Here is a 109,687-nt window from a genome sequence, read left to right as displayed (position 1 = left end):
CCTCCTCCTCTGCAGCCACAGCCGCAGCCGCAACCGGCGACCTCGACGACGGCGAAGAAGCACTCCCGAATCTCACGGTCTATCCAGAAGCTGTTACGGTTGGTCTTCAAGCCGAAGACGAGCTCGACCCCGGCTTTCGGCGTCGACAATTGGTACTCTTGTGTCGTCGGCGAGGACGACGGGTTCTATGTCGTGTACGACAAGTCCCATGATTCCGGAGTCCCCGAAGGTTGAATACCTCGGAAGTTGTCGCCGGAGATGGATCAGAGGTGGAGGCGGTGGCGTGGCTCGTTGGACTAGAGAGCAGAGCTAGTCGTTAGTCAGGCATGCGCGGAGGTTTTACAGAGAGGGGGGGTTGGGCGTGGGGTTGCAGAGGAGATTCACGAGCTAGTCCTCGAGCTCCACGAGCGCTTCGTGGACGCGGTCGCGCTCGCCGTCCGTCCGAGGCTGCGCAAGACGCGCCATCTCCGTCGCCGCCATCAAATGTACTCGGCGCTTCACTCGCTGCCGTTGCTCGACGGCAGCGTCGGCGTCGTCGGCCCCGGCGGTGGCGACTTTCACGGCTCCCTCGACGGCGACGCCAGCCTCCCCGGCGACGCCTGCCTCGTCCTCACCGCCGACCCCAAGCCCCGCCTCCGCTGGACCGTCGAGCTCCACGAGCGCTTCGTGGACGCGGTCGCCCAGCTGGGTGGCCCCAACAGTGAGTCCTGATCCTCGCACACCTCCACTTCGTGTGGGCTCTTAGAGAGAGAGAGAGAGAGAGAGAGAGAGAGAGAGAGAGAGAGAGAGAGGGGGGGGGTTGGGCGTGGGGTTGCAGAGGAGATGGAGAGCAGAGCGCGTGAGGGAGAGGGGAGAGAGAGACAATTGTCTGACAGGTGGGCCCGCTACGGACACGTGTCGATTACTGTATGGATTATTATAAATCCTACGTGGTATATTAAATGCACCTAATATTTTCTCGGTTATAAGGTGTGGGTCTAGGAGGTGAGTGTTAGATTCTATAAGATTACTGTCTAACTGATTTAAAAGTTTAAATTGTTAGGTAAAGAAATTGTTAATATTTAGGGCATGTCTGGATAGATTTTTATTTTTTCTTTTTTACTCAATTTAAAATTTATGGTAGACACATTTTGAATTTTTTAACACAAAACACCTCATACTTTCACAACATTTGAATGAACACGTGGGGCGGCAGTCATTTCTTTTAGTTTAAATGGGGTAGATCTAGTCGTATAACGCATATATATTCCTATAGCGTTCTACATACAACGTGTAAAAGTATTTTGCTAATAGTAAGGAAAAATGATAAATACTTTGATAGTTGTAAAAAAACTGAAGCTCATTTTCTTGGTGAAATTTTTATTTTTAAAAAAATAGACAGTGGGCTAGACTAACAAATAGTTATAGAATTTATTATTTTGTTTATTATTATTTAAAAAAAAGAAAAAAGTGAAACGGGGCCGGGTCTTTGTGGTCTAGGTTGCTGATATCGGCAGCTGGTGTTGACGGTTGTACAGTTTCCTCTTCATTATTGGCTCATACACTCATTAAATTATCTTCAAACTTCATATTTATCGATTTTTCCACTTCCTACGAGACTTTGTTAAAAACATTATATGCTTTACTTGAAGTTGAGTAACCAAGAAATATACATTCGATTGATCTTGATTCACACTTACCAACATTGTCAATTGTATTCTTGAGAATATAGCATATGCAACAAAAGACGTGAAAGTATGATATGCTTGGCTTTCTATCTTGAACAACTCATAGGGGGTTTTCTTGAACAATAGCCTAAAATATAGTCGATATATGATATAGCAGGCATTAGCAATTGCTTCTGCCTAGAAACAAGCACGAGTGCCTCTTTCAATCATCATTGTTCTTGAAGACATCGATTGTTCCTTTCCATAGCACCATTTTACTATGGAGTATATGCTATGGAGAAATTGTGCTCCAAGCCATTTTCTTCATAGAAATCCAAGAAGCTTTAGTTCTAGAATTCTCCTTCATGATCTGTTCGAATAGATGAAAAGTTGTACCTTTTCTCATTCTAGACTTTTCGTGCAAATTTCACCAAAGAATGAAATGCATCATTTTTGTGGGCTAAGAACATCGGCCATGTGAACCTTGAATAATTTTCCACAGTCATTAGACAACATCTTTTACCGCCAAGGCTGGTTTTTTCGGTTGGTCCAAAAAGATTCATGTGAAGTAACTGCAATCCTCTATTAGTAGCTACATGTGATATTGGTATTTGTTCTCCTATTGTTGCAATTTTTGTCCTTGCCTTCACTGATCTCGTAGGAATCATTGATATCAACACAATTGACAATGATATTATCATATGCATTTATCATAACAGATATTGTACCAATGATAGTTTTGGAATAATCAAAGTTCCACAGGGATGCTTTCCCAACAAAGAGGCAGGGAGAGGTCGGCCTTGTGGCAGTAGGACATTGGCTCAACTGATTGGGGGAGTGGACCTCATGCTCCTATTTTATGTAAAATTTAATTGGAGTATTGCCTGTTGTTTCACAAGTTTAATCAATTAGACGAAAACATGGTTTAGCATTAAAATATTCTAATACTCCCCTCACACATAAATTTGGATTTAACATAGTAAGATTAAAACTCAAGGGAAATTATCCAATTATTCCTAAACCTATTATATGGATGCCAATTCAATCCTAAACTTTTCAATTTTGCCAATTTAATCTTAAACTTTTGCGCGAAATTCCAATGTAGTCCGTTCAGCCAATTTTCATCTGAAATTGCTAACGTGGCGGTGTGCTGCGTAGGACGATCTGCTATAACTGGTCTGCCACATTAGTGATTTTTTATGAAAATTGAGCAGAAAAATTATATTGGAATTTCATGCAAAGGTTTATGACTAAATTGATAATATTAAAATAAATTTAGGACTAAATTGACATCCGTACAATAGATAGAGGACAGATTGGATAATTTTCCGCTAAAACTTAATACCTTTCATTTTTATATTTTATAAGATTTTGTTGGAAGCACTGTAAACTTTTTTCAATCTTAAGTGATTAGGCATGATTTGATGTTCAAAAATTGTAACGGTGGGTCGGCAATTTTGCATAATTTCTCAAAATATACACATGACCGTACTTTTGTATCTAAAGGTTGGCCAAATTCTTGCACATTTACTCCCCTTTATACTCACGTGTTTGAATTCTAACATTTAAGAACACGAGCCCACCTCCGAACGCTAATTCGAGAGCTGCCACGAGCAAAGTTGAACTAAAACATAGGTTTGTTTTTTTGGTCGCCTACTAAACATAGGTTTACCCGGAGGACTTTAAAGGTTGATAAATGATGTTGCCCCATCCACAAGAACGCTAGCAATGGAGTTGAAATTTTGTTAAGGCAGAAGAAGAAAAATTCCTTGACCAATGGGAAGTTAGGATGAGTAAAGCTCAAATTGTTGCGAATTTAACCTGAGAAAAATTCTCTGTTTTGAATCCCTAATTATCTTCATCGGGAACGATGAAGATGACATACTTGAGATACGATATGAGCATATCGGTATTCCATTTGCAGAAGTAGGGTTTACAGGTCGAAATCACAAAGCAGGTCCACTCTTCCTTACTAAATTTCATCCGTCGGTAAAGTATGCATGACGTTGTTTGGAACGCGATCCAAGGTATGCTACAATAATTATTACTAATATGATGATGGAAAAAGATGGTGAAGTGAATGCGCTACTTCCTTATTATGAATATTAGGGGATTCATCCTGTCAAAGGACAATAACTTGTACAACCAAATAAAATGAGGACTATATCAAAATGCAGTGGCAAGCATGTAGTTAACAAAATCAATATTAATGAAATCATTGAAGTTGGTTTCCTTAAGATCGTGTCTTGGTGCATGAATTAGGCGAAAAGCAAAACTATCATTTGCTCGGTGATGAATGGATTTTAGTCTCAATCTTCAGGGGTCATTTGAGTTTTGAAGATGATGCTCAAGAGAGATTAGCGGGGAAAATTGTCTAAGAAATCCTACACCTATTGCACTTTTACCAATTCAGTCATAAACATTTTAATTTTATCATTTAAGTCTTAAACATTTCAACACTATGTTGATTGAGTCCGTCCGGCCAATTTTGACTAAAAATTGTTGACGTGGACGCCGACCGTTCTATGAGGCACAGCCGGCTTTGACATGGACAATTTTTAATAATATTTTATTATTATTTTTGAATTTTTAATAAATTTTCTTTTATTTTTCCTTATTTTTCCTTTTTCTTTGTGTTTTTTTACAAATATGGCCGGAGAGGGCTGCCGGGCTCATGCCGGTAGTGGATGAAGGCCAGGACGCCCTCGCTCGAATTTGGGCGAGGCCATAGTGGCCGCGAGCGAGGCGGCCTTGCCTAGATCTGGGCAAGGTGACCTTGCCTGCGACCGCGATGGTCTAGGTGAGGCCTTCGTGGCCCTCCTCTAGACTTTGCGAGGGCTTGTCCGACCAGCCATGACGTCCTTCAGCTTTTCTTCTGCAACCCAAGGCAAGCGTCAAAGGTTTGAGCACATAGTGGCTAAATGAAAAGCTCTTCTTCTTCTTCTTCCTGTTCTGTTGTTGTTGTGTTGATGCTAGGAAGATTCAACTCAATGATGGACGACGTTGTGGCTGGTCGGACTGGCCCTCGCCAGATTTGCGCATGGGCCTAGGCCATCACGGCTGCTATGGCCTCGCCTAGATTTGGGCAGGGCCGGGTGAGGGCAACCTGGATTTTACAATGTTTAAAAATAGTTGTAAAAAAAAACAAGGAAAAGAAAAGGAAAAAAGAACGAAAAATAAAAGAAAAATTATTAAACATTCGAAAAAAATATTAAAATATTATTAAAAATTGTCTACGTCTGCGCCGTTCGACGGTTGATGTTCATATCAGCGATTTTCAATCAAAATTGGCCAGATGGACTTAGTTGATAAAATATGAAAATGTTTAGGACTGAATTGGTAAAACTGTAATAGGCTTAGGACTTTTTGGACAATTTTTTCGAGAGTAGAGTATCTACTCACCAATATGTGTGATATAGAAACCAAAGCTCGGATTGGGCTCGGATTTTCCGATGCCTGAAAGAGATCACTGAAGCCCATTATTTGCGTTTTGAAGAAAGGAAGGCTTAAAATAGTCTAGCCTAATCAAGGGAATAAGCCCACTGTCTCTAGTTTGGGCTCATCGACTATTGAATACATCGAATTTAGGAAATTAAGATTTAAAGAATCCTAGTCCCTTAATCGAATACATTGAAATTTGGTCTATTCAAACCCATCAAAATGCTACATTTAATGGTTGTATTTTTTTTTGGTAATAGCCAATGAGGCCGTTACCCATTTTTTCATATCTATATAAAGATCACTTGATGACTAAATAATCCTTAACCACTTACATTTGAGCCAATGAAATTTGTAACATAAGTTTATCAATCTTTATATTTAGCATTATTCTTGGCACGCTATTGTTTGTGGGCCAAATCTCCAACCCCTTTGCATAAACCCCCAAAAATAAACTACTTATATATGGGCCTGGACAAAAATGGCCCGACTATTACAATATTAACAAAGTTAGCCATGTTAGTAGCTACGTAGGATAGTTTTTCTTTTTTTGGTCTGTTCTACATAGGATAGTTTGAACAGAAACAAAAGTTTACTATTTTTGTCCCTGAGCAAAAATACGCTTTTGTTGGACATTAAAGATTAGGCAAAATGACACAAACGGTCCCTGAACTTTGGCAAAATGTGCAATTTGGTTCATGAATTTTTAATTTGTTTAATGTAATTCCTGAACTTTAACCTAATGTGTAATGTGATCCCTGAACTTTTCATTTGTTCAATGTCATCCCCCAACTTTTGGTATATGTTCAATTCAATCCCTAAACTATATAAAAATGTTAAATGGAGTCATTTCCATTAATTCAAGTTCAAGGACTACATTGAACTTTTTTTTATATAATTTAGGAACTGAATTGAACATGTATCAAAAGTTCAGAGACCACATTGAACATTAGCCTAAAGTTCAGGAACCAAATTGCACATTGGATCAAAGTTCAGGGACTGTTTGTGTCATTATCCTTAAAGATTAAGCCATTTTGTCTCTTGGGTGTAATTACGAGACTTTTCCAATGGATTTGGCCGTGATTCGTGAAAGATGGTGATAAATATGAGAGACTTAAAGAAACTTGTAGCAAGAGTAATAGTTGCTTTCATGCTTAACCCTTGCAAAGTACTTTTCTGCTAATTTTAGAGATGTAATTTGTAAATTTTTGAAATTGGAATAACATGTTTAATTTTTGGTAAGAATTCAAGAAAGTACTTTTATGATTAACCCTTGCAGAGACCACAAAAGTTTTTGTTCTCTTAGGATCGCGATGCATACCCTCGAGCGTGCGGACATCCTTCCTTGGTCGTGGAATTGCGACGTCCCACGAGTTGCTGACCCATTCATTTTAATTTTCAATTAAACGCAAGTGATAGCAATCATAATCCACCCAATCACAACAACAGGAATAGTCAGAAAAACACACCTCATTATATACAACATCATCAACAATACATCGAGTTAACATATTACAAGTCCGCTATGCGGACCTTCCCAATTACAACCACAAAAGGTGTCACGCCCCGTACTCTACCGGAACGCAACATCCCGTCGACGGTCGATTATGGTGCAACGCTCCCAGGAAGCATTGCCGACCCAACGCCCAATCAGAGATCAAACACATACGGAAGCCACGTATATAAATAAATATATACACCCATACAATAAATCGCATGAGACTAAGGATAGCCAAGCAATAAACAACGATCAACGCAGAAAATATGTACATACTTATATCACTATTTTAAAACTCTTTTACAGTGCTCCCAACAACTCAAATAAAACACCAACTCCTAGGAATAACCAAACAGCCACTTCTCCGATCTGCTCCGTCTCCACAGGGGTGCACGCTCAACGACCGCTGGATGAAATGCAGCATCCCAAAAAGTAGTGGTGTCCTCGGCATCCTACGGCTGGGGGTCTGAAAATGTTTCGGTTTACACAACCGTGAGACGAATCTCAGCGAGTATGACCCCCTAAACCTAGGTTAGGCTAACATGCAATCTCCTGACCGGAAACAAACATTTAAAATCATAACACAACCATAATCATACAATTCTCTGACCCTGCAAGTTAGACAGTTCAATATGTAATAATCACGGGCCATACGTGGCACACATTATCACACGTACGCCAATCACATGCTCATACACCGAGTCTCATACACTCGCATGCTATTCAATGCATGTTTATACATGCAAATGTCATTGACATGTCATGCACGTTTCTTTGGCCCACTGGCCCACACTGGCACACTTGCCCAATTAGTTATTATTACGACTCGAGTCATCAATTTTTCACGGCCCGGTGCGTCTAGCCTGCTTCAAAGTGCATGAGGCGCAGCAACCGATCTGGCCCAGTGTCTCTAGCCTGCTTCAAAGTGCATGAGGCGCAACACTGATCTCCTTGCGAACCAGAGCCTGCTTCAAAGTGCATGAGGATGTTCGCCTTCCGGACGTACCGGGCATCGTCCTGCTTCAAAGTGCATGAGGACGGTATCGACCCGAAGGTCCTTAGGTGATCACACAACTTATTATTATCTGAACCCAGCGTATAATGCTTCAGGGTATTTTAGGTGATCACATGCTCATGGCAGACACGCATTCTCGCACAATTTCACCACATGCCACACTCTTGGCATACACAATGTGTATCCATATTATGCAATGCAATGCACCACGAGCGCCAATGAAATCCAATCACTCAATATCACAGCACGTGCTCAATTGGCCCAATTAATACCGTGTGGCCCAACGTGCGATTCACAATTCAAACACATATTTCAAACCAATCATTGGCCAATCGCACTCCACAAAATCAGCCACACAATGTCACGAGAGATGAATACAAGCCAAGGCACTCAAGGTCGATCTCCCACACTAATATACCAAACATACTCATGCTCGATTTAGACGCATTCAACTCATCCTCAATACAATCCATTTATTTCCGTTCTCACCCAACCCATTCAACATTGATTCCGCACATTTATTACAATTCAATGTAATGCGCCTAAGGCCCGCCTTGGCAAATTAGACTTAGTCCTCATTCTCATTGGTACGGGGTCAATAGATAGGATTTATATAAGTCCTAAATAACCCCTAAAAATGCCTAATTCCTTGCCATCAACCAATGACTCAACTAAGTACTCAACTTGGACAAATTGCACAAATTCGGTACTCAATGAACAGTACCAGGGGAGGACACATTTTGTCCACTAAACCACAATTAAACACCCTCATTAGGCTCTAATCTCAAACTCCAATCACCCAACAACCAAATACACTTAATTAGGCCTCAATTAAGTCCAAATAACACTTGAATTGCCTAATTTCAAGTCTTGAATCATTGAACTCAATTAGTGCCACACTTAGACAAATTTGTGCAATTTCGGTACTAATGAACAGTACCAAGGCAGATTAAGCCTTAGTCACTAGTTCACACTTAAACAATCACATTAAGGCCTAATCACATACCCTAATCACCCAACTACCAAATACACTTACTTAAGCTTCAAATAAGCTTAATTAGCCCCTAAAATGTCCAATTCTAAGTCATTAACCATTGAACTCAATTAGTACAAAACTTAGACAAAAATACACAATTTCGGTACTCAGTGAACAGTACCAGAACAGGGGCTGTTTTGGGCCTTAATCCACCATTAAAACATCTCATTAGATCCTAATGACCCATACAAAACATCACACGCACAATTAAACCTAATTAACCCTCAATTAGGCCTAATTAACCCCTAAAAATGCACAATTAAACTAATTAAGGGTTTAGGGGTTTATACTCGCCTATTAACGATTCGGGACGACGGGAATGGGCGGTCGATCACCGACGCGCGGTAAGGATCGACGGCGGCATTCGGGGTGCAAGCCGGCGGTTCGCGGCGACACCGGCGGAGGCGATTTGCTGCTGGTTTTGTTTTGTTTGGGCTGGAAATGGGACTGTGGATGGCCGAACAGGTGAGAGGAAAGTCCAAGGGTGCTGTGGCGTGCGGTGGTAGGTGGCCGGCGGCTCAGTGGTGCGTTCAGGCGTGAAGCAGTGCCGAGGAAAATGCATAACGTGAACTGCAGAACCAGAAACGGAAGAGAAGAAGAAGATTTTATGGGGAAATGACCGAATGAATCTCACGAGAGAGAGAAATGGTCTGGTCCAAGTGAGTCAACAATGGGTGAGTGGATTCCAAGTGTTAAGATCTAGGGCTATTGGACAATTTTGCCCTTAATCCAATGGCTATAATTCCTTCTTATCCAATTATTTAGGGGTAAAATGGTCATTGGTCCTTAACCCAAGCTGACCAGACCTGATTTAGCCCTAACTCACCTTTGTTAGTCCCCTAATTAAATCCAAAATTCGGAATTACCAAAAATGGGTCCAAGGGCATTTTGGTAATTTTTCAGTCCCAGGTCAAAATTTCAATTTTCGCACATACGCATTCCATATGTGCGTGGCCAATATAATATGGCGTCGGAATCGCAAAATTCACTTTTTAAGCCCCCGAAAATCGACTGCAAAGTTTCGGGAATAAAATAATATTATTTTTCCAATTTTTGTCGAAATTCAAATTTTTGTCCAAAACGACTCCTGGTATGCATGGCCACCCAAAAATGGCGTTGGCCTCGAAAAATAACCTCAAATGGCCTCCGAATCCAACCTCGGTGCTCACAGGGGCAAAACCGTCATTTTTCCGGTCCCGGGGCGAAATTCCAATTTTTACTCGGACTAACTCCAAATGTATGTGGCCAGCGTGATATGACGTCAGATTCCCAAAAATAGTCTCTTAAGCCTTCGAAAATCGACATCGAAATCCGGGCTGTTACAATTCTTTCCCCCTTACAAAAATTTCGTCCTCGAAATTTGCAATCTATCCTTATCTACTCAAATAACTGGGGGTGTTGACGTCTCATAGCTTCTTCGCTTTCCTAAGTGACACCTTCTGTTCCGTGGTGTTCTCAGACAACTTTGACCACTGGGACTGTCTTATTATGTGATCCATGATCCTTTCTGTCCTCAAGCTACACTTGCCTCTTCAAGTATAATGCTTCGTTGTCCACGTCTGTCTTCTCTTAACTTGGGTCCTCTTTGGGTCATATTTTCTCCACCTCGACCCGTGGACTATGTCATACACTTAGGACAGATTAGGCGGCGAGACAATTCGCTAGATCATATTTCCACTCCTTTCCCTAATATCGAATAGTCTGACATATATCGGCTTAACTTGCTTTCTTGCCATATCAGGGAAATCTTTTCATAGGGGACACTCGGGCTGACACTTGGTTCCCAATCTCAAGCTCTAAAAGTCGTCGTCTCCGATCGTGAAATTTTTTTGACGACTCTACTTATCCGTCCGCTTCAAAGTCCCTTTCGGCCTACCAAAAGGTACGTAAGCCTAAGCGGTCTATCAACTGTTATTCCGATGGAATTAGGTCTCCCCTGGCTTCACATTGATCCCGTTACAACATCCTTGGGATCATGTCACATTTCCATTCAGAAATTTTCAACGGTCATAATAGCCCTCTAGGCTTACCGTGCTATGTCCTCACTTATAGGCACGTCAAACACCTAGCCTTACACTTGACCACATTTACCCTCATTCTATTCCACCAGCAATATTGCCATAAGTCCTAACACATCTTAGTGCTACTCGGGTGGACACTATACTTACTGCAGAAATTTCCATTCAAATTTTTTTCTCCTCGAGTTTCACCTCATCGGGTACACACAATTATTCCTAGAACCTCAAAATTTTTATCCCCGAATATATGGAAATCCGACTTTCTCTTATCGGCATCCACCTCAATGACTCTTCGTATCTCGTGATCCACATAATGCCATTCCTTGTTCTGGGCCTAGATTTCCAACTAATCCTCAAAGCGGACAACAAATTCAACGTTCGGCTTACCTCAAATTTAACTTCCGAGTCCCTGAGCCTTCCTAACAAGGTTCATTCATTGATCACCTCATACGCCTCAATCGACTCACAACTTAACGCATCTATTACTCGTTTAGCCCGTCCATGGCGACACCGGTCATTGCAATCAATTCTCCATCGTGCATCATCTCGTACGGCCTTAACTGGCACGACGAATAATTTGCTACTCTACCGTGTTGCCTCAACACACATCTAAATCTTCTTAGTGAAGTGTCACTATAGACCTCGAATCCTCCCTGTCCGGGTTGAATATTCAATACCGGGGCAATCATCAGCCTACACTTCAACTCTTGGGAACTCCATTCACAGTGATCATTCCATTCAAACAAATTTCCTTCTCAATCAGTCGTGCCCATAGCACGGCTATCGACGAGAATCTTCCACAAAACGTCGATAATCGTCAACCAAATCTAAAACACTGTCAACCTCTATTATTGGCATCAATCTTGGCCACTTAGTCATCTCCTCAACCTTAGTCGGGTTCACTGTAATTCCATTTCCCCTAGATTACATGTCTAGGGAACGTTATTCTATTGAGCCAAAATTCGCACTTGCCATACTTGGCATGGAGTGTGTGTTCTCTCAAGATTTGCAACACCTTAGTCAGACTTGCTTCTTGTTCCCAGGCTCCTCGAGTCTCCCAATACATTGTCAACGAAAATCGTTACGAACTAACCCCATAATTCTTGAAACATTCGGTTCATTAGGCCCACAGAAGCAGCGAGGCATCCCTTAGACCAATGGGCATTACTATGAATACGTAGTGTCCATACCTCGTCTGTTAAGCAGTCGTAATTATATCCCCTTGTCATATCCTTAACGGAAAATTTCCAATCCGTAACACGATCTTAGGAACATTCTCGTTCTGAATTCTTTGCCGGTGACATCCGTTCATAATTCAACCTCAGAGGGCACTAAAGTTTCTTACAATTGATCGAACAGGCTATTGATCCTCGGTAATGGGTACTCATTCCTTTTTGTTACCTGATTCTGTTGCCGGTAATTTACGTACCATCTCAAAGTTCTGTCCTTTTTCCTTGTACCAAATACAGGAACTCCCCATAGAGATACACTAGGGCAAATAAAATTTTTGTCCCCGAGTTCTTACATCTGAACTTTCAATTCCTTTGATTTCCGGCAAGGACACTCAATACAATGCTCTCGAAATCAGTTCAACTCCCCGCCAAATCTATCACGATTCCACTTCTCGTTCTAGTGACAACCCGGCAGTTTCTAAGGAAGGACCTTAGAAGGTTACGCACCTCATTTATTCTTCCAGCTTTAATTCCGTCATAGTCGGGTCAACCACATTCACTAAACGTCCTTCACAACCTTCGTCTGACATCTAATCACCTCGAGCAAGGGCATCCAAGGAATCGAGATTCCTCCTCGACTTTCCTGAAATTCAAACCTAGGACATCCATTCGGACTAAACTGGATTACCCTATTGTCATAATTCATTATGGCTTTCTGCCTTATGAATCATTCCGTATCAATCTCCACGACAAAATCGTACATGGCCAATACTGCCAAGTCAACACTCCTTTCTCTACTATCAATTACTGTCTCATAGTTAGGACACCTCAACAACACCATCACCTTATCATTCGAGGAATTGTCACATCAAACGTGACTCAAGTACAACAGACTCAATCCTGTCCAGTTTAACTAGTTGTTCCGACTCCCACCTTCGATGCAAGCCTCAGGACAGCTCATTCAATGGTTTGGCTTTCTGATATCCTCACTAACCGATGGGATGAACAATCTGTTTCCCCGCCATTTACTTCTTCCTGAAGCGACGATTATCCTTATTCTGAGCATACTACGATCCAGAAGTAGTTGCCCCTTCTCACTACTCTCGCTCTATCATGTGAGCTCATTCAAGCATTTTTACATCATCCCCGATGTTCAATGAAAGCATTAGGTTCCAGGGATCCGACTTCAGTCCGTCTTGGAATTTCCGAACCTTGTCCTGTGGATTCTCAACCAGCCAAGCGGACTCCTTTCCATATCGTTCCACAGTCATTTGCCCTCAGTGAAGTCATATAAACTCCGTCAGTTCCCTTTTTGGGCAGTCTCCGGGAAATATTCTCCCATAGGAACTCTTAACAATCATGGCCCAAATCTAAGTTGTACTCATTGAGGATATCTTATCCCTGGTGGAAGGCCATCTACAGCTAGCATGATTCTAAAACGGATACACCGCCAACTTTACTTTCTTCATCTCGGTGCACCCCAATGTTTCAAAGGCTTTCTCAACTTTCGCTATCAATCCCGGTGCAACCTTGGGGTCACCCTTACTATTGAACTTAAGAAAGTTTCATTCAAGAGATTATTCCACCAGTTGATGCACTCGCTTATTAGCCACTATGTGAGCTTAACCCTACTGGCATTATTTCCAATCACAGCAGTAATCGATGCAGCCTTAACAGCCTAGGCAATAATGGCGCTCCCTTCTTGAGCTTGCCTGCCCACACATTCCCCCTTTCTAATAGGATCTGAGTCACAACCTCGAATCTTAGGTCTCAGCCTTATGGTCTACAGCACTCGACTGCTACCGAGTTTCCTTACTCGTCACACTGCCATTCTTGATGCCCCACTATACAGCTATTTGCTATAACCCTCTAAGGGATTAGAGACTTAAACCAATCTATCCCAGTCTAAGTCCTGGGCAAGTATCAAACAACAATTAACGATTAGCATGCGGCCTAACATTTATCCAACACATCACCCAAGGGATTCGCATACTCACCTCGGGTCCTGCCGCACCTGCACTGCAAGGGTCACACCGAACAATCCAAATACAATCAATGCACAATGGTCAGGAGATGCATGTAGCACACGAGGTCACCCTATTGGCTACCCATGGCCTCATCGCTCCTTATCACTCCAAACCTCGATCAAATTGGACCGAGCTGACCTTGCTCTGATACCAATTCAAGAGGGGTTGTCACGCCCCGTACTCTACCGGAACGCAACATCCCGTCGACGGTCGATTATGGTGCAACGCTCCCAGGAAGCATTGCCGACCCAACGCCCAATCAGAGATCAAATACATACGGAAGCCACGTATATAAATAAATATATACACCCATACAATAAATCGCATGAGACTAAGGATAGCCAAGCAATAAACAACGATCAACGCAGAAAATATGTACATACTTATATCACTATTTTAAAACTCTTTTACAGTGCTCCCAACAACTCAAATAAAACACCAACTCCTAGGAATAATCAAACAGCCACTTCTCCGATCTGCTCCGTCTCCACAGGGGTGCACGCTCAACGACCGTGGATGAAATGCAGCATCCCAAAAAGTGGTGGTGTCCTCGGCATCCTATGGCTGGGGGTCTGAAAATGTTTCGGTTTACACAATCGTGAGACGAATCTCAGCGAGTATGACCCCCTAAACCTAGGTTAGGCTAACATGCAATCTCCTGACCGGAAACAAACATTTAAAATCATAACACAACCATAATCATACAATTCTCTGACCCTGCAGGTTAGACAGTTCAATATGTAATAATCACGGGACATACGTGGCACACATTATCACACGTACGCCAATTACATGCTCATACACCGAGTCTCACACACTCGCATGCTATTCAATGCATGTTTATGCATGTAAATGTCATTGACATGTCATGCACGTTTCTTTGGCCCACTGGCCCACACTGGCACACTTGCCCAATTAGTTATTATTACGACTCGAGTCATCAATTTTTCACGGCCCGGTGCGTCTAGCCTGCTTCAAAGTGCATGAGGCGCAGCAACCGATCTGGCCCAGTGTCTCTAGCCTGCTTCAAAGTGCATGAGGCGCAACACTGATCTCCTTACGAACCAGAGCCTGCTTCAAAGTGCATGAGGATGTTCGCCTTCCGGACGTACCGGGCATCGTCCTGCTTCAAAGTGCATGAGGACGGTATCGACCCGAAGGTCCTTAGGTGATCACACAACTTATTATTATCTGAACCCAGCGTATAACGCTTCAGGGTATTTTAGGTGATCACATGCTCATGGCAGACACGCATTCTCGCACAATTTCACCACATGCCACACTCTTGGCATACACAATGCGTGTCCATGTTATGCAATGCAATGCACCACGAGCGCCAATGAAATCCAATCACTCAATATCACAGCACGTGCTCAATTGGCCCAATTAATACCGTGTGGCCCAACGTGCGATTCACAATTCAAACACATATTTCAAACCAATCATTGGCCAATCGCACTCCACAAAATCAGCCACACAATGTCACGAGAGATGAATACAAGCCAAGGCACTCAAGGTCGATCTCCCACACTAATATACCAAACATACTCATGCTCGATTTAGACGCATTCAACTCATCCTCAATACAATCAATTGATTTCCGTTCTCACCCAACCCATTCAACATTGATTCCGCACATTTATTACAATTCAATGTAATGCGCCTAAGGCCCGCCTTGGCAAATTAGACTTAGTCCTCATTCTCATTGGTACGGGGTCAATAGATAGGATTTATATAAGTCCTAAATAACTCCTAAAAATGCCTAATTCCTTGCCATCAACCAATGACTCAACTAAGTACTCAACTTGGACAAATTGCACAAATTCGGTACTCAATGAACAGTACCAGGGGAGGACACATTTTGTCCACTAAACCACAATTAAACACCCTCATTAGGCTCTAATCTCAAACTCCAATCACCCAACAACCAAATACACTTAATTAGGCCTCAATTAAGTCCAAATAACACTTGAATTGCCTAATTTCAAGTCGTGAATCATTGAACTCAATTAGTGCCACACTTAGACAAATTTGTGCAATTTCGGTACTAATGAACAGTACCAGGGCAGATTAAGCCCTAGTCACTAGTTCACACTTAAACAATCACATTAAGGCCTAATCACATACCCTAATCACCCAACTACCAAATACACTTACTTAAGCTTCAAATAAGCTTAATTAGCCCCTAAAATGTCTAATTCTAAGTCATTAACCATTGAACTCAATTAGTACAAAACTTAGACAAAAATACACAATTTCGGTACTCAGTGAACAGTACCAGAACAGGGGCTGTTTTGGGCCTTAATCCACCATTAAAACATCTCATTAGATCCTAATGACCCATACAAAACATCACACGCACAATTAAACCTAATTAACCCTCAATTAGGCCTAATTAACCCCTAAAAATGCACAATTAAACTAATTAAGGGTTTAGGGGTTTATACTCGCCTATTAACGACTCGGGACGACGGGAACGGGCGGTCGATCACCGACGCGCGGTAAGGATCGACGGCGGCGTTCCGGGTGCAAGCCGGCGGTTCGCGGCGACACCGGCGGAGGCGATTTGCTGCTGGTTTTGTTTTGTTTGGGCTGGAAATGGGACTGTGGATGGCCGAACAGGTGAGAGGAAGGTCCAAGGGTGCTGTGGCGTGCGGTGGTAGGTGGCCAGCAGCTCCGGCTGGTACTGTTCCGGCGTGAACAGTACCAGAAAATGCAGAACGTGAACTGCAGAACCAGAAACGGAAGAGAAGAAGAAGATTTTCTGGGGAAATGACCGAATGAATCTCACGAGAGAGAGAAATGGTCTGGTCCAAGTGAGTCAACAATGGGTGAGTGGATTCCAAGTGTCAAGATCTAGGGCTATTGGACAATTTTGCCCTTGATCCAATGGCTATAATTCCTTCTTATCCAATTATTTAGGGGTAAAATGGTCATTGGTCCTTAACCCAAGCTGACCAGACCTGATTTAGCCCTAACTCACCTTGGTTAGTCCCCTAATTAAATCCAAAATTCGGAATTACCAAAAATGGGTCCAAGGGCATTTTGGTAATTTTTCAGTCCCAGGTTAAAATTCCAATTTTCGTACATACGCATTCCATATGTGCGTGGCCAATATAATATGGCGTCGGAATCGCAAAATTCACTTTTTAAGCCCCCGAAAATCGACTGCAAAGTTTCGGGAATAAAATAATATTATTTTTTCAATTTTTGTCGAAATTCAAATTTTTGTCCAAAACGACTCCTGGTATGCATGGCCACCCAAAAATGGCGTTGGCCTCGAAAAATAACCTCAAATGGCCTCCGAATCCAGCCTCGGTGCTCACAGGGGCAAAACCGTCATTTTTCCGGTCCTGGGGCGAAATTTCAATTTTTACTCGGACTAACTCCAAATGTATGTGGCCAGCGTGATATGACGTCAGATTCCCAAAAATAGTCTCTTAAGCCTTCGAAAATCGACATCGAAATCCGGGCTGTTACAAAAGGTAAGGGGTTAACCTATCTCCTTTATCTAGGAGGGCAACCTCAAAAGGTGTTCCCCCTCAAAATAGCCGTTCCCATGGAATGCAACGCGTACTCATACCTGAGCACCTGAAAAATAGTTAACAACAACGAGTAAGATAAATCTCAATAAGTTAACGACCTAAACCTCGGTTAGGAAATCAACTCGCCTCGGGCGCTCCTAAACATGCAGCAACCTATCGATGGCAGATCAATAGCAAAGCAACCCCTGCTTTGCCTTAACTATAAACACAAGCAGGTTACCCAGTCCAGTACAAATAAACGTGCCATTAAATAATCGCAGGCATTCTTACCTTACCTTGGCACATACACACGCCCTGCACATAATAAACCAATATGTGCAATCATAATGCAACAAACTGATAAATACAATCAGAATGCGCTCAGCAATTTTCATGTACAAGGTATCCACATGAGTCTTGATTATGGCGTGAAACCGTTTTGGCCCGTCCCATACCATGCCTCACAATTTCATCCCAAAATCAGGCGTAATGCAACAGACTTTTTCACGTGAGTTTCGATTATTACAACCTCACAGGGCCACGGCACAAGCCGCATTACTCGCATCATGTTGGCCTTCTACTAACCATCATAACTTTGTAATCGCTCCAATGAGCATATAACAAGATCACATGATTGCATAAACCAGAGGTATATCATAGTGCATAAGCAGGCACAACATCAATTTAATAATTCAGACACATAATTATCACTTTCAGGCATAATGCATTTATCCATGCACGTTGCACTCATATTAGTCCAGATTATTAAACGACCACTCAGGGTGTGACGTCCCAGACACGCCACTTACTAAAAGTGTTCGCAAATCTTTTCACTTATAGCGCAAGCGGAAGACAAAGCACCACCAAAATACCACATTTTCATTTCCCAAACCTTGATATTTGTATACATAAGTAATTTGGATGACATCCTCTTCAAACACGATGGCAGAAATACACCTGGGAGGCCAAAATGGGATCCTACTCCCCTAAAGTAGTTGCATCCACAACTCCACCCCACTATTTGCCGACACCACCTTCAACACTACTATGACTATCAGGATAAGGGGTCGGTGGTATGTTCAAAGATCTGTGAAATGTGTAAACGATATACAGTGAGCAAAAGCTCAGCAAGGTAAGCTCTATCACGCCATACTAAACAAATAATATCGTGCACCTCAACAGGGTCAAGTAGATAGTCAACTAACCAATCCAGAATCAGCCACAACATACAAAGATTCCCATTTTCATTCAGCCACTAATCACCAGGCAAAGAGATTTTCAATCAATGAACAGCCATTCACATGAGTTCTCATCGCATACTTGAGACAATGATCAACTTTAATCAAGGACCTCTGGGGAACCGTGTTACACCCTTAGGCCTCCGTGAGAACCCAGTTAATTACGAGGAAAATGATGCAAATGCAATGAATGGGTGCAATGCATGTTGCATCCCAGTTATTATTTCAATTCTCTCATCAAATATCCATCCCCGTACCACGGTTACATCGGCGTGCAGACCGACCCGTGCGGGTAACTTCCAGCGCGTAGACCGGACTTCCATGGTATACCAACCACAGGCATCTCACTCCGAGGCATCGTCAGCGCGCAGACCGACAGCATTCAAGCCCTCCGTACTTGGGCATCCCGATACTCCCATGGGGCATCATTGGCGCGCAAACCGATGGTCCTCACCATTCAGTTTCACATGATGCACATGAAGCAATGCACATAAGGCATCGTCAGGGATCCCCCGTCTGACGATCCTCACCATCCATTATCACACGATGATGATATGATGAGTGCAAATGAGTCTAACAGAAGCATATTAATAACAGTCCCCATATGGGGTATATCAACCCAGCCAAGACACAAACGACCCTTTCAATTTATTCGACACATCTCCCCAACTCAATTCCCATATTCTGCTCTTTCAAAGATTACCCAATTTACAAAAAAAACATTTGACATCAAATCAAGGCCAAATAAGCATCATTGAAAAGCTAGGTAAGTGTGGTTACTGTCTCCGGTAGACCAGAAATCAAAGCCAATGATTTCAAGTAAAAACTGGCAGATCATTGAAATCTAGTAAAACTGGACAAATTTGCATGATTTGGGAAATCAATTTTAAAGGCATAGCAAATGGATTCTAAAAATTATAAAATTCGAATATGTTATAAACAAGACCTTAACAAATACTTTCCATGAGGAACACAATCCCAAAATCCTTATGTCAAGGCCACTTTTAATGGCTCAAAGACAAACCCAAACTGGTCCGTCAAAACAGAGAAACCGAACCACGAGAAAATACTCGTTTCACAAACCAAATCTTTTCAAAACACTTTGAAATTTTTATATGTTGTAGATATGGATTTATTTAACAAATCTTGTGAAGGAAGTGTAACCGAAATCGAACTGGAAATTTTAATAAAAATTTGAGAAGGCACAAAGGTCACGGGTTCTGCAGTATAAAACAGTTCTGATTCGGTAAGATTTTGGACCTTCGTGTGACCCATTGGGACTCAGAAAAATATGAAATTTAAGTATGTTATACATCAAGATCTTCTGAACAACTTTGATGCAGAACACTTCGCAAGATTCGGACCACAAAAGGCGCTATAAAAATAGAAAACCAGGAACGTACAGTTAAACCCATTCTGGAACCGAGATAAAACTCCAAGAAACGTTTTCAATCTCGAGATTTACCACTTCTCAGCCACGAAAATACCACACCAGGAGTTCAAATCAACATGCAACACCTTTTCCAACGTAGTCTAGCAATCAAGACTCGCCAAAGCTCATTCTAGAGGTTCAAACACACAAGAACAGCAACTATTCAACATATCGATCTCTACTACCGCCATCCAGCCAACTCAGCAACCTACCCGAGACCCAAATCGACGTGCAAACATTGTCGTGGTTAGTATGAAGTGAGAGGACACACTTGCCTTGCCGGCAAGTGCGGCGGTCACGGCACGCGGTCTAGGCGGAGAGGAAAAGCACGGCGGCGGCGGTTTCCCGAGCTCGCGCGGCTACTGCTGGTGGCGCGGGTGGAACGGGATGGCGAGATGATCAGCTGCTGGTTGGACGGTGCTGGGTAGTGGATGGTCAGCCGTCGACTTGAGTGGCTGCGTTCCGGCGGAGAAACGAGTGAGAGAGAGCTTGGTGAGGAAGGAAAGAGAAGAAGAGGAAAATGAAGAAGAGAGAGACCCTTGGATTTAAAGGCAATTTCGGACAGAATATTCCCTTGAATATTCTTATTCCCCCTCTCTTTTTTTTTTCGATTTTTTTTTTTTCAGGATGTCACAAATTTCCCCACCTTAGGAAATTTCATCCTCGAAATTTGAGGCATTAACTGACGATTCAAAAAGATAATTATAGTGACGCTTCATAGTTTCTTCACTCTCCCATGTCGCCTCTTCGGTGTCATGATGGTGCCATAACACTTTCACAGATCGAACGACTTTATTTCTCAAAACTTGCTCCTTTTGATCTATTATATGCACTGGCCTTTCCACGTACTTAACTTTCTCGTCCACTTCAATCGTCTCATAGTCTAGAATATGAGTTGGGTTTGGTTGATACTTCCGTAGCATCGACACGTAAAACACGTCATGGACATTAGACAATTTTGGCGGTAAAGCCAACCGATAAGCCAATTCTCCTATTTTCTTCAAAATTTCAAAAGGTCCAATGAATCTAGGGCTCAATTTTCCTTTCTTTCTGAATCTTGATATACCTTTCATCGGCGATACTTTTTAAAAAAAAAAAAACGTGATCTCCCACTTTAAACTCTAACGGTCTTCTGCGCTGATCTGCATAGCTTTTCTATCGAATTTGAGCAGTCCTTAAGTCGATCTCTAATTACTTTTATTGCGTTCGACGTATCTTGTACCAACTCTAGTCCTCTTAAACTTCATTCTCCTTCTTCATTCCAACATATAGGAGTGCTACATGCTTTTCCATATAATGCTTCAAATGGAGCCATACAATTTCTTTGCTGAAAACTATTGTTATAAGCAAACCCTACCAGGTATAACTTTTCATCCCAATTGCCTTTAAAATCAAAGATACATGCCCTTAGCATGTCCTCCAACACCTGAATAATTCTCTCTGTTTGTCCATCCATCTGTGGATGAAAAGCAATACTAGACTGATGTTGAGTTCCTAATGTAGCTTGTAAATTCTTCCAATAGTTCAAAGTGAACCTTAGATCTTGATCCGGTGTTATAGTTATCGGTATTCCATGCAGGCTAAATATTTGCTTATCATACAAGTCTGCATACTTTTCGAATGAGTAATCTGTTCGTATAGCCATAAAATGTGCAAAATTAGTTAATCGATCCACTATTACCCAAATAGGATCATGACTACTCGATGTCCTTGGCAATCTTTGCACAAAATCTATAGTAACATGTTCTCATTTCTATCCAAAAATTTCTAAAGGCTTTAGCATACCTGCTAGCTTACAACGTTCGGTTTTCACTCGTTAACACATCAAGCATCTTAAGACGTATTTGGCAATATCGGCCTTCATTCTATTCCACCAATAATGTTGTCGAAGGTTACGACACATCTTCGTATTCCCTAGAGGGATACCATAGTTACTTCCATGCATTTTTTACCAACTCTAGTCCCTTGGACCTTCATTATCAAGTACGCAAAACGTCCACGAGATTTTACAATTCCATTCTCCGATACTTGGAAATCCGATTTCTTATCTTCTACTATTTCTTTGCAAACCTTCATGATTTTAGGATCTAACTGCTGTAGTGTTATAATCCTTTGTGTAATCTTCGGTTCAATCCTAAGTGTAACCATCGCACTTAACTCTGAATTTGGAATTTCCCTAAGTAAATTCCATTCCTGAATCATCATATTCGCCATCATCATTGTAGACTTCCGACTGAGAGCATCTATCACCTTATTCGCCGTCGCTCCAACCTATATTATACCAAACCCCAATGTATTGCATCTTTCACACCCAGCGTGATCTGAACTTTCAGGAACCATCGATGATTCTATCAAGATCCCTATCATCTTAATTAAGACATAACCTAAGAATATCTCCCCCTCCAATTGGAGATTTATGAAATCAGAATATTAAATCAATGGCTAAAATACTTCCAATCATAATACTTAGAAAAAGATCCACTTCTTCGAATTTCAAACTCATTATCTCCCAAGCAATTGACTATATTTGCCTCTACGGAGTTTGGTACCACCAAAACAAGAACTTGCCTTTAATTGCTATTTGAAAAAAAAATCATCTCTCAGACTTGAATAACTATTATCTTCCAATCACCCAAAATAAGAGGTTGTCCTCAATTCCACAAATCTTAAATATTATCGGTTAAATGATCAACGCCTAATTGAATAACTTCAATCCCTCAAATCGCCAAAGATAAAAACTTACCCAAATTCCATTCAATATTCATCAAGTTCTAAACCTCGAGAATCATCATTCAAACTTATCACCTCTAAGATCACAACTTAAGCATCCGTGCATTTTCTCTTGAAGAGGGTACAATCCATATCCTCTAGTTCCACAAAACTGTTTAAAGTCAAGTTGCATCCTACAATCATGAGGATCAAGCCTATCACTTCTACCTATAAACCACAAGTGAATTTACACCACACGTGACAACTCAAGCTTATAACTTCCAAGATTAGTTCTTATCATACTAAGTATCTTCATGTGACACATCAAGACTTTTAATATAGATTCTCCTTTTCCAATAGGAGATCGTAGCTTAACTCAATCGATCATAACTTAGTTTTCAAAATCATAACTTACTCTCTATAGATCATATATTGACCAATTCATCTACTTCCACCAATAATCCAAACTCCTCCATCTCATTCTAAGACTTTCTTTGCGAATAATATCTAAACATCCAAAAGATCATTACTCACCATAAGAGCCTAAAATTTAAACTTAATACCTCTAAAATCCATCATTGCCCCGATGCAAAATAACCAATACTAGCATTCTCGTATCTCCAAAATTTACAAACTCAATCTACACTCCGACAATCACCCTGGTAATTCCTCATAAAATACATCAGAAAACTCTTGCACTACGGGAATTTCCTCAAACTTCACTTTGTTCCCATTCTAATCACTTATCACCGCTAGATGTCTTTGACAACCATCACTCAAAAGTTAATGTGCTTCGAGTACGGAAAAGCATCACAGATAGATTTACTCCATTCCCAGAGAATTCAGAACTAGGTTGATCCGGCGAGTTAAACTGAATTCCCTTCCCATAGTGATCCACATTGGCTCGTTGCTTACGAAGCCAATCATACTTATAATAGCATCAAACTCATACATAACTAACACCACCAAGTCTACCATCTGACTTCGTCCTTCTATCTTGGTCTTACAATCCAAACAATTCAAGGTAGACAGTCCTTTAAAGGTGTAGAGACATTCAAGGGTACTTCAAGCAACTTAGGTTTCAATCCACATAGTTTCACAAGGAGAACATACCCAATATAACGGTTTTAGAAGCCTCGGCTTCTTCCTGAGTAACCGCATAAACCCTTCCTTGAATTTAGTGGTCATTGTTGATCTCCTTGTTGTGGTGTTCCGAATTGACTTAAGTCATTGCTCTAGTTTCTTCTCTCATCAATTCCTGCTATACGAGTTGAGCTCGCTCATAGAGTTCATCTTAATCCTTTATGTTGAAGGGCACCAACTGCTTCCTAATACTGACCCTTAAACCATTCAAGAATCTCTTGGTCTTATAGTGCCTCTACGCATTGGTCACTGGTTGTCATGAATGACCAATGTTACCAATCGACTAATAAGTAATAAATGTTACTGGTATCGGGTAAGTAACAACAAGTTACTTGTACCACACAAACACAACAATAACAAACACAAGCATTTAGTGTTTTAGACACGTTTACGCACATCCTATCCACTTTCGCCACTAGCGCAACTTATCACTCCAAGGTCAACCTATGTCCTGATTTCATAATCGCTCTCCCCTTGTTCAGTGCACAATTCGATTCATTCATGTCCCCTTTGCCATCCTAGAAGCCTACCAGGAGTCGCTCCTTGTCCAGACTCTTTGGCCCCGGTGACCACTCCCCGCCCTTGTCGGACTGGGTCGTTACAGGCCCACCAGTTTCCGTCTGGTTCATTCCTGAACTACACACCTACTAGAGGTGTCACGCTCTGATACCAAACAAAGCGCGTTGTGACGTCCTAGACACGCCACTTACTAAAAGCGTTCTTAAATCTTTTCACTTATAGCGCAAGCGGAAGACAAAGCACCATCAAAATACCACATTTTCATTTCCCAAACCTTGATATTTGTATACATAAGTAATTTGGATGACATCCTCTTCAAACACGATGGCATAAATACACCTGGGAGGCCAAAATGGGATCCTACTCCCCTAAAGCAGTTGCATCCATAACTCCACCCCACTATTTGCTGACACCACCTTCATCACTACTGTCACTATCAGGATAAGGGGCCGGTGGTATGTTCAAAGATCTGTGAAATGTGTCAACGATAAACAGTGAGCGAAAGCTCAGCAAGGTAAGGTCTATCACACCATACTAAACAGATAATATCGTGCACCTCAATAGGGTCAAGTAGATAGTCAACTAACCAATCCAGAATCAGCCACAACATACAAAGATTCCCTTTTTCATTCGGCCACTAACCACTAGGCAAAAGAGATTTTCAATCAATGAACAACCATTCACACGAGTTCTCATCGCATACTTGAGACAATGATCAACTTTAATCGAAGACCTCTGGGGAATTGTGTTACAACCCCAGGCCTCCATGAGAACCTAGTTAATTATGAGGGAAATGATGCAAATGCAATGAATGGGTGCAATGCATGTTGCATGCCAGTTTTTTTTTTTTTTTCAGTTCTCTCATCAAATATCCATCCCCGTACCACGGTTACATCGGCGCGCAAACCGACCCGTGCGGGTAACTTCCAGCGCGCAGACCGGACTTCCATGGTATACCAACCACAGGCATCTCACTCCGAGGCATCATCAGCGTGTAGACCGATGGCATCCAAGTCTTCCGTACTTGGGCATCCCGATACTCCCGCGGGGCATCGTCGGCGCTTAGACCGATGGTCCTCACCATTTAGTTTCACATGATGCACATGAAGCAATGCACATAAGGCATCGTCGGGGATCCCCCGTCTGACGATCCTCACCATCCATTATCACACGATGATGATATGATGAGTGCAAATGAGTCTAATAGAAGCATATTAATAACAGTCCCCATATGGGGTATATCAACCTAGCCGAGACACAAACGACCCTTTCAATTTATTCGACACATCTCACCAACTCAATTCCCATATTTTGCTCTTTCAAAGATTACCCAATTTACAAAAAAAACATTTGACATCAAATCAAGGCCAAATAAGCATCATTGAAAAGCTAGGTAAGTGTGGTTACTGTCTCCAGTAGACCAGAAATCAAAGCCAATGATTTCAAGTAAAAACCGGCAGATCATTGTAATCTAGTAAAACTGGACAAATTTGCATGATTTGGGAAATCAATTTTAAAGGCATAGCAAATGGGTTCTAAAAATTATAAAATTCGAATATGTTATAAAAAAGACCTTAACAAATACTTTCCATGAGGAACACAATCCCAAAATCCTTATGTCAAGGCCACTTTTAATGGCTCAAAGACAAACCCAAACTGGTCCGTCGAAACAGAGAAACCGAACCACGAGAAAATACTCGTTTCACAAATCAAATCTTTTCAAAACACTTTGAAATTTTTATATGTTGTAGATATGGATTTATTTAACAAATCTTGTGAAGGAAGTGTAACCGAAATCGAACTGTAAATTTTTATAAAAATTTGAGAAGGCACAAAGGTCACGGGTTCTGCAGTATAAAACAGTTCTGATTCGGTAAGATGTTGGACCTTCGTGTGACCCATTTGGACTCAGAAAAATCTAAATTTTAAGCATGTTATATATCAAGATCTTCTGAACAACTTTGATGCAGAACACTTCGCAAGATTCGGACCACAAAAGGCACTATAAAAATAGAAAACCAGGAACGTACAGTAAAACCCATTCTGAAACCGAGATAAAACTCCAAGAAACGTTTTCAATCTCGAGATTTACCACTTCTCAGCCACGAAAATACCACACCAGGAGTTCAAATCAACATGCAACACCTTTTCCAATGTAGTCTAGCAATCAAGACTCGCCAAAGCTCATTCTAGAGGTTCAAACACACAAGAACAGCAACTATTCAACATATCGATCTCTCCTACCGCCATCCAGCCAACTCAGCAACCTACCCGAGACCCAAATCGATGTGCAAACATTGTCGTGGTTAGTATGAAGTGAGAGGGCACACTTGCCTTGCCGGCGAGTGCGGCTGTCACGACATGCGGTCTAGGCGGAGAGGAAAAGCACAGCGGCGGCGGTTTCCCGAGCTTGCGCGGCTGCTGCTGGTGGCGTGGGTGGAACGGGATGGCAAGATGATCAGCTGCTAGTCGGACGGTGCCGGGTAGTGGATGGTCGACCGTTGACTTGAGCGGCGGCATTCCAACGGAGAGACGAGCGAGAGAGAGAGAGTTTGGTGAGGAAGGAAAAAGAAGAAGAAGAGAGAGACCCTTGGATTTAAAGGCAATTTCGGACAGAATATTCCCTTGAATATTCTGATTCCCCCTCTCTCTCTTTTTTCAGGATGTCACACAGGGCCAAAATCGAACCTTCGCCGGTGTGCTCCGGCATAATCGGGCATCGTCCTGCTCCATTGTGCACGACAATGTCTGGAACCCTCGCCCAGATGGCATTCCATTAGGAGCATCGGTTCTGTCTCAACCACGACACTATATCATCTAGAACCTCTGCCTAGACGGCATCTTAACCCCCAGCTAGACGAGCTTTCATGTGACCATGTAAGCACACTAACCACTCAAGCTAATTATTTATCTTTGAATTTAGACAATACAACAGGGTATATGATGTATTATTCTTTTATGCACAATGTCACACATTGCATCCCCAGACCCCCGCTGGGTGACAGGTTCCTTTATGTGATCACACGAGCACAATAAACACACAACTCATTTATATCTCAACAGTTAGCAAAATGCAAACGTGGTTCATGCTCACACAACAAATTATTGTAACTTCCACACATAAAAATGCTATAATAAATTCACACGTGATCACATATATACAATCAACCCATCAAACTTTGCATGATTTCCTTTTTAAACATCATTGCCCCATTTAACTCATAAAACCGGACATATAAACCCGACACCTCAGGATTTTCCACTTATATGTCCTTAAAAAGCCTTGTAAAAATTAGTAAACGAGGTTTATAAAATGGGCAAGTATTTTTCAAGGCATCACAAGCTTGAAAGCACATAAAGCATGCATAGAATCACCACAATTCACTATCACTTGTCGCCTAATTGTGATAACTCATTAAATAAAAACCGATAACTTATCGCTCCCCTCGCGATAACTTATCATCCATTCCTTGATAGCCTATCACTTATTTGGCGATAGCTTATCACCAAATTCCCGATAGCCTATCACACCTTTGGTGATAGCTTATCAACATTTCTCCCATAGTTTATCACCCCTTTGGTGATAACTTATCACCAAATGCCCGATAGCATATCACCCATTTGGTGATACCTTATCAATCCTTTTCCCGATAACTTATCATCCATTTGACGATAGCTTATCACATTTTCTCGATAACCTAGTAAGTCCACTTATCACCTATCGCAATAGCTTATCACTTCCACCTATCGCAATAGCTTATCACTTCCACCTATCACTTATCGCGATAGCTTATCAACTAATCCCTTATTAATTAGCACTAAGCAAGATTAAAAAAAAACTTAGTCTAATCTAACCCTAAGCAAGTTTAACGTACTAATCAAAGGATTAGAGCATTAACTCACCTGGAAACGATTCCAACGACATGGGTGCGACGACGGCGACGAGGGCTACGTGTGGCTCTATCCAGAACGGCACGGGGTGGCGACACGGAAATGTGTCTTGCTCGACGAGGGGTGAGGCATGGCTCACGGCGATCCCGCGTGAGGCGGACGGCGGCGAACGGCTAGGCACGACTTGGGTGGCTCATGGCGGTGAATGACTCGCAGTGGTGGTGGCGTGAGGGTGGCCGGTGGTGGATGGTGATGGTGGTGGTGGTTCGGTGAGAGGAAGAAGAGAGGGAGAGAAAAACGTGAGAGAGAGAGAAAGAAGAGAAAGAGAGAAAATGAGAGAAATGAGGAGGAGAAAGAAAGTGTCTTGCAACAAAAACCAAGAATGGATGACCAAGATTAACTTTTGCTCACCAAGCCAAGATCAATGGCTAGGATTCAATCTTACAAAAGCTACTAGAAGGGGCAATTTTGTAATTAAGAGAAGATGATAAGGGTATTTTGGTAATTTCAGCCCTTGACACTATTCATGGAACATTCACGTGCACTATTTACACGGGCTTGGGCTTGGGCCTGAACGGGCCCAATTTGAAGAGAACTAGGCTTGAAAATGTTAATGGGCTTGAAATGGGCTTGAAAGGCTTAATGGGCTTAAACTTAGGCTAAGCCCATTCTTCTTGGGCTGAAATCCTTCTTGGGCCCTATCATTGGGCTTAGTTCCTTGTGGGCTTCTCGTCTCGGGCTTTTCTTGCATAAATTCTCAAAACTTCTTAATTTGGGTCCAAAAAGGCAAAATCATAATTTCCCTTCCATTGGGCCCTTGTGGCTAACTATATAGTCCATGAGGCCCATTGGGCTTTTAGAAATTCGTGGGCCCCAATTTCCGGCCTAAATTTCACTGTTCCAAGGTTTCTCGGTTTACTGATAAATAGGTGATTCCCAGAATTTTTCCAATAATTGTCTCTTGATCCTCTAGAGTCCAATACCCTCAACTGGATTAGAATTCATGGTTAAAATCGCTCAAATGCATCTTTCGCGTAATTAGAACAATGGGCGGCTTTTAGGGGCTGCGTACATTTAACTCGTAGTTGATTTCAAATCAATCCACGTTTAAGCATTTTCAATCCACGGATGAACCTTGGTTGTCATGTAATCATGAGGGGTCAATAGCCCGTTTCGAAACATACGATCATTAGGGATTGGTCTAGTGTCATTTGGAATCAATACAGTAATTGTGTGGAATCACCCGCAATCCGATTCTATACTATTGTCGAATCGATCTATAACCATTCCTGGATCGGCTTGAAATGGCTTATGATTGTCCTTCAACGATCCTTATAGTCGAATTATCAATCCATGATTGAGTGATTTGGTCACGCGTAACGAAGTCTTAATTCGCCTTTCTCAAAGCTTAGAATACCCTTGAATAATTCAAGAATCAATTCAGAGCCTAATTTTATTCATTGCGCATTGACGAAATAACCATTTATTACATCCTAAATAGGGTTGAAATTTGAGGATGTCACATTACGATTGCGAGGGAATAGAGATGTAATAATTAGTTAATTGTAATAAATTATTATGCTATCCTTCATACATTTCTTCTCCAAGTAACAAAAGAATAATGCATCCTATCACCTCGATCCTCTGTGCCAAAATCAATTGGGAGGGAGAAGACAAGACAAATGGTGTGAGTTTAGACTTCCGATGCGTTTGTTTTACGGAAGACTGAATATTTAGAAAATATTTTCGGAAAATAATCATTTGTATCGCTTGCAAAAATAAAATAATGCAAAATATCTTCATCACCCATGAAAATAGTTAGGCATAAATTTTTGTCGATAGTAAAAATATTTTCTGTTGATTAATTTTCTAAGCGATATAACCAATCATTTTTCGGAAAATGTTTTCCAAATCTGGAGTTTTACCTGAAACAAACTTGCCCTTCATATCCAATCGTAAGATAGGAATCAAGAATCGACTAGTTCTGATAACAATGATGCAAGGCCTTTTAGCGACCCTTAAACTTAACTATCTCCTTCCAACATTTGGAAGCAAAACAGGGGATCTCCAGATTCCAGAAGCTTCAATTCTTCAGTCATGATATGATTTTCATCGAGTTCCATTTGGCTCTAATTCTATCACGAAAATATTCTTCCAATAGAAATGTTAGTAGTGGCCTCTAGTATATAGACCTAGGCTATTATGTATAAATGAAATTATGAATTGATAAATCTCAAGCAAGTGAAATTAAAGATTCGGGTCTTCCTATTTGAGTGAGATTGTCAAGTCGTCCTCTAGAATTAGTCACAGAGGCAATTGAGCTATATTTAAAACCCTATATGAATTCCTCAACCTATTAGTAGGGCTCTCTGCCACTATAGTATTTCCAAACTAAGTAGTTTCAACAGCCTGTCCAAAGTTGAGCCCTAAAATAGATTCTTTAAACCCTAAATTACTACAATTACCTTATGACTGGATAACAGACACTCCGACATTCAATTGATGCATTTAACTATTTCAAAAAGCTAATGCATTCTTTGATAGAATAAGTTTATTTTTATTCTTAGTTTGGTCAATACTTGGTGCTGATATTACAGGATCAAACATCATATCAATAACGCGCGCATACACGAAGAGAGAGACGCTGCTATGCCTTCGAATGAGAAATGTACTCATTCGAGTATTATCTTTTTAGAGGAATGCTAGCACGGACAGAAAGTTGGTTTATAGCGATAGTTCATAGAATGATTTTACTAGGAGCAAATGATTCAAATTTAAGCAAACATCAACAGAATCCATCACACTATTATTGTCATTATTATTACAGTGGCATTTTAAGTCGAGATTAAGAACACACAATTGCTCTCGCCGGCGTTTGCTGGTGTCGGTTTCACCCGTCAACGATGGGCACACTCCGTAAAACGACGGTCTCGATGGTGAGACCGGGCCCGAACCCTAATAGCACCCCCAACTCCATCCCCTCCCCCGTCGTGGCCTTCCCTTCCTTGATCGACCTTTTCCTGATCTCGTCCAGAATGAAGATAACACACACGCCGAACATGTTCCCGAACTCTTTCAACACCTGCCTCGTAGCTCTTAGTCTCTCTTTCCTCAATCCAAATGTTGCTTCTATGGAGTCAAGAATCCTCCTCCCTCCGGGATGTGGGGCCCAGAAAATGGAGTTCCAATCCGTGACCTTAATCGAGCCGAAAGCTTCGACCAAATTGCCCTCCAGATCCGCGGAAATCAGTTCCGGCACCTTCTCCGATATCTGCATGGTGACACCGACCTCGCGGTAATGGCCTTGGATCATCCCGTCGGAGTCCGGCACCACCGACTGCGAGGCGGAGATGATTTGGAAGATTGGCCGTTCTGTGGTCACGCGTGGCCAAGCAGCGCCGATGATCATAGCTGCCGCGCCATCAGCAAAGATTGCATTGCTCACTAAGTACACCGGATCGTCCTCGGAGGGAGCTCGAAACGTGGGGATGGTCGTCTCTGCGCAAACGACGAGCACCCGAGCCCCAGGGTTGTTCTCAGCAATGTCCTTGGCGATTCGGAGGACGGTTCCTCCGGCATAGCAGCCGAGGCTATAGAGCATGACCCGGCTGACCGAAGGTCGGAGGCCGAGCATGTTGAGGAGCTTTAGGTCCGCGCCAGGCATGTCCGCACCGGAGAAGGAGCAGAAGACAATGTGGGTGATCGTAGACTTGGGTTGGCCCCATTCTTCGATGGCCTTCACGGCGGCTTCCATGCCGAGCTTCGGGAGCATGTCGATCGTCATATCTTGACGTAAGTTTAGTGATGAGGCGCTGTAAGAGCATAAAGCTGGGTTTTGCTTGAGAATTTCTTCGTTCAAGTGAAAATATCGCTTCTTTATCGCAGATTTCTCACCTGCAAGTAAACATCATCAGAAAATTAAATCAATTTCCACGCAATCATCAGTATTAAATAATCGGCATTCTTGAAGCATATGATAAAACGATGAACCAAGACACATATTGAAGGGTTCGAATTCTGGCACTCCAATCCCTTTCAAATTTCTCCCACCTAACTTCCTATCTGTTAGTTATCTCGTTGACTTCATGACATTTACATCCAGTCTGCCGCTGCAAAAGAGCGACCGACCCGCGAATGAGACTATCAAGAAACATGACGGGAATACTATGCCGACACGTTTTCTAACAGTTTAAAATTTTAAGAAAAACGATTTGTCCAACAGGCACGATGAATTAAAATAAAAAAAATTATTAGAGACTCAATTCTTTAAACGGGCAACGTGGATGTTTTATTTGGTCTTTAATCATAAGGAAATAATCATAAATACTCATTTTCTCTCTCTTTCTTCTCTTTGCACCACCCACACTTGAATATGCTATCGGCCACCCCCATTGGCTGCGAACTCTCCTCTGCCAACACCATCGATGGCGTTGACGACGGAGTTCCTCTAGCGGCAAGAGGATCTAGAGGAGTCATTTTTTGATGTGGAGGTACCTCGTCTACATCTAGTCTCGGTCTGGAGGCAGTGACGACAGTAGAAGGCAACGACTCCATAATGAACACAATGACAAGAGGTAAGGAGAGAAAGAAGAGTTGACTTTTAAAATTTGAGATTTCATAGGGTATAGCGAGTCTCAAATGGGATAGAAACTGTGAGGCTCATCATTAAAAGTGGTGGGACAATGTCTGGAGACGATGTATGAGATAGAGGATGGTTGAAACGATGTGAAAATTATATGGTATTTGTAGCACACCTCTTTTTTGTTTTTACCTTAACCCTCTCATTATGTGATGAGTTTAAGGGCCGAAAAGCTTTAGTGCATCTGGACCCATTATTCAAGAAGTTGTGCAAATTCATGTTGTTCATATTAGAATAGAGCATAAATCGATGCAAAGGGTATATGAGGAATAATGCTCGAGTCTTCTGGCTCCGATAAAATATACTTCGAGTGCGCAAGCATCCATATTTGAGCCACCCAGCAGGATTTTGGCTTGCGTTTTCTATAATCTGTGAAGTGATCGGTGCGTTTTATGGGCCTAGAGTTTACATACGAAGGTACGCGTGCTTGTGATTAAAAAAGAAAAAGAGGGAATGGTCATTGCTCTTAATGACCTTGATATTTTTTAGGCAAAGCCCATGCGAACCATAGGTAAGAGGGTTAGTAGTGATCTAAACTGAAATGTGGTACATATACATCAAATTGAAAGGAAGATACTATGTAGGCTAACTAAGTTTACATATGCCAATAGGCATGCGACCCTGCTGGTAAAGGGATTGGGGGGGGGGTAAGAATGCTAGTATCACAAGTGCGGGGTTTGACTCCCGTGCTCTATAAGAGGCAAAGCAAAAATCAGAGAAAGAGGAGAGTTAGAGATAGAACAGATAAAAAGAAAACTAAGTGTAATCTCCTGCGATTTTTCTCGAAGACTTGATCACCGATTGGCTTGAGGAGAGTTAGAGGTAGGACAAAACAAAAAAAAAAAACCAAGTGTACGTAGTGCATAATAAAGAACAAAACAAATAAACCCATGCGATTTTTTTCAAAGACCTTGATCACCTATTGGCATATGAGATTTTCCAAATTTTCGTAAAAAACTTGATCCGAGTATCCCTACCACTATAAGGGTTCTTTACAAAAGCAGGAACAATTCTATTGGTATCACTAACCGTCGGAGCATGAAAAATATTCATGTAAATAGGTCATAAAACTTTTCATTGAAATCATAGTCATGAAATAAAAGATTTGTCTACCGATTATTAGCACAAACCCCAAAAATAAAAAAATAAACAATGAAAGAATTTAGAGTTGTTCCTTACCAAAAAAAAAAATTTAGAGTTGTTTAACAACATGAAAAATGCTATTACAAATGCGTGCAAACTTCTTTTTGACATGAGTGAGGTGGTCGGAGTTTGTGAGCTGAAAGAGAAAATCAGGATAATCGTCCTGGCGGATGCAGTTTGGTGGATTAGCCGTGCCGATGGCTAGGATTGCCGCCGGAGCTTTCACCATCGACTCGTCCCCACCATTGGTCCCCAAAGATGCCATCGCAGTCTCTAACTGTACGTTACTTGAGCGAACAAGCAAAGTTTAGAGGGGAACAAGTACTTTGTTTGTAGACTATGAGAGTACTCGGAACCTTCAGGTTTCCTGTTATATAGAGATAAAAGCACGCGAAGCATGGGGAAGGGGTAGCTTTACCTAACCTACCAATGAAAATATGCAAATCTGATGCACATAACACGTTAAGTAGGGGGTCCCTAAATAATCTGCAATTTCTATAGACAAATGTTCACGTGTATCTGAATTCAGAGTTGATTAATTCTGATAAGGCCCGGTCGCCGAAATTCTTCAATGCATTCGAATTCATCTTGCTGATGTCGTCGGGCTTTGACCTGTCAAGCCTCTTTGAGACGAAGCAGAAGGCCAGGTCCTTGTTCACCTCCAAGTGCTTGGCGACCGCGTTCGCGACGAAGATTGAGGAGCCTGCGAAGGGGTTAAGCTTCAAGGTCGTGAGCTTATAAGAAATTTGAGATTAGGCTGCAGGGACCAGTCAGATTCTGGCTGGCGATACGTTGGAGTATGTGAAATTCTGTGAAGATGCTAGGCCTGCGCTTTGGCGTGGGCAAGGGGACAGCATTTGTCACTGCAATGGAACCGTCGTTGTAGGTGAAGAATTAAAGAGGCAGGCGTTGATTGCCTAATTATTCACCCTCCTATGCTTTCTTTGCGAGCATTTCTGAGATTCAATTTTGGTACTCTTTCGCTCTGCGACATAGAACTTTCCATGTGATCTTGTTGTACATAGTTGTGAGTGAAGAACAGATTGTGGTATGTAAGAATAAATGAATAGCCAGTCGTACTAATTGAAGATAGTTCCCAAAGGAAATCTTTTGGTACATTTATTTGTATCTAGTGAAGGACCGGGGATTTCTAAGACGCCTCGGCCCATCATTCCTTTTCAGTATTTGAGCATGAAGTGTTACGAGGATGGTTTTTGGAAAAATCATAGAAGCTCCAAGAAAGAGCCCTGCCACTTCTGCATCCTTCTTCCATTAAAAACAGAACCATTCTTGACATAGTTGGAAGCATGTTGAAAAGCAATAATTTGCTCAAAGAGCTTTGGGGTGAAGCTGTCATGTGTGCAGTCTATCTACAAAATAAATGTCTCACATATGGACTTGAAGGGCGTAACTCCACAAGAAGCATGGAGCGGGATAACATCTAATGTTTCGAAATTTTTGAGAATTTTCAGAAGCATTGCCTACGCTCATGTTCCGAAACTTAAAAGATCAAAGTTGGAAGATCAGAGCAAAAATGTTTTTTTTATTGGGTATGATTCCTTATCCAAAGCCTATAGACTATTTGATCATAATACTTTGAAAGTGTGTATAAGCAGAGATATCAAGTTTGATGAAGAAGGCATGTGGGAAGACAATCCAAAAGATAAAACAAATGTTCATGGTGATTCTAGCCAAATGGAGTTGAAGGATTACTCTTCACCTTCTTCTCCAATATCTTTTTCAAGTCCATCATTGCCAACTTCTTCAAATGGTGTTGATGAACCATTAGTACCAAGATTGAGGAGATTGCCTGAGCTTTATGAAGGCACCAATGAGCTTCACCTAATATGCCTTCTTGCAGATTGTGAACCACTTGTCTACGATGATGCTATCCAAGAAGAAAAATGGAGGAAAGCTATGAATGAAGAAATTGAAGCTTTTAAGAAGAATAAAACATGGGAGCTTGTTGATAAGAAAGCGATTAGTGTCAAATGGTTGTACAAGGCCAAAAGAACAAGAAATGGGAAGTGACAAGGCATAAGGCTAGATTAGTCGCAAGATGTACAAGCACGAGGTTAGGATCGACTATGATGAAGTTTTTGCCCCTGTCATCTACATAGAAATGATTAGATTAATCATTTATGTTGTAGCTCAAAATGGTTGGCAAATTTATCAAATGGATGTCAAATCATCATTTTTAAGTGGCATCCTTGATAAGGAGATTTATGTTGAGCAACCTATGGGGTTTATCGTAAAAGGTCACGAAGGCAAGTTTTGAGGTTGAAGAAAGCTCTATATGGGCTTAAACAAGTACCGAGAGCATGGAATTCCATAATTGATGCTTTTTTCAAGGCAAATGGCTTCTCTCAATGTCCATAAGAGCATGCACTTTATTTGAAGCAAGAAAAATGTGATATTCTATTGGCTTGTTTATATGTAGTTGACATTGTTTTTACAGGAAATAATCCAACAATAATTAATGCTTTTAAGGCATCCATGGTGAAGGAATTTGAAATGACTGATTATGGTCTCATGAATTATTTCCTTGGCATAGAAGTGAAGCAAAGTGCATATGGATTTTTATTTCGCAAAAAAGTTATGCATAAAGCATACTTGAAAAATTCAATATGACGAACTGTTCACTGGTCAATACACCAATGGAGTGCAGAGCCAAGCTTTTGAAGTTTAATGATGGTGTCGATGTTGATTCAATGTACTATAGAAGCTTGATTGGAAGCTTGAGATATTTGACATGTACTAGACTGGATATCATGTATAGTGTTGGAATTGTGAGTCGATAGATGAAGAAACCAAAGTCATCTCATCTTAAAGCTGCAAAGAGAATACTTTGCTACGTCAAACGTGTTGGTACTCATGGTTTATGCTACTATCATCTCGATTCTTTTAGCTTAGAGCCTATTCATATAGTGATAATGGTGGAGATATTGATGATCGAATAAGCACTACAAGCTTTGTACTTTTCTTGTGTGACACTGCTTTCACGTGGTCATAAAAAACCAACCTAGCGTTACTCTTTTGACATGCGAAGCTAAATATGTAGGGGAAAATTGTCAAAAAAGTCCTAAACCTATTGCACTTTTGCCAATTAAGTCCGAAACGTTTCAAGTTTACCAATTGAGTCCTAAACCTTTACACTGCTTGCTAATTGAGTCCATCCGGCTAATTTTGATAAGAAATCGCTGACGTGGATGCCGACCAGCTATCTGGCGCTAACGTGGACATTTTAAAATAATATTTTAATAATTCTCTGAATTTTTTTTTATGTTTTTTCTTCTTCTTTTGTCCTTTTTTCTATTTTTTTTTTAAGGTTTTAGAGTAGGTCGGTGAGAGTGGCCAGCCAACCCTCGCCGGCAATAGGTAAGGGCCGGTGACCCTCGCTAGCCACAGGCGAGGGCCGGCCGACCTTTGCTGGCTTTGGGCGAGGGCCGCAATGGCCTCACCGGCCAAAGTGAGGACGCGCGAGCCCTCGCCGGCCCTAGGCGAGGTGCTTGGCGGTCCCACGCCCTCGCCTGGGGCTGGCGAGGGCCACCGACCCTCGCCTAGCCAAATTTGGCGTGGGCGTCGCGGCCCTTGCCCAGAGCCAGTGAGGGTCAGCTGGCCCTCGCCTGTGGCTAGCGAGGGTCGCCGACCCTCGCCAGCCAACTCTAAAACCTAAAAAAAAAACAGAGAAAAGGGAAAAAAGAGAGAAAAAGCCATAAAAATTTCATTAAATTATTAAAATATTATTTAAAAAATCCACATCAACGCCACGTGGCCAGCCAGCATCCACGTCAACGATTTCTAGCCAAAATTGGCTGGATAGACTCAATTGGCAAGAAGTGTAAAGGTTTAGGACTCAATTGGCAAGAAGTGTAAAAGTTTAGGATATAATTGATAAACTTAAAATATTTAGAACTGAATTGACAAAAGTGCAATAAGTTTAGGACTTTTTGGATAATTTTCCCTAACAGCATCTTTATATGCTTGTCATGCAATATGATTAAGACTACTCAAAGAAATTCATATGGAGCAGAAGAAAGCAATAGAGATCTTTGTTGATAATATTTCTACTATTGCTTTGGCAAAAAATCCAGTTTTTCATGAATGAAGCAAACATATCGATGTTCGATATCACTTTATTCAAGAACAAGTGAGAGAGAAGGGCATTGAAGTGTGACATGTGAAGATGGAGATCAAATAGCAGATATTTTTACTAAACCTCTAAAGATCGATGCATTTCGAAAATTCACAAGTCTGCTTGGAATGATTGATGGAAGAGAATTTGGTTTATGGGGGAGTGTTAATAATTAAACGAAATCCATTTTGGCTACAATTTAATAAGTTGAAGTTTTCGATTACGCGGAAAGGTTATCAATTCATTAGACAAGTTGTTGATTTCATAATTCTCGATCGGCTACCTAGTTGTTAATTTACAAGTTTGATGTCGATGTCTGTTTGGCTTCCAAGCCTGGTGCATGAATTGATAATGTTTTTATTTTAGTATTGCTTTCAAGAGTCTGTTTATATTTCTATGTCTAGTTTAATGTTACTGATAAGGTGAAATAAGATGATATAAAAAAGAAAAAACCTATTCGTCTCCTTCTTGTGGTGTAAGTTGTTAGCGATTTCCACCTTCAAATTATCTATCACTTTCACCATCTACTCGTCCCCACCATTGGTCGCCAAAGATGCCATCACAGTCTCTGTCTATACGTGACTTGAGTGAAGAAGCAAAGTTTAGAAGGAAACAAGTGCTTTGTTTGTAGGCGATCAGAATGACTAGGTTTCCCGTTATATAAAGATAAAAGCATCCGAAACAAGGGGATGGGGTAGCTTTACCTAACCTGCCAATGAAAATATGCAAAACTGACGCACATAACACGTTAAGTAGGGGGTCCCTAAATAATCTGCAATTTCTACAAACAAATGTTCACGTGTATCTGAATTCAGGGTCGATTAAATCTGAAAAGATCCGGTCGCCGAAATTCTTCGATGCATTCGAGTTCATCTTGCTGATGTCGTCTGGCTTTGACCTTTCAAGCCTCTTTGAGACGAAGCAGAAGGCCAGGTCCTTGTTCACCTCCAAGTGCTCAGTGACCGCGATCACGTCGAAGATCGAGGAGCCTGTGAAGGAGTTAAGCTTCAAGGTCGTCAGCTTAAAGGACTTCAACATGAGACTGCAGGGAACGGACAAAATCTGCAAATTAGCTGGCAACTTGTTGGAGTATGTGATATCCTGTGAAGATGCTGCGCTTAGGGACATAGTTTGGTCGAGGACGAGGGGACAGCATTTGTCACTGCAATGGAACCGCCGCTGTATGTGAAGAATTAAAGAGGCAGGCGTCGATTGCTTAATAACAGGTTTTGACATTGTTATTAATAGGTGGTTTCACAATTTTACTCACCCTCCTATGTTTTCTTTGCGGGCATTTTTGAGCTTTGATTTTGGTACTCTTTCGCTCTGGGACGTAGAACTTTCCATGTGATCTTGTCGTACATAGTTGTGGGTGAAGAACAGTGTACTTTGTAATGACACATGAATAGCCAGTTGAACTAATTGAAGATAGTTCCCAGAGCATATCTTTGGGTACATTTTTATCTGTATCTAGTGAAGGACCGGGGATTCTTAAAGACACCTCGGCCCGTCATTCCTTTTTAGGATTTGCGTGTTACAACACTCAATACGAGAAATGTGAGAAAATATACTTGAGCATGAAGTGTTACGAGGATGGTTTTTCGAAAAATCATAGAAGCTCCAAGGAAAGAGCCCTTTTACTTCTGCAAAACCATCTTCCAAAAGAGACGGAACGTGACCTTGGTTGATGGGAAAAGGCTGCTCTTGGAACGTATAGGTTGTCTTAAGTTTGGTGTCTGGTTAACAGTCCTACCAAGAAATTGATCATGTTAGTTGATAGGTCAGAGTCAATTTCAGTGCTCCATCCACACAAGGACCGGTTTAGGTTGAACTCACTGTTACGGGGGCCATATCCTGAGGATTCTTCTGATGCACAAAGAGGCAATACAGAAGCAACCTTACCTTACCAAGTTGCAGCAGTAAAGCTTCAGGAATAACGTTTCGTTATGGAATCTAAAGGTTTTGTTCCAACTCCAAAGTGCCGTCACTTCTGTTCTCTCCATATAGTTATTTCGCAAATGATCTTGCTGACGAGCTGAGATTGAAAAGGAGTAGTAGCATATACTAGACATATTCTATAGAAATTATTCTAATATTTAAAACATCGATTCCACGTAACACACAAGAAGAGCACTCATTGGCAAATCCGACGACAAATTTACCTTTGAGGCATATGAATCTCCTCTGATTAAGAAAACGATTGCAAATAATCTTTCCTTTTCTTGTTGATCTCTCGTAGTGTCAACTGTTGCACCTCTTTTTGTTGTCATCAATTCATTTTTGGATCGTGTTACAATGTTGTTGCCGATAAGTTGCAAATGCATCAAATATAGGATACATGCACCTCTCCTCGTAGACTATTCTTGTGAGAAAAAAAGGAATTCACTCGTTTAGCTTTTCATGGACGGATGGGTTTTATTTGGGTGCAAAAAGTTCGTGGATCTTGAGTGGACGTGGGCACTTTTAAGAAGGAATTTTCCTTTTTGACCGAGTTAATTTTTTTTTACATAAGTTAAATTTTTTTGGCTGGTTTTTGACATAGTTAATTGTCCCAGTCCAATTTTAGATGCCAACGGAGTGCCGTCGACAAACAAGAATTGCATTTAATCCCCGTCGTTCCAATTCTCCCATTTCATGCCCGAGAATCTGACTAACACGCTTGCGTCTCTTGAGAACTGGCCCGAATGCCCATGTGTCGGGCTCGGGCTTGGGACTCCAGCGTCCATGCCTGAAATTTGTCACATGTGTACTAGTTTAGAGTTTTTAGAGGTAAAAAAATTAATTTGGGATAAAATTGTCACATATGTACCAATTTGGGGTTTTTGGTAGTCAAAACATTAGTTTGGAGTAAAATTATCATAGATGTACCAGTTTGAGGATAGTCCTGGATCCCCCGAGCTGGCGGGGTTTGTATCACCGCACCCAGGCATGGGACCCTACTAGTCGAGCTTGAGCCCTCGAGGTCAGGATTGGGACTCTAGCGCTCAGCCCAAGTTCTTATTGCTCGAACTTGAGACCTAGGATCATCGAAATTTTTTTTCAAATGCGGGTTTCATAATTTTCATGTAATAAAATCAGAAATGACTCTCATATTACTTGCAAAAAACAGTCAAACATAGTACAAGGAAATTATTTTTCATGAAAATAAGTTCCATGAAAAACATTATTCTAGCAAATTCACGTTCGGTGAAACAAAAGTAAATGCATGCATGTCTCCACTTCAGGCGGCAACGTTAATGTTGGCGGGCAAGCTCCGTAGATTGACGGTCTCAATGGTGATGCCCGGGCCGAACCCTAGGAGGATCCCCCAGTCCATTCTCTCTCCGGTGGTGGCCTTTTTTTCCTCGACGGACTTCTTCCGAATCTCATCCAAGATGAAGAGAACGCTCACGCTCGACATGTTCCCATATTCTTCGAGGACGTGCCTCGCAGCTCTTAGTCTCTCTTGCCCCAACCCGAGTGTTGCCTCTATGTTGTCAAGAATCTTCCGTCCACCGGAATGTGGAGCCCAGAAAATGGAGTTCCAGTCAATGTTGATGCCGGCGGAGCCAAAAGCTTTCGTCAAGCAACCTTCCAGATGGGCTGCGATCACCGCGGGCACCTTCTCAGACAGTTGCATGGTGAGGCCCATCTCACGGTAACGACCGTTCAGCGCGCCATCAGTGCCCGGCACAAACTCCTGCGAAGCAAAAACTATCTCAAAGATGGGCCGCTCCGTGGTACCGGCAGTGGCGCCGACAATCATGGCAGCCGCGCCATAACCAAAGAACGCATTTCCAATCAAGTAGACGTGGTCCTCGTTGGAAGGAGCCTGGAACGTGACAACAGTCGTCTCAACACAGACGGTGAGGACTCATGTGACATTCCGAAATTTCGCTCATTTGGGATTTATGAAATGAATTATTTTATTAATGTGCTCGTAGCTAGTTCTCACCCGGAACTGATCATTCCTGGGATACTAACCAGTAGGGAAAGGCTAATTAGGGATTTAAAATTCGTACGACTAAAGATAATTCAATCGTGAATGGACTTTCGACCATAAAATCGTCGAGGTGATATTTTGAGCCACTGTTGGCCGATCCAAGGATAGTTAGGGGTCGGCTCGCCCTTTGTCATAGTAGTGGATCGCGGGTGATTCCATTGGACCGCGAAATGACTTGACGAATGATTCGAACCTATACCAAACGATCGTGCCCCTCGGATCTAGCAATTGATCATCGCGATTTTAATGACAACCGAAGTCATTACGGTCTGAATAAATTGTACGTGACTAGATTTAGTATCAGTCACGGGTCGTACAGGCGAATTTCCCAAAAGCCACCCGTTAGTCTGAGAAACGCTTGAGTTACGTTATGAATATATAATTGGAATATTGAGTAGAGACCAAACCGAGCGTCAAAAAATTCGGAAAGTCACGGTAGGGCCTTTGGACGACGTTGTAATTGGAACGTACATCTCTGGATTTCTTCGGATTTTTCAGAAAAGTTCGATTTCGGCGAGAAACGGAGAAAGTGACCATTTTACCCTTGTAATTTATTAAAGGGTTAGTTTTAAAGGGCAAGGGCATTTTGGTAATTTTTCCCTAAAAGTTAGAAAAGACAATTTTGCCCTTGGACTTTTTGAGAAATTATAAGTATACCCTTGATATTTTTGGTAAGATTCGATCTGGGCCGTCGGTTTCAAGATTAGATCGAATCTAGACCGTTGGATCAAAAATGTGAGAGAGGGGTATTTTAGTCATTTGCCATTTTTGTCACGCCCCACACCCTACGAGTGCGCGGTCATCCCTCAATGGTCGATCATTGAACGCGACGTCCCAGGACGCGTCGCCGACCCAAACGAAACACCCAACAATAAAGGCAAGCGGGAGCGAAATTAATTAACCCAGACAATAAACAATGACAAAGGGATAGCACGAAACAATAATTGCATACCATCATAAAGTAGTCACTATACAAAACGATAACTCGGGCTACCAATTTAGAATCACAATTTTCAAAAGGGGGCGGTGGTTGACAAGCTTATCTCCTCTACAAAAGGTACTCAAAAGACAGGGTAAATAATCTATTCTTCAATCCCTGTGGTGCTCTGGCGGCATCTCCGAATCGATTACGGTCGCGGATCTGAAATGGTTATATAATAACCGTGAGAACGAGTCTCAATAAGCAACCCCCCTAAACCCCACGTAGGCCAATGCGTACCCAGACAAGTCATACATGCAATCTACCCCATAACATATAAAATTCGCATCATTGTACTTACCTCGGCATCAAGCCCATGCCAACTCTACACGTTAGTCGTCACGTGATAATGCAATAATAGTAATTAAATAACACATCACAAATCGCTCAAACACCAACCACGCTTTCACTCAATCACTCCAACTAATTCAACCAGCCAATTTAATCACACTCAATTCGCATACGTGGCCGAGCAACTTTCTCACGACCTCCTAGGTCCTTTCACACGGCTCGCGTCAACACGCCTCAGGCCAGCCCTCAGATCAAGCCGGGCTCAGTCCCGCGTAACCACGCTTCAGGACATTTCTCTCGACCCGCGTAACCACGCATCAGGTCATTACTTGCCTTTCTAGCCACACCCGCGTAACCAAGCCTCAGGTTGGCAGCCCTCAGATAAAGTTGGGCTCAGTCCCGCGTAACCACGCCTCAGGACATTTCTCTCGACCCGCGTAACCACGCCTCAGGACATTTCTCTCGACCCGCGTAACCACGCCTCAGGTCATTCCTTGCCTTTCTAGCCACACCCGCGTAACCACGCCTCAGGTTGGCAGCCCTCAGATAAAGCCGGGCTCAGTCCCGCGTAACCACACCTCAGGACATTTCTCTCATGCACATGCACCACCACACAATCTGTCATCTAACACGTCGTACATTTCACAATCAAATTACCAAGCTCACACCAATGTCAATCTGACACACTCTAACAACCAATTTAATTCACACTCCCCACATCGGTCCACCGACCCGACATTCAAGTCGGCACATTCAATTAATCCAATTCACCCACAAGCGCCACGGCAATTCAGTCAGGCATATTTATCTCAGTCAATCACTAAATCAGCCGCACAATTATCGCCACAATAATTCACCAATTAAGCACAATCAGTCTAATTAGTCCACGTCTAATTAAATTCCTAAGCCGGTACTAAATTTCACCCTAAACAAGTCTAAAAATACCCAAAGCACTAGGTAGGGTTTAGGAAGTCACTTACCTAAGTTTGACCGGGAAAAGTCGGCTCGGGCCCAAAATGGCCGGGTGAACGATGTCATCGGGCCGGCGCGGGCGTGGGCCAACGGGCGCGGTGGCCGGCCAACACGGGCACAATGGCCGATCGGCGTGCCTGGCGCGCGGGCGCGGTGGCCGTGCGGCGTGCCGGGGGCGCACGTGCGAACGGACGGGCGACGCGCCTGCGCCGAGTCGAGAGCGCGCAGCGCTGAGTCGGACGGAGCACGGCGCCGGCGAGCTCGGCCTTGCCGGGCTGGCTCGGCTGGTTCTGCTAGCTACGGCCGGGCTGGCCCGAGCTACTTGGCCACGGCCGGCACATTGGCCGTTGGCAGTTGGTAGCTAGGCTAGCTGGTCGAGTGGCGACCGGCGGTGGCGCGACTACGGCGACGGCGACGGCGCTAGCGGGAGGGTGGATGTCGGCGGGGTGGGGCGAGAGGGAGAGAGAGAGGAGGGCCTTGGGGCGAGGGGGTGGCGGATCGGCGCGAGCTGGCCGGATGAGGCTGGCGACGGGTGAGCTGGCGCGGCAGCGGCGAGCGGGGACGGCTAGGCGACGCGGCGGCGACTCGCGGCAGCGGGAACGGCGGCGAGCCGAGCTCACGCACTCGGGAGAAGGAGAAGGCAGAGTCGGGCGGGGCTACCGGGCGACGCGGCAGCGCGACGACGGCGCGGGGAGGACGGCTGCATCGGCGGCTGGTGTGGTCGGCGTCGGGCGGAGGTGGATGGGCGGTCGAATGGAAGCCGGCGAGCATGGGCAGAAACGACGCAGAACCAATCGGCTGGGGGAGGAAGAAAAAAGAGAAGAGAGAAGAGAGAGAAGAAGAAAGAAAGAAGAAAAAGAAGGAGAGAGAGGGAGAGTGGGGTGTGTCAGAGGGGGGGGGAAAGTGTGCGTGCGTGATGGACATTGCATGCAGGGGAAAAGAGAGAGAGAGAGAGAGAGAGAGAGAGAGAGAGAGAGAGAGAGAGAGAGAGAGAGAAGAGAGAAGGAAGGAGAGATGGGACAGACGCACGGGGAAGAGAGAAGAGAAGACGTGCGGGCAGGGGGAGTCTCGGCACGACAGAAGGAGAGGAGAGAGGAGAGAGAGAGAGACTCAAAGTCAAACCTCTCACTCGAGTGCGATCCAACGGACACGGTTTAAACCCGAAAATGATCTAACGGTCCCCAATAATCCTAATTAATAATATAGGAAAATGGCCAAAATAAAATAAGCCAAAACACACCACGAGGGAGGTCTACCAGTCCAAATCCGCACCCGGTCAAAAATCCACTTTTCACATACTCCGGGTAATACCGACGCTGGCCACAATAATATCGACACCGTCCAATTAAATTCTTCCCGGAACTCCGAGAAATTCGACACCAAAGTTTGGGCTCTAAATAACGGCCAAATTCGATCGAGTGCGATTCTAGCAAAATCTCTATTTTTAAAACAAGAACCCGAGAGTGATCAGTTCCCGGGCGAGATTCTATTATAAGCGCACTGACGAATTATACGTTCTATAAATCCCAAAAATGGGTCAAAATTCGGAATGTCACAACTCTTCCCCCTTACAAAAATTTCGTCCTCGAAATTTACAATCCAACCCAACTATTCAAACAAATGGGGGGTATTGGTGTCGCATCAACTCTTCCCTTTTCCGTGTCGCACCTTCAGTCCCATGATATTCCCAAATCACCTTAACTGTTCCGATTGACTGCCGAACCAACTCGGGACCCGTGATGCTCCTCTCACCCACTTCATCCCATCAAACCGGTGTTATGTAAACTCTGCCATATAGTGCTTCGAATAGTGCCATTCTGATACTCTGCTGATAGCTATTATTGTAGGCGAATTCAACCAAATGTAGCTGTTCCTCCCAACCACCCTTAAAATCTAAAACGCATGCTCGCAGCATATCCTCCAAAGTCTGAATCGTCCTTTCAGACTGGCCATCCGTCTGGGGATGGTAGGCCGTGCTAAACTGCAACTTCGTTCCTAGTGCCATATGAAGACTTTTCCAAAAGGCGGTAGTAAATTTAGGATCACGGTCCGAAGTGATCGTTACTGGTACTCCATGGAGACGGACTATATGTCGCACATACAAATCGGCATACCTTTCCAAGGCGAAATCTTTTTGCACCGGTAGAAAATGTGCTGATTTTGTCAACCGATCAACTATCACCCAGATCGAATCATGACCCCTTTGACTTCTCGGCAATCCCATTACAAAGTCCGTTGTGATGTGTTCTCATTTCCACTCAGGGATTTCCAATGGCTGCAACATTCCACCCGGCTTACAATGTTGTGCCTTCACTTGCTGACATGTTAAACACTTGGCCACGTGCTTGGCTACGTCCACTTTCATGCCGTTCCACCAATAATGCTGTCGCAAGTTCTGATACATTTTCGTACTACCCGGGTGAATACTGTAATTGCTACGGTGTGCTTCAGATAAAATCTCTTCCTTCAGTTCTGTATCACTGGGTACACATAACCGTCCACGGAACTTTAGAATTCCATCCTCGGATACCTGAAAATCCGATTTCCTTTTTGTGGCATCCATACTCAAAATCTTACGAGTCTCCGGGTCCATCGATTGTAAAGCCTTAATCTTAGTCTCGTATTTCGGTTCAATCCTCAACGCCCAAGTAGACTCGAGACATGACTCACTTCAAACTTAAATTCCGAATCCCGAACTCCCTCCAACAGAGTCCACTCCTTGACCATCATATGCGCGATGCTCGATTTCCGACTCAGTGCATCCGCTACCTTATTAGCTTTTCCAGGGTGACACATAATCTCGCAGTCGTAATCCTTAAGGAGTTTCATCCAACGGCGCTGTCTCATATTTAATTCCTTTTGGGAGAACAAGTACCTTAAACTTTGATGGTCCGTATAAATCTAAAATTTCTCCCCACACAGGTAGTGTCTCCAAATCTTAAGAGCGAAAATAATCGCGGCCAATTCTAAGTCATGCGTCGGATAGTTCTGCTCGTGTGGCCTCAACTGTCGCGATTCGTATGCCACTACTTTCCCGTGTTGCATTAGCACGCATCCCAATCCTCTTAACGATGCGTCACTGTAAATCTCATATCCTCCCAGTCTTGACGAGATTGTCAACACTGGTGCGGTCATCAACCTCCGCTTTAACTCTTGAAAACTCTTTTCACACTTATCCGTCCATTCAAACCTCGTTTCCTTCTTTAATAACCGCGTCAACGGTGTCGCTACTGTCGAAAACCTTTTCACGAAACATTTGTAATATCTTGCCAGACCTAAGAAACTTCGAACCTCTATCACTGTCGTCGATCTGGGCTAATTCGTAATTGCCTCAATCTTTGTCGGGTCCACTGAAACTCCATTCCCAGAAGTCACATGTCCAAGAAATGCTACCCAATTTAGCAAGAACTCGCACTTACTAAACTTGGCATAAAGTGCGTGTTCTCTCAAAGTCCGTAGAACCATCCGTAGATGTTGTTCGTATTCCTCAAGGCTCCTTGAATACACTAAGATGTCGTCGATGAATACAATAACGACTGATCCAAGAATTCCCTAAACACCCGATTCAGCAAATCCATGAATGTAGCTGAGGCGTCAATCAATCCAAATGGTATCACTGTAAACTCATAGTGCCCATATCTCATCCTAAATGCCATCTTCGACACATCCTCCTTCTTAATCCTTAATTAGTGATAGCCAGTCCTCAAATCGATCTTAGAAAACATTGACGCCCCGTGTAACTGGTCAAACCGGTCATCAATCATTGGTAGTGGGTACTTATTCTTAATGGTCACCTGATTCAACTATCTATAGTCGATGCACAACCTCAAGGACCAGTCCTTTTTCCTCACGAACAACACTAGCGCTCCCCATGCAGACGCACTCGGACGAATAAAAATTTTATCCAATAACTCCTGCATTTGAACCTCCAATTCCTTCAATTCTGACAGCGACATCCAAAAAGGGTGCTCACTAGATTGGTTCCGTCCCAATGGCTAACTCGATTACAATTTCCACTTCTCGATCAGATGACAATCCCGGCAATCCCCGAGGAAAGACATCGGGAAGATTACACACCTCGGCTATGTCCTTTAGCCTTGGTTCCTCAACCAACTAGTCAACCACAAAATAATTATCTTTATACACCTCAAAGACAAACTCAATCCATCCAATTTCAATCCAACAGTCTCCCAAAACAAATCACCCATGTTCTTTATAAAATCCGAAATTTCCAAGCATAACTCATCCTTCCAAACTCGTCCAAGAATATCGTCAGTAATTTAGAAATCCTTAAGCCGATTGCGCCTATCTACTATAAAATTGATTATAAGTCTTACCTGACCACTCAAGCGATAACTTCAAAATCATCTCCTATTGTAACTAATACCATCTCATAACGCATCTAGACTTTCAAGGCACATCATTCACTTCCTTCTCAGCCACAACATACACTTTTCCTTACGTCCTTAGCCGATTCTGATTAATCTGCGGAGCAGCTCTCGCTTAATGTCCTACCTGCGGTCGCTGCGATTGCATTAGTGACCTAACCTGTCGGTTCAATAATTTCTCACTTGGTGACCTTACTGTCCACATCCACAACATGCTCCACCTATACCTTGGCAATGGCCATTCCTACATGCGGCGTTGGAGCAATAGTTCAGCTTTCGAGAGTTCTTCCTTACCGGAGGGACAAGTCTCATATTCTCTGTCATAGACTTCTTCCCAAGTTCTTATTGTCCCTAGCTAGCGTGTACCGCAATCCCTATACGGTAACCCTCTCATTCATATCCCTTTCAACCGTTTAAGCCTTGTCATACGGCTCATTACAATCCCTTAAGTTCATTAGCATCAACTGACTGCGGAGATTCAGTTTTAGTCCATCCCGGAACCTCATTGTCCTATCCACACAATCATTGATTATCCTTGGTGCGTACTTAGGCAACCTTACAAACTCAACCTCGTACTGATCGACTGACATTCAATTTTAGCGAAGCCAAAGAAACTCTGTCATTTTCTGTCCTCACGCACTCTCTGAAAGTGCCTCCCATTGAAGGCCTCGATAACGACACCCCAGCTTGGAAATATGCCCTCTGAAATATCCCACTTCGGGGGCCCTCTTACCAATCCTTTGCATTTCCTTAGAGTTGATATATGGCCAGGGTCACTTTCTCCTCACCAGTGCACCCGAATACCTCAAAAGCAATGTAGCCTCAGGGTCACATTTACCATCGAACTTCAGAGGTTTCAATTTCAAATATTTTCCAACCAGCTGACGCATCTATCTGATTGCATTAACTTGCCCTTGACCTTGATTCCCAACATTTCTATTATGCCCATGATTCCCGTTATTTCCATTGGCGGCGACAACAGCGGCCTCAGCATTAGTAGCAATAGTCGCATTTTACTGCTCAGTCTGCCTTCCCATTAAAACTCCAACTTCCTCGAGTGCCCTCAAAATCTCATCCCATCTGGGATCCCCCACAACTCCAACTTGCGGACCTACACGACCTCGACCTCGACCTCTTCCTCGGCTACTCTTACTCACAAGATTCACACCACCCACTTACCTGCTATAATTCCCCTCGGGAATTAAAGACCTAGGCCAACTATACCAGTCTAAAGCCCTAGGCAGTGAATCACAACACAATTCACTAAGCAGGCAGCCAATCACAACCAACAACCAATCACAACCAACAGAGTTCGTGCACTTACCTCAAGTCCTGACGCACCTGCACCTCACATAATATTGCATAAAAACCACTCAGCAATCACAATCATACAGTCTGGGATACGCATGACACACAAGACTCCCTAACTGACTACCCCAAAGTCATCGCTCCTTATCACTCCAGGTTTCGACCACTTGGATCGAGCTGACCTTGCTCTGATACCAAATCAACAGGGATATCACGCCCCACACCCTACGAGCGCGCGGTCATCCCTCGATGGTCGATCATTGAACGCGACGTCCCAAGACGCGTCGCCGACCCAAACGAAACACCCAACAATAAAGGCAAGCGGGAGCGAAATTAATTAACCCAGACAATAAACAATGACAAAGGGATAGCACGAAACAATAATTGCATGCCATCATAAAGTAGTCACTATACAAAACGATAACTCGGGCTACCAATTTAGAACCACAATTTTCAAAAGGGGGCGGTGGTTGACAAGCTTATCTCCTCTACAAAAGGTACTCAAAAGACAGGGTAAATAATCTATTCTTCAATCCCTGTGGTGCTCTGGCGGCATCTCCGAATCGATTACGGTCGCGGATCTGAAATGGTTATATAATAACCGTGAGAACGAGTCTCAATAAGCAACCCCCCTAAACCCCACGTAGGCCAATGCGTACCCAGACAAGTCATACATGCAATCTACCCCATAACATATAAAATTCGCACCATTGTACTTACCTCGGCATCAAGCCCATGCCAACTCTACACGTTAGTCGTCACGTGATAATGCAATAATAGTAATTAAATAACACATCACAAATCGCTCAAACACCAACCACGCTTTCACTCAATCACTCCAACTAATTCAACCAGCCAATTTAATCACACTCAATTCGCATACGTGGCCGAGCAACTTTTCTCACGACCTCCCAGGTCCTTTCACACGGCCCGCGTCAACACGCCTCAGGCTAGCCCTCAGATCAAGCCGGGCTCAGTCCCGCGTAACCACGCTTCAGGACATTTCTCTCGACCCGCGTAACCATGCCTCAGGTCATTACTTGCCTTTCTAGCCACACCCGCGTAACCACGCCTCAGGTTGGCAGCCCTCGAGATCAAGCCGGGCTCGGTCCGCGTAACCACGCCTCAGGACATTTCTCTCGACCCGCGTAACCACGCCTCGGTCATTACTTGCCTTTCTAGCCACACCCGCGTAACCACGCCTCGGGTTGGCGACCTTGAGATCAAGCGGGCTCGGTCTGCGTAACCACGCCTCGGGACATTTCTCTCATGCACATGCACCACCACACAATCCGTCATCTAACACGTCGTACATTTCACAATCAAATTACCAAGCTCTACACCAATGTCAATCTGACACACTCTAACAACCAATTTAATTCACACTCCCCACATCGGTCTACCGACCCGACATTCAAGTCGGCACATTCAATTAATCCAATTCACCCACAAGCGCCACGACAATTCAGTCAGGCATATTTATCTCAGTCAATCACTAAATCAGCCGCACAATTATCGCCACAATAATTCACCAATTAAGCACAATCAGTCTAATTAGTCCACGTCTAATTAAATTCCTAAGCCGGTACTAAATTTCACCCTAAATAAGTCTAAAAATACCCAAAGTACTAGGTAGGGTTTAGGAAGTCACTTACCTAAGTTTGACTAGGGAAAAGTCGGCTCGGGCCCAAAATGGCCCGGGTGAACAGTACCGGACTGGGCGCGGGCGTGGGCCAACAGGCGCGGTGGCCGACCAACACGGGCACAATGGCCGATCGGCGAGCCTGGCGCGCGGGCGCGGTGGCCGTGCTGCGTGCCAGGGGGGGGGGCACGGGCGAACGGACGGGCGACGCGCCCTGGCCGGACGAGCGACGCGCCCGGTTGGACGGGCATGGCGCGGGCGAGCTCGGCCACGGCCCGGCTGGCCTGGGCTTGGCTACGGCCCGGGCTGGCCCGAGCCGCAGCTACTACGGCCGGGCCGGGCCGGACGGGGCCGGGCCGGGCTAGCTGGTCTGGGGCGGCGACTTGCGGCGGCGGCAACTACGGTGACGACGACGGCGAGCCGTAGCCGCGGGAGGGTGGAGGTCGGCCGGGGGTGGGGGCGAGAGGGAGAGAGAGAGGAGGTCAATGGGCCGAGGGGGTGGCGGACCGGGCTGAGTGGCCGGACGAGCCGGGCGACGGGGCGAGCCGGCCGCCAAGCGAGCGCCGGGCATGATTTGGCGGCTAGGCCGGCGTGGCGGCGACTGCGGCATCGGGAACGGCGGCGAGCCGAGCTCACGCGCTCGGGAGAAGGAGAAGGCAGAGTCGGGCGGGCTACCAGGCGACGCGGCGGCGCGACGACGGCGCGGGGAGGACGGCTGCATCAGCGGCTGGTGGGGTCGGCGTCGGGCGGAGGTGGATGGGCGGTCGAATGGCAGCCGGCGAGCATGGGCAGAAACGACGCAGAACCAGTCGGCTGGGGGAGGAAGAAAAAAGAGAAGAGAGAAGAGAGAGAAGAAGAAAGAAAGAAGAAAAAGAAGGAGAGAGAGGGAGAGTGGGGTGTGTCAGAGGGGGGGAAAGTGTGCGTGCGTGATGGACGTTGCATGCAGGGGAAAAGAGAGAGAGAGAGAGAGAGAGAGAGAGAGAGAGAGAAGAGAGAAGGAAGGAGAGATGGGATAGACGCACGGGGAAGAGAGAAGAGAAGACGTGCGGGCAGGGGGAGTCTCGGCGTGACAGAAGGAGAGGAGAGAGGAGAGAGAGAGAGAGACTCAAAGTCAAACCTCTCACTCGAGTGCGACCCAACGGACACGGTTCAAACCCGAAAATGATCTAACGGTCCCCAATAATCCTAATTAATAATATAGGAAAGTGGCCAAAATAAAATAAGCCAAAACACACCACGAGGGAGGTCTACCGGTCCAAATCCGCACCCAGTCAAAAATCCACTTTTCACATACTCCGGGTAATACCGACGCTGGCCACAATAATATCGACACCGTCCAATTAAATTCTTCCCGGAACTCCGAGAAATTCGACACCAAAGTTTGGGCTCTAAATAACGGCCAAATTCGATCGAGTGCGATTCTAGCAAAATCTCTATTTTTAAAACAAGAACCCGAGAGTGATCAGTTCCCGGGCGAGATTCTATTATAAGCGCAGTGACGAATTATACGTTCTATAAATCCCAAAAATTGGTCAAAATTCGGAATGTCACAATTTTGGTCAAAATTGGTCCAAGTTTTATCTCTCTCTCTCTTCTCTCTCCCCCATTCGGCCCCCTCTCCACTGTGAGCCCCCCTCCCCTCCGATCTCTCTCTTTCTCTATTGCCCGGACCACCGATCGCCGGCCACCGCCGTTCGTACGCCCGCCGGACCGCCGCCGTGCCGCGCCGTCCTCGCCGCCGCACCGCCACCAGCCCTCACCCGCCGTTTCTCTCTCTCTCCCCTCTCTCGACCGTGAGCCAATCGGCCACCGTCCGAGCCGCGCCGTCGCCGTCCAAGCCGATCGCCGCCCGCCGTGAGCTGTACACCGTCGCCGCCGATCCCGATCAAGTGCCGCCGCTTTCCGTTCTAGCCGCGTGAGTCTAGATCTAGGTAAGTCGCGCTCTAAAACCCATATAGGACGTTGGGTATCGACGGATGATTGTTTGGGCGGAATCGGGTTTATATAGACGCGGGTTTATGCGATTTTAGATGCGGAAATGTTAGGCGGGCCTTGAGATTGAATTATTGGGAATTTTGGTGGAAAAATTTAAGACTGAAGTGGGCTGTGATGGGCTGTTCATTGGGCTGTGATGGGCCGATCGGGACGCGAGTTGGATTTTTAGAACCGGCAATTAATTGTGAGAAAGTGCCGTGAATGGCCGGAATTGATTTGACGCCATTTGGTTGGAGAAAAATGGCAAATTGTGCGTTTATGTGTGTTGAACTGTGATTTCATTGTGGTGATGAATTTGAGTGCATGGTTGTGTAATTGAATGGTTGACATACGCCTGTCAGGTGCACGCTTGGGCCAGATTAATTTAATTGTTAAAATTGGCCATGTCAAATGCTGAGTGAGCATGTATTATGTGTGAATTGATGCGTGCACGGGCCACGTGTGATTGGCCAGTTGAGTGGGGTAAATGCTTGTTGAGCATGTGCATAAATGAAAAGTGGATGTGATATGACACGAGTTCATGGAAAGTGTGCCGTCCTGAGGCATATACGTTTACGCGGGACGATACCCGGTATTACCGAAAGACTGCCAGCCTGAGGCGTGTACTTTAACGCGGGTTGCGTAGTAGGTGGTAGGTGTTGAGCCTGAGGCATGTACGTTTACGCGGGCAAGAAACATGGCATGAGGCGTGTACGTTTACGCGGGCCCGAAAGTGTTGTGGAAAGAGGTCGCAGTCTACCTGAGGCGTGTACTGTAACGCGGGTCACTGGCGAGGCATGTGGAAACGAGATAGTGAGAACGGAATGAGTGCATGACATGAGAATTGTGCATGCTTGTGGTTGTATGTGATGTGCTTGCTTTGTGATAATGGTACGTGTGATTGTGTTTGTGAAATTGTCTGGAGGTACGTGATAGCCTAGGTGGGGTTTAGGGGTGAACTTGCTGAGAAGTGTTCTCATGGTTGTTTCAACCAATATTTTCAGAACCCCGACCTGAGCCATGAACCCACCGCCACCAGAACGTTTTGGGGTACCAGTGCACACCGAAAATGAAGTTATAGAGTTTCCGATGGGTGATGGAATGACCTGGATTAAGCATTCCACGACCGTTTTCGTAGAAGTAAGATTACCTCTTTGGGAGACCCACGTTTATACTGCCTGGTTCTTCCGGGATGCGGACGGGGCTGAGTTCGGGCCCGTTAGAGGATTTGATGTTCCGTTTGATCTAGTTGGGGATTGGGACCCGACTGCCATACTACCGATTGATGGAGAACCCGACCGGTACAGAGGTTAGCTTAGCGCAATCTGGGATGCATTCAGCACCCGCCGCACAAGGATCTTCAGAGGCTGAGCATGAACCTGAGCCTGAAGCATCGCAAGCTGAGGATGATCCGATGGACATAGACTTAGAACCAATCCCCGAAGAGGAACCAGAGGAAGAGGAACCAGAGGAGGAGGAACCAGAAGAGGTGGAGCCCGAGGTAGAGCCTGATGACGAGTCTGAGGAGTCGGAAGAGTCTGTAGGAGAACCGGAATATGTACTCCCATATGAACAGTATATGGATCCCAATTTCGTGCCGGAGTACAATTTCTTTGATTTTCTAGCCGAGGAGTACCAGAACGCTATTCCAGTTGAGTCGGGTGACATTGATCATCCGATTGTGATTGAGGCGGAGCCGGAGACTTCGGAGGAGCAAACGGATCAGGGGAGTTCAGACTCCGGTGATGATGAGTCAGATTCTGAATGGAGCCGAGTAAGGGGCGTAGAGACTAGTGTTGGGGGTTCAGAATCGTAGATTTTAGGAAAGTACCATTTTTGAGGTCTGGATGCCAGGTTACCGATCTTTTTGTATATCGGTAGTTTGTAATACGGTGTGCAAGGGTTTATGGTGGCTGTAAATTACGGTGGTTGTAAGTGCTGTGAATGTTGTATAAGGTTGTTAATGAAAATGTCAATGTATATTCTCCCTGACGTTTCCCCAGTTTATATTGTCCGGGTTAATTGTGGTTTCTGTCGTGCGTTATATCTCTGACGATTGTATTTGAGGTCAGCGATAATTCCTGGGATGTCGCATAAATCGACCAGTGGCGGATGTCGCAAGCTCGATAGGGTTCGGGGCGTGACAACTTGGGCCCCGGGGTTGTTCTCGGCACTGTCCTTGGTGATCCGCAGGACAGTCCCGCCTGCGTAGCAGCCGAGATTGAAGAGCATGACCCGGTGGGATTGAAGAGCATGACCCAGTGGACGGAAGGGGGGAGGCCAAGGAGATTGATGAATCGTAGGCCGGCACCGGACATATCGACACCAGCTATTGAGGTGAAGATGAGGTGCGTGATGCTTGATTTCGGCTGGCCCCACTCCTCGATGGCCTTGTTTGCGGCTTCCATGCCGAGCATCGGGAGCATGTCGATGGCCAAATCCTAACGTGGGTTTAGTGAAGCGGCATCGTAAGAGCATATCGATGGATTCTGCGTGAGATATTCTTCTGTCAAGAGAAAATAACGCTTCCTCATCGCCGTATTTTCGCTTGCACGATGATGATATCTACGGACATCAGTTCGATGAAAGACAAAATTAACAAGTGCTTCGTGTACTTGACAAGTTATCACAGGATGTCATGTTATCACAGAGATGGTATGGCATTAACATGTATTCCCAAAGATGAACCCGAGATTCCACCCACTTGGGAGGGGCCAACTATAATGCCTTGTGAGTCCATGAAAGGAAAAAGAAGGGTCGACCAGAATCATCTCCTTTATGTAATGAGATGGATTTAACATAAGGGCGCAACCTAATTAGTTGTTGATTGTGGAAACAAGATTGTCATAATCGTCCAACTTGCCCAAGTAAGGTCAAACAAAACCTCCCATATTTACTATCAATCGATTGTCAATTGCCTCAATTATCCAATATCATTATGTAGATTCTCCAGCCATTGTTGATGTATTAAATGTCCTAATATGCTCGTAGCTCCAATCAAATTGGTTTACAAAGTCTCACCCACTTGCAGTCTTTCGGAAATTGTCTACATCTAATCTATAATTGACCTTAAACAGCTATAACGAGTTGAATTTATGCATCAATTTGTTGTGAAAACATAGTAAATGATACTCAATTTCGACACATGACCTATGAAATTGAAGCTTAGAACGTGCTTTTCAAATCATTAGTTAAGCTCATTTCGAAATTTCAACGTTTTCAAGAACAAATCAGTCTTGGAAGCATACCGACTCAGTGTTCTCGTCTTGATTTAATGTTTTTTATTGGTACTGGGTTGAGTGGTAGGTGATCACATATCTTAAACTTAGAGACTTCATTTACTGGGCTTCAGCTCAACCCTTGATTTTTAGATATGTACGATAGATCTTCCCATTGCTACTGCTTTCTGGAGCTTCCTTGTATTTTGAGTATGAATATCAAGATATGATTGTATCTGAATCGACAGTAGTATATACCAAGTGTAGTTCCACTGTATGGGTCTACGGGGAGTTTATTGGACCACTTAGGGGTTTTTATGGTTCCCTTGGGCATGACGATGGAGGGGATGAGGTGATGCCGGAGCCATCAACTCCTGAGTTGGATGGTGGTGTGGAATGTTTAGGGTCGATTTTGGTTTAGTTTGGTGTAGTGATACCAGTGGACCTGACGTTTCTCCCAAGACTTTTGTGATATATTGTATTTGTTTGAAGGGTTAATACCACAAAAAAACCCTAAACTGATACACCTGTGACAATTTTATCCCGAACTATTTTTTTGACCACAAAAAATCCCAAACTGGTACACCTGTGACAAATTTACCCCGAACTATTTTTTTGACCGTCAAAAACCCTAAACTGGTACACTTGTGACAATTTTACCCCGAACTATTTCTTTGACCACCAAAAACCCCCAAACTGGTACACCTGTGATAATTTTACCCCCGAACTAATTTTTTGACCACTAAAAACCCCAAACTGGTACATTTTTGACAAATTTACCCTCTGTTAGTGTCCGTTAAATTATATTAATATCACGAAAAATCACAAATTGATAAATTTGTGACAAACAGAGGGGTAAAACCCAAAACCGGTACACTGGTCAATTACCACGTGTAATTAAACTTAGTAATTTGACAGTAAAATTTAACAGAAACTAACGAAGGGTAAATTTGTCACAGGTGTACCAGTTTGGGGTTTTTGGTGGTCAAAAAATTAGTTCGGGGGTAAAATTGTCACAGGTATACCAGTGTGGGGTTTTTGATGGTCAAAAAAATAGTTCGGGGTAAAATTGTCACAGGTGTACCAGTTTAGGGTTTTTTTTTGTCAAAAAAATAGTTTGGGGTAAATTTATCACAGGTGTACCAGTTTGGGGTTTTTCGTGGTATTAACCCTTGTTTGAATATTATATCAAGTTGATAACTAGTGGTGTTAATATAAAGAAGCATATGTATATTAACTAAACTCGTGCGTATTCTTATAAGGGATGTTGTGAAAATTTTCTTGAGCTTCCGCATGCTATCAAAAACTAGAAGATAAAATTAGCAAGGACGCGTGTCGAGCGTGACGTTTTCGGGCAGCACAAAAGGCAATTCAAGTACAAAAACATTGAGGAAAGGCTGAATAAACAAAATATTTCATTAAAGTGAAATTGTGGTTACATGCTGTCTACAAAGTCCTTCCCTTCCTTCTGAAAAATCGACATGCCATTATCTAAGTGGCTATTTTCAAGTAGAAGCTGGCTCCTGGCATGTCGATGTTCGGACATCTCTTAGTCAAGTCGATTCCTCTCGCCTATGAGCACATTGAAGGTTTCAAGCTCTTCTTTAGAATTTTATTAGCCTGAGCTATCTCAGCATCTTTGAGCTTTTGTTGACGACGAATCTCAGCTAGTTGTCTCTCAAGATCTGCTCCTGGAGTAGCAAGGCCAGTACGTTCATCGACTAAGGTCTGTAGGTTGCTCTGGTTGGTCTTCAAAAATTGACCAGTCCTTTCAATGGAACCATAAGGATACTATAATATTCTTGCTCTTGAGCTACTAGAACAGCAATCTTTTCGCAATTTTGCTGGTAAAACTGTACCCCATCGTGGAATTGAGTCAAGAAATCTTCACAATGTTTCCTGAACCTAGGGGATCTTTTAAAACGGATACCATCACTACACAATCCACTCAGCAAGGCTCTGATCGTCCTAGAGATTGTTGGGTCAGTTGCAATTGATGGATAGCCACCCTTAGAGAGTTCAAGAATTCAATCCACTTGTCCTTGACTATCTCATAAGTAATGGCTAATGTCGATGAAGATGTAGATATAGCACTGTCAAAACTAACAATCTTAGGGTGCAAGGCCTTTGCAACCCGTTCAAGGGTAAGCCTGGCTTCAGCAGAGGAGCCTAGAGATTCCCCAGTATCAGCTTGATCCATCGATCATGATATAGAGAGAGGTGATGATGGATGCCCGGGGGACGTTAACGCTGGATTAACAAGAGGGCCAGGCATCGATAAAGGCTCTCAAATGTCAACGGTTGCAGGGTCGTCGGTATGTTATTCTGGCTTGCTGGAGAGGATCTCAAACCAGCTATTTGACCCAATAAAGATGGTGAAACAGGGTAGTGGGGCTTCTTCAATGCCTGATAAAAAGAAGGATACAGTCTGAATCAATGATACCAATTAGATAAATCATGATACATCGCAAAGAAAAGTCAATACCTCCTTCCGGCGCTGGAAGTGCCAAAGAAATAGAGGGAGGTCGGAATGATAGAGTTTGAGTGATGGCATTGTTAGTCCCTTCCATTTGGTTTTGACTGTCTATGCCAGGAACAGTGAACATATCCGTTGATTTGGGTCTCATCGCATCTGCACCAATTAACATCGATGAGGGAGTGAATAATCATAGATATAAGTAGACATTGACTGAAACAAAGCATACAAGGACACTTGCCATACTCGGCCAAGGGAGTTGGAAAAGGAACAAGTGATGGACCTTCCTGAGAGGAGGGAAGAAAACTGCAACCCTTCTCAGGATTAGGGATATTAACATCAGGGTCAGAAGGTTCATCAATTAAGACAATCATGCCTTCGGGACCTGAAGAAGTAACAATGGTCTTAGCAATCTCATCGGTGCCAAGACGAAGAGGTGAATCCGCATCAATGGTATCAGTGTCGATATCGGTGGTTATCTTCAGCATCACGATTGGTGTCTAACAGAATGGTCAAGACTTTTCTCCTTTTCTAACCAGAGGTACGTCATCCATTTCCTCCTCTTCTGTAATTTGGATATCAGTCGATCACTTTCTCATAGTTCTTGGGAGAATAAGGTTAGTTGAATGAGAAACTGCTGCAAAACGAGGATAAGAGACATAAGAAGGGTATGGAGACAGACTGAGATGTATAAAGCAAGGTTACCTTTCTTAGCCTTCCCCTTAATTTTCTTTTGAGATCGTGGCCGAGAAGATTGGGCCTGGGTAATAGGCATTGGTGGACTTTCTGAAGGCTCCTTAGCCTCTTCTACTATAAGTGGCTCAGAATTAGTTACAGTCTGTTGCCTGGAGGAGTCCTCTTGACTTGTCTGGTCAATGCTTTCTCTTTGGCAGGAGAACTGTGTATCTTCAATCTTCCTGGAACAGATTCAACAGCACCAGCGAAATGCTTGACGAAGTAAAGTCTCCGCCATAGATCACATTCATATCTAGAACGTGGCTTGGGTCTGAATTCATCAATGGAATGTCGAGCATGAAGCAATTTGGCGATTTCAAAGTAGCAATCGGAGGGGTCATCATCAGTTGACTTGTGCTTTGTCATGAAAGGAAATTCTGATGAATATGAGATCGGCATAGGCACACCCTGGGTCAATCCGAATTGCCTGGCACAACATTGCAGAGAATATATCTCAAATCCATAGTAAAATTTCCCTTTCTTCGACAGCCTTAATGGAAGGTTGACAGGAGTAAGCAGAAGTAAGCACACTGATCCAAAAATCGGCAAACTTCTTTGAGGAATGAAGTAATAGGGGAGGACACTAGAAGTGCCAAAAGTTGTATACGGCGTTCACTTTAATGTCAAAAAATTTTTTCGAATTACTTAAGTGCCACTTTTTTAAAAAAGCAATCACTTAAGTGCCAACTCCGATAAGGTTCGCCGGAAATCTGACATTGCCATATTTTATTAATTTCTCAGTCCTATGTGGCTTGCCGGAGTACTCAGTTAGCATATAACCCCTAAACAACGTCATCTAATAGTTGTAAATAGTGATAGTTTGAGTGCCAAAATTTATTTAAGGTGATCACTTCAGTGCCATTCATTGTTACAAAACGTTCACTTCAGTGCCAGTCGGATTGTGCGACGTCGTTTTGGACGTCCACGTGGATTGGATTTTTTTAAAAATATGTCAAGTCATATTAAAAATTTTAATTATAAAGGCCACGTAATCAATTTGGCCGGAATTGGCACTTGAGTAATCGTTTTTTTTCCGATTTAGCACTTAAGTGATCCGAAAAAAAACTTTTAGTACTAAAGTAAGCGTCGTACACAACTTCTGACACTTCTAGTGTTCTTCTCTTGAAGTAATAGATAAAATAAAAATTTGTAGAACTGAAGGGACGGATATTGAAGTCTTCTTAATCAAACTGAAGGAACATTTGAAGAAAATGTTTGAAAGGAGAAACGTTCCTAGGGATCGGTAAAGGAGAACAGCTTAGCAATCGAAAGCCGATAGAACCGGGAAATGAGGCTGAAGATCTAATTTATCTTATTGGGGCAGAGTACAAACTGATTAGAGAAAAAGGAAGGAAAATATAGAGCAACCAAGCTTGAAGAAGCCAAAAAGAACCAAAGAAGGTACCATATCCTTTTGGATGCATAGACAAAGGGGCATGTGTACTACCTCTGTATGAGTGGGCCAAAGGCATTCGATGTGCCTTCTGCCAAACTGGAGGCGATAACAAGATCCCTTGACACTTTGAGAGAATGGTGAAAAGTAAACATACTTTGAAAGCTCGTACAGCAAGAAGGCCACGTGCTCGGCATTGGTGACTATGCCGGACGTTCGACGAAATATAGTCAGAAAATTCCCGTAGGAAAGAGCATTATCATCGACAAATTTGAGGTGCTTGGGAGGACTAATATCCCTTACAGGTGTATCAGAGGGAAAGAAAACCAACTATAGCATAAATATCTAGAAGAGTGATCGACATTGGTCCCCAAGAAAACAAGAAACAATTGGTCGACGGAGACCAAAAGCTGATTACGACACCCAAAAGGCCCAAATTCATGTCCCCATCGAAGCAATTAAACTGAAGTGATGTATCGATACCGGCCCCCTTCCGGGTAGAAAATATTTCATCTTGGGATGTCATCCTCAGTTACCATTCATAAAAGTCTTACATCAAAAGAAGGAAATCCCCTTAATCGCTGGGACTCAATAGTTCATATTTCTATAGTAGAAGACCTCTGGAAAGGAAGTTTCTCTACACTTGGACGAAGAAAACAACATCGAAGGATCATTGGAATCTGGAAATGCAGCCTAAAACAAGGGCCTAGGAGAACGTCATCAAGATATTCTCCGGGATGGTTTTGAAGATCAAAATAGCAATTACCACGATACTCGTCTTCTCGCAACGTGTCGAAGTTAGCAATATAATTCGCAGAGGAATATCTAGGAGCATTAGGAGCCATGGAAGCGGCTAGGTTGACAACAAGCGAAACTTGGAGGCTGAGCGTGTATTCCAAAAGGAGAATAAGGTTTAAGTTGAAAATGAAGAGAAAGGGGAATAAAAATCAAATTTTGGCTAATTTTATACTTTTCGAAGCAGGATGACGATTAGAGGAGTGGCAATCCGTAAAGATATGATTCATAACGATGACGAATCGTGAATTGTTTCTATCGAAGTGATGAGTCAGGATACTACAAGGTAGCCATCACAGCATAGAGTACGAAGCGTCAGAGGTACAATACGCACCCTGTAATATCTAAGGAATCGAAACTCGTACGTTTTGAGAGTTTAAAAGAATTAAATATCACTTTTAATTATTTTATAAAGGAGGCATATGTTTGCACCAAATTGATCAGGTCATCGATATGGATAAGCACGTGACTAGAGTACATGTGAGCCATTGTCAACGACTATAAGAAATGTTATCGATATTGACGTACACTGATAACCATTAATCAATTGTCGATATACATCAACGTATGGTTGGTGATTGTCAACCAGGAAATCAGTTAAAAGGGTCAACGGATTATCGACTGAAACACCAAGAGAAGGTTGGATATAGAGGGCGCTATGATGCAGTTATGCAATCTCGAATTTGAAATCACTGGTGAGTGAAGCTACAAGGCTAGTAAATCGTGGAGCAAAAATGGACGAGGCAACACACATGGGCACACAAAATCAAAATGCAATTTTAAAGGAGCAACCGTTTGAAGGCGAGATCTTGGCATCATGAGAGCATAGACACAAGATTCTCAGAGATGAGTAGGCATGACTATAATTGCAAGAGAACTGCTCCCGGACAGTTATAGCATGAATATAATATATACCAGTGTTCAAACGCCCTCACGCACAAACAACAAATATGTTATCTTTTAATTATCTTTCAAATTCTGCATAGTAGTTACTCACGTGGTCGATTTAATTCCTGTGTGTATCATTATTGTATATCATGGGTGTCTAGTCATGGCTTAAATTTCAGCGTCGCATTTTTACGTCCTCAAGCTTTGTGGTCAATTAAATTAGGGCCAGCTTGTGTACGTCCAGTTCCGTTGGGAGTGATTACATTCTCAAGCTTTTTCGTCGATTAAATTTCAACACGGTTTGTGTACGTTTAGTTCCGTTAAGTGAAGTTATGGGTTCTCTTGTCTACCTGTGATATTTATTTTGTGGAGTCACCACAAAACTTGTCTTCTCTAATAAAAATAAAAATCGAAAAACGGCTTCTCGTGAAAGATTTTTCGTCGTCGAATCCAATTCATTCACGATTTTTCGTCGTCGAATCCAATTCAAGCGAAACACTTGTTGAATATTAAGATGCTATAACTTTGCCCAAAACTTTGTAATTTTGTCTCCTGGCCATTCTATCAAACAAGTAGAATGCATTGACTAACTTGAGCAAAGCAACGCGGAAAATCAACTCTTCACTCTACCATATGTTTCGACGAGCGCTACCGATGAGAGTCTTGAACAAAAAAGCATAAAAAAAAAGTTCACTTTCTCAGAAAAGCGCACTCGCCCTTTTCTCACTGGATCTATCTATTGGGAAGGGAGTAGGGCATCGGCGGGCATAGGGTGAGGACGAATTGTCGGCGAGGGCCAGGAAAGGAGCTGGGCTCGATGGACAATTAGAGATGGCCATTTGAGGGTGCGAGAGAGATCATGATGTCGAACGAGATCGAGGTGTTCTTCCGCACAATGAACTCTTGGAGTTGCTTTAGATTTGCGCTTTCCCGTGTGTGCATGTTTTGTCTCGCCTAGGATGAAAAGGACGGTGGCCACAACATTGCATGAGCCCGGCGAGGGATGTCCCTTCACCACCATAATGTTCCCCATTCACATGTTCTCCACGTGTTTTGTGAGAAAATACTAGGTGCAACCGTGATGCCACGTCATCTATGCACCGGTCCACTCAGTGGACGACAAGTGGCACCGTGGGCCCACCGTCGGAAACTGGAAAGTCTCTCTCCCTCCCTACCGGTTCGGTCGGATCTATTTCCTTCTCTCTCTGTAACTCCATGGAACCACCGATCTCTTGAGCTCCACCGCTGCTCGCTCCCTCCCCGAGCACCACCAATACTCCAGCCACAATGGCCATGAGCAAAACCAAAGACAGGGACTTCCTCCTCTACCTCGAGGCCTACCTCGCCAAGCGAGACGGTGTTGATAGAGCCCTGAAGATCTCTATGTATGCCACAAGGATCATCCTCTTCTCCTCCCTCCTGCCCGAAACCCCTACCCCTCTATTGCCGCCTCAAGAGCTTCGAGTATAGCATTGGCCTGAGCTGGAAGGCCTTCTGGCTCGGAAAGTGTTTCGCCAGAATTGATTTTGCAATGAAATATAATTCACTAAATGTCGTTCTTCGATTTTCTATGAGAAATGACCAGTTTCAGTGGCGATTCCGGACAGGAAATATATAGGCAAGAACAAGAAACTCACTTGTTTCCAGGCAATACAGATTTAAACTGTGACGATATTTGATCAATGAAAAACTTTAGCAATATAGTTACTTCAAACAAATCCAACCAGCCGCTGACTAGCGGCAGCATCAATCCACAACAGGGAATTGTACTCAAATCTCATCGATGCCAATTTACATTGATACTCAACTTAAGACATAAATATCTACGGTTAAGGAAATTGAAAATACAAAACATAAAGCTTTAAAGATTAAAAAAAAAAAAAAGACAGTATTTTGATTGTGTTTTTCGGGAGCTTTCTGCTGGCTATCAAAAGGTATTTATAATGTAAGCACGGTAACCGTCTTCTAACGACACTTGTCAACTTACGTTAAATTACCTCTATCGATCTCATCTTTATCATGCATTTCCACAGCTTCACATTACTCATGTCTTCATGTAACCGCATCTATCGTGTGCAAAACTGTAAGCTCCTATTGATAACTTCCGCAACCAAATTCATCAAATGTTCATGACTAAATTGACCAAATTGAAAAATTTATGATTGAATTGTCAGCAGTACAAAGTTTATGACTGATTGGGTAATTTTCCCGACACCATATGTCATATACTTCCATTGTCAAAACAAATTCTCGGCGTGTGCCACAAATCACCGAATTGACCAACTAGATAAAACATTGGTCAATTGAATGAACCAAATGCGAATTAACGATAATCCAATTAAAATTCAAAGCTAAATTGGATAATTTGTTACAAATTCAAGAGAGATCGGATGACCCATTACAAACTCAAAAGAGATCAGATGATCTCTTACATAATAAAATGAGATGAGAAAATCTTTAGCAGACTCAAAAGAGATTGGATAATCTGCTGCAAGTTCAAATCGATGGATGAAATGTAACCGGCCAGCCAATCAGATGGAAGTTGGGTTAGATCAAGCTCAAGGGGGGTTCATACTTTTCTTTGTAGAAAAGAATAAATTAGAGATTGTGCCCATTCGTTTCTAAGGTTTGGTACGACTCGACACCATTTTTCTTGTCCATTTCAAAGCTTGACACTCGACCGTGCAAGCCCGTTTGCTAGAGACACGCCTCGATATAAGAACTGAAATACTAGTCAAATCCGAGATAAATACCCAATTAGTCCTAAACATATTTGATGGGCATCAATTGAGTCATCATCCTATCCAATTTGGCTAACGTAATCATAAACCCAATGCAGTTCTTACGGGCCGATTGCAGCCGGAAATCGCTGACGTCGCATCCAGTCATCACCGGCGGTCCTACGCGAACGACCTGTGGATTGCCAAGTCAGATTTCCGGCAGTAATAGGCTCGTAACGATTGTATTGGAATTCCGCACAAAGGTTTACAACTACATTGACCAAAATTGAATAGATCGAGGACTGAACTGATGGCCATACAATAAATTTATGAGGGATTGGTGGCAGTTTTCCCGTCAAATCCTATTACTTTTCCATCCGGCCCCTTCCTCGGTCGTTCGGATCTTATCCTATTCCCGTCGTACCGAGCCCGACTTGATCAGCTATGGAAAACCCTCGATGATGCGAGTTCATCCATCACTATCGGCTTAATTAAGCTCGTTTAAGGAATGTTAATCGCGGGGCTTTTGACCGGTTAAGCAAACCCACCACCCCCATCAACTGAAAAAACCAAAATGGCATTCTCTACCCCGAGGTCGGCTCCCTCTGAAAAGTCAAAACAAGTCTCAATTCCTATTTTTATCCATCGCTTGCACCAAAATTATTTACAAAAAAAAAAGTACTTTTCTTTCCTTATCCAATTTGACCCCCGAAAAAGGAAAAAATTTCCTCCTTCGCAAAACACCCTTCGCCCCCCAAAACCCTAACGAATGCAACCCCCCGCCCGCCGCCGCCCGCCGCCGATGTCCGCCCTCTCCTTCCCACTCCCCGGCTGCCTCCGCCGGAGCACCGCCGCCGCCGACGACGACGACGACCCGCGATCCACGGCGGCCGGGAAAACGAACCTGACCACCAGCCTCTACCGCACTCCCGTCGGCGTCTTCTCCCTCACCTGGTCCCGGACCCGGGTCGGCCGGACCCTCCGGCTCCGCCTCTCCGACCCGCCCGCCTCCCCCTCCGCCTCCGACGGCGGCGACCGCATCCCCAGCTGTAACTCCCACGCCGCCTCTCCTCCCTCCTCCCCGTTCTCCCCGGTGGCGCCGCCGCCGTCCTCGGCCGCCCTCTCTTTCGACCTCCGCGTCAAGCCCTTCGCCTTCTGGAACAAGCGCGGGTCCAAGAACCTCGGCGGAGCCCGGGTCTTCTGGGACCTCTCGAGGGCCAAGTTCGGTGCCTGCGGACCCGGCCCGGTCTCCGGGTACTACGTGTCCGTGGTGGTCGGCGGCGAGGCGGTGCTCCTCGTGGGCGACCGCGCGAAGGACGCGCGCGCGAGGACCAAGGGGCGGGGGCCCGACCGGAGAGCCCAGGCGCTGGTCCTGCGGCGGGACCACGTGGTCGGCCGCAGGGCTTTCGCGACGGCGGCGAGATTCGGCGGCAAGGACAGGGAGATCTCGATCGACTGCACCACGAACGCCGACGCGAGGCTGTGCTTCGAGGTCGACGGCAAGAGGGTGCTGCAGGTGAAGCGCTTGAAGTGGAAATTCAGAGGGTGCGAGAGGATCGAGATCGACGGCGTCCCGATCCAGGTCTCGTGGGACGTGTACAACTGGCTGTTCGAGGGTTTTCGATACGGGCACGCCGTGTTCATGTTCCGGTTCGACAAGCTCGGCCTCGAGGAGGAGGAGGAGGAAGAGGGAGCAGGGGAGAGCACGCGAAACGGCGACGGCCTCTCGTGGTCGCAGCGGCGGCCGTGGAGCTTCGGGATGAGCGGGCGGGAGCACCAGAAGATGAGGAAGAGCATGTCGCGGGCGGCGGGGAGGAGCTACTCGTCGTCGGCGACGTCCGTGTCGGCGTCCTCGTGGTCGGCCTCCTCCGGCGGGAGCAATTCGGTGATGGAGTGGGCGACGGCGGAGGAGAACGAGATGGGGGCTCCGGCGGGGTTCTCGCTGATTGTCTATGCTTGGAAGAAATGAAGGATGATAGGATCCAATCCAATGTTCTCTGTGTGACTCTAAGGTAAATCTTGGAAGATTAGACATTCCTCTATTAACTCAAATTCTTTCTCTTGGACATAATACAACGATTTCTTAGCTTTTAGAATGAAGATGGATAGTAGTGTAGATGGTATTGGTACCTACCCAGTTAGCATTAGATGTAACATCAATCTCTTCGTGGGATGGATTCAGATAGGAAGAGACATAGATCAGTGAAGTTCTTTTGGTGGTGTAATCAGGTTGGTGATTGCTTGAGAATTCTTTGTAAGTGCCCATATCTCTGTATGTTGAAATTCTATTCACACGAGCAATTCTTCTTCTTCTGCTGCTGCTTGCTTTGTGGTCTGATCTGCTCTGCCTTCTTTGATTCTGAGCCTGAGTCCCCAATGCTGTTCAGTGTTCATTGCTGATTCTGATTCCGAGATCAGTTGTTTTCAGCTCATTAGTATACCACCATGATATAGACCAGGGCAATTTAGTGAATCTTGATATAATAAACCCTCAGAACTTATTGAAGTCGAAGGTGGGCGATACTGATTAGATTCCTTATTAAGTATGCTTAACAAAAGTGCTCGACAATTAATGTGAATAGCCAAGACGGGGAAGCCATCGAGAGAGAAAAGAACCTTGCGTTAAATTGAAAAGTGTTGAGCGAGGACGATGCCATCTCATCCTGCAACAATCAAAGAAATTATTTCAGTACGTTGTTCTCGACGTGACGCGCAAGGCATAAGAAAGATCCTCTCCGTCTCGTTGAAAGACGAGGGACGGTAGGACGGGGACATGGGATTGAACTTGGTACCACATTTATCTCGAACCACCTGGTACCGCCCGCATTTATCTCGAACCAGTCCTAAATCTAAAGACGAGATTCTGTGAGTCTGTGTTCAATGCAACCGTCGTTTTTAATTCCATAGGACTTTGGAAACCCAGCCGAACATACATAACTTCGTGCGAAGAAACTAAGAAGCAACAAAAGATTGCGGTTTATGTCTTACCTCGCTTGGTGAGATATGATGTGGTTATCCTAGGATTAAGAGATGGTCGTTCTTTATGTTTCCAATCCTATATTACTAGCTAGTTGAGATGTCAAATGAGTGGGTGGGCGGGCTTGGTTTGATGAGTCGAAGGGTCCAATCAAAATTGACTCATTTAATCCATTGATTCACAATTTTAATAATTCATATATAATCCGACCGGTACTTAACTCAGGTCAACTCAAATAATTCGTATTCTGAAGGCATTAATTAGACTTTTTTTAAAATTTTTCCAGTTTGATTAAAGAGAATGCTAGTCACACTTACTTTTTCCCTTGCTCTCGGACACTCTATCTTAACAAAACTCGGCCCCATATGTAAAGGGTCAAGCAAGGTTGCTGGTGATAACGGGTGGTAGATCTGCTAGCGCAATTGTCGCCGACGTCACCATCGGCTTTGATCGGCAAAGTTCTTCATTTCACTCTCTGCATTTGCTTCTTTATGCTTTTTTTTTTCCGTTTTTCACTAAACAAAAATGGTCGAACTTCAAAAGCTTATAAACTGGTATTAATGAGCATCCGATAAACTTACCACTACCATTGGCCACATGGCCTTTTTAAGTGGAAATAGTCTCTTGGAGAGTGTGAGAGCAAAGTGGGCTTTGCATCGCTGTATAATTAAATGGGTTGACGGTGGGTTCTTTCTGATCCATTAGAACCCCATCATTAATTGGGCTTCGCTTTGTTAGACCCTATTCAATCTATACTTCAAATCTCGGACAACTTATGTATCACCTGACCCATCAAAATATGAGTTAAAGTATAGGTCCATGACCCATTCCATCTTGCCACTTTCTACTGTGCAGAAATTCCTGTAATTTGTCGAATGAATACGTGCGAAATCAGGGGCATTGGCTTATTACTTAGTGCTAAGAAAATAACTACGGACATGAGTGACATGTGATAGAGCAGTTGAGAAATTAGAAAACAAAAATATATCTACATGAAATCCGTGGATAAATTTCTATGTTTTAACAGCATCAACTTAGGCCTTTAAACCGAAGAGAGCATAAATCTCGTTAGTATTGTACTAAAATTATCCAAAATCACGGTGATATCATTAATCGTGCAAGCATTTGATCATGCCCTAAAACTTTTTTATCACAAGTAATTTTCCCTAAAATGTGCAAGGGTTAAGTGTTGAAGTATGAATTTTGAAGAGGAAAAAATAAGCAAATAAAAAGTTAGAAAAGAGAATGAAAGCTGGAGAAAGGGGAGGCTAACAGTAACTTGGCACTTGGCAAAATCGCATAAGTGGTAACACCATTTTTATTATTTGTCCATTTTGTTGCTGCTATAATGCATCCTGAAAAAAGATGGGTAGTTTTTATAAAACTTTGGATCAAAGGTCGAGGTCGAAATCCTTAATTGATACTTTCTATGTGATGGAGATTATTCCTTGATTTCAATTGTAACCCCTTTAGTTTTAAAAGTATATTTTCAAGAGAACACTTCAGTTTTTGAAGTCTCGTCGATTGTGCTATTTGATCATTTTGAGTTTTTTTTTATTATGCATTAAAATTCTCAAACTTTCTCAATTTGTACGAAATTATTAATGAAGGCAAAGTTTGAAAAAAAAATTCAATTACCCCTAAAGCAGCATTCCTAAAATGCTCAAAGGGTCAAAAGACTTTGGAAATGTTCAACTTTAGCTCAAGTGTCTTTGGGATTGTGTAACCAAGTATCTCAACTTTGACACAAGGACTTTTGGACGTCCAGAAGACATTGAAAATGCTCCCCCAACCAAATGGACCTTGAGCTTTCGGAGTGGGCACTTCGTATGGCCTTAACTCATCATCTGTTGCTGTATTGTTTGCCCACTTCATTGTGCTCCATGTCAATCTGTTTCGTTATGAATGTAAATTTGCGAGAGAACTCGTGACTAAACAAATTCTGTTCACAAGTGAGCAAAGCAAGAAACTCAGAGAAACACAGAAGCAAACACCGGGAACTAGAAATAAAATGAATGGAGTGACTTTTCACAGTTCTCTTCTGGCTTGAAGATTGATGAACAACACGGGCAATACAAGGAAGGTGGAGGGAAGGGAACTAAGCCCTTTATCCTCGCGTAAAGGTTCATCCTTTAGGTCTTAATGGTGAGCTTCTCCTATCTCGAAATCCATTATCCTTGGCAGGTGGTTTGGCCTTTAAGCCTCGGTGATGAATTTCGTCAATCCCAATCTTGATCCTTGGCTAACGGCGCGTCATTTAGGCCTAAGTGGTGACCATAATCTATCCTTCATCTTTCATACATCATCCTTTATCACTCGAAACACATTTGCCCGCCACGCACACGCATCACAAAGGGAACCGTGACCCTCACACTCAAGTGGTCCTCAGACATTCATCAACCTCTCCCCATAAATCCTCTTTCAATTAGCGCTCTATCCATTCTCCACACCCAGCATATCAGCAAATAGATGAGATACACACTTAGTTTCAATGATAGGATTATTAACTCACCATTCAACATGCATCATCTCACATTCCATTAAAATGATGCTGGAAGGAAAACAAATAAGCCAGAAGACACTAGATGGAAAAACTCTGCCCGTCGATTCTAGCTATAGCACAGTTTTCCAGTGAAGTCTCCGGTAACACATCTGCAGCACCTCTGGCAGAAGTCAAGCGCGAGGAAGCGGAAGCCATAGACACTTTCAATTGACATTGTCATTCAAATAGACCAAGACAACGGTGCACAAAAATAAACAATTACGGAGCAAAACAAAAAGCATCTGATTCGCCACAACTCCCTTACATAATCAACTGAGCAAATACAATTGAAGTGAAACTAATATGATGCAAAGTAGACTCTAATTAGCCACTAATCAAAGATGCTTGCAATGATGCCCACTAAATGCTCCAAAGTTTGCAAAAGCGAATCTACACAACTGCAACGCTGTGAAGCTCCGCAAACAATGAAAATATCGGGTTTAAAGCGCATAACCGTACTTTCCTCATTTGATCGTAGTAACTAGAATGCGCTATTCAGCACACCTAATTAATAACTTGCCATCAAATCATTATGTATGGAAATCAAAATAAAGGATACCAGAATAATCGACCCAATGAATTTAAATGGAAGCTCAACAGCCAGAAATGATTAACTTAACACGTTCTTCATTAATGATTCATACTAACAGAACGATTCGCGCAGGTTTTTACAAAGAGAACTAGAACTCTCACACGCAAGTAGTCTACAGATGTTCGAGCCAAAACTTTCCCAAGCTACCTTCATTTAATCAGTACCCTGTCCATCCTTGAAACCAAGGCCGAACAATACACCGGCATGCTTTTCAGTGGAGCCATTGAAGAAGACATCCCTCAACTTCCGGAAAGCACAAGCTGCGAGCAAGCTGTCAGACCCGGCTTGATGGCATGCGCCAAACCTCTCGACCTCCAGCAATTCGGCAAGCCTATTCAGGTCGCCGTGAAGACTCTTGTGGAGCTTCATCAAATGCTTGATGTCGTACACCATGGGGAAAAACATCTTTATCAATTCGAAGAACCCCGCTCGCGTACCGGGCAAGCTCCGGCCAGTCAACAACTTAAGCAGGTAACCGAAATCGTACCCGCTATGAAAGGTCACGCATTTAACATCATCATTCAGAACAACCCCAGAGGACATCAGGAGCTCACCGAAGCGTCTCACCTCAACCCCCCTTCTCATTGTTCTTCTTGAAATCAATACCGCGCCGGCGCAGCAACTCGATCGAATAGCAAGCGAACTTGTCCTCGGTCACGTTGAACTCGCGGAAATTGAACTGCCAAATGCAGTACTTGTCCGTGCCGCAAGTGGGCAGGCTCCCCGTTCTCGTCCGAGAACGTGAGACCCAATTGGATCAACTTCAGCATATCCACGTTATTCTTCAAAGTCAGGTAGTTGTAATCGCTGATGTTCTTGAAATTCCCCACCGGGTGAGAAACAACTCCGGGGAACTCGGTATCCATCGCCACGTAATTGAACCTGTCCACGACCTCGCGGATCAATTAGAGGTGATCGGTTCCCGGTCCGGTCCGATTCCAAGGTGAAACCGGAAACCGGACCGAGAGAACCGGTTCCCAATTTTGGGAACCGCGGACCGGACCGGTTGGTTCTAGGACCGGGAACCGGACTGGACCGCTGGTCCAGTCCGGTTCCGATCCGGTCCAGTGGAACCGGTCACTTAGAATTTAGTTTTTTTTTTTTTGGTCAAACACTTAAGGTTTGGTTCACATTTTACTAATTTTTGTCAATGAATTTATGTCAATGAAGTTCACTTAGCGTTTAATTCACATTTTACTAATTTTTATCAATGAATTTATGATAATGAAGTTCACTTAGAGTTTAGTTCACGTTTTATTATTTTTTTAAAGAAAAAAATAACAAAAAAATATATTATATAGTCGGTCCGGTCCAGTCGGTCCGGTCCGGTCCTGTTCCCCCTTGGAATCGAGAACCGGACCGCCCGGAAACCGGTTCCGCTTTTAAGAATCGGGAACCGGACCGATAGTCCCGAGAACTGGACCAAACCTGTCGGTCCGGTCCGATCCCGGTTTGGGCGGTCCAACTTGCTCACCCCTAGTTACAATCGTTGTGCGTTTTCCTAAGGCAAATCAGGACCGCAAGATCTTTGCGCTCCTCGGCAGTTGCCCCATATGCGTCGCACGGAAGGCTATACTTATTTCATTCAATAATAACTAGCCAAATGCGGCGAAAAATTTATTAAAAGAAATAAATGTAGCGCGACGATAACATAATTAATCGAGCACAACTTAATACGGTCCTTTTGCGAAACAAAATCTTAATAATACAAGATAAACATAATCTTTGCAGGGACATGATGAGAGGGGGTGGCAAAATTATGATTTTAAACCAATAGCTGCCAGCTTCCCAAATTTGACCTACAAAAACTCGAGCAAGGAAAACCGACACCCCCTTGATTTACCTACAAATTCTGTTATTCTAGATGTGTTTGGGGAGAGTTTTGGAGAAAGCATTTTCCCATTGTCCTTTGACTCAAGGTGTATTTGCTCAAAACAAATAGCACTTGGATAATTGATTTTGGAACATTTTTTTTATGAAGTAATGAAGTTAAAAAAAAAATAAATGAAAGAAAAAAGGAAAGAGCAAAGCTACTGGATATCCGCAGAGCCTCGAACGAACTGAAGACACGCGCCGATGAGCCTCGCGCAAGCATCGACCAGGCGAGCTAACCAGAGGCGACTGTTGGCAAGTCTTGCACGATCCTTGGCAACTCTTGCATGACCCTTGATGACCTTCGGTGATCTTCGGTGCGTCTCGCATGACCCTTAGCGGCCCTCGAGACAATTCTTGCGACCATCCAAATCTCACCCCGAGATAGACCCACAATTGTTGATCCTCTGCGACACTCAACCCTCGCCGAGCGTCGATTTAAGGCCGACGACCTAGATCCGGAGCCATAGCGTCGAAGAGTGATGATGGATGGTGGACCTAGGGCAAGACGAGCATACGAAAAACATCAGCGAATGCAAAGTTGGGAAGGAAAAAACAATTCAATGACTACCCTCGAAGCAGCATTTCGAAAATGCTCAAAGTCATCTCCCAAATGGGCCTTGAGCTTCCGAAGTGGGCTTCTAGCATGGCCTTAACTCGTGCTAAAAAAAACTTCAATGGGCCGATCCGGCATGTAGCGGGCCCGGGTCGGCCCGCCCATCCCTTCATCCTCCCGCCCCGAATAATTCAGCAGTCGTCTCTCTCCTCGCGACTGCTGGCGGCGAGCAGCGTCAAGCTCGAAGAGCCTCGAGCGAAAATGGCGGCGTCTTCTTGCTCGCGCCTCGCGCGTCCGGCTCGTCGGAGATCACTCCTCACCCCTGAAACCCTCCCAAGCCTTCGCCGCCGGCAGCGACCTCCGTTGCCGGAGCAAACCGCAGCCTTCGCGCTCCTATCTCAAGGAAGACGGTACTCCGCCGAGAGCGTCGTCAAGTCGCCGTTCGACGCTCACGTTCTCAGGATCCTAGACAGCCGGATCGAGCTGGAGTCGGAGTACCCTGTATTTGAGGTGAACTGGGTTGCGTTCTTTCCTTCTCGTACGCCCGAGCTTCCGTTTGTTTCGTGCAGGAACGAGTGGAAAAGTGGGGAAAAAGAGGGGGCATTTTTCATGTGTGAAAATGAGTAGTGATGAGTGCGCGGGTCAGTGGGATTATCTCGTTCTTTTGTCTGTTTGAGGGAGGCCCGTTAATTTGTTCATTCTTGCAAAGTTAGCTTGGCGATTGGCAGTGTTGTGGCAGCTGGAATTCGTTGTCATTAGGAAGTTGAAATTCGTAACGCATGCTAATACTGGTACTGTCTTAGCTAAGAGGATGCTGGTGTATGTTTCTGATTCTTTCCGAGCTTGTTGACTGTGACATGAAGAACTCTGTCCATGTCCAGTGGAAAATGTTTTTCGTTTGAGTTTCGAAAGTGAATAAGTAATTCTGGACAAACTACACTAGCTCTCAGGAAAGTGAAAGGTACCATTAAGAGATTGAAATGGGTCAGATCGATCGAGTTTACTTGGAGGTTTATCTGGACGTAGTGACTATATAAAGATCAACCAACATGTTGTCTTGCCATGACTTTGTCATTGGGGGAACAAGGTAATTGCTAGCGACGATATTCGAATTACTTTGTTTAGAAGGTGGTGGCAGATAGTAACTTCCAGTATTCTAGTGCTGCTAAACAAGGACGTAGGATATACTCCGATATTGTCTTGCCATGATATTCCAAAAATTGCGACTTATGTTGTAACTTCTATTGTTTCTATTCTTTGGTGAATTTTATAGACTCCTACGAAGTTCGATTCCTATACTGTTCAAGATCAACCGGGTCAACGGTGGGTCACACTGAGGGGGAAATTTGGCGATGGAGAGGATATTAAAATTGAAGCAACGTCATTTGATGCGGCTGTACTTGTTCAAAAACCTGGTGAAGACAACTCTCGTCAAGATATGCGTCTGCATATAAGCTTACTGGTTGATGTATCTAAAGGGGATGGTCGTGGGATGCTGGAGTTTCTATGCTCAGCATGGCCAGACTCTTTGGAGATTCGGAATGTTTACCTATTTAGAAAGGAAATGCAGGAGAAGATGCATTCGTGGTCTTACATGGGACCTGATTCTAGGTATGTTATGGTACCAAACTTCAGAGGGTTAATTAAAAAAAAAAAGCACAAATTTTAGGTCGAGGGACAATTCTGGCTCGAACTTTTTTTTGTTCCATAAAAAAGCATCAACTTTAGATCGAAGGACAATTCTGGCCCGAACTTTTTTTTGTCCCATAAAAAAGCACCAACTTTAGGTCGAGGGATAATTCTGGCCCGAACTTTTTTTTGTTTCGTAAAAAAGCACAAACTTTCATTTAAATCCCAAATTTGGCCCCCCATTGATTTTCTGTCTGAAGTTACCCTTGTTTGGGAAAAAAAGTTATGGTGGTGAGCCTGGCGAATCTCTTCCATGGCGTCTGTCGACAAGTGGTGGTCTACAGCTTCAGATTACGACAAAACGACGAAGTTTGGCCAGAAAGATTCAATCTGGAGATATTTTTGACTTGCCGGTGAAGTGAAGGAGACGAACAGTTTCACCGTTATTCTTCAAGTTGTGGTTTAGAGAATAAAACAATGAATAATGCTTTAAATCCAGTCAGCAAGTCACGTGGATTTATTGCTAAGGTGGAATAGTCAAATTGGAAAATCAATGGTTTTAAGTCAATAAGGGCCAGATTTGGGATTTAAGTGAAAGTTGGTGCTTTTTTACGAGACAAAAAAAAGTTTGGGCCAGAATTGTCCCTCGACCTAAAGTTGGTGCTTTTTTACGGGACAAAAAAAAGTTCGGGCCATAATTGTCCATCGATCTAAAGTTGCTGTTTTTTTATGGAAAAAAAAAAAATTCGGGCCAGAATTGTCCCTCGACCTAAAGTTGGTGCTTTTTTTTTGAATTAACCCAAACTTCAGATGAGGTGAAATTTACTGATATAGATATTTTACTTCTATTTTGGAGGTTTATCGTTGTAGGCAAGATCTTTTCGCTTTATAAGCATCTTCTGTTTATGAACTTCATTCCAAGTTCCAGAGTGCTGTTCTTAGTTCTTTGCTGTCCACCTTGCAAATATAGCTGAGATATATCTTAAAGGAGATCAGCATCACCAATTGCATCCTCTGGGATTCATTTTCCATACAGGAAGTTGAATGCAAAGATACGAAATACTTTTCAGGAGTTCTTGGAGAGAAGGGGAGTAAACAACAAGATGTCTGCTTTCCTGCATGAATACATGAGGAACAAAGAACGGGTGGAGCATCTTAGGTGGTTGGAAAATGTGAAGTCATTGATTGAAAAGTAAAAGAGTATAAGGAGTGAGCCATTAAGGAAAGCCTCAGCTTGCATCTCTTCTCTTGGAGGTAACATGCCTGCTAACATCTGAATGATGGTTAACTCTGATTCCTACCTATATAGGTCTATCATTGTATGGTTGTAATTTCAACGTTGTTTTGATTAATTAAATAGAATGGAGCTGCTTGGCCACTGTGCCCCCCCATCTTCAAGTGTTCCAAGGGTGTTGTATGGTTTTGATATGGATATCAATCTAAGACCTACCTTCCATCAACTGTAGTGAGCGGCATGACTTCGAGTTTTCATATTTGAGTTGTTGAAGTTTTAATTTGTGTTTTGAGAGCTGGAGCTAGTCTAGTAGAGCTTTAAATCTGGTTGACTAGAAATTTGATCCTAGTTCCAGCGGTGTAAATCACACACGTTTGGTTAAGTTTAGAGAGATGAGCTCGGATGACATCAATAAATTCATAGCAAACTTCTTGCTTGTTTTCACGTTAATCAATAATTTAATGATTTTTTTATTAAAAATTTGTATTCTCAATTTTCTTCTTGGGCATTTGGGTATGTGCAGAGTACATGCTGTGCATGCCAAACATTATAGACCATGCACATATGGAAATGGTGGATGACTGCATGCATGTCTTAGAAACTGGAGTCTTTATGGTTAGCATGAAAAGGCTTTATAGTGGTTTTGACTTATGCTGCTTTCTTAAAGAGTCATGTTGGATGGCATTCTTAGAGCTTTTTAGATGTACTCGTTTCATATTTATGTCGTCATTGAGTGGGTATTGGCACGTTGTGCATCCATGTGCATATATGTGCTCACTTAGGAGTAAGTCTAAAATGTGTTTCCTGTGTGATAGTTGTATATACTTCTCTGCAATCATGCATATGTATGTACAACATGCGGATGATTACACACTTTTTAGGAGATTTTCAAGTAAACCGAATTTATTGACTTGGAAAAAGTTCAAGCCAGGCTGATGAAGTCAATTTCTAAATCAGGTTCAAATTTTTTGTTCTAGTTTGGTTTGGTTTTGACTTCAGCTCAGAATTTTGGGTTTCTTATATATTCATTTGAAGCAAATTTCATTGAAATGTTCTGCTCATAAAAGTATTATTTCTGGCCTGGTGTGGATAGGTGCTTCTTTGAAACCCCTGGTGGGGTCTGCAGTTTTCGTGGATGGTTGCTATATTTGAAGGATGACACGGTTTGGCCGTCCATTGAGGGACGATGCTGATAAATAGAAAAGATAAAAACTAGAACAGTTGACATTCCTGTTAATGGAGCAGTCATCTCTGACAAATTCTACTGGATCCACCTACTTCCATATCTGTTTTGCAAAAACTGTATTAAGCTCATCTGATGGTTTCAAAGCCGAGATATAATTTGATACTGACATGGATGATATTCCTCTGTCATACATTTGTTGTACAGGACTTTTTTTTCTTAAGGAGTTGTACGGAACTTGATATAATGTTGGCTGAGACTCTAATTTTTGTTTTCTCTATTGGCGGCAGATGACAATCTCAATCTGAAGAACGTATGGCAAAGTGGTATTAATTTTACGGTCACTACTATGGGGATGGCTTCTGCTGTCATGTCGAAATCCTCATCGTTTCCGTTGTACCTCTGTGAGTCGTGTTAGAGAGAAGAATGAAGGTATCTGCGAGTTGAACTTGTGAAGACATTATTCATGGCTTCATGTCCTCGTCCTATTTCAACAGAAGCTAGTGTTTTCAGACTGCAGGCGTGGTCAGTCAAAGAAATGCTCTGCCTTTGGCTTGTTATTGTAATCTTCTCTTTTCTGCTTTACTTACCAGTGATCTACAGCATTAGTTTGTGAGCACATTTCAGCATTGTCCAAAACGAATTCGGTACCTTTCCGAGAGGCTGGTAAATTTTGAGTCGCAATCTTGTCATGTTCTTGGTGTGTTTGTTTTAGCATTTCTTTCGGCATAACACGGTGAACCCTCCTGTGATAGAATAGCAACTCATCTATTTTCACAAGTTCACTGCTCGACTTGTAATATGGATAGCGTAACTACCATGCGCACACGGTATTCGGAAAAATTGCAAGAGATGGGTTCTACTGAAGTGAATGACACTCAAGTCAAGCAACTGACCTGTTTTCTGATCCGAGCGTAAAGAACCGGACACTGCTTTGAAATGAACTGTTTCTACATATTAGTAACAACAACATCGTATGACGTTCGATCTTTACTTTCGGTAGAAGATGATTTGCTTACTTTGTGGATCCGTATCTCCATACTCTCAACGGTAGAAAACCGATGACCCGGCATGCATACTTCAATGGGGCAAGTTCCCGTCAACCGCCGGTCGACCTCGCTTGACCGAATCCTTCGGAATTAGGCATGTGGAGAAGTCGCGAGAGAAATCAATGGGCGATGACGAGCGAAAACACCCCGACTCCCTCATTGGGTGCCGACGCAAGACCTAATTTGGTGGGGACCCGATTGGAAAAATGACTCAGCCCTCGCTCTTAGAATACGATTTACTCGAGACATAATGCAAAATGTGATGCAATGTGGACTGACCATCACGTTAGATTTAAGTTAAAACCGTATCTTTCCTAGATTCACATATCACTCGGTGAAAGCGACGCATCACACGCATAGCGCAAGAAGACAAAGCCTGAATAGCTTAAGATAATAGAGCAGGTCGCCATCTAAAAGTGCAGTCGAGGACAAAGCACTGGTCTCTTCTCTTGGAAGCCAATCTTTTTTGAGATTATCGAACTTTTTATTTAATTCTGATCACAGCTTGCAAATGCCGAGTGCTATCCTATGAATTTTGGACGCTTGGGTTGCTTGCTTTCCTATTTTATTGTCAATCATTGAGCTGCATGGTCAGTTTCTGTTAGAGCTGATCTCAGAATGAACAGAAGTTTTCCGGTAGCTTGTTCAAATCCTAGGTGATTTATATGGTTTTATATGGTGGTGAGGTATAATGGGTCATGGCCAAGATTTGGAGAGAAACCCATCAGTATATGGTCGATTGTGTTCATACGCTTGAATACGCAAGAGACGGTAATGTGCGTCATGAACTCGTGCTAATTTCGTCACTCGGACTACGACTCCTGATGCGAATTCTTCGGCCTTACGCAAGTGAATGGTCTTGGGATAGTGTCCGTGAATGTCGATGCATCTTTGGCATGGTTCGACGCGATGATACGGAACCATTTCGGGTATAATTTCGATTGCTTCTGAACCACTCATCGGCACAAGGTGGAGCCGAAACTTGGTATTCATGGAATCTACATCAATAGAACTCGATGACAGTGATTTTTCAATCATATTCAACTCAAAGAATTATCGGAAAATATGCTTAGAAAGGCTTTTGATCTACATGATAATCCGTGTGGAACAAATTAAAAGTTTAAGAATTTGATCGGAAAAAAAATGTGCAAATTCAACAAAAACTATATCGATTTCTCATATGAGAGTCCCTTTTCATTCCTTCCCCACTGAAAACATCATTCTTGGATTTGTTCTTTCTTCTTTCCATCTCTTTGTGTAGCACGCAGTGTCTAACTCATGTAGGGTGGAAAAGGTTGGAGATCGTAGGCCTCTCGTCAGACGTCAGCTCAGGTTCTAAGTGTCTAACTCATGTAGGGTGAACCTGAACTAGTTATCAATGACAATTGACAACGATTGTTAAATCTATGTGATTCACGTGAAACAATTAGGTTAAACCTAATTCAGAGACTACATAAGAGACCTCTTTCTAATTCAGAGACAATTGCGCTGTTAAAGCCATGAACCCTCGGTACTGTGGAGACCACAATCGTGGTGGCACTTCACCTTGGAAAGACACTGGTTGCGCTCTCCTAGTAGCGACATGTCGGGCTCGTGAAAGATCTTTACTACATGGACTAGAAAGTGAAATCTCTATCTTCTCAGCACAAGTCAAAACACTGAGATGTTATTTGTATGGATTAGATGCAAAAACCTCTGAGCTGGTTTGCACTACTGAAACCGGTGGCCGCTCTCATCAAAGTTGAACTTGTGACCAGTCCAATTTGACGGTTCAGATGAATATAGGGTGCATTAATTTGATCCATGCTAGAAAGTTTCTGAAAAAACTGACACCGATCATCATAACAATTCCATATTACCGGAGCACTCGAGAACGATGTTAAAAGTACAAAGCGGTTGAAGAATAGACTTTCTTCCTGGGCAATCTGAATCAGAAGCCAAGAAAGTCTTCACGAATTGCTAGCAAGAAGCGACAAAGTCTGCAGCTAGCTAGCTTTCATCAGGGCAATCTTCAACTCATTCTAAAAATCTCTCATGTTTTACAAATGCAGCCTTCAAAATCCAACTTGGTCAGATACATTCCAATTAGAATCGGAAAGACATCAATGCGTCGAAAGCTCCTAACTTTAGAGATATACATAAATCTCACGAGCATAACATATAAGCTAAAATTTCCCCAGAAAGCGAAAAAGATAAAAAGCAAGAAAATTTTCTACAAGAAGAGAATTCCAAAAACAAACATGATGCTAGAAATGATATCTAATTCCAGAGCTTGAGTGATAAGTCAAGCGTCTGCAGCTCCTCCTGATTAGCTTTCAACCGGGCACCAGTTGTCGCCCCCCAGCAACTGCTGCTACCGATTTCGTTTCCCAAAATACCCATCGAAGGCGTGATACTATCGAATCTACCAACACTAACTCTTGGAGAAGAATAAGATGATGATCCTCCTGTTGCATTTGCTTGGTCATGACTACTCTCCATGGACAGCAACCTTCCCACTGCTGGCTGTTGACCCAATATTGGAGGCCTATTCCAAACATGGTGCCCATACACACCATTCCCAATAGGACTGGCACTAAAGGAAGGTGCATGAGAAGGCTTGTGGATGATGGAATGCGCCTGAATTCCAAGAGATCGGTTGCTATAGGCGCTGCCTCCGTGAAGAGGAAGAGAAGACATGCTCGAGTAATGGTGGTGGTGATGGTGCTGGTCCATGTAAAAAGGGTTTCCCAGGACATGTAAGCCCGTCGCACCTAGCCTTTGTCCTCTTTTCGCGAGAGTGCGCTCTCTCTTGTGCGCGTTTTGGTGTCCTCCGAGTGCTTGTGAGCTGTAGAACTTTCTCTGGCAGTAGTTGCACGAGAAGACCTTAGGCTCCGCTTCAGAAGGAGCTTCAGCAGCTTCCTCCGGCGATGTCTCAGGCCGGCCCATGTCCAAGAAGTGGATGAGGTTCGGTTCTGGGCAGAACCCGCGATCGGAGTCGCCGCACGAAAGGTTTAGGTCAAGTGGCCTAGTAGGTTTAGTTGATGGTTGACCTTGATCTTGATATGTCCTCTCTTCTTCTTCTTCCTCCTCTTCTTCTTCAACATAGATGAGCTCTTGCTTGTTTTCTTTGGAGTTTTGGAGGGGAGTGTGCGGGCACGGAGGAGGCTCAGGCACCGATACGACGGTGGAGGACTCGGATGGACATGGTGGATCTTTAGCATGCGGTGCTTCCATGGGAGGATACGAAGAAGGAGATTGAAGGGCTTAATCTCTGCGGATGGATTATGAAATTATTGAAGATGGGTGGGAATAAGATTAAAGAGAGTACTGTTGTTCGCTAGTAATTGGCTCTTCTATATATGGAAGGGTAAAATGTAGTACGGAGTTCATATATAGTAAAGTTAAGAAAAGAAGAATCAGTGAATAAACTAATAGAGAGAGCGATAGAGAGAGAGAGAGGGTGATTTGGATTTGAATGACTTCTATTCTTCTGTACTCGTCGATGAAACTACAACAAATTAGACATAGTCGCTTTTCCAGAATGCTAAAGTTTCGAATACTAATTTCTCATGAGAGTAATTCTAGTTAAATTATCATCGATTGGCAGCAAATTAACATGCTAAATGACGAGATGAATTCTTATTAATCGCTAAATATGACCCACTGATTTACACTCTCTTCTCGACGTTCCATGGAACATAAAATCGAGGACCAGCGAGCCTATCACGCGCAACAAACAAAAGAGGTTCATCAATCATGTGGGAGACAGGGCTGACCTTGGGGAGAAATGGCAAACTGAAACAGCTTTTCCATTTGTACTTGAAGGTCCATCCATGAGCCCCCATGGCCATGGGGCAAAGCAACGCAGTGCCCCATTTTGATTTTTGTTGCTTCTCTCTGCTCCTTCGGTGGGGGCATCACATGCGCCTCTTTTGATCCATCTGGGGCCAAACCCTAAAGGTAAAAAATTCAATTAATGTTTTCAATAGGATTAAAGAAATGAAATTTCAGCAAATTCATTAATATTTTGCCAGTTACTAATGATGTGGTTCTAGCTGTGGAATTGTTTGATAGTAGGTTCTTCATTAATCTTTGCTAATATAGATTGTGATGTCAATTCTTTTAGCATCCGTCTAGCAATATTTTGGTGATTTTCGGCAATCTATAACTTGGAATTCCTGAAATCGGAGGTTGTACGAAAAAATCAATTAAAAATCCTATACGATTCGCGAAGTCGAGGAAATAGAGGAAAACTAGGGATGAACGTGGAAAATGGAGTAGATTTCGAAATTTTTGTGAAGAAGAGGGGAGGAACATTGAAAATTTTCTTGTTTTTCCTCCCTTCCATTTAGATTTTAATAATCCCTTGATCAGTTGAACGTAATCCCACCAATTAGAAAGTCAAAAGAATAAGTTCAAATTTTTCTTTTCAATTATTTTCAACTTAATAATTTTCTTTTGGTGGGAGAACTTGGTGCTCCGATATTATACTAGAAAGTCAAATGAATAAGTTCAATTGTTCTTTTGTGGATACCATAAAAATTGTCCTCCAACCATATATTTGATTGGCGAAATAAAAACATAAATATTACTAATTTTCAATTATAGTTGAAAATAATCCCACCAATCAGAACCACTTTTCAATTAGAGATGGAGAAAAATATACGTTAACTCTTCTTTTAATCTCATATTCGCATTGCCTGCCTCACTTTTCAAAGGGTATCAAACCATCTTGCATTGAGTAGTTAAATGCACGTAAAATCATCTTTCCCCAATCAAATTAACGAATATTCTGCGGAAAAAACTCATGAAAGTGGGCATCTCAATTGATGCATGCTCTTAGGTAGGTGATGTCAAATAACTTTATGTGGGATTTTAACAAAAAAAGATATACCACTTCGATCCACCCTAGTAAATCGAGACATGTAGCTTGATAAGTGGTCAATGTGACTAAGGATTGCAAATTTTTATATACTCCCCATTACAATGTCAGCACAATCCAACTGATCAACATCAAGCCAAGCAAATCACATTCATCAACTTTAGCAACTTGGAGCAACTACCCAAGCAATTCAAATTGCGTGGCATCGGTCATGTCACATCATATTCACATGCATTTATTGTCTCATTTAGCTAAATAAAGCGGTGTGAAACGCAGGCAAACTATAGGTTAATCACGGAAAAATATGTATTCAATTTAAGGCCGCAGAACTGTTCTCACACCGCAGCGTATTGGGCAAACTGTCACCTCTACCCTAGCACGATGTGAATGGGGGGCCCAAGAACCGGTAATACATGTAAGTTCAAGCTCGTCTTTTACAAATTAACCAAGGTTCTATGGAATCGAAGATGGATAAAAAAATGAATCGAATATCTTAGTTTTGACACACTCATCCTGATTTTACATGGATTTATTCTCATGTAAATCTAACTGAGATGCCAAGGTAAAGCCAAAATCCATAGCCTAGCCCCTACGCGATCCTCATGGTAACAACGGACGTGGAAGGGCCCAATAAAGCGAATTTACAAATGTGTACGGTCATGCTTTATTTATTGTAAAGATTGTTACTTCTCTGAAGGATGAATGTAGAATACCACATGTTTCATCCCAAACAGGACAGCCTCGATAGTTCCCAAACGTGTTCAACTTTGTAGTATCAAAAGTTACACCTAATCTACTAGCCTATGCATCTTTATATGAACAAGATATTATATTGGGTGACATTCAAAAAAAATTCTTTAAGACGCCGGTTATGTGACTGACACAACCGTTTAAAATTTTAAGAATTTTCTTATCTTTATTTTGGAAAAAGGATATCATGACAGACGTCGTACCTTTTATTAAAGATCGCTTGTAACATGTCGTCTAGGCTGAACAATGACATAAGAGCCAGGTTTTGCTCCTTATTCGTCAATTTTGCATTTTCATTATAAGTTCAATTTACATGTTAGAAAGGATGTCAAAGTATTCTGTACCATCGTGATTTCCTTCCATCACGGAACATCTGAGATATCTATGGACACCACGAGCAAGGGAAGGTGTGCCAAAACTTGAGATATGAACGCATCCCAAGACATATTGGGTAGGTATAGGGGCATGACTCTTCGACAAAGAACATTTGAACATGCTAAGACAGATTCCAAACACTACTTTAGGGTTCTCCACCGTAGGTAGGTTTGTCTTGTCATGTTGACTGCTTTTCTTCTTTTCTCGGCCATCTGATTAATTCCTTGACGACACTACTCATTTAATTGGGTCATACTTTAAAACACTATACTAAAAATCTTTAAGTCCCACAAAATATGAAAACGTTTCATAGTTTTTTTTTTCTTTTCGAGGGCGGAGAAAGAGAGAATAATCGAATTAAGAACATCCATCTTTGTTGAATGATAAGACCCTAGAAAATTTAAAGAATAGAGATTCTAGATTAACAGCATATGGTGATCACATCATCTCTAGCTGGCAAGCGAAAAAAAGAAAAGAAAGATAATATGTTTTGGGAAATTAAGTAACATGTAACGTGACAGGAATCTATATAGAAAGCTGTCTTATCTTGAGCTTCCCATCTTTTCATAATGACTTTCTCCCTATAATTAGATGACAGTCTTTTCAGTGTTATGTGTAACTAACCCTCAAGGCTTTGACGAAACTATAGGATATATAGATGTAAGCTTAGGCATTCATGCAATCCAAGCCATAGGGACAGGTAGGTGAACTAAGATTGATGTTGTGGTTCATAAATGAATCATATGAACCAAAGCTAACCGTAAATTTTTGTGAGAATACTTTCAACTGTTATAAAAGTTTAGGTTATTATATGAATGCGTGGTTTAATGTTTAAATATTTTAACTTCCTCTTCATGCGTATGCATGCAAGACTTTGGCATAAGATGATTAAGTGTGGATCTACAGAGAAGATGAATAAGAGGATAGAAATTTTTAATTCAGCACTTCCCGTACTGATATTGTGTAAAATTTTGTGGGATCAGTTCCAACTATTTTGATACCATGTAAAATATTGTGGGCTTGCTGCTAATTGTTCTAAAAATTTAAACTATTAGATGGATGCCTGATTTAATATTTAAATATTCTAACACTTTCCATCGATAATTAAATATTTTAGCACTCTTCCTCACGTATAGGCAGGACTTTGCCGAAGATTAAATGTGGAAATATGTAGTAAGGGGGACAAATGAGAGGCTTGGGAAACTTTGAACTTAGTTAGTACCTCCTACTTTATTGCCATGTAAACTGTTGTGGAACAACTATTTTAAAAATTTAAATTATTAAATGAAGACGTGGTTTAATATCTATATATTTTAACAATAGGAACTAACCAACATATAAAATATTCATTGTGATATAGAATTATAATGACATGTGAATTTCTCGTCTAGTTCTAGCAACACTTGTTGTAGTATATGTGAAGCATGTAAATTATATTGGATAACCACCATGAAACTAACAGTTTAATTAAACACCATGTAGTGACCAAAAAAAATTTAAACACCATACATTAGTTAGTAACGTAATATCGTTCTTAAATTGAGCTAGATAAACTTTAGCAAGAGAAGGCACATCACACATACATTGTTACAATAAAAAAAAAATTAAAGGCCTCTTCAAGTATTTTTAATTGATAATCAACTTCAAATGAATGCGATTGTGGAAGGTCATTCAAACCTAACTAGACCAATGATGAATAGTCGCGAGTCCATTGACTTTATAGTCACAACTGTTGTCATAGTCAACGAGGTCGAAACTTCCAGGAACATAGCAACTCTTTGTTCAAAATGTACTGATGATGATATATTATAGATAATCTCTTTATTCTTTGTATGGTGAGGATATGTATCATTCAGGAGGTGCTTATTGCTATGTCTCTGCTGGCTTGAGTTGTACAACTTTTTCTCTTCTTCTCTCTATGTTTTGGTTTGGTCTTAAGTTGTATCATTGGTCAACACATGTCTGGGTGTCCACCAATAAATGGGAATGAAATCCCTCGTGATCAAGAAATTGCCATCTTTTGCATAATCCCAAGATGCATTGAGGTTTCTAGGAAACCTCGTGTTGCCATATTAAGGGCAAATAAGGTTAATTAAAAACCCCAATTGTGTTATCTCCATATTTTTTGTCGTATTTGACACGAATTGGTGGGGGGGACGATGACAAATGGCCGACAAAGAAATTGGGAAGCTGATGTGGAGTCCCCTCATTCAATGATAATGCTGCCCTTCACTGTTTTATTAGTTTAACATGATCAAATCTCTAAAGTTGCTCCGCTTAGATCAGAGTATAATCTAACTTTGTCCTTTTAAAATGTCATTTCTTTTTGTATGGGGTTTGTGTTCTTGTATGCGTCCACAGCCAGTTCCTTGGGAGTTAGATGAAATGATAATGTGACTGATAAAAAAGAAGCTTTCATAAGCTGTATCCAATCAATAACTTGTACATATGCACTAATTTAAATTTTTTGAAAAATTCTACTTCTTTTTTTTTTTTCGCTAACGAATTTACGCTATACCGTACGTGCCGCCTAGTTCTTTTGCACCAGCAGTGAACCCGAAAATAAATGTCAATTTTTTTAGACCCTTTTCATCCAAACCCTAATACCACATGAGAAAAAAATAATGAGATGAAGAGGAGGTTTGAGTGGGGGGTTTTGACATGATTCTCTTCATTTTTCTGCATAAAAAAATAGACATGATATTCTCTATCTTTTTTAATTGGCGGATGCTGAAAAAGAACAAATTCATATGATTCGCTGAGTAATTTTACATGTCTAATCAAAATGAACAACCAAATCTCTTTATGAGATCTCTTTGTCCGGGCAAGCATATCCTGCTTTGGATCATCCAACCAAGAGGAAGCCCCACAGGGTTCCAATCCCCCCCTCCCTTCCCCACCCAAAATATCTTTAAACTATAATATTATCAACTTATCAATGTGAAATGACTTTATTCTTCTTCTTCTCCTTTCCCACCCTCGACCAGCTCATGACGCATGAAGTGTATGTAAGTTTCTCAGCAAATCCATACATAGGATTCATGATTGCCTCTCAAATGTTCCTATAATGATATTTTGCTTTTATTTTTGGGATAATGATTTCGGACTCCAATCGTGAAAAAGGGTTTTATTCGACGAGTATCGTCGGATCATTGGTGAAACTAGAGCACTTTAATCTTGTTAATGGGTAAAAAAAACAGAACATTAAGTAATATATCGTGAGAAAAGTGTATGTGAGTCTCTCAACAAATCCATACATAGGATTCATGGTTGCCTCTCAAATGTTCCTATAAAGATTTTCTGCTTTTTATTTTTGGGATAACGATTCCGGACTTCACTTGTGAAAAAGGGTTTTATTCAACGAGTTTCATTGGATCGCTGGTGAAACTAGGGCGCTTTAATTTTTTTAATGAGTAAAGAAAAGAACGTTAAGCTATTTATTGTTTTAAAAGTTAAATTCACAATCCTCAAATTTGACAATTTTTTAATATTTTGATCCTTAACTGTCACTTATTTTGCAATTTAGCCCGTATTTTACGCTGAAAATTGCTCGATGTTCTTGTACTTAAGATGTGACTCACAATTTAAATGAAAGTTACAACTAGGATACTAAAGCCAGAAAAAATTAATATCATGAGTTTTGAGCATGATCAAGCTAAATGACTATGTAAGTATATAGTCTACTCAGGTAATCCGAAAATGAACTACAAGGGACGATATTTACATAATAATAAAAATTTAGGGACTAAACGATTTCAATTTCAACTAGGAACTTTGCTGGATTTAAATACTCGGGAAGGGTGGTTTATAAAATATTGCAATTTTTTTTCTAGTAATTTGGGCTTGTTAAGTTCCATATATCACGTCCAATTTGTCTTTTAAAAGTTTCGGCGGGGTCAAAATTAAATTAATAATATGATTTGAGAAAAAAGAGAGCATGTATTAGTGGAAACTTTTTATAATTGAGTTGGTGCACTTGTCCCCGATAAACGTAACGAGGCATAGCCCCCTACTTAGCTTGATGACAAGCGTGCTAAATAACAACTTTATTTCTTGTAATCATTAATTTTCGCAATTTTACTCCAACCCATACGAATATTTTTATTATTCGCAACTAGCTTTTCTCTGACTAAGTTAAATAACATATTTTTTCTTGCCAAAAAATCGTACACCAACAAATCTAGATAAGTCCATTAACATTAAATTAAATCTAATCAAGGAAAGGAAGTGATATTAAAGTAAGCCCAAGTGGGTGGAAGGCCTAGGGTTTATGGGTCAAAATGCACATCCCACTATAAAATATAGAGGGTGTAGAAAACGATCAAGTTGGGGGCACCTGGCCTGTCTTTCTTTCAAATTTCTTGTTTGTTTTTCTTATTTTTCTTTCTCCTAGTTCTCGGGTCAATTGATTGGCTTTGGAGGATCCAATCAGCATGCAACAAGATTGCTAGTTAAATAATAAATAGATTTGGTCAGACCACCACTTTTGTCGTGACTCCTAAGCTTATCCTTTCGTTTATGACACCTCAAATACGTAAGTCGTGAAACTTCCTCGATTGGCATTAGTGGGAAAGTCTGCTAGTGCTCCTCATTCTTCTTTTTTTCCGATTTGGCAAGTCGAGTGGTGTTTTGGATCAAGGTTCGTGCACCTGAATTTGGTCCACCTCCTCGGACGATCTTAAGGGCACGTTCCCACATCGGTCTGGTGTATTCAGGAGTTTGCTCCTGAAGTGTTCCCAACAAATCTCGAACCAAAAATACCATGAGAAGAGGAGCAAACTCCCTTACCATTGAAGCCAATAGTTTATTAGTTTCTAGCGCCTCGTTAAAAGCTCGTAAATTCTTAAGAAAATCCTAATAAATCATCCTATGGTATGAGAAGTGGTGACAGGTGCAAATGGCATCCACCGAACTTGGGCCCATTATTACCAGATAGTCGATATATATAGCGAGTTCCAACAACCCACCATTCACAATGTTGGACGAAATGTAGCCTGCTTCATTATTCAGTCCAACCACATACAATGTGTTTTGGCTAATGTCCAGCCCTTGCATAATTACCGATTGGCAACAATTCTACGATTTTGGACTTGAAGAAAACGCACAATCAGGCTCGACGGGGTGACAATAGAGTGGTTAATAGATGTGGATTTCGACACTCTCGCACGTCGTCTTGTGTGAACTCAATTGATGCGTCATGAGAGGCGACTCGTACACCTAAACGATCTTATTGAGCCTCGACCTGTTTGGATTTGAATTCCCTTCTACTTAGAGGGAAACGAAAAGCAGATAAAGAAAATCATAGAGGATTTCATTGTAGAGAAGTCTCGCCAGGGATGTGTCTTTGCTGCAAGAGTTATTATTTTTTGTGTTTTTTGGTAAGAATTTGCTGCAAGAGTTCCTGTGGTGCTTTATTCAGGTGCTGCAATATTAGATGAGTAGTTCCAAGTAATCTAAGGGAAAATTATCAAAGAAGTCATAAACTTATTGTATTTTTGCCAATTCAGTTGTAAACCTTTCAATTTGGCTAATTTAGTCATAAACATTTTGATAATTTGCTAATATAGACTTTACGACAAATTTCGGCTAGAAATCGTTGATGTGGATGCCGTCCATCCTACATGGCACGATCGGCAAAATTTGCAAATTTTTAATAATTTTTTTGAATTATTTATTATTTTTCTTTTTGTCATTGTGGCCGGCAAGGGTTGATCTGGGCAAGGCAGCCGACGAGCCCGCAATGACCTCACGTAGGGCCTTTGTGGTTGGTGAGAGCCTTCGCGTCCTTGCCCACAGTTGGCAAGGCCATGGAGGCCTTAGGTGAGGCCATCATGGCCTCGCCGGTTGCCTTGTCCAGATTTGGCGAGGGCCTTTGCGCCCTTGCCCGCATTCGGTGAGGCTCAACAACCATAATGAAAAAAGAAGAAAAGAAAAATAAAGAAAAAATAAAAGAAAAGAAAATCTAAAATTTAATAAAAAAATTTGTAAAAATTGTTCATCTCAGTATCGGCTGTCCTACATGGCACTTCCGACCAAATTGACTAGAAGGACTACATTGGCAAATTGTCGAAATGATCGGAACTAAATCTTCTATATTTAAAATTTTAGGACTGAAATGGCACAAGTGCAACAATTTTAAGATTTTTTTGGTAATTTTCCCAGTAATCTAAGTGTCTCATGGAGTCATGGGTCATAATCTACTTAGACGAAGGTTACCAATGTAGAGGGTCATTTTGAGGTGACAATCAAATCAATTTTTTTTAAGGGTACATGTTTTCTTTCAACCAGTTTTGATTAGTGGATTACTTGCTTGAATGTGATCCACATGCAATTCTAAAATACATAAAAATATAAAAACAACGAGAAAAAAAAAAATCAAGGCCACTGCATGTAAAAGCACACCACCACAATGGCTCTCTTCCTCTAATCAGGAGGAAATACTTTTCTTTCATAAAGTGGAATAATAGCTACAAATTATTAAAGAAACTAATCTACAGATGATAAAATTACATACTCAAGATACTCGGATACTACTAGGAGCAAAAATGAAAAGAGTATGGAATATGATCATATGTTTAGGAATTAACGGAGCAGAGACCTATGTTTTCAAGTAAAATATTTGAAATGGAAAGTAATTTTTCCTTTACTTCAATTACCAGATAAAACAAAGCCACATCGATTAACGCATCTAAGTTTAACTTCGACGTCACAACCATTATGTTGTACGTGATCAGAGGATGGAGGCACGATTCATGATAATAGAATTCATGTACCGTACTTAATGAGATAAGGGTTGTCGATAGCTCCGGTATAGACCGGAATCTAATTATAAGAGTGATTGTAGGTTTCTTAACAAAGTTTGCATCTCATCTCCTGCTGCATTGACAATTCCAGGTCACATGGGAGGTTGAATTTTCTTGAACAGGAGAACGTGCAAGCTTCTAGCTGAAGTGAACTCCGGATCACACAGCATTGAAGTTTCTTGCATGCAGATTGGCTGCAAAGTATGCTTGCTTGTCCAGTAACCAAAGTCGCCGGAGTTTTCGCGTAAAAAACCTTGGTCAAACCAGCTGATCAAAAATCGTGTAAACATCTAACTTGAAGTATAAGGCTTTGATTGAGAAAGAGATTGCGAGGCGATACATTGTGGCTCTGGGTCGAAGGAGATTGCCTGCTTCATAAGTCTGATTTTGATAAATGCTGAGAAAGATATGGACGCAAAGAGAAGAAGTGGGATCGTCAAGCAATCACCGTTCAAGACTCAATTCTGTCCAAACATGCTCGGCCCTCTTGTTTCCATTAAGTTTGGCCGTTTCTTAAGCAGTCTTTGATTCCTACACTTTCGAAGTTCCAACTGTTTTTCTTTATCAGGAATGACGCTTCCAACATTGACAGATACCTCACATCCCGACATGAGACTTCGATTTTAACATAGCTGCTGCGAACTTTGTACGAATACCCTTTGTTTCTTGTCTTCGAATTCGAACCCGGAATCCTTTCTTTTATAGTGTTTCATCTTGATTTGGTTACGCATGGCCGGTCTACGAATAATCTTGTCGCTTATGCTTCTTGCGGCCTACGGCGTAATTGCTCGATGTGGGGCCTCGACAGGTCCCGAACTGGAGCCCTGGAAGCCCGTTTACCCAATCCACCACCCGTCCAAACGAGCTCCGCCCTCTCGGGCTATCAAAGCAGCTTACTGGCCGTCGTCTGATGAATTCCCTGCATCATCCATAGACACCTCATATTTCAATCACATTTACTATGCGTTCCTATTGCCCAAACCGACCACGTTCAGGCTCAACGTCACTGCATCTGACCAAACCAAGCTGCCTGTATTCACGGGCACGCTGCAAAAGCGAAAGCCGGCAGTCAAGACCCTCCTATCCATAGGAGGAGGCGGGTCAGACCCGAATGTGTTCTCCAGGATGGCCAACAGCTCAGAAACTCGTGCAGCATTCATAAACTCCACCATTGAAGTAGCTCGAAAATACGGTTTCAATGGGGTTGACTTGGACTGGGAGTTTCCAGCGGATGAACAAGACATGTCGAACCTTGCTTTGCTTTACAAAGAGTGGAGAAAAGCACTGGCTGACGAGTCCAAGAGATGTGGTAAAAGCCGCTTATTACTGACATCTGCCGTGTACTATGCATCAGCATTTCAGGTTTTCGGGACACCCCGATCGTACCCCAGTCGGGCGATCCGGAAGCATGTGGACTGGGTCAGCCCCATGTGCTTTGACTATCACGGGTCGTGGGAGAATTTCACGGGCGAGCAGTCGGCACTCTATGATTCGAAGAGCAACATCAGCACGAGCTATGGAATCAGTTCGTGGATTCGAGCTGGTGTGCCGCCCCGAAAGCTGGTGATGGGCCTACCGTTGTACGGGAGGACATGGACGCTCCAGAATCCAAATGTTAATGAAGTCGGGGCCCCAGCTGTCGGGACGGGTCCTGGAGATGGTGTCTTGACATACAGTCAGATTGTTGATTTCAATCTTCAGAACCATACGACAGTCAAATTCGACGAGGAGTCAGTGTCGTACTACTCATATGTTGGAGTCTCTTGGATTGGTTATGACGATGTTCGGTCTGCGCGGAGGAAGGTCCGGTTTGCAAGGTCTCGGGGCTTGGGTGGGTACTTCTTCTGGGCTCTCGGCCAGGATAAGAACTGGATTATCTCAAGACAAGGTACCAATGAAATCACCTTCTATTCTTCTGATGTTCCTGACACATAGTAATCACATGTTGGTCCTAACATGTTTGCTTCTTACCCTTCTATTGATGACAGCCTCAAAAGCTTGGGATCGCCGATGAACTTTGAAAGACTGTTCCCGGCATGTGACGATAGTAATAGGTGCGTTTAATTCGTTTGAAATTGTTCAAATTATTCCCTTTGTCACAGATAACTTTACAATAATTCTAGGAAAAATTCTCGGATCTCTCATCTTAAATGTTCATTTTCTCCGAGAATATTCTGTTCAAATCATTGGAAAGTGGGAGCATTTGTGTGTGTGTGTGTATCTACCTTTCAATTCAATTTCTGATTGCTCAGATAGACTCCTTTCATTGAGTTATGCAACCAGCTTTTTCCCTCAATCATCTAGGATTGCCTATTTCAACAACTATCAATGAACACTGGAGACCATAAGAAATAATGATGTAGTAGCATCTCCCTCTTTTTCGCATCGTAGAGCACGAGAACTGAAGGATTAGTTGCTGACCAAAGGATGATATAATTGTGTAACAAACTAAGGCAATTGGTACTTTTGCATAGCTAGAGGAATCATGTAGTTCGGGTGCTATTAGTGAACAACAGACTCCATGTACTCAATCTTTCAAGTGTAAAATCCAAGGGTTGGAAGTGAGATCAAAATTGTTAAGCTCAATAACTGACAATATCGAAAAGCAGAGAACTGAGCAAATTTGCGAGAGAACTAGTGAATAACAAATTCGGTTCACAATTGAGCTAAGCAAGAAACTTGAGAAACACAGAAGCAAGCACCAGGAACTAGAAATAAAATGAGTGATTTTTCATAGTTCTCCAGGCTTGAAGATTAATGAACAACACGGGCAGTTCAAGGACTGTGGAGGGAAGGGAACTAAAACTGGTCAAGGTAAAACACGAAATGAATCATGCAGCATATTAGCCAACAGATACGTGGAACAGTTAACGCCAGTGAAAGGAATCATTCTCTCCTCAGTTTGACATGCATCATCTCAATCACATCGTGTTTTATAATAATAGCGGAAGGAAAAGGTATATATAGTGCATACATACCTGAAAAGTTGAAGAATGGTTGTATCAAGCAGATTTGGATCAATCCCAATAAGCCAGAAGATGATACACCTCTGATTAATTCAGCAAGTGAGCACACTTTATCTACTGCAATCTCCTGTCATGCATCTGCAGTACCTTCTACAAATGCCATAACCACTGTCAAACAGATTTTTATTCAGATAAACCGAGATGTACATGCAAGAAGAAAAAAAGCAAACATGAAGCTATCTGTCACGAGTTTCTCTTAAACAATCAACAGAGAATAGATTCAATTAACCAAAAAGTAGTATTGTGCAGAGAAATTTATTCATCACTGATCAATGCCCAAAAACAAAATGAGCCCCAATTAAAGAAGTGTTTATGATGATGCCATTAAATGGTCCAAATGTTGCAAAAGCAATACTACTATACATGCAAAATTTGGTTGATCAAGATACAAGCACCAGTGTAACCCTTCTACTTGCCACATTTTTGCTTACTTATTTTTGCCAATCCAGAATGTGCAAGGAGGGACAACCTGCATGTCTACTGTCTCTGGGCATTATCTCACTATGAAATTTTTGCAGGTCGTGACTTGGCCCCATTTGTGACCCATCAATCCGAGGTGGGCAGATCCTGTCACCCTAGCCCCACCAAGAAGTTACAGGTTCAGAATCCATTCAAACAAAGTGATATACCCACTCATACTACCGCAAGCAAATTCAACAACCGGGCCTAGCATTTGTGAAATTAATGCCCTTACCACTAGGCCATCATCACTTGTGGTCCATACTTGCACATTTGAACGTAATAATTCAGCACTCTATTCATGATATTCAATTATCATGTAACAAAATTAAGCAACCCAAGTATACTAGAACCACCCATGCCTCAGGATATAGACGGAAGATAATAGTTGCAACCCAAAATAAGCTCTTTATGGATGACTCATATACCCAAACAGTATGTAATGTGATGCAAAGATGAGCATAAAGCATGAACACGAATACAAGGATGAAAAGAGAGTCAACATAAAAAGGAGTTGCAAGCACCTAAGGTAAAAGACTGATTGCAACAACAAATAAAGAGCTCAGGCTACAGCAACTTGAGAATTTGGTTGCAGCTTAGAAAACATGCAGATTGAGAAACAGATCATAGTAACAAAAAAATTAGCCCAAGTTTACAAAGAGAACTATGACCCTCACACTCAAGTGGTCCTCAGACATTCATCAATCTCTCCCCATATATTCTTTTTCAATTAGCGTTCTATCCATTCTCCACACCCAGCATATCAGCAAAAGGATGAGATAAACATTTAGTTTTAATGACAGAATCATTTAACTCACCATTTGACATGCATCATCTCATATTCCATTAAAATGATGCTGGAAGGAAAAATAATAGTCTATCCACCTATAAAAAGGTTGAAGAATGGGCGCACCAAGCTGCTGGAATCGATCCAAAATAAGCCAGAGGACACTAGATGGAAAAACTCTGTCTGTCGATTCCAGCTATAGCACAGTTATCCAGCAAAGTCTCCAGTAATGCATCTGCAGCACCTCTGGCACAGATAAAGCTCGACTAATCATAAGCCATAGACACTTTCAATTGACATTGTCATTCAAATAGACCAAGACAACGGTGCAAAAAATTTACAATTAGGCAGCACACATAAAGCGTCTGATTTGCCACGACTCTCTTACATAATCAACTGGGAAAATACAACTGAAGCGAAACTAATATGGTTGCAAAGTAGACTCGAATTAGCCACTAATCAAAGATGCTTGTAATAATGCCACTAAATGGTCCAAAGTTTGCAAAAGCAAATGTACACAACTGTAGTGTTATGAAGCTCTGCAAACAATGAAAGCATGAAACTGTACTTTCCACATTTCAATGGAGTAACTAGAATGTGCTATTCGGCACACTTAATTAATAACTTGCCATCAAATCATCATGTCAGGAAATCAAAATAAAGGATACCAGATTAATCGAACTGATGAATTTAAATGGAAGTTAACAGCCAGAAATTATGAACTTAACACATTCTTTATTAACGATTCATTACACCAAAATAACAGGTGAAATGAGATAAAGTACGAGCATGAGCAGAACAATGAGTGAAGAGTCGATATAAGAAGGAATTGTGAACGCTTTTATTAGAAGACTAATTGCAACAATTTACAAGAGCTCAAGCTAAAGCAACTCGAGATTTTGGTCACAGCTTAAAGAGCATACAAACTTAAAAGCAGGTCATACTAACATAACAATTAGCCAAAGTTTACAAAGAGAACTAGAACTCTCACACGCAAGTAGTCTACAAATATTCATCCAATCTTTCCCAAGCTATCTTCATTTAATTAGTACTCTGTCCATCTTCGACACCAAGGCCATACAATACACCAGCGTACTTTTCGGTGGAGCCATTGAAGAAACTGTCCCGCAACTTCCGGAAAGAACAAGCTGTGAGCAAGCTATCAGACCCGGCTTGATGGCACACGCCAAACCTCTCAACTTCCAACGATTCGGCAAGCTTATTCAAGCCGCCGTGAAGACTGTTGCAGAACTTCATCAGATGCTTGATGTCGTACACCATGGGGAAATAAATCTTGATCAAATCGAAGAACCCCACTTGCGTATCGGGCAAACTCCGGCAAGTCAACAACTTAAGCAGGTACCCAAAATCGTACCCGCTATGAAAGGTAACCCAGCTAACATCACCATTTAGAACAACCCCAGAGGACATCAGGAGCTCACCGAAGCGTCTCACGTCAACTCCCTTCTCATTGTTCTTCTTGAAATCCATACCGCACTGGCGCAGCATCTCGATCGAATCGCCAGCAAACATGTCCTCGGTCACGTTGAACTCGCGGAAATTGAACTGCCAAATGCAGTACTTGTCCGTGCCGCAAGTGGGCAAGTTCCCGTTCTCGTCCGAGAACGTGAGACCCAATTGGATCAACTTCAACATATCCACGTTATTCTTCAAAGTCAGGTAGTTATAATCGCTGATGTTCTTAAAATTCCCCACCGGACGAGAAACAACCCCGGGGAACTCGGTATCCATCGCGACGTAATTGAACCTGTCCACGACCTCGCGGATCAATGCGAATTCATCATCGAGGTTGTCGTTCCACACCTCCCGGATGTGAATCGATTCATCTTTCAGCACCATCGACATTTCCCACGTCCAAATTCCAAGAAAACAGATCGGCCTAGCTTTGTCAAGTCCAGATCTGGAACCAGATCATCAATCAACACCCAAAACCCTCGAAGCCGAACGCCGGTCGTCCCTCGAACCCTCAAGTCGGAGCCCGTCTCGGCCTTTACAGACAGATCTGAAGCAAACCCAGATCAAGAAACAGCGTATTACAAGCAGGAAACACTTCCTGATGGAACCAATTTGCAGAAATCAAACACGACCCAAGACAGCCAAAGGGTCGACTAGGAACGGAGCAAGCACATCAGATCTTACCTCGGATTCGCGAGATTGCGGGTCGAAACCAGTAGATCTGGAACTCGGAAAGCGAACCTGAGCTTCGTCGGAGAGAGATTTTAGGTCAACGAAGCACGCGGAGAGAAAGAGATAGAGAGAGGGAGAGGACTTTACTGGGCGTCTTCTAAACCACTGAAGAGACATTGCTGCAGGAAACGAGGAAAGCGATGTTTGGACAAGAAAAGGCTTATCCGACGTCGTGCGCTCATCTCCGTGTCCCTCCCCAACGACGTCGTACTCGGCGCCGTAGCCGTGTCCCGACACCTGCACAGCGCGATAAGCGTGTTCGTCCTGCTCGCCCGAGCCCCTGCGTTTGGAGCATTACGATCATCGCGTGTTTTCCCGAGGAGAATCTACGGGACCACGGGATCTACGCGCTCAACACGCCTCATGTGAAAGGATGCCCTTATTGTGGTGTGGTCCGTCTGGAGCACTTAATCTATCCTAGTTAAATTAGAATTCATTAGCTTAAGCTTTTAAGTGGATATGGGTCCAACTGAATATCTTAACAGATTCGGATTTTGGCTACCTCTCGGTATTAGAACCAATGGTCGAATTGATGGGACTCGGACTATATCGGGTTTCTACTGCGCGCTCTCAACATATTTAATAAGAATAAGCCAAATATGACGAAAATATTTAGCGCGATGGTAACATGATTAGTTGGACGTGACTCAACCCGGTCCTTTTATGGAAACGAAATCTCGATCCCACAAGATAAACATGATCTTTGTAGTTACATGTTGAGGGGGGCGGCAAAAATCGTGACTTTAAAGCCTTCAGCAGCCAGGTTGCCAAATTTGACCAAGACCCAACAAATCCATGCCCCAATTATTTTCTCCCGGAATCAAGTTTGCTTTGGGCAGCGAACTTACCTGGACGTGGCCGACTAGGACCACGAAATTTGTGAGATCTTGACGTTTATCATATTCTATTTTCGTTTCTTTCTTCGTTTGCCTAGACTAATTTAGTAGCTTGATGAACGGGTGATGGTGACGATGATTGATAGGGATAAGACTGGTTTTGTCTCAAAGTACAGCGCGATTAGGACTATCACGGGGGGAGATTTAAAATTAAGGTTTGATCACAGATGGAGAGATTGACCATGTCATTTGCACTTAACTTTTTTTTTCAATGTTATTGAATACGAGGTTGCTTTCAAGGACTTTGGGACTTTTTGCCTCGAAATTCCAAAGACCTACAAGAAATGGAATTTGAGTGGGGATGCAGCTTCTTCGGATCGAGAGTGCGTGGTCGAAACCCAATAATATGATAGGCCCAATATAATGTTTCGGATGTGAAGCCCCTGTGGGTATTCTAAGTGACGAGGAAGACGGAAAACTACCAAAAAAAATCATAAATTTATTATATTAGTACCAATTCATATATATACCTTTCAATTGAATCAATTTAATCCTAAACATTTTCACATTGATACCAATTCAATCCATCCAATCAATTTAGGTCGAAAATTGCTGACGTAGACGCCGGCCGTACTACGTGACATAATCGGCGCTGATGTGGACAATTTTTAATATTTTTTTCCTTTTCTTTTTTTTTTCCTGCCTTCTCCTTCCTTGGGTTCGTAGGGAAAAAAGGAAAAAAAATATTAAAAATTCAAAAAAAGTACTAAAAATTGCCCACGTCAACGCCGATCATGCCACATAGGATGACTAGCATCTAAGTCAGCGATTTCCGGCTTAAATTAGCCGGATGGACTGAAATGGTACTAATGTGAAAATGTTTATGACTAAATTAGTCCAACTGAAAGGTTTAGGACGGAATTAGTACTAATACAATAAGTTTATGACTTTTTTGGTACTTTTCCGCGACGAAGGCTATTCTAGGTAGGTAAATTCAGGGCTTATGAAATATCTTGCTAACATTGTGGGTCACATAAGACACGAATCTGATTCTGGATGGACGGTCCGAAAAAAATTGGATTGTTTAGGCACGATAGTGTGTAAAACTAAACGTGTAATGTGTATTACGTTTTACAGTACATTGATCGTATTCCCAACCCGAGAGTCCCAAAATATTTTATATACATTGGGTTCCGAAACATTAATCTCGAAAATAGAAGAAGCACGACATAGTTAAAGGGAACCCCACTAACCACCTTCCCTTTGCAAAATCAAAATTAATCTCCAGAGTGTTTGGTGCAAGGATGGTGGAGAGGATTAGCAACAAATTACAATGGTTTCGATAGTGTTATAGGAAATGGTCGTGGCAACGAGTTACCGGTACCCGGCATTTTGCTCCACGTTTTGGACATGTCCATCATGTTTTGGATGCGGCTGGTATCAATTCTAGTAATAGGTTCGATATTCATGCCAACTGCTTCTTCATGTATGCTAACCCACTTCTATTACGTGTTTGTCCACGATCTCCATCACTTCTTTTAAGAATGAGGTTTGGCCAGAAAAAAAACTGTTCTCGCAATTTTTTTTGACTTTAACCTGTTTGGCATTAACCCAACCGCTTTTGCCACATGTACGCCAGCCACGTGTATGCCAACTGCCTGTGTCACATGTTTGGTTTTGAGAGATGATCGGTTCCAGGGGGGATCGATTCTCACCCTCAAACCGGGAACCGTACTATCAGGGACGATTCCTAGCTTCTAACATCGTGAACTGGCCCACATGGTCCTGGAACAGGTGGTGATTTCTTTCTTTCTTTCATTCTTTCGTTTTTCTATTCCATACAAGGAAGCTAAAATGTTTGAGGTGCATGTATATATACAAAATGGGTGATTGATCGTATGCCCATGCCCAATCTCAATGTTTTGGCCCATTAAGCTCGAAGGAAATTAGCCCTTCTTAATTCGAGGAAAGAAAAAACCTAAAGCCCACTCAGAGCACAAATAAAACAAACCCAAGAAGGAATCAAAATGGACACCAAGAAAAAGGCCGAACGTTTCCCATTTCCCTTCGCTCCTTTTAGCTCGCGTGTCCATAGCGAATGGCTCGCCCGATTCCTTCTCTAGAGCTGGCATTTGCATGACGGGATCAGTTCTTGATCATGCACACGCGGAACCGACGGAGAAATTCTCTCCCTAGGGAGCGATTCTCTTGGGATTTTCACGTCTCCGGACGCTGTTCACCGCTGCTGTCAGTCATTTTTAACGCCGTGCATCGGAGCTCACCTCTGCTTTGTTTCTCGGCCGGGAAGTTGTGAAGTGGCTCGGCTCGCCGGCGCCGATCCTCATCGCTGGTGCACTGAGGTTGGGAGCCATAGAATTTTTCCCCGGTCAGAATCGATAATCCATCTCAAGAGGGCGCAGAGCTGAAGGAAGGAAATTATTTTTGTTCCGGTCCACGGCTGCGAGAGAGCACGAGAGAGGAACGCTTGGGCACGAAATTTTTTCTCGTCGAACCAAGTCGAGAGGCTTCGAGAACACACTGACCGACGCTGAAATCCGCCATTTATGGTCGCTAGCATTCGCCGTGGACGATCGCCTTCCACCGCTCGCCACCGGGGTTACAAATTTAGAGAAAGACATTCGTACGTACACATCCCTAAAGAGAGAGCCAAAAGTCTTCTGGATCGAATATTCCCTTCGTTAAAAGCTTTCTTTATCGTTTCAGAACGCTCTTTGAGGCATAGAGCATTGCCGTCTTCAGTTTAGAAGACGGCAGTTGCAATGCTCTGTTTTGGCTCTGTTTCGCAGCCAAAAAGCCTTGAAGTAATTGGACTATGCTCGATCCCACTTCTGCAGCGTCAACCACGGGCGACGACGTCTTGGAAATTATGGTTCTCAGTTCAATCGGTGCTCCTGGTCATCTCATCTACCAGGTACGGGTATTCTTAATCTAATATAGCTAATCGAGTATGAGAAATGGGTTTGAGGCTCATGCGAAATTCATCTCTAGGTAAAGCTTTATCTATGTTTCAAATGTGTATTGACGTTGTCGTGATGACCTGGTAGTGATTCTTGGCCTGATATGTGGATGGAAGTTCATTAATTGAAGTGCATGCCACCTATTAGAGGAAATGTCTGATCAAAATCAGAATGCAGGTTCTCTGAAGGAAACAAATTCAATAGCCATTTCTTCTAGTGTTTTACTTCTCGCACATGATTGAACCGAGAGCCATATCTTGTTAACCCGACTATATAGCCCGACTCGTCAAAACCATATTGCTTCTAGTCATGCATGAATCAATTCATGTTATTTTTTTATTCAATGATTGACGTGGAAACTGTATTTCGTAGTTCTCAAATTACCATGAACAAGACTGACCATTCGAGTTGTTGCTCATGTGGTTGATTCTTTTTTATATTCGATATGTTGATTACATATTTAATGAAAAGCAGCTTGCTAAAAAAACAAGTCTTGGAATTTGGAATGGAACAACTGAATAGCTCATTAAAGGTCATAAAGCACATCGATGATGTCATTTGGCTGTTGAATATGAGGGAAAGGGAGGAAAATCTTGAGCATCTGGAAGTGCCGGACCAACCACTCATACTAAATGAAAGTAACACCAATGATGAGATTCAATAAGCTCCCGAAGAATTGATGGATGTAAGTTTGCTTTTCTCATCCTCTTGTATAGCTAGATTTTTAAATTTAACACGAGTTTCTCTTACGGTTATATGCCCACTGATTGAGTGCCAATTGACTTACTTTGTAGGTATCAGAAGACACATGTAGTGATCCTGAGGTCGACCTTGGTGACGTTTCATGCTCAGCATGGAGCAATCTCCTTGGTCCTGCTTGTCATCAAGCTCCTCTTCACACTGGAATCCCCTCATGGCTCATCATGTAGGGCCATCTGGGTGACGCAAAGCGCTTCCTCACCAGGACCTCCAACTCCAAGGAGTAGGTTGCGCTAACATCAAGGAGGCTGTCGACATCCCTAAGAAGTGCAATGAGGATGTTGTTAAGATCACCAAGCAGAGCACTGGAGAGGGCATTTGGAAGGATCTCATCCTCAACCTGACCCTATCCTTCCACAACGTGCTCATCGGAGAGCATTTGTTGAGGATTAATCGACTTAATGATATTATATTCGATTTATAGTATATATCAGTATATAGTTTTTGTAAGGTAAATTTTTTATTTTTCTTTATTGTTTGTCTATCTCATATTTAGAATTTCACGATGATTTCATTAGTATAATCTCAAGAAAATATAATATTTTCATACAAGCCGAACACGCAAAACCAGGATAGGAACCTTAGTCAATACGAATATCCCAAAAATTATAAAAGTTAAATTTCATGCAAAACATTGCTTACATGATACATTCAATAGGAATGTGAAGGCACTTTTCATAATCCATTAATTACCAAAAGGTCCATTTTGAAATAGACAATGTACTGTAAAAGTTATTGCATTTCAGTTGGTAAGGTAACTTTGCATTTTCGAGAACATATGAATACTTTAAAGTAAAGGGATGATATGCATGACGAATGTTCAATCCCATCTTGGCATTTGCTTCCTGCCATCGTCATATCCTCATTGGCCTCTCTCTCTGCCTCTCAACAAAAATTGGGGGACGCGATCTCATGCTGTCAAAAAATAAGGAGGGATGTTCAATGAACGACAAATAAGGAGGGATGCCCAATAATCGACGAATAAGGAGTCTCACCCTTATTTGATTCACTAGAGACTACCTGATTCAAATTAAATGACCAAATTTGCTTGCTCTAGAGTTTCTTCTATTTGTGAAAAAAAGAACTAGAGGAGAGTTTCTCTTATCCAACAAGACAACCCTGTATGAGGCAGCTACCTCTACCGGTGCTGCAAAGATGGAGAACCTGCCTTTGTGGGAGCAACTCCGGCGAAAGGAATGGTACAAAAACTCCAGAGGTTTCTCTTCTTGCTTCTTTCTCCTTGGTTGGCCAAGCTCCAATCCGTTTTTCATTTCTTTTTTCCTTTATGGTTTTTTCTGTGCTCGACTTTTCGTCGCTAATTTCTCGTAAATATTCATACATTATCGCTGTTTTTCTCAAGAACTGTGATTTTGTTTTCGTTGTTGTTAGAATTAGTGTGATCGGGGTTACAGATGACACATCTTGGATATCTAAAGAACCCAAATAAGGGTTGAAGTTTACCTTGATTTTGAGTGGTTTTTGCCCGAAAATTCGACCTTGTCAGTGAGACTTTTTGATTTTGGCTCACTGGTGGGCCACTTTTGACCGCCTCAGCACTTGATTCCATCGATGAAATGTCGAGTGGCGGAGGATAGGTAAAGTTATTTTGTTTTGTTAACTAGTGAGCTATTGCACATGCGACCCTGAAGCAAAATCAAAAGTCAGATATTATGATGATAAGTTTAAAGTTGGGCTGAAATTACTTGTGATATTATGATGATAATTTTAAAGCTGGGCGAAAATTGCAATTTAGGCAAAATACAGGTTGCTTAGTTTAGCCATGTTCCCTATATTAGTTAAAATTAATTCATTTATATGTCACTTTTAAGTAGTTAATAATTTGAATTTCGGAATTAGTAGTTGAATAGTTTAGAGTGCTAGGATGCACGTATGAATTGTGTTAGAGAAATCCCATATCAGTTGGTGTAAAGCAATTAATATTTCATAATCAGTCTATAACTCATTGACTTAAGCTTTCGAGTGAATATATGTATAATTGGATATGTTAACAAGCTCAAACTTGGGCTCCCTCTTGGTGATCTCTTTAGGCGAAAGGTACTGAACTTCTGATACGTGCTTCCAGCAAATGGTATTAGAGCTGATGGTAGATTAATGGGCCCCCAATCTATTTAAGTTGAGATATCTTCATGCAGAAGGATATCTAGATTAAGGGGAAGTAAACCTAACACAGAGTTCACACATAAGGGGGAGATTGTTAGAATTAGAGAAATCCCACATCAGAGAATTGGTGTGGTGTAGAGTAATTAATATATCATAGTTGGTTAATAAATCATTGACTTAAATTTTTGAGTGAATGTAGGTTTAACTAGATATGTTAACATGATCGAATTTGGGCTCTCTCTTGGCGATCTCCTCAAGCGAAAGGTATCAAGCGAAAGTTTTTAGGATAGCCGGTAGTGGTCCCACAAAATTTCACTTGGTATTAGAGTAGGAGGTCCTAAGTACAAATCTTTCCAAGCTCCTATTTACCTCACCAATTACGTATTTCCATGCTTAATACTAGACAAAATAACTAGACTAAACGTGAGGGGGAGTGAGAGAACAATTAAATATTAAACTGCACCTTTATCTAACAACTTTAGCATTTAGAAATGTTAATGTGTTATTACAAAATCTCACATGGTATCAAAGTAGTAGGTCCTGAGTTCGAATATTTCCAAGCCTCTATTTGCCTCTCGTATTAAATATTTTCATATTTAATACTACACAAATGTCGTGACCTCTCCCTAGGGCCCCTCGGAAGTGGTTTAGGGATATTGCTTGGAAGACGGTCTGAATGGTTCACCTAAAGATGGCAATCCAAGGGGTCCATCAATTAAGACTGTGGGCCCTCCCAAGTATATACCTTGTGTGACGTTAGATTTCGTTTTTTAATTCTTTAACACCCTATGTATTTTCTAGGAGTCGTCACTAGTCATTTGGGGCCAGCTAGAAACCAATTGAGATGTGGTAGTGTCGTCTCAATTCCTACGCAACCAAAATTTCTAGGTCGAGGGACTTGATTATGCTAATATTTTTATTAATGCCCTTTCGGTACCTCTAACTTGAAGTGTCTTATCTAAGTGCTTATACAATCTTGATTTTGTCAATTATCATCCTAAAGGTATTAATCCACTAAGTGAGCATGCAAATATTCTTGTAGGGTTCAGTATGATTCTAAACTAATCCTAATTGCTCTTGAAAGGAAATTAACAATCAATTTATCAAAAGATGGTGTGATAAGTAAACACCAAAGTAATTGAAAGCATATCTAAGTGCAAGAAAGGAAAACACAATACAAATTGGGCAAAAAATATACACGGCCTTATTTTTGAGTCTCGAGACATGATCTCTTGAAAGCTTGCTATTTGAAACTAGGGCGAACCTGAGTCTAACTAATTGATTGAGGAGGTGCAAAGGTTAGACTAGCCTAATCATTTATTTAAAAGATGAGGCTAAGTCTAATTGGTTTTATTAGGCATAACCTATGCTAATTACTTAAACTAGCCTAATTAAGACTACACTAGTCTAAACTATTACAAAACGTTAAAGACCAGCATGGACATTGATTTGTCGCCACCATTTACTCACCGGAGAAGGTGCGTGGCAAGATCTCCTCCTCCACCTAACCCGTTCGTCCGCCACACGCTCATCTGCACCATTGGGATCCACTTCTTCCAATAAGCCCTCAAGCGGTCCCGGGCTGTTCATCTATGTTTTTGCATTAATCTCATGTCATCTCACGTGTTTGCATTATGTTAGCGCCGTAACTCGTTTGTTATCTTCCGAGGTGCATTAGTTTATCTAGGTTGTAGTTTACCTCTACGATGCATATCAATGAAGACGAAAAGAAAAATCAAAGTTGCATTTACGTAGAAATTGCATCATAGGAATAGGTCCAATTCAAGCTTAGACTCCATTTATTTTGTGATATTTCAACGTTTATAACACCTAGGAAATTGAGTTAACGCACAATCTTTTCATAGTCAACCGAAAACCTATATTTAAATTCAGGAAAACGATTTCCCTTTCAAAAGTCAGAAAACATTGGCTTTTCATAATTTTTCGTTTTCCTTCTTGTAGGGTTGTCAGAATCGAACCGAGATACGAACCAAATCGAACCAAACCAAAAATTTCGTGCATTTTGGTTTGGTTTCGGTTTGAATAATCAAAATTAACCATTTTTTTTTTTTCGATTCGGTTTATTTCAGTTCGGTTCAATCCGATTGAACCGAGCTAAAATAAACACTTCGGTTTTAGCCCTAAAACTAAAAGCCCTATCTCGCCCTCGCGCTGCATCTGCCATCTCCTACGTCGACTCAAAGCAAGAAGCCATCTCCTGCGTCGACTCAAAGCTTTTAGCTATGTTCAAGATTCGACTCCGTCATTGCTTTTGCTCCAGAGATTGAGCGTTAAGTTCGTCGCTTCGTTCATTGCTGCTTCTTGTTCTTTGTATTGTCTCTTGTTGTTCCCCGAGTGTTTGATGAGGTTTTTGGGGGCAAGGGGCTTGCGGATTGATTGAGTTCTTATCGGCATGATTTTGTGTCCCGAGATCGATTCTTGGAATTATGGAACCATTAGGTTGTAGTTGCTGTTCTTAACTTATTGTTACGTGCAAAGCTTCGAGTGAAGTTTCTGGTTGTGCGCGTAAGGTGTTCGATGAAATGATGATGAGAAACCCATTTGACGTTAGGTGCATTTGCACTGAGTTGGAGTTGCATTTGCTCTGTCTTCCAATACATCAGTTTTTGATAAGTTAGCGTGGGCATATTTGGAAGTAACTCATTTTGGCAATCCAAAACAGAAAACAAAGCCATGAATAAAAAGCAAAAAAAAAAGAAAAAAGAAGAAAACCGAACCGAACCGAACCGAACCGAACCGAACCAATTCGGTTCCTTTCCAATTCGGTTCCTTTTTTCAGTTCCTTTCCAATTCGGTTCGAGCGAGTTTCAGTTCGGTTCAAGAGGGCACCCTTAATGGTTCGGTTCGGTTCGGTTTTCAAGAAAACCGAACCAAACCGAACCGTTTATACCCCTACCTTCTTGGAATAGGCCAGGAGCAAGCAGCATGCACATCTCAGTTTCTTTTCTTGTGGTAGAGGAAGAAAATGGAAAGAAAGGAGCAAAAGTCGAGAGATAAAAGTAGAGGAATGAAACACAATAACCTTCCTCATTGTAGTTGAGAATTTGGAATCAAGAACCAGCAGGAAATATCAAGCACTCCCAACTACAGAAACATGAATTCCTTAGCCGGTTGTGTACTGGAAGCACTTCACTAGTTCCAGGCTGTCCTAGAAATTCACAAATGATTGACATCAACCGCTTCATCAAATCGAACATGGATATTTTCATGATCCATCACTCGAGCGATACCGCGCCAAACTTCTCATTGTTGACTTGGTGCCCGTGGTATGGGTGTATTCGATAGGAAGCTCTTGAACAAAGCATGTGCATGAGAGGGAAGATACATTAGGACTTCGTGTCCTGATCCCAACACAGCAACGAATGTAAGCCCTTCGTATACCTCGATCCAACCTCCGAGCTGATCAGAAACCAAATAGTCCTCTTTTAGTTTGCTGTGAATTACTGCGTGAAAGCTTTTCTTCAACTTGATTTGAATTACACTTACCAGATTGTTATGGCTCCAGGGGTGCCATTTATTCTGTAGTTTGAGCTTAAGTGCCTCAATGTTGCGCCGAGTCGTTGACAAAGTAATGGCTATATCTGTAGTCCCGCTGCTCAAAAGTAAAGAAATAATATGTGAAAAACAAATATTCGGTACTACTGATGTCTAAAAGAAAAAAAAGACTTCTTGATGATGAATTAGAATATGACATTCATTTTCATCGTTTAATGTTAATGCACTAATTCTACCAATTCAATACAATTTTGATTAAATGCATTGGAATGATTTTCTCTTTCCTTGATTCTAAATCTAATGCTACTTACCTATATATCCAAATGTGCAAATGGGCCTCTACGAGTTCTTTTAGAACCGGCAACATCGATGATTCTGTGTCACTTTCTATGTAGTTCTTTGAACCAGGTCACTGCATAAGCCAAGCCACGTGATTCATTGTTCTCCTGAAATTTTTCATGCCCTTGATTTGAGTGAAGTTCTTGTTGATGTAGCTAGCAAGGTCACCTAGAGGGGGGGTGAATAGGTGATCTGAAATAATTTTTATCAATTTAAGCGGAAATGAATGATCACAGTCGAGTCTGAAT

General features: G+C 42.5%; 6 protein-coding genes, 2 long non-coding RNA genes and 1 pseudogene across 12 annotated transcripts; 5 read left to right on the top strand and 4 right to left on the bottom strand.

Annotated features, from left to right (window-relative positions):
• Nucleotides 1-266: 266 nt before the first annotated feature.
• On the top strand, nt 267-961 carry LOC130140135 (uncharacterized). The gene is made up of 2 exons (XR_008818132.1): nt 267-319; nt 788-961. It is a non-coding gene; the product is annotated as an uncharacterized LOC130140135 (long non-coding RNA).
• A 30,235-nt stretch (nt 962-31,196) lies between these two features.
• Nucleotides 31,197-42,072, bottom strand: LOC115684394 (chalcone synthase RJ5-like). The gene is made up of 2 exons (XM_056318753.1): nt 41,645-42,072; nt 31,197-31,388 (listed from the first exon to the last, which is right to left on the bottom strand). Exons 1-2 carry the CDS (start codon nt 41,966-41,968, stop codon nt 31,197-31,199), a joined length of 516 nt encoding a protein of 171 aa, XP_056174728.1. The 5' UTR covers nt 41,969-42,072.
• Nucleotides 42,073-66,736: 24,664 nt separating this feature from the next.
• Nucleotides 66,737-68,293, top strand: LOC115684361 (uncharacterized). The gene has a single exon (XM_030609094.2). The coding sequence runs from the start codon at nt 66,754-66,756 to the stop codon at nt 67,951-67,953; it is 1,200 nt and encodes a 399-aa protein (XP_030464954.1). The 5' UTR covers nt 66,737-66,753; the 3' UTR covers nt 67,954-68,293.
• Nucleotides 68,294-72,112: 3,819 nt separating this feature from the next.
• LOC115684367 (probable CCR4-associated factor 1 homolog 7) lies at nt 72,113-72,997 on the bottom strand (annotated as a pseudogene).
• Nucleotides 72,998-74,726: 1,729 nt separating this feature from the next.
• On the top strand, nt 74,727-79,261 carry LOC115684366 (uncharacterized protein At2g39795, mitochondrial-like). Of its 4 annotated transcripts, XM_056318911.1 has the most exons (5): nt 74,727-75,033; nt 75,797-76,134; nt 77,189-77,397; nt 78,240-78,343; nt 78,860-79,261. In XM_056318911.1, exons 1-3 carry the CDS (start codon nt 74,785-74,787, stop codon nt 77,346-77,348), a joined length of 747 nt encoding a protein of 248 aa, XP_056174886.1. In that variant the 5' UTR covers nt 74,727-74,784; the 3' UTR covers nt 77,349-77,397; nt 78,240-78,343; nt 78,860-79,261. The 4 variants fall into 4 exon arrangements, with proteins under 4 accessions (XP_056174886.1, XP_030464958.1, XP_056174887.1 ...); XM_030609098.2 differs by lacking the exon at nt 78,240-78,343 and having other exon boundaries at nt 77,189-77,406; XM_056318912.1 differs by lacking the exons at nt 78,240-78,343; nt 78,860-79,261 and adding an exon at nt 78,513-78,830 and having other exon boundaries at nt 77,189-77,406.
• Nucleotides 79,262-81,634: 2,373 nt separating this feature from the next.
• Nucleotides 81,635-83,076, bottom strand: LOC115684364 (zinc finger protein 3-like). Its single transcript, XM_030609096.2, has one exon. The coding sequence runs from the start codon at nt 82,832-82,834 to the stop codon at nt 81,878-81,880; it is 957 nt and encodes a 318-aa protein (XP_030464956.1). The 5' UTR covers nt 82,835-83,076; the 3' UTR covers nt 81,635-81,877.
• A 9,320-nt stretch (nt 83,077-92,396) lies between these two features.
• LOC115684393 (class V chitinase CHIT5-like) lies at nt 92,397-94,345 on the top strand. The gene is made up of 2 exons (XM_056318752.1): nt 92,397-93,218; nt 93,276-94,345. The coding sequence occupies exons 1-2, from the start codon at nt 93,140-93,142 to the stop codon at nt 94,343-94,345; spliced, it is 1,149 nt and encodes a 382-aa protein (XP_056174727.1). The 5' UTR covers nt 92,397-93,139.
• A 3,156-nt stretch (nt 94,346-97,501) lies between these two features.
• On the bottom strand, nt 97,502-98,998 carry LOC115684365 (probable CCR4-associated factor 1 homolog 7). 2 transcript variants are annotated; one of them, XM_030609097.2, is made up of 2 exons: nt 98,843-98,998; nt 97,502-98,705 (listed from the first exon to the last, which is right to left on the bottom strand). In XM_030609097.2, exon 2 carries the CDS (start codon nt 98,546-98,548, stop codon nt 97,724-97,726), a length of 825 nt encoding a protein of 274 aa, XP_030464957.1. In that variant the 5' UTR covers nt 98,549-98,705; nt 98,843-98,998; the 3' UTR covers nt 97,502-97,723. The 2 variants fall into 2 exon arrangements, with proteins under 2 accessions (XP_030464957.1, XP_056174754.1); XM_056318779.1 differs by having other exon boundaries at nt 97,502-98,756; nt 98,843-98,988.
• Nucleotides 98,999-103,095: 4,097 nt separating this feature from the next.
• On the top strand, nt 103,096-103,913 carry LOC130140191 (uncharacterized). Its single transcript, XR_008818203.1, has 2 exons — nt 103,096-103,389; nt 103,499-103,913. It is a non-coding gene; the product is annotated as an uncharacterized LOC130140191 (long non-coding RNA).
• The last annotated feature ends 5,774 nt before the right edge of the window (nt 103,914-109,687 follow it).

The sequence above is a fragment of the Syzygium oleosum genome, unplaced genomic scaffold (assembly GCF_021117445.2).
Source record: "Syzygium oleosum isolate NSW1041296 unplaced genomic scaffold, Sole_v2.1 Sole_v2.16, whole genome shotgun sequence".
Classification (NCBI taxonomy): Eukaryota; Viridiplantae; Streptophyta; class Magnoliopsida; order Myrtales; family Myrtaceae; genus Syzygium; species Syzygium oleosum.
This window is presented reverse-complemented; position numbering and strand designations above follow the sequence as displayed.

Coding starts and splice junctions, on each gene's coding strand:
- LOC115684393 (XM_056318752.1), top strand. CDS start 93,140: ATGGCCGGTCTACGAATAATCTTGTCGCTTATGCTTCTTGCGGCCTAC. Junction 93,219..93,275: donor TCGATGTGGGGCCTCGACAG/GTCCCGAACTGG, acceptor CGTCCAAACGAG/CTCCGCCCTCTCGGGCTATC.
- LOC115684361 (XM_030609094.2), top strand. CDS start 66,754: ATGCAACCCCCCGCCCGCCGCCGCCCGCCGCCGATGTCCGCCCTCTCC.
- LOC115684364 (XM_030609096.2), bottom strand. CDS start 82,834: ATGGAAGCACCGCATGCTAAAGATCCACCATGTCCATCCGAGTCCTCC.
- LOC115684394 (XM_056318753.1), bottom strand. CDS start 41,968: ATGATTGTCGGCGCCACTGCCGGTACCACGGAGCGGCCCATCTTTGAG. Junction 31,389..41,644: donor GACTAAGAGCTGCGAGGCAC/GTCCTCGAAGAA, acceptor GCTACGAGGCAG/GTGTTGAAAGAGTTCGGGAA.
- LOC115684365 (XM_030609097.2), bottom strand. CDS start 98,548: ATGTCGATGGTGCTGAAAGATGAATCGATTCACATCCGGGAGGTGTGG.
- LOC115684366 (XM_056318911.1), top strand. CDS start 74,785: ATGGCGGCGTCTTCTTGCTCGCGCCTCGCGCGTCCGGCTCGTCGGAGA. Junction 75,034..75,796: donor CGGAGTACCCTGTATTTGAG/GTGAACTGGGTT, acceptor TGAATTTTATAG/ACTCCTACGAAGTTCGATTC. Junction 76,135..77,188: donor TACATGGGACCTGATTCTAG/GTATGTTATGGT, acceptor TTTTCCATACAG/GAAGTTGAATGCAAAGATAC.